This window comes from Arachis stenosperma, chromosome 8 (assembly GCF_014773155.1).
Source record: "Arachis stenosperma cultivar V10309 chromosome 8, arast.V10309.gnm1.PFL2, whole genome shotgun sequence".
NCBI classification, from domain to species: Eukaryota; Viridiplantae; Streptophyta; class Magnoliopsida; order Fabales; family Fabaceae; genus Arachis; species Arachis stenosperma.
In genome coordinates, this window is record NC_080384.1 from 51,583,950 (window position 1) to 51,728,128 (window position 144,179).

The following is a 144,179-nucleotide window of genomic DNA, read 5'->3' on the forward strand; positions in this document are numbered from 1 at the left end:
GGCAATCATTATTATCGTCTCCAAAAATACACAGATACACGGGAATAAGCCATATTTTTATTTAACAAGGATTTTTTTCATTATAAATTTAAAAAAAAAACTATTATTTCTCCAATATTATTGTGTACTCCTATGTACCCTTGAGATGATGATAATGATTGTAATTGTTTATTGTGAAGTTTAAGAATTTGAGTTAGCCATTTTCTTATAATTTAAAGTGAAGTTCGTCGGAATTAGACGAACTCTATAAAAATTATAATGTGACGAACTTGCTTTGTGTAAAAAAATTTTTATTTAAAGAATTAAAGTTAAAAAATAGAATTTTTGAAAATAATAATTTACTAAGGGGATAACAGAACCAATCAATTAAATTAACGAAACTCATATTGCACATCAATTGATCTCGGATTTAATATGTTTAATATTGTACAATATATTAGTCACTAGCTAAGATTATTGAGCTAGCAAAAGGAGCCAATTTATATGAACTATATATTATATTATATTTGATGAAATAATTTTTTGTGACTAATTTAATAAGACTATTTTCAATTGAGGATTTTTTGTTTTTCTTTTATTTGTCTCAATCTGAAGAAGAAATTGATGATATATATATATATATATATATATATATATATATATATATATATATATATATATATATATATATATATATATATATATATATAGTAACCTAACTTTTAATTAAATTTATAATCAAAGAGGTGCATGCATGCACAATTCGATGCTCTTGAAGTTGAATACAGAATTAATTTTATATATGAACTAAAAATTTAAAGAAATACATAAGAGAATAGAAAGAAAAAATGACATTTCGACTAAAATTTATGTCTTTATTATATTAATTTATCTGTATAAGTATTTATTTTCGAATAACTCAATAATTTTTTCAAGACAAAAAGATTTACTATTATTTATTCAATTTTCTCAAAAACCAATTAGGAAGTAACCAACTAATTGAAAATAATGAGATCTGTTTTATATATATATATATATATATATATATATATATATATATTCTCCGTTATCTTAATTTTTTAAATTTTAAAACTAAAAATATAAAAAATTAACTTAAATTGACTTATATTATAGTTAGCACTTAGACTATTCCTTACTCTAAAGTCCACTTTCATGCAAATGAAGTATCCAAAATTTAAGAACAAGTCCAAACCTAACAAAATATTCTAAAACTTTGCTAAAATTACTGTAGAGTTACTAAATTTACGCCGTAACAACTCAAAAACTTACATTCGTAGTCTCTCTTAACAAGCCATAGAGGGTCAGGCAGCTTGTACTACTTACACTTAAAGCAGCACGATAATATTTACAAAATAAACTAAAAATATATAGAATAGTATTTGTTAATTAATATAAAAAAATTATTAAGAGTTTTCTGAAAAATAAATACGACACTATGATGCAAGCGAAGGGGTGCGCATTGTACCAAACTACGTGCCAATGTGAATGTGAATGAAAATATGAGAATACTATCTTTAATATTATTAATGCATGCTACTTGCTGGTCCTTTACGTAGAAAATAAGAAATCAATAGCTTTTAACTCCTCTACTTGCATTGCAACATATAGGTTTAAAAAAAAAATTGGTGTATATAGCTTTTATCAATGGAATGAAGACTAGAAATGAATGTATATTATTTAATGAATGAAAGGGTTAATAAGGGTTAAAAATATTAAATTTCACTATTTTGGAGTGAGTTTAATTTAGAGTAAATAGTCAAATTTATTCTTAAAAAATTATTATTTTTTAAATTCATCTTTGATTTTTGTTTTAATTAAATTCATCTTTTAAAAATTTTAAGTTAGTTCCATTAATTTTTTTATCACTTCTATTGTTAATAATATTAAAATTTGCTGATGTGACACGTTTATTATTACTACATTAACTCCAGAATATACTTGACGGTCTTAATCAATTGAAATACCTCAATTTAGATGGAGTTAATTTAAGCTAATTGTATAAATTATCATTTTAGCAGTTAATGAGGACAATCAAGTATATACTGTCGTATTGCTTAACGTATTTGTTTTGTCGATTTTTAGCAAATTGATAGTGATTTGATTCTAATGATTTGGGAGCGAAACTTGCTTCTCTTTCTGCAGGTACCAGTTTTCTATAAGTGCATCAAAGACTCTCAAATTAAACGAGCATTGAAATGTAACAAAATTCAAAAGGTGTGTAAAAGAAGCTTTTGGAAGACAACATGAATGAAATCGAAAAGGTTTGCAATGAATTTAAATAAAGCGATAAAAATGCCTTCGATTAAATCAAAAGACTTTTGACATGAAGATTAAAGATACTCAAATATAAATCTGACAATAAAATTTAAAGATGCTTTAAAAATAAATTGAACAGGAAAAGTAAAATTTGCTCAAATTGTAAATTGAAAAGATAAACAGATAGAAGAAACTCTACAGAAATCAAACTCGAATGCAAACTCAAAAATTCGCTGTATGCTTAAGTGTATTTCTAAAGAAAAGTTCTAACTCTGATTTCTTAATATTTTCTAGTATTTATAACTCTTTTTTATAACCGACCATTAATGATATAATGTCCCCTCATGTGTGAAAATTTTGATAACCGTTCTCGCTCTTTTGTCCAAACATTTACCAGTTACTAAAAATACTTAATTCGAAAACACATTCAATCTTTCTCATTCGAATAACTGTTCGATTTATGATATCAATCGAAAATTGTGCCAAACAATTTTCTACTTAATACCTTTACGTGCATTTCTTTTGATCTCTACCTCCTTTTTGAAACGTTATTAATATTTTGAATCAACTCAATTTTTGAATATAATTATTTTTACTAACAGTATCATATCATTAAATTTTGATGTCATTGAACAATGAAAATAACAAAAAAACTAGTTTAATTTAAAAGTGAAAGAAGAGAGAATAATGTTTTATGAATTTTCCTTCCTCAATTTTACTCTCATAACAAATTCAACTTTACATTACATTAGTCAATTGATTCAAATTGAATCATATTATTTTTTGTTGAAATATTTACTAGATTTAAATGTTCAACTTGTTTTTTCTGATGAATTTCTTATATTTTACTTGAATTTGTTGGCAAATTTCAATTTTTGTAAGATGATAACAGCAATGGTCCACTACACCGCTGTATAGTAATTTCTTCGCTTATTCAAGAAAATTCTATCAATTGTAATATTATTTAAATTTTTGAACAAATTAGTACTCCAATATTTTACCAACTTAAACGAGAGGTAAATGTAATTCTTTATTAAAACAGAATGTAAATTATGTTTTTATTGATGTATAATTTTAATTTCTATTATTAAGTTTAATTTCTTTAATCAATTCACTACTTACTTTCTGCAAAAGGATAAATTAAATTACTCTCTTTCATATATTATTTTATAATTATATATTTAATCAATCTACAAACAGTAATTAAAATTTGAATACAAGTAATTAAGTTTTTAAACAAACATTAAAATATATTCTATGATTACATAAATATTTCTCAAGTTGATATTCTCATAAAAAAGAAAATAATACAATAAGTTGATTATATTATCTATAGTTTAATTCAAACATGATATAAACAATAACACACAAAAGAAAATAATTTTACCTTCTAATTTTCAAATAATATTGAAGTAATTGCTTTTAAAAAATGTGTTTATTTTATTCAACTATATCTCTTGAATTATTAATGAGATCCATTTTAAACTTCAACGAATATCTTTCATCATTGCAGGTGTATTATTCATCTAAAGACAAATTATTAAAATTAAAATTAAACAGAAGATATAACTTAACTTCAAAAACTAATTTATAAGATAATAAATATTTCACACGTATAAATTATTTAAAATTTTATTTTTGCAATACAAATAATTAGTCATAAATTTGTTCACAATTCTCCTAACTTAATTTAATAGACTACAAATTAATTTATCATAAATTTAAATTTTATTTAATAATTTATTATTAACTAATAAAATATTATATATATATATATAATAAAATTTAATCTCTTAATATTTATTTAAACGAATAAATGAGCTGAATATTTAATCTATCCAAGTTTATTATAATTTGTCACAAGATTAAAATAGTTTTTGAGTAATGCTAGGGGGCTAGCAATATTTGTGATTGGTAGCCATTAATAATGATTTAATAGTGTGAGATTTCATCCAATAGTTCACCTTTATTAGCTGGTTACATACTGACCAAAATGCAATAAAATTGCTGGTCTTAGACTTTTTCATAGTTTTTAATATATGAAAAATTACCATATGATACCAACGTGATTAGTCACAACCTCCCTTTACCGCTTTATGAACACACTATAAAAACAAAAAGTTGACCATTAAAAAAATCTATGTAAGGGGTAGTATCGTAATTTTGCATATGAGCACCACAAAGTTCATTATAAAGGAGAAGATAATGTTTGTAAACCGTTATTACAAACATTACAAAATAAAAAAATAAAATAAAATAAATAAAAAAATTCCCTTCATGGAGCTACAAACAACGGCCACCACCACCGCCACCACTTCAACCGTAACCGCCGCGGCAAAATCCACCATAAACCGCGTAGGAGGAACGCGCCACCCTGTCTACCGCGGCGTGAGGAAGCGTCGATGGGGGAAATGGGTTTCGGAGATTCGAGAACCTCGCAAGAAGTCTCGCATATGGCTCGGTTCCTTCCCGTCGCCGGAGATGGCGGCGAAAGCCTACGACGTCGCCGCTTACTTCCTCAAAGGCCGAAAAGCGCAGCTCAATTTTCCCGACGAGGTTCACCGTCTTCCGCCGCTTCCTCCTCCGTCGTCATGCACCGCACGTGACATCCAAGCCGCAGCTGCAAAAGCAGCACACATGGCCGCCGCCGCCGCAGCAGCAGCCGTGACTGCCGATGACGCCGGCGATTCGCCGGAGAAGTGCGGCATTTCGAATTCTTCCTCCGACGGCGATGATTTCTGGGGAGAAATTGAGCTGCCTGAGCTCATGAACGATGGAGAGTGCAGATGGAGTTATTCTCACGGCGGCGGTGGGTGGAACTCCGGCGGATCCTCCGGCTCCGGCGACGTAACGGCTTGGCCGGAAGTTGAGTTACCGTATAGTGGTTAGTGTATGTGTGTGTTTTTAGAAAAAATGATAACTTTGTGGTTGGTATATTAATTCCTCTTTAATTTTTTTTAATTATTTTTATGTGTGTATTATAAAATAATTATTGGAAGAAAAACTATAATAATAATTTGTAGCAGTAACTGAAAATTTTTTCTCCACTAATTATTGATATTTAGCATAGTTTTTACTGTTTAAAATTTCTTTAAGTCATGACTTAAAAACAAATGATTTGTTTTTTATTTGTAAAAAAAATATAGTTAACAGAAAAATCTAATAGCTAATTAGTATATTATTAAGAATTATTTTGATATAATTTTAATTTTAATGCTGTTTAATTAGTTAGCATATAGCATGATTAGTGATTATAATTTTATACATGAAATGGTGGATTTTGAATTGAAGCTTTGGCTTACTTAATTATTTATAATTAACTTGAATACACATTTTTAGAGTTATACATCTCTTTGAAGTTTGGTTCTTCTGTATTAGATTTTTCATGAGTTCTTTATTTATTTCTTTTTCGAAATTGAACTTCAAAAATGATAAAGGTAATATTAGAATGAATGTATATATTTATATATATAATATATAATTTTTTCAATTACTGAAGAAATTAAAAGAGGAAAAAGAATAAAGCAAGAGATGAGATTGTTTAAGTGTAATAATCATAATTATAAAACGGTGGTTAGCTTTGCATTGAACTTGTTAATTACTCTTCTCTCAAATACATTATCTACACACACATATACACACTCACCTTTTTATTCTATCTATTTTTTTTTTTTAAAATCTTTGAAGTTGATATCTCCACGTTTCTCTCTCTATCTTTCACTACTTTTCATTTATTCCTCTTTAATTTTAACCCCAATAATACCCTAAAAAAAGTTTGTATTTAATTAAGCCTAAAAAAGTTGTATTTAATTAAGTAACTATTAACTAACAATAAATTTGTCAAATAGTAGATAAATTCATTTATTTTGTAAGAATTTTGATTTTGAGTCCAAATTTCGTTGGATACTTATAGTTTACTACTAAATTAAATTAGACGAATTTAGAAAGGAATATTAGTAGAAAAGATTAAAAAAGTTAATATTTTCATAGTAAATGAAGATAAGGGTATGTTTAATTATCCATTTAATAATAATTTTTCCTTAATTAATCACTTAAATAAAAATCTCAATCTAGCCATCTTAGTTCTGGCGTGCAAGTGGAATCAACTATCACCAAATTGCTTAAAATCCATTTATCCTTTTATATACCTTTTACGTACACTACAAGAATTTTCTAAAGTAGTGGAATAATGAAACTTTCTCTACCATATTTCTTCTTTATGAACATATTCTCTTCCCTCTTCACACTTTGCATATTTCATTTTGGGAAGTCAAACTTTTCAATTTCAACTAGTTAAACATATAATATAATTAGATAAAGTTTTTAATATATATATATATATTATGTAACTTTTGAGAGTTGGAAAGTCCTTTTCTATTTTTGGTTTTTATCATTAATAATTAATTAATCAAGCCTTATTATAAGAAATTCGATTACTTATAAATTATTAAAAAAATTATTTATGCCAAGATATTTCAATTAGTCATAGAAATTCTAATACTATCTTAATTTTTTTTATAAAACTTAAATCAATAAAAAAAAACATATGAATAATTTAATTTAACAGAAATTTATTTATTTTTTTTAAATCTCAATATGATGTAACTAATAATTGTTGAGCTGAAACCAAATTAAATGAAATTTAAAAAATAAAATAAAAGAAAAGATAATAATCCTAGAGAGTATAGAGATAGTAGTGGCTACTAATGCAATATTATTGTGCATGATGAGTTCACGTCATTAACTATATTGATGTTATAGCCTTATAAGCACTTCGTACTTTAGTGCATTATATTGATGTTGCGTTTGAACTGTATGTTTAGAAGAGTCATGTTACATGTTAAATAATATTAAACACAATAATCATCGTGATTATTATGACATAATTACATAAACCTTTTTTAATAAGGATATTACTATTTTATCATCTCCTACATTTTCGTGGTATCAAGTTATCTAAGAATCACTCTTTTTTTTTTTTTCTCAAAGATAAATATTATTTTATTAATATAAAATAAAAGTGTTTCTGTAAGGAAGTATAAAAGAATTGGGTATTTTCATTTATCATCAACTGTGACTGAAAGACTAAGAGCTTAAAGAAAAGTAAAGTAAGAGTAAAGAAAATTAGCAGCATCTATCAGGTATGGCTCACGAGTTCACGCACTAAATTGCTGGCTTCTTTCACTATCTATAGTGCCGGGCTTATTACCTTCTCAAAAACACACCGATTTCTCGCTTTCCAAGTGCTCCAACACAGCGCCGCGATGAGGAGGGTCTTTTGTCTACCGTCTAATTGAGCCGCTGCCCAAGATAAGACTCGTTGCCACCAATTGAAAAATGTCTCTTCTTCTCTCATCCATAGGTCAGGAGTTATTAAGCTTAGTCTCCATATTATTGAAGATAGGGGACATTGGAACAAAGCATGAGAAATTGATTCAGCCTTTAACATGTATCTTGAACAAGTGACAGGAATAAATGCGAACCGGATGTGGACTTGTTGCAACACTGGAAGCTTTTCATGAAAACTTTTGATATCTTTTTATCACTCTTATTATATCTTTTTTCTTTTCATATCATATAAGTGTTATAAATATAATTAGTCGTACACTTTCTCTTATCATCTGATCTTAACTTAAAAAAAAAAAAATTATAATATAGCACCAGAGTTGTTTTAATAAAAAAATTTAGAGTTTAATTTTTCTTTTTAGACTTAAAACTTTTTTTAGCATAAGACAAATTAAAAAAATAATCAATAAGACTCAAAAATTTATTTTTAAGAGCCGTGTTAAAAATATAAAAATTCACGCATTTTTTACTATCCATCTAAATTTTTAAGAAAAATATTTTATAACAATAATAAGAATTGATAATTATTAGGTGATTACATAACAATATATATGAATTTTAACTTCATGTTCATTTTAATTTATTACACACACACATATATATATATACCGTTTAGGTTTTTTTAAATTAATTCATGATAAAATTCATATATAATAATTAAGCTAAAAAAATTACATGAGAAAATTCAGTCACGTTGTGGAAAAAGATTAACAAGGATAGATAGAGAGATTTCGTCATCTTTTATTATGTGTACATTTTTAGGGGGGGGGGGGGGGGGAGTGTGAAGAAATTGACATTTTACTATTTTTCATATCTTTATTTGTCTTATAATTCAATAAAAGGGAAGTGGATCGAAGTAACACTCAATTCAAAATATTATGTTTCAGATTTTAGAACCATGTCAAGAACGTGGGTGATTGTCACTTTGACAACGAAATCTATCAAATGGGTAACATTATGTGTGTGGCTTAGGTTTAATTTTTGGATAATGAGGTGAAAAATGTTTTTAGTTAAAAAAAAATTTGAGAGTTGACTAGTATTTGTTTAAATATAAAATAAATATAATAAAAATTTATTCATCTAATATTTTTTTTTCATTTTTCTTGAATCTCAAGTTTTGAGATATTTAGTAGAAAAAGATTTTAATTTTTTTTCATGCTGCTTTGTCACCTAAGAAGAAGAAGGTTAATATATATCATCAATAATAGTTGATAAAATAATTTATTTATTTTTAGTTTTGTTTACAAAGGAGTAAGTTAATTAGAAATGAGAGGATTATTTTCTAACTTTTATGACTGGTGAAAGATTTAGAATTCGATTATTGTTAAATTTAAAAAAAATAACATAAGACAAATTAAAAAAAAACGAAAAAAGTTGTATAAAAATTTAAACAAACTCAAAAATATATTCTTATTATTAAAAAAAATTTGTTAAAAATATAATTATTTATGTACTTTTTCGTATCAACTTAAATTTTTAGTAGAAGTAATTTTATGACGAAAGATAAAAATAAATTTTAAGATACATCAAAACTCGAAATATTTTAATTATTATTGAAAATGCTTCCACTAAATTATCACTCACTCTGCTATATGGAATTATGTGAACAATAATAATTTTAAAAACCAAAAGAATAACATTGATAAAAAAATGTTATTTTTCACACATGTTTAATGTGTATATATATACATATATATTATTCATATAAAATATACGCATATTAAAATATGAATACATAATATATAAAATAATACATATATAGTGATTTTTAATATGCACAAAAAATATTGGACTATACATTATCCTAATAAAAGCAGCATTGAAAACATTGCAATGAATGTCATTTTAAAGCTGGTCAAGGTCATTATCATCATAATCAGCAGATACAGCCATTGATAGAAGAAAGTTACTAGTGTCCATTTTCACACTTAAATAAATCCTCTTCTTTTTTTTTCATTTTATAAAGATATTGTATAAATAATTATTTTTAAGTAGTTAATATTATTAGCTATTTTTTTATCTTTATTTTTGAAGAATTTAGGAGTAAGAATTTAAAGATTTAAAATTATAAAAATTAGCTGATATATATTAAATAATAAAAAATTAACTCCCAAATTAAACACTATCATAAAATCAACCCCTCCCCTAAATTATTGTTTATTATAAAATAACTATAAATTTATGTAAGATTATTGTTTATTTTATTATCCTATAAATACATTCTTTTGTTAACCTACGTATTAATTACTTTATCCAAATGAACAATAATTATTTCTCAACATAAGTGGTTCATGATTATAAAACCAATATTTCAAGTGCTAATTCCTAATTAGATAACACTCTTGGCTTCTCATCATAAAAATTTTTTAGTATTTATTTATAATTCTATCTTTTGTTCTTTTGTGTGGTCCGGTAATTAGAATAAAGGACACATATGTTAATATATGATATGGAGGGCCTTCTTCTAAGATTCTCTCAAGAAATCTTTGCAAGTGCATTATTATATATACTAAGAGCATTATTTTGTGTTTTATATCATAAAAATGTATAAAAAAATTGTTTCAATTATTATTTCTCATATATAATAAAATGCTAGAATATATATATATATATCTCAATAATAGACAAGACATATTTAAAAAAAAAAGAAAAGAAAAAAGAGATTGGAAGAACCCAATGCATCAACATCTAAGTGAGGGTATACCCATTTAGGACCACAATGTTGCTTGTCCTATAAGATTAAAAATTATTCATATATATAGCATGGTGAAAATTCAGCATATTAATTATTTGTAACGACAAAGACTGTAGTTTTGTGAAAGTTCTATATACAAAGATAAATAGAAAACTAAAATAAAGGACATAAAATTCAGCTTGTCCTATATGCAGTGAATTCATTTATTTTAACTTTTAACCATTGCCATTCACCAAAGTTTTTGAGTTGCAATAAATAAGGGTTGTTTACCACACAAGTTGATACAAGTAGCAGTAAATATTCGAAATATATATATATATATATAATATAAATTTCGTTTAAATTAAGTCGATATTTTATCCAGGTTAATAACGTAACCCAATTTAGATTAATTTAGTAGTTACATGGTCTATTTAATTAAATATAAAATTCGAATTCTATTTTGTATATGCTGCAATTTGTTATGCAGTTTTATTCGAGCTGTAATAAATTAATTTTTGACTTGTTAAGATAGAAGATATTATGTGAAAAATTAAAAAAATTCATTATTAATAATAGATTTAATTATTCTGTTAGTCCCTATAATTTTACTAAAATTTTAATTAGGTCTCTATATTTTTTTCCTTTTTAATTAGATTTTTACACTACTTTTAATTTTATAATTTAGCCTTTTCTAGTGTAAAAAAATATTAGAATTAACTGAATATTTTTTGCAAATTAAATATATTCATAATTAAAAACCTAATTAGATCTTTGGCTGTATGTATTTTAGAAAAAATATTCTATTAATTTTAACGTTTTTGACATGAAAATGACCTAATTACAAAATTAAAAATAGTGTAGGGATCCAATTAATATATATATATATATATATATATATATATATATATATATATATATATATATATATATATATATATATGGACCTAATTAAAAATTTGATTAAGCTATATAAACCAACAGAATAATTAAACCTTACTAATAATAGGAAGACTTTATAACTAATGGTTTAGAATTATGAAAACATCGAGCAATGCTATATGGCTAGCAAATATTATTATTTTTTGTCAGCATTTAGCCAACAATAATTTGCACTCATATTTATAGACGTTTTGCATACAAAAAGTATATAATTTGCACCTATATTTATTAGAATTTTACACATATTTTTCAGAATTTATACATATAAATTAATAAAATGATAATTTAATATTTGTACTAGCCAAATAATAATAAAAAATACTAAAATTTGCTGGCCCAAAAATTTTTCATATGAAAAAGTGAGACAAAAATTCAATAAACACAACATAATAGGGCAAAGTAGAAAGGAGTAATTAAAGCTGTAACACTACGTTATGTGTGACAATTACTTTGCATGCCAATTAAAGAAATTAAGTACCTTGCCATCTCAAAATTACAGTTCTGAATTTGTCAAGTTTTCAATTCTGACTGTCCTTTCATTTAATCATTGAATTGAATTCAAGTACGAAACGAACCAAATAAAATGATGCAACTTCATTCATGGTTCAAGTCATCCTAGGGTTTTAGCTTTTAGACACATTGACCATTCTTCACTGCATGTATTATTAATGCATACAGTTAATTAACACTGACCATGCATGATTGTGTTATGCAACAAAAAGGGATCGGAGCTGCAATCTTTATTGGAGTAGTTAATTTGTATTTTTCATAGGATTCTCAATAATTCAGAAAATTTTCTCTAAGAAAATAGTTAGAGTTGTATTATCTGTTATATATATATATGTGTGTGTGTGTTTTATTTAATAGTTTAAATTTTTAAAAGAAATAATTTTATGATATTATTTTAGAATTTCTATGACAAAATATATATAATTTGATCATTATTATTTCTAAAAAATTATAATATAAGACAAAGATAAAATTTTGTTCATTTATTTTTATCTAATATTTTAATCTTTTAGAAAAGATGATATATGATAGTATTGAAATGATTTTCCAAAACAATAATAGATGGATTCGGACGAGAAGGTTTAGAAGAGTTAAAAATAATGTTATAAAACCGTTTTTTTTAGTTTAAACTGATAGGAGAAATAGGTAATATTAATGGTTATATCTTTAATTCAGGGCTAGAAGTGAGTCAAGTCAGCTCATGAGTCAGCTCGAGCTCGACTTGTTAATAGCTCAATAAGCTGAACTCGTGAGCTGGTGAGCCGAGTTTGAGCTTAGAATTGAGCTCATAAAATAAATGAGTCAAGCTTGACCTTGGATAAACTCAGCTCATTAGCTCGTGAGCTGGCTCAATTATATATATATTAATACACATATTTTATATGCATTTAATATATACTTTTAATATTATATATATACATATGAAATAGTATATATATATATATATATATATATATATATATATATATATATTAATGATCTTAATTATTTAAAATTTATATTTAATTTTTATATATAATTTTGATGTAGGATATAAATAAAAAATTTATAATTTACTGAAAGATAGAGAATATATAAAATTGATCTTTTTAAATATTTTTTAAAATATATAAATTATAATTTATCAAAATAGAATTATAGATTATGTTTCTATTATTTGAGCCAGCTCATGAGCTTTCGGCGAATCGAACTTGAACTTAAGAAATAGGCTCGATTGTTAATGAGTCGAGTCATAAGCCAAGCTTAATTTTCGTGAGTCGAGCTTGAGCTTGGTCTAGCTCGGCTCAACTCGGCTCATTTCTAGCCCTACTTTAATATTCTTCGCAAGCAAGAGTTTCTTTTGGGTTTGTTTGATTTTTGCATAAGTCTTTTTTTTAATTTTCTCTTATGTTTTTTTTTTTTTGAGTTCATCAAAGATCGAATTCTAAATTTTTCGGACATAAAACTTTGATGTCATGTCACATAAAATCACTTCTATTAAAAATTTAAACTGATAGAAAGATGCAACATAAATAATTATTATATCTCTAATAAATAATATTTCATATTCTTTTATATCTTCTTATTTAATTAGGGTTTGGAAATTGTTTCCAGAACACAAGTACAAGAAAGCAAGTACATAAGCTTGTTTGATGGTTGAGACGTGAAGAAATTACTTTAACATTTTTTATTTTATTCTTCCAAAATATTACAATTACTACCAAACACCCTTCTATCTTGAGACAAAATTAAAATATTTGACCCAAGCAACTTCAAGTACAAATTAAAAGTGGAAATTCACTTATTTTAATGAGAGGGATAGATATATGGATCTTATATTAGGTTAAAATTTAAAACTAAAACATAGTATTATTATTTTAGATTAATTAAGGAACAATGGTAAGAACAACGCAAGGAAAAAAAAATCAAAGGATTAAAATAGTGATAAGAGCGAAATTCCAAAATTAGAAAAAAAAATAAACAAAAGGACAACATGTGCTACATGATAGATGACATTATATATTATATATTATATATGCTATAAATTAAAAATTATGAATATGAATAATTTTATGTGTAGCCGCCACCAATATAATATGTCACTACCATTGCCAACAAGTTTTCATGGAAAAAAAATTCACACAAGTCCTTTTCTCTACTCTTCCTTAAGTGTTTGATATCAAGAAGTGATAATATATATATTAGATACCTCCAAATATATGTTAGCAAAAAGGTACAAAATTCATATCGAGTGCATTATTGTTCCAGCTGTTTGAGTTTTATTTGCTTGCTTTCTTCTTCATAAATATGAAGAAACTGAATAATATCGTGTCACATTTGAAAGTTACTTTCCTGATATATATAGGGGTCCATATTAATATATATGAACACGCTTAGCTTGGACGTGTTTTATTAGATATATATACGAGTAATTAGTTAGAATTAGAGATTGATTAATTACTTTTGAATTATAATTAGTTGGCTATTTATTTGTTATTTCTTATATTATATGAGGGTGTTATATTATTGGAATTTAAGTACGTAAAATATTCTTTTAATCCATAATATTTGAGTCGAGTCTTAATTTATGTTATTTGAGTAATAAATTCGTAAATATTAAATAAAGTTCTAACAAATGAAATTTTCTGATGTTACATTTGAAGCGATTGTTCGAATTTCTTACAATATACAAATCAAAAAAGTTCTTATTAATGATAAAACAGGTCATAAATGTGGGAACTATCTTTATTTATCGGAAAATTTTGAATTGAATCCTGTTAATAATTTAGGGTCGGAACAAAAGCATAACAAAATGACACAAGAAATTTTATGTAATTCAGTTTAATACTTATGTTTACAAATGAGAATAACCAAAACAACAAAATTCTTATACAAAAATTACAAATAAAAGAACATATACTAAATAGGATGCATTTTTTTGTTTGTGTTGTGTATATATGATTTTAGGTTATATATAAATTGCAATTTTTTTATTTATTTTGACTTCCTCTCTATTATTTCCCTTTTCTTTTCTAGCACCATGAGTCTACCATGAGCTTTTTTTGGCGTTTGATACATGTAATATATTTTTCTCATTTAATTTAGCATGTGATATATGTATATGTAAATATCTATATATAATGGCGAAAGATCTTAAAAAGTATGAGAAATAATTTAAAAAACGGTCAACACTGCTTAAAAATATGTAAACTAATTAACTTAATTTGTGTCAAAGCAGTTAAATTAAAGAGTCAATTTTTTTTTAACTAATATCAATCAATTTTTTAAATTATTTTTTAGTTCAATTTGAGAATTAATCTTTTTAAAGCAATATCAATCAATTTATTCAAATTTTAAATTTAATATAAACAATAAATTTTAAATTCTAAATTATAATACTAAATTTCGAACTATTCAAAAACAAATAAAAATAAAAATAATTTTAATAAAAAATTTAGTTAATATTAACTAAAGTAAAAATTTATCTGCAGTTCTTTTTATATGAATTTACTAGTTAAAAATTGTTAGATAATAATTAGTCAAAGTAATAATCATGAGAAAAAAAAATTAAAGCATATATGCATGATTGGCATTGTACGGACAAAAAATTGGGTAGATTTGATTGTCTCATAGTTTTGGAACTGAACGAAGAGGACGCAAAGAAGAGCAAGTTGGATGCTGCTGCTACAATGGAAGATAACAATTTATTATGAGATCTCAATTTATTGAAACCACAAAAATGGAGATACCCAATTCAACACGTGAGACAATAATAATCTTTTTTGGAGTTTATTTATGTATAATATGTGGAGGGAAATTATATCAACGGGGTCCATTTTTGTTTCTAGGGTTAAAAAACAAGGCATGTGATGCAAGGTTTCTATAAAAAAAAATTGATGGATGTTTTGTTTTATATCCGCAATTTTTGCATGCTCCATTTATCATCTATGTACCCATATATAAAATTACTATATATTAAATAAGTCAAAATTGATAATATTTTATTTTTTTAAGAATTTAATTTTGATACATTATAGCAAGGCAATAGGACCTGATAATATCCCGATTGAGGTTTGGAAGGGTATTGGAGAAAAAAGCATTAATTGGTTAACCAAGTTTTTTAATGAGATTTTAAGGTCAACGAAGATGCCTGATGAGTGGAGAAATAGCACCTTGGTACCTATCTACAAGAATAAGGGGGATATACAAAGTTGCGAAAACTATAGAGGGATTAAGCTTATGAGTCATACTATGAAGTTATGAGAAAGGGTGATAGAACGGAGGTTGAGAAAAGAGACACAAGTAACAGAGAACCAATTTGGATTTATGCCAAGAAGATCTACCACTGAAGCGATATACCTATTAAGAAGGATGATGGAGAGATATCGTAGTAATAAAAGGGATCTACATATAGTGTTTATTGATTTGGAAAAAGCGTATGATAGGGTACCAATGGAGGTCTTATGGAAGGTTTTATAAAAGAGGAGAGTAAGGATCGCATATATTCGGGCAATTAAAGACATGTATGATGGGACCACAACTAGTGTGAAGACTCAAGGTGGTGTGACGGAGGAATTCCCTATTGGTATAGGATTACACCAGTGATCATCCTTAAGTCCATACCTTTTCACATTCGTCTTGGAAGTACTCACAGAGCACATCCAAGAGCCTGTGCCATGGTGCATGCTTTTTGCCGATGATATCGTCCTTATGGGAGAGTCAAGGGAAGACCTAAATAAGAAGTTGGAGTTATGGAGAGAAGCTTTAGAAGTGTATGATCTGCGCATAAGCCGTAGCAATACGAAATATATGGAATGTAAGTTCAGTCTAAGAAGGGAAAACCCCAATATAGAGGTGAAGATTGGAGAAAACATCATAGGAAAAGTTAAAAGTTTTAAGTATCTTGGGTGCATCATACAGGATAATGGAGAGATTGAACAGGATGTAAATCATAGGATCCAAGCAGGTTGGTCAAAATGGCGGAGTGCATCTAGTTTTATATGCGACAAAAAAGTGCCTTTAAAACTTAAAGGTAAATTCTATCGCACCGCTATAAGACCGGCTATGCTGTATGGTACGAAGTGTTGGACGACTAAAGGGGATCACGAACATAAGCTGAGTGTGGCAGAGATGAAGATGTTGAGATGGATGAGTGGTCATACGCGATTGGATAAAATAAGGAATGAAGATATAAGGGAGAGAGTTGGAGTAGCACCCATTGTGGAAAAGATGGTTGAATCGCGTCTCAGGTGGTTTGGACATGTGAGAAGAAGACCGATAGAACATCTAGTCAGAGGGTGAATGAGATGGAAGATGGACAAAGGGCCGAAGGCAGAGGAAGACCTAAGAAGACCATCCATGAGGTGGTCAAACGAGATCTACATGTAAACGGTCTCTCTGTAGACATGGTACATGACAGAGCACAATGGCGTCGTTTGATTCATGTAGCCGACCCCACTTAGTGGGACAAGGCTTTGTTGCTATTGTTGTTGTTGTTGTATCGGTATAAAATATTTTACACAACGGTATAATTATATCTGTTTTTTTAGATGATATTTAAGTAATCAAAATAAAAAATAATTATTTTTATTGATGTGGCATTATGTAATTAGATGCTGATGAGCGAATAATTTATACGTTTTTTGGCATTATTTTTAGGTAGTTTTTAGTAGGATCTAGCTACTTTTAGGGATGTTTTCATTAGTTTTTATGCTAAATTCACATTTCTAGACTTTACTATGAGTTTGTGTGTTTTTCTGTGATTTCAGGTAATTTCTGGCTGAAATTGAGGGACCTGAGCAAAACTCTGATAAAAGGCTGAAAAAGGACTGCTGATGCTGTTGGATTCTGACCTCCCTGCACTCGAAATGGATTTTCTGGAGCTACAGAACTCAAAATGGTGAGCTCTCAATGGCGTTAGAAAGTAGACATCCAGAGCTTTCCAGCAATATATAATAGTCTATACTTTATTCGAGATTTGATGATGTAAACGGGCGCTAAACGCCAGCTCTATGCTGCATTCTGGAGTCAAACGCCAGAAACACATCACGAACCAGAGTTGAACGCCAAAAACACGTTACAACTTGGCGTTCAACTCCAAGATAAGCCTCAGCTCGTGTAAAGATCAAGCTTAGCCCAAACATACACCAAGTGGGCCCCGGAAGTGGATTTATGCATCAATTACTTACTTCTATAAATCCTAGTAGCTAGTTTAGTATAAATAGAACTTTTTACTAGTGTATTATACGTCTTGGATTGTATTTTTTGATCTTTTGATCATGTTTGGGGGCTGACCATTCGGCCATGCTTGGACCTTCATCACTTATGTATTTTTAATGGTGGAGTTTCTACACACCATAGATTAAGGGTGTGGAGCTCTGCTGTACCTCAAGTTTCAATGCAATTACTACTATTTTCTATTCAATTCCGCTTGTTCTTATTATAAGATATTCGTTGCACTTCAACATGATGAATGTGATGATCCGTGACACTCATCATCATTCTCACCTATGAACGCATGACTGACAACCACTTCCGTTCTACTTTAGACCGGACGCATATCTCTTGGATTCCTTAATCAGAATCTTCGTGGTATAAGCTAGAATTGATGGCGGCATTCATGAGAATCCGGAAAGTCTAACCTTGTCTGTGGTATTTCGAGTAGAATTCCGAGATTGAATGACTGTGACGAGCTTCAAACTCGCGATTGTTGGGCGTGATGACAAACGCAAAAGAATCAAGGGATTCTATTCCAACATGATCGAGAACCGACAGATGATTAGCCGTGCTATGACAGAGCATTCGGACCATTTTCACTGAGAGGATGGGATGTAGCCATTGACAACGGTGATGCCCTACATACAGCTTGCCATGGAAAGGAATAAGAAGGATTGAAGGAAGACAGTAGAAAAGCAGAGATCCAACAGGGACAAGCACCTCCACGCACTTATCTGAAATTTCCACCGTTGAATTACATGAGTAACTCTATCTTTATTTTCTGCTTATTTATTATTATTATTCGAAAACTCCATAACATTTACTATCCGCCTAACTGAGATTTACAAGATGACTATAGCTTGCTTCATACCAACAATCTCCGTGGGATCGACCCTTACTCACGTAAGGTATTACTTGGACGACCCAGTGCACTTGCTGGTTAGTTGTGCGGAGTTGTGACTAAGTGTGATTCACGTTTGAGAGCGCTACCAAATTTTTGGCGCTATTGTTGATGATCACAATTTCGTGCACCAAATGCACATATAAAACTATGATACTTTATATTGACAGTACATTAAAATTAAATTCTATTTTTAATCCCTTAAAAATGAAAAATATTTACGTTAGAATAATCTTAGCCTTTCATAAACTTTTAATTTCGAGTCAACCTTAAAGATAGAGTAAAATTAAGAGAGTAGATAATTCATTCCAAAAAATTTTCCATGGATACTGCTATTAAAATTATCTCAAAATTTTAGTAAGAATAAGTTTATTTATTTGTGAATTTGCCACAAAATCAACTACTTTTATTTACACAATTTTCATTTGGTAATCATACTTGAAAGCTGGAATTCAAACTTTTGAAGAGCAAGGTTCTTCTTATTCTCAATATATGCAGCAGGTTAAATAATTTAGCTCAGGATTTTTTTTTGTCATTATATGTTTCTGACTTTTTGCATATTTAGGACTTAAATTTTAAAGTGGTAGTTAAAATTAGTCGTATAAATTAAAATAGTTTTGGAGATTCTAATTGTACTAATTATTTATTTGAAATTTATAAAAACGTAAGAGATTAGTTTTTAAAAATCTGATAAGTCACTTTATGAAAAAGGATTAACATGATTCGTTTTTTCTAATTTTAGAAACATAATTGAAACAAGGTGAAAACTCAAGTGCAATCGACTTCACATGAAGTTAATAGTTGAGAGTTGTTAGGTAAAAATTTAGTCAAATCAGTCAAATTATTTAACGTCTGTCAACTATCAACTTCATATAAAGTTGATTACATCTAAGTTTCTACCTTTAAACAATTGAAATCTGAAAAAAAAAAAAAATTACTGCACATGAAAAACAACTTTAAAACTTAACTCATAAATTCATATCTAAAGTGTGAACAATATATTATATTATGTTGGCAGTTTTGTAAATAAAAGAAGTTAGTTTAATAGTAAATTTACAAATAAACAAACTATTTTTGGACAAATTTAAAATATCTTTTTATGGTGTCCATTGTTTTCAAATTAAAAAACCCAAAATATCCTTACCAATTGCACACTTAATGTAAGGATGACCGGCGATAGCGCGTGAGGACTGTGCCGCGCTAGCGGCGTGAGGACGAAACCATAACAGCATAGGATATTGAGAAGAGGGATTAGAATTTGTAATTTTGTGTGATAAATAATGGATAAAAGTAAAAATAAATTAAGATAAATTTTGATTTAAAAATATCATTAATGTCAATTAATCAAAATTTAAATTTAATCAAATAATTTAAAATTAATTATTATTAATTGAATTATTTAATTTTTGCTTAGTGGACAATTGGCAGTTGGCTCCCTATACTTTTCCAAAATTTAAATATCCGCATTGGATTTTCGTGTTTTGTATCATGATTTAATCTCTCTTGCTTTGTCTCATCCATGGTTCTGAAAACCGGATCAAATCGGTCGGTCGGTCGGACCGAACCAAAAACCGGCCGGTTTACACAAAAACGGAAGCTCCTTCATTTCTTTCTCCCTTTCTCCCTTTCTGTCTTTCATTCAAAAAGAAATCACACTAGCCCAGCCAAATGACCCTAGCACTGTAAGCCTACACCACCGCCGCAAGGAGTGGCATACTGCCGCCATCCGTCGCACTCAAAGTTCGCCATCCGTCCGTCTATCTAGGTTCTCTCGTGCTCCAAGTCTTCAACCCCTGTTTGCTGTCACCGATCGCGGCTGCTTCCTCGAGCTCGGTGTCCGTCGTCTTTGTCTGCTCAGCCGCGCTTCCGTCGCCGTTTGTTTGCCGTTCACGTTCGCGTCTTCGTTCGGCTGTCGTCTTAGTTCGCGTTCTTCGCCGTTCCCGTTCGCTCGGCGTTCACCATTCGCGTTCACTCGCCGCTCACCGTTCGAGTTCGCATTCTTGTTCGTCTGGAAGCCACGTTGCTCTGCTTCAAACTCTGCGACCAACCCGCGGGCTCCACCTAGCCGTGGAACTGCTCTCTTTTGTGGCCGCCGTGAGTTCCCTAAACCCGCCACCAGACAATACACTCACACAACACCAATACTCTGCTTCAAACTCTGTAACTTCTGATTTCTGTTACAATAAGTAACTATTTGATTTGTTAGTGGTTTGGATTTTTTCATAGACTGAATTAAAGTTACAATAATTATGTTCTCTTCTCTATCACATTGATATTAAGCTTTGAATTCTCTTATTTCGTTTTAATTTTACCGCACTCAACATGTTTGATGAAATGCTTTAACCATATTTCTGGTTGGTTTTATAATTTCTAGCTTTTAGAAACTTAGTAAGTTGATTGCATGTGAAATTAGAATAATTGGATCTTAGTAATTAGGAAATTTTAGCTGCACAAATAGCATCTTTGCAGAAAACATATTAGCATGATGATTCCACTTGCATTAGTGTTCTTCTGGTAAATCTTAACTGTTATTGTGAACTTGTTAATTTGCTAATTGCTCTTGTGTTGTTGTTCCGTTGTTCTTCTGTTAACTTTTATTTTTTTGTTTTTGTTGTGATTTTCTGTTCTTGAACTTGTTAAGTTGATAATTTGCTAAATTGTTGGGCTGCTGTTGTTTTAATTTGCTAAATTGTTAGGTTGCTGTGATTTAATTTGTTGGATTTTCTATCTAGGTCTTGTTCTTGTTTATTTGCTAAATTGTTGTTGTGTATTTATTGTTGTCTTTGAGATTATTGCTGGATATTGGTGGTCATTGATTTATTATATGCTTCATGTTTTCATTGTTTTCTTCTGAAGGAAAGTGAAATTCTGTTTTCATTGTTTTGTTGATTGTTTGTTTTGTTTCAGAAATCAATTTTTTGTGATCAATGCTCAAACTCTGAATGTTGTTCTGTTGTTTTTGTTTTGTTTCAGAAATCAATTTTTTTGTGATCAATGCTCAAACTCTGAATGTTGTTTTGTTTTGTTTTAAGGCTGTGTTTGGAAGAGGTGATGATTTTTGAGTGTTGTTTTGTTTTTGTTTTAAGGCTGTGTGTTGGGTTCAATTTTCATTTTGTAGGAAATTCTTTGAGGTAATAAGGAAGACTATTTCAACGGTATTACTCTGTTGATTCTGGTCTGCTACAAGCTTGAACATAGAATTGAAGAGAGAAACCCTTTATTATTTCGTCATTGGCCTATTTTTGGCATTGCATATCATTGTAGTTTGTTTATTCATAGAACTAGTTGTTTATGATCCCCTTTTGAAATAAAAAAATGCTGTAGAAGAGTGTTTAGAACCAGTTGCTCTATTTATTGAATTTTTATAGAATCAGGTGTTTATCATAAAATGGTTTTTCTGGTTGAACCACGGTTAAATCGGTTGAACCAATGAACTGGTAACTAGAGCGGTTCGATGACCGGTCCAGTTTTCAGAACCTTGCCTTTGGTTGTTAATATGGTTGGAAAGTGGGAAGGGGTGAAAGCTCTGTCACTGGTTTTGCTTCTTAATCTTGATGCTGTTTTTTTGTGTCTGCTGCTACCTCGGCGGTGTTAATACGATATTGAATTTGACCATACCAGTTATCCAACACTAACTATTTTCTATTGTACAGAAAAATAAGACCTGTAACAGCTGCCTTAGTTATGAAAACTTTTTGTGTAGGTACTAAGAATTTGTACTCTCTGTGTTTGTTGTGCATAGTTATTTTTGGACTATGAACTGGCCATAGAATGGCATTTGATGACATGGTTGTAGCTGTTCTGCTTGCTTGTTCTCTATTTGTAAGCATGGAAGGGCTGTTTTTTTACAATAACTGGAGGTCATGTCACCACACCTTTCATCTTTTCAGTTGAAATGACTTTAATGAACTTTGCTTTAGAAGTTTAATGGAATTGGGTGTTACCCTTGTGTTCTTTTAGTATGTAGTGGAGCCTGTCCACTCTGAATTCTGAAATCTCAAGTGTGATGTCTGAAATAGTAGTTCCGATTCAACAAGACTCGATTGCTTTTTTGAATTTATTAGTATAAACTAGTTATTTTGTATCCAAAAAACATGAAGTTTGCCTATGATGTTTATTGAAATCTAATATAATAGATGGTGATGGATGTTATTGATACGGTTATTCTAAAGATGCCTATGGTGTATATTCTATAGTATTTGCCTAGACATTTTTGATGGTTTGGAGTATTGAGATCAGGTTTTCTAATATAAATGTGTTATACGTTAGGCAAAAAGGGTAAAAAGTTGGTTTTATAATGGAAAAAAAAGGCTAAACTGGTTTTTTAAATTGTCAAAAATTGGTTTTATAAGTTAAAATTGATTTTGTAAAGAGAATGTTGACATGTTGACATGTTCCTTTCAAAAAGTCCCTTGTTAACAGCTTAGCTCAAAATCCAACAAGAAGCAGCCAATAACAGCTGCTTTCCCACTTATCAATTTGTTATTCACATTAAAACCAAATCCCCTGAATTCTCATCAACAACCATTCAACCTATAATCACAAACACAATGGAAAAAACTATAATAATCATGGATCCAAAGCTAATTAACTATAAAAGTAGAATTTTAATGTTGTTCATGTTGCACTGTCTTGATTTCTCCCTTTTCAGGTTGCAAGCTTCCCTTTTATAGATCAACACATTAGGTTGGCAAATAAAACAAAGGTGGTATATCATGTGTACATTGAATGGAGTAAGAAGAGTTGATCTTCAATAGAAGTAGGTGAATGGAGTTAGAAAAGGTGATAATTTTGAATAAAAATAGATGGCAAATTGAATATTCTTGATTATCCATAAAGATTCATTCCACGAATTGAACCTTATATCAAATTGTAGATCAAAATAGTTTCATACCTAACACTTCCCTTCAATGTCTCAACCAGAAAATGAGTCCCAATCTCCACACCGCCACCATCATCAACCTCACCATCTTAAAATCCCTCTTACACCGTTCAATTTCCCTAAACCACTTCAACCAGATCCTCTCCCAATCCATTCTCACTGGCCACATCCACAACACACTCTTCTCCACCAAACTCTTCACCTTCTCCCTCCCCTCCTTCCCCTTCCACCACTCTCTCCGCATTTTCACTCACTTCCGCCAAAACCCTAACCCCTTTGCCTCTAACTCCCTCATGCGTGCTCATGTCGATCGCAACCAACCCCACCATGCCATTTCCCTCTACAACTCCCTTTGCAGAACAAGTGCTGTTTTTGATAACTACACACACCCCATCCTCCTCCGTGCATGCGCCTCACGTACCTCTGAGCTCGAGGGGAGGCAAGTGCATTCCCATGTTCTCAAGATGGGTTTTGGTTCTGATCTTTATGTCAACAATACCTTGATTAATTTGTATGCTGTTTGCGGGAACATGGAGAGCGCTCGCAAGGTGTTCGATGAAAGTCCCGTGTTGGATAAGGTTTCGTGGAACACGATTTTGGCTGGGTATGTTCAATTGGGTGATGTGGAGGAAGCAGAGAGGGTTTATGCTATGATGCCAGTGAGGAACACGATTGCTTCGAATTCGATGATTGTGCTGTTTGGGAAGAGTGGTTGTGTTGAGAAGGCGCGCCAACTGTTTGATGAGATTGAGGAAAAGGATATGATCTCGTGGACTGCGCTGGTTTCATGTTATGAGCAGAATGGGATCTTTGAGGAGGCCTTGGGTTTGTTTGTTGAGATGAATGCTAATGGGGTGGTGGTGGATGAGGTGGCCGTGATTAGTGCTGTGTCTGCTTGTGCACATTTGATGATAGATAGGACTGGGAAGGTGATACATGGCTTGGCTACAAAGGTAGGGATTGAAGGTTATGTTAGCTTGAAGAATGCACTGATCAATTTTTACTCGAGTTGTGGGGAAATATTGAATGCTCGGAAGGTTTTTGATGGTGGTTTGCTTGCGGATCAGATATCTTGGAACTCAATGATTTCTGGGTACTTGAGATGTGGCTTGGTTGAGGACGCTGAGATGCTGTTTGATTCTATGCCTGAGAAGGATGTTGTGTCTTGGAGTGCTATGATATCTGGTTATGCGCAACATGAACGATTCTCGGAGGCCTTGGCTTTGTTTCAGGAAATGCAGGTTCATGGAATTAGGCCTGATGAGACTGTTTTAGTGAGTGTTGTCTCGACATGTACCCGTCTTGCTGCTTTGGATTTGGGTAAATGGATTCATGCTTATATAAGTAAAAATAGATTGAAAGTTAATTTCATCTTGGGCACAACACTTATAGATATGTACATGAAATGTGGTTGTGTGGAGAATGCATTGGAGGTTTTCCACGGATTGGAGGAAAAGGGGGTTTCTACATGGAATGCGCTCATTCTTGGGTTGGCAATGAATGGTTTAGTACAAAAGTCACTTAGCATGTTTGAGATGATGAAAAAATCAGGAACTTGTCCTAATGAAATTACATTTGTGGGAGTTCTTGGGGCTTGTCGGCATATGGGACTAGTAGCCGAGGGGCGCCGCTACTTTAATTCCATGATTAGAGAACACAAGATAGAGCCGAATGTCAAGCATTACGGATGCATGGTTGACCTGTTGGGGCGTTCAGGTTTGCTTAAGGAAGCAGAGGAAATGATCGAGAGTATGCCAATGGCACCGGATGTTGCTACATGGGGTGCTTTGCTTGGTGCGTGTAGGAAGCACAACAACAATGAAATGGGAGAGAGGGTTGGAAGAAAACTCATTCAGCTTCAACCTGATCATGATGGTTTCCATGTGTTATTGTCAAATATATACGCTTCGAAAGGGAATTGGGGCAATGTTCTTGAAATTAGGGATATTATGGCACAACATGGGGTGGTCAAGATACCTGGTTGTAGCATGATTGAAGCAAATGGGATAGTTCATGAATTTTTTGCAGGGGATAAGACACACCCAAAAATCAATGATATTGAACATATGTTAGACATAGTGGCTGCAAAATTGAAGATTGAGGGATATACACCAAGCACAAATGAAGTTTCACTTGATATTGATGAAGAAGAGAAGGAAACTGCACTTTTCAACCATAGTGAGAAACTTGCGGTCGCGTTCGGACTGATCACTATTCCTCCACCAACTCCTATCAGAATAATGAAGAATCTGCGAATATGTAATGATTGCCACACCGTGGTGAAACTAATCTCAAAAGCATTCGATCGCGAAATTGTGGTGAGGGATCGTCATCGCTTCCACCACTTTAAACATGGATCTTGTTCCTGCATGGATTTTTGGTAGAAGAATTTGTTGCAGACAATCGAATTGGTTTGGAGCAGCTTGCATTCATAAAACATCACTTGGCTTGAACTCCTCTTAGTTTTGCTCAAGCTTGATCCTGATCATGAATTGATTATTGAGCTTTTGGATCCACAACTTGTGACAATTCATAAAAACTTGCTTTCACTAAGATTCATGAGGGTTCAACAAAGTTGATTCATCTTCTTACCAGATTAAACCCGAGGTAATCACAACATAAGTTCACCTAAAATTATATTGGCATGGCAGCCCAAAGTTCAACACAGCCATGAAAAGGATATGATGTGATTGGTATAAAATACAAAGGTGTCAGTGTCACTGAAGACTATGAGTCTGCCATCTCTGCATGCTTCGGAATATTGGGGTACCACTTTTTATTATTATTATTATTATCTTATATATTATCCATGAGCCTAATCAACCTGCTGAACATTTTTTAAGTGCATAGTGTATATTTGATTATTCGTAGTCAAATTCTATCCTATCCTATCCTATAACATACCTCGAAAATAAGGTTATTTTAGTAGTGGAATTCCAACGTGTCATCTCTTATGTTCATTCTGAGGTTTTATTAAGATATCAATATTTTCACTCTTCACTCATCATATTCTTATTACCATATCACTCCTACATGAAACCATTTTCATTACACTTCACATTTCATGATTATGTCAAATTTTTCTATCCTATTTTTAAACTTGCTTCACATGTGCACACTTTTCTGAAATTTCAATTTTTGTAATTTTGAATTCAAATTCAAAATTAAAAAGAGAATCTCTCCATTCTCTGTTTTCAGTTTTTTCTCTTCCTCATCAAAATTAAGAAAATGATTCTCTCCATTCTTTTTTTTTCCTCCGTTCACTTATTCTTTTCTTTTTTAGTTCTTATTGGTTTCTTCCGTTCACTTTCTTACACATCCCCGCTATCAGGCGGAGGCACAAAGCTTTGTATGGGATCTGCTTCAATTATGGATTCTTAATGCTTTGCGATGACGAGTTATGTATGTTCTTTATTATTTAATCTAATGTATATTTTTTAATTTTGGTAATATTTGAAATATTGTTGTTGTTATGCATATGCGTCTTTGTTTGGTATGTAACTGTTAATGCAGAAAAGCCATAACATTATTGTTGTTGCCAGGAATTTATTTTCGATTCGCCAAAAGGTCTTAACCTCTTTCCCTCTTATATTCAATTTGCTTACAATGTATAAAACCAAATAAGATTTTTTTTATGTCAATGTACGTCAAAGGTTGGACCTTCTTTCACGATGGGACTTCGTACATCATCAGAAATTTTCCTTACCAGGAGATGGCACAGATTTTGTCTTCAAGATGATATAGTCGAAGAAAACAAGGTCAAATTTGACGTTCCTATTGATAATGAGAAATCAATGAATTTAAAAGTTTTAAATATTTAGTATTTGTTAGGATTTTCTCTTCCATCAAACACTATAGTTTCTTTTGGTTATTTATTATGCAGTTAATTTGTTTTTATTTCTCATTATTTTATCTATTTATATATGTGATAGATATCTTTATTTGAATATAGTAGTCTAATTATCATGCTCATTATTTTTTTTTATTAATTTTTGTTTCTTTATTAATTTTTCTTCTAGAATGCTTTATACATAGCTTTCATTGTATTCTTACATGGTATTCAAGTTCTTACTACGAAATTGATGCATTCTAATTATCAAATAACTTTGTGCAGTGATATAATAATTCTTACATGGTATTCAAATTCATACTCGTGTAATCAGCTTCAAAATTTCTTATATTATATGTAACGGTAATTTATATACTGAAAAATCATTTAATCCTCATAATATGTTTTTACTAGATTTCTTCAATAAATATATAACTATTTGTATAAATGTATTATTCTATATGCCTAAACATAAAGCGAGTTATTATAATTCAATGCATCCAAACCATATATCCATTAATATTAAACTTGCTATGATAACTCAAATTTATATTCTTAGACACAATTTAACATTTTCATGCTGTATATAATTGTTGTTGTATTGATCACAATTATATATTTCGTTGTTACTTCGAAGTATTGAATTAGTTTCAGTGACTTCTCATTCATTTTGCACATAAAAGAGTTCAATCAATGTTTTGTCACCTATTTTATACTAATTTATTTTAATGAATTTGTACTCCACTTGATAGTTTAACTTTTTTTTGAATCATACATTTTTGTTCTTTTTTTCACTATTCTATAATAGTTCTTTATCTACTTTACTATTCACATAATTATTTTTTTCTTTCATATTTAGTTACATGTGTCACTTAAATTCGTATATTTTACCTGATTTTTTTTGTGTGTACAATATCATTACTCATAATTTCAATTATCTATCATGATTTTTTTTAGCCTATTATCTTAATTGTACACCATGATTATCTTTATGTTCTTCCTCATCGTTATTGATTTTTTTTTTGTGAAAGTCATGATGGTTGTTCACATTATAAATATTGTCCTCCTTCAATTTGTTTTACTACACCAAAACAATTCTTTTTAGCACCATCACCAAATTAGTTTGATTATATTTTCTTTCACTATCTTTTTTTATTATTTTAAATAATTTCATCTTTCAACTTGCTAAAGAATATTAAAACTATCAACGAAAATCAAAATTACAGGATAAAAATCATGAGTTTTAAAATTGTGATCAATCTTATCAAACGATCCAAATTATTATAGAACACTTATACATATGTTATTAACATAAAAACACTTTCATAATAAATAATTTTTATTAAACTTATCATATCCGTGCATACAATTCACTAGTTCTTAATAAAATAAACATTAGAACAGCTACATCAAAATGATTTAAATTTTTAACATGTTTGTTCGATCTTTTATGATTTGGAGTCGTTTTTTTCTCCTTGTCTAAAAGTTTGGATGCTTTTTAATTTTGGGTGATTACGGAGCAAGAAAAACAGAAGAAATATGTATAATTAAAAAAAATACTGGGTCGAATATAAACAACAGATTAATTTAAACTTGGAGAGCCCATTTGTTGTGTCATATGCTTTTTTTTTTTGGTGAACAGTATGCATCTTTTTAGTGTTGGTAATTGATCAAATGTCAACAATAACAAAAATTAATATGGAAATATACCGGACCAAAAAAAATTCGTTATGGTACATTGGTAGTGTAGATGCTTCTTTCTTATATGCCTAGTCATTAAATATTTACTAATATTTGCCACATACTAATTAACTTGGAATAAACTCAATCCCAAAAGACAAAGAAATATCATACTAATATTTATTATTATTATTATTGATGAAAATTACATAACTTGAATTCAACCTGAAAAATCCTTCTTTGCCATTGGTAAGCATTATATGCTCACACGTCCTCACTCGTAACTTTGCTTTAGAAAAAGAAATAAAAAAAAATGTTCATTTGAAAAGCAAGCTTATAGTTGACACTTGACATCTAATTCTATGAAAAAGGCATTAACAATTCATAACTTGTTCAATGTAAAATCTGCATTCTTTTCCAAACATGTCAATATTCAAAGTTTTTCAAACATCCTAGTCTTTTAACGGAAAACATTAGGTTGAATAAAAAATGGAAATAAAAAAATTGATGTACTTAATTAAAATTATAAATAATTTCCCTAAAGTGTGAAGCAACTGTGATGCTAAATGTTAATCCACTATGGAGGAATAAAGGAATATCTTCAGTTAATCCAATTTTCCTTATTTTCTCAACACTCGGATACATGAATCCAACATCATTTGCACTCAAATCTAGATGACCCAAACCTAAATTACCAAAAAATAAATAATAAAAATAATTATTATAATATAAAACTCAGCATAACAAACAAGTAATTTACTAATTTATAAAGTGTTTTGTTGTTTAACTAATCATACTTTATATTAACTTGAATTTGTCTAGTGAACACCTTATTCAATCGTTTAAATAAAGTAACAGAAATTTAAATTTTATTTTATATTTGTAATAATTCATTGGCCAACGATTGACATAAAACTCAAATCTGTAGCATATTAATCCTGTCGAGCTAATAAAGATCATAGAAAATAAAAGAAAAAAATAATCATATTTTATTGTATCAAAATTACTTTTGAAATTCTATCTCTAAAAAAGAAAGATTATATTAATTTAGATTTTGATTTAATTTTAGACTCTAAATGTGTAGCTATGTTAAAATTTATTTAGAAATATGAGTTTAATTTTGATATATATGGTATTTTGAAATATTTTACACAGTCGTCGAATCATTTTTACTAACATAAAGTTATATAATTTGATGCACGTATAAAATTACTTTACACTGACATTATATCAAAAATAAATTATAAAAATATTTTTTATGTCTAAATGATCATAATAATTTTAATGGATCAAAATTACAGAAATGACCTCTAGTGAAAAAGAAAAAAAAAATACACGTACCTTATTATAAGAAGGAGGAAAAAATGTGATGGAATCTAAAAGTGAATGTCCCTATATATGTGTAACTTGTACGGTCTATAGGGAAACCAAAAAACACAAACTGAATTGGTCTACACAATAGGGTGTGCTGTGCATCAAATCACAATCCACCAACTATTAAGTTTCCAAATATTTTATGTCCCTAAATTATAACAACCATATAGAACCAATATAAGCAGTAGGTCAGACTAGCTGTACTCTCTGCTTCCAAATGATCCAATCTCTAATGTTTGATTAATGGAGGAATCTGATCCCTGATCTAAATGGAACCTACATATATACTATAACATAACATGAATATTATGAAAATGGTTGATGTTGTTATTACTATTTAAAGTATTTATTGATATATGTTGCTATTTATATATATGTACATTAATAAATAAATATAATTGCAATAATTAGTATGTAGCAGTAGACTAGTCTTTTTTTTATTAAAAAAAAGTCTTTTATTATTATTATTATTATTATTATTATTATTATTATTATTATTATTATTATATACTCAAAGTTTAAACAGGTTAAAATTCGTCAATATAATAAAATATATATTTAGATTATTTTTAAATATTTATAAAATTATTATAAAATAATTTAAAAAGTAACTGTTATATTGATATTACCAAATATAATTCTCTCTCTCTCTAAAATTTATAATATTTTTGGATATTACATTGGTTCTGAAAATGGGATCAGATCAATTAATTAAATTCAAAACTCAACTAGGTGAGAGTGTAAATAAAAAATATCTAATAAATATTACTATAAATATGAAAAAAATAAGATTATAATATTAAACACAAAAATAAGAACTTAAAGTAAAAAATTATTGTGAATTGAATTTTTTTTATTCATTTAAATTCTCCAAGGCCACAATTGAACTCCCCACAGAAGAAGCAACCCAATGCACCTTATTGACTGATGAGTCCCAGTTAGTTCTTGTCACAGTTATTATTTACCAAACATTTCGGAACCATAAATTATTTTTATTTTGATATCATTAATTTATACAGCATCAGTCAGAGACACGAGGAGAGCTTTCTGTTGGGAGCACATTGATGAAAAAGTCAAAATATATTGTACCCAGAAAAAGAAGGTCCTAATATATTTATGAATTATGATTGTTCTTTGAGGCTTCCCATGAAGTTTTCATTGAAAACACTAGATTGTTTCAGTATTTTTATTGGTCAACTTATATTATTATTATTATTATTATTATTTGCCTCAAAAAATTTAAAAATTTAAAATATTTATCTATTTTAAATATCAAGATTATTACAAATGTTTAATCATTTAGAGATAGTTTCATCTTCAGTTTTATATTATATATTACCGAAACCTATTTATTAGTTTAATTTTTAAGATAATTTGTGTTTTTTTTTAAGACAAAAATTATAAAACGAATAAAACATATTTTGAACCCTACTTGAAGGTATAAACCCTACTTAATTGTTAACAAAAGAAGATTTTCAAATAATCTCTTCAGCTTAAAATAAAGATATATATTATAGGTTTAATTATTTTATAAGTTTCTATAATTTTATTAAATTTTAATTAGATCTCTATATTTTTTTTGTTGAATTCCTGCATCATATTAAATTTTATAATTAAGTCTCTGTTGTAATAAAAATATTAAAATAAAATATTTTGTTAAATAAAATGAATATATATAATATTTTATTGAATATTCTGTATAATTTAATAAAATATTTTGTCATAATAAAAATTTAATTATAAAAGATAATATGATATATGAATTTAATTAAAAAAATATAAATAAAATTTAATTAAAAATTTAATAAAATTATAAAAAATGACAGAATAATTAAATATATATTATAAATTTCCTACCTGCTCTGGTAACATTCTAAAAAATCTTAATAAATTAAACTATATCTATCCACGATATGAATAATCATGATTATTAGGATCAATTAATAATTATCTAGCATCATATATGAGTATGTGTGTGTTACACATGCATAATTTAATTTACATAATATAATTAGGAGTACAAACAATTAATTTTTTTCTTAATTGAATTAGTACTAGAAATAATCAAAAGTCTATCATCATCTCTATTTGTGGCAAAAGAAAAAAGACATTTTACGTACGGCTTGTGACAACTTTTTATATATGAAAATCAAATTCTTTTATTTTAATATATACTAAGGTATAGTATTTTAGATTTGATATCTAGCTATTTTGGAATCAATTGAATATTTTTTTCCACATAAAAAATTAATATATTAAAATTGTTATTTTAGCTTTTAACATTGACTTCTCTTGTATGAATAATAGTACGTAGTGTGAACGGATTAATATCTATTGGGTAAATACCTGAATCACGCATGGCATCTACAACTTTATATGCTAAAAGCTTGAAAATAATTATAACTTAAGACAAGATATATTCCATAAGATAAAATTTCTTTCCATGCAGGATTACCGAATTTATAGCATCTAATTCTAAAAAAATGTATCGGATCACAACTCACAAGTAATAAAAAATAATAAAATATTATCATTTTTTATTTTAATAAGGGTCAATTCCCTTAGATTAATTATTTTTTAGGAATTCAAATAATAAATTGAGTAGATAAATAAAATTTAAAATCTAAAAAAATTAACAAATAAAGAGTAAAGGACAAATCCGTCCCTAATCTTTTTTGCCGCGGACTTTTTCGTTCTCGAGGGTTGGAAAATACGGTAATGTCCCTGACCCCTCAGAAAACTGGACATTTTTACTCATCCGTTAGAGTGTCTCCGTTTAGCCCTGACGAAAAACGATAACGTGGCTCCGTGGTGCTGAGCTGGCCGTAACGGGCTGCCACGTCGGTTTGGCTTTCCAAAAGAGGACAAATATGTCCCCAGAGCCCAAAACGCTCCTGTTTCTCCCCATCCCCAATTTATGAAATCCTTGAACCCTAATCCTTCGAATGCAGTCTGAGAGTGAAGTGGGTGAAGGAAGAAAGGGATCATTGCGACCATGGCATCCGAAGGAGTGTCGTCAAGCTCGAGAAGAGGCCCAGTTCCGAACGACAATGATGGAAAAGAGGGTGTGTCACCAAGGTGCTTCTGTGGAGAAAACGCAATCTTGTTCATGTCGAGGACGAGCAGCAATCCGAACAGATTGTTTCTGGGATGTCCCTTTTATAAGGTAAGCAAAGGACATCCGTGTAACTCCGTTTGTGTTAGGGTTTATCCTCAATTCCAACCTTTTCTGAGCCTTGAGGATTGATTTTGTGCAGGTAAGACAACCATGCTGCAAGTTTTTTTTTGTGGCTGGACGAGCATGTAGCCGGTTTTGGTGTTGGTGTTACAAGGTACCTGGGGCAGGAGCAAATTCTGCATGGTGAAGAGCATCTCAGGATGAAAGACATGGAAAACAGGATATTGTTGTTGGAGAAGAGGATAGAAGCGTTAGTGGTTAAAAAAAATCCAATTGGGTGGAGCATATGTGTGATGTTTGTTGTCCTGATTTTTGCTTTATTTAGTTGTAAGAAATGATGTAAGATTGGTAAAAATGTTGGAAATGAAATGTATTAATCATTTGTGCATCTGGTATCACTGTGGGTCATGTTTGTGATTATGTTTGTATGTAACAAAAGTTGGCAAAATCACAGGAAATAAAAGTTTCAACAACTGATATTTAGAGTGTAAAAGTATACATTCATCATCTAAACTGACATCAAAATAAAAGGAATGCTACCATTAACATCTCCTTACTTGACAAGCGTTGTTTTAACTCAAAATAAAGACCCAAATAAAAAAAGGAAATTGTATCTAGAATTTGTGGTTATCAGTTACATTGGGTCACATGTAAACAACAAAAAAATCATAATATCGTCAGTCTTCACTCATGTTGATTCCCTAGATGTTGGGTCACTTGGTGTTGTTCTTTGGGAGACTTTCTGAGCTGCTGCTTCCTGCGTTGTGCCAGACTGTCCTTGAACCAGTGGTGCCGGTGGCCTGAAGATCTTCTGTTTTGGTCTGAATTTTGATGGTTTCGGGCGAGAAGTGTTGCTAACAATCTCTCGAGCCTTGCCTGGAGCATTACATAGAGGGGTTGTACTTGGGACTGGTGGTCTGCATAGAGTGACTGTTGGGACCGGAGGTGCTATCACAAGCATGGATCTAGTAACTCTGGTTGGAGCTGGTGCAGCATTTGCATGAGTTGGTCCTGCTACACTCATAACCTGCACGCATGAGGAGACCAACCAATGGGAAAAAATTTAAAGCACATCAACTGGATTCAAACAACTAGGTATATCAACTTCATCAAAAAAATCACAAATTAAACAGTTACAGTAGTTGCTTGTTGCAGGGGTTGTGTGTTGGTTGGTTGGCTGCTTGAAGAATCCTGGACAGTTAATGAACATAGGGTATCAGTAGGAAAATAAGACAGATTTGTCCTCTAACTTGTCTACACTAAGACATCCTGATCCTTGAGGAATACCTTACTAATACTCATTAACCCCTGAACTATATGGCAATCAGATAGATAAGTCCCTGACAAACTCATATCTAAGCACGCATTTGTATAATAGTGTATAATCCAAACCAAAAAAATACAATGCAAACTTACCACTGAGGGTGGAGCTGACTGAGACAAAGGAAGCACAACTAGTTGTTGAGAGCTGCTTCCTCCTTTCTTCTTAGGCTTCTTCGTTTTAGACTTCCAGTTGGGGTTTGATGGAGCTCCCTTGCAGGTTTTGTAGTTGTGGCCCTTTTCACGACACTTACTGCAAGTCACCGAGAATGACTTCTTCAATTTTTCACCTTGCATCAATGGCTCAGCAGGATCTTTCTGACTGTTGTGAACTTTTGGCCGGCCAATAGGTCTCTTGATGATAGGGGGTTCTGGTTGTGAGTAATCAGTACGAGGCCAGAATTCTGCACTGGAGATTGATTTAATGCAGTGTGAATATGTCCTCCTGATTGAGTCCATACACAATCAGGGGTAGACATAATCTTCTGCCTTGTCACGCCTCTTCACAATAGCAGCAAGTGTATGTGTGCATGACATCCCTAACCAAAAAATAATTTCAATTTGATCATAGAGCAAAGACTAGTTAAATTACAGGTGATAAAACAATTAACAATATAATTAACAAATTATAAGTAGATTTGTAGTTTACCAGTAAGTTGCCATCGATTGCAGGAGCAGGTGTAGTTAATGAGGTCCACATCTACCTTGCTTCCTTCGCGGCTCACTTCGAACCTTTTTCTTTCATTATCTCCAACCCACTCTGCTGTCCACTTTGTCCCAAGGGTAAGTAATCTTTCCATCCGTTTTTGCTGTATTGGTGCTAGTTTACCAGGGTGATTTTTCAATACTCGCTTGTGATTTACCATCCTCCTCATCAGGTAACACCTGATTTCTTCGCACATAGTTAGGATTGGCTTACAGCGGTAATTAACAATTTCGGCATTGAAGACCTCACACATGTTGTTAGTGAGGTTATCAACTTTCGGCCCATGCGAGAAATAAGCCTTGACCCATGTCTCTGGCTCAAACTTGGAGAGGTATTCCCAAGCCCCCTGATTCACTGCCTTCAACCTTTCCATACAGTCCTTGAACTCTGCAACTGTTGTGCATCTGGCACACTTCCAGACAACCTCTCTTATGTATAAATCTTTGAACCTATTAACGAAATTCTTTCACATGTGTATCACGCATTTCCTGTGCCTGGCTTTTGGCATGACTTCCTTTAAGGCGGGGAGTAAACCCTGCATTGAACATGAGCAGCCAACAATTACAATTCAGCAAATATATGAAGTGTGCAATAATGAACCAATAATGCATGATACCTTTTGTTGATCTGAAATGAAGTTCCACCCATGGTTTGCATCGTCTCCTATGTCTGCCTGAAGGTTAGTCAGGAACCACTTCCAGGCATCCTTCGTCTCAGCCCTCACAACCCCATATGCAATAACATAAAATTGGTTGTTTGCGTCTTGGACAACTGTTGCTAGAAGCCACCCCATGTAGTATGTCTTGAGAAAGCATCCATCCAGGTGCAGCAAAGGCCTACACCCTTCCTTGAACTCTCGCTTATAGGCATCTAAGCATATGTATATCTTGTCGAAAACAGGGGGGCTTCTGGAATTGTCATAAGTTCCAACCTTGCAGTAGATCCTGGATTAGTACTTAAAATCTGCCCACAATAGTTCCTTGTCCTCTTGTATTGTTCCTTCTCATTTTTCATAATTTTATCCCTGGCCTCAACTACTGCTCTATACACCATCTTAGGATGGGGAGCTAAAGAAAATTCTTCCCTTAAGAATTCAATTGCCTCCCTAGTGGTCATGTGTGGTTGGGTAGCCATCCTCTTCACAATTTTCCTACTGATCTAATGTTGGTCATCTGCGTTACTCCCTAAATCTCTTGCACAACTATGCTCTGGATGGTCTTAATTTGGTAACATTGCAGAGTTTTGTTGTAAGACAGATGAACCAAGAAATTGCACTCTTCATCCTTGCAGCCCACTCTCACTCTCTCCCTATCATTCTTGATCCACTTAACCTCCTTATCTTCAACAATGAATGAGTCCTTCACCACATATTTAAACCGTTCAACATTTGTAATCCTCATCCCTAACTCAAATATGTCCTGACCATGAGCATAGTCATCATCAAACTCTGGAAACTTGTGGCCTTCACCTTCATCCTCTGATCCCAAAGGTGTGTGCAATTCCTCGGACTCGTACTCAAACATGATTTCCTCAGGTTCTGTCGGGACTTCACTTACATAGTATCTCCCTACATTATCCACTCCAGGCCTATTGCCACCACCTCCTCCATCACTAGGCCCAGCAGCTGAGTCCATTCCACTTTCATCAGCTGCCCTTTTTTTAGTCTGACCGCTATCTTCTTCACTTGGATTCTCTCTCGCACCATCTTGCACCTTCTTCTTACCCTTCTTATACTTATCCTTCATCCATTGTCTCTTTATGACTTTCTTCTTGGGGGTTACCACCTTCTTTCTTGGCTCCCTTACTATTTTCCTCTTGCCACCAACAGTCCCTATACTATTTGTCAGAATCACTTCCATTATTCTCCAATCTAGCTGGTGGAGGTTTATATAATACATCTTCGGTGCTCTCATACCCATCATCCGATGAAGAGGATGTCTTCAATTCCTTTAAAATTTTATCCACATCCACAAAATCTAGGTTCATCTCCGGAAACCTCTCTTCCTTACCATTCTGATAAACAAGAACACCATCATTACCTCTCATGAAGCTACCTCTGTGGTGAAAAACTGGCACCACAAAAATATCCACCATCTGAAATTTACCAAGAAACAACTATGTGTCAATACTACATTACATTCAAAATTTATTACAGAACCCCCCATTGCCCTAACACAATACCTCCTACGACTACTACACACCATGCTCTAAAAACCATTTTTAGCCTTCATTACACCACTGTTACACACATTGTCAACATGCACACATGATCACTTCACCCTTAGTACAAACTACAGAAACTTCAGGAGTAAGGAAGATGATCTTACCTTGACAGGAAGACGACAGTGCTAACCTCCACAGTAACCTTCTTTCTTGCCTCCGACAGCTACTTCACCGCACGCCGATTGCTCTTCCACGTAGTGCAATTTTTGGAGGGAGAAACAGGGGGAGAGATTTTGATCATTTTGGTGTTATGTGTATTGCGTATGTGAGTTATGCTTAGTTTCGAAAGGTTGGGGAGAAACGACAGTATTTTGGGCTCTGGGGATATATTTGTCCTCTTTTGGAAAGCCAAGCCGACGTGGCAGCCTGTTACGGCCAGCTCAGCGCCATGGAGCCACGTCATCATTTTCCGTCAGGGCTAAACGGAGACACTCTAACGGAGGAGTAAGAATGTCCAGTTTTCTGGGGGTCAGGGACATTACTGTATTTTCTAACCCTCGAGGAAGAAAAAATCCGCGACAAAAAAGGTTAGGGACGGATTTATCCTTTACTCAAAAATAAAAACACCGTGTAGGATATGGTGTTAATCCTAGATGTACTTTTTATATTTTTTTTTATCCTATTGCAAATTATTTTTTTATATTAAGGTAGAAATAATATTTTTGAAAATCATAGACCATAAAAATGTCAATATTAGATGTAGATTTAGAGGGTAAAAATTGACCATCTGATTTCTAAGAAATAAAAATCAAATCCTTCCATTTTTAGAAATAAAAATTGAACCATTTAATTTGTGAATTTAAAAAAAAATCACAACAAAAAAGATAGACTTTCCAATTTAATATAAAAATATTTTAAAAATTTTATTGCAAAATAATAGGGCCAATCGATTACACATCTCCATACCACAAAAAATACCAACAGTCAACATAATTGGATTGGATTGCACACAATGCTCCTGCATTATAGAAAAAAAGAATAAATATTATTTTGTTCTCTAAAATTTAGGGTTAAAATTAAATTCATCTCTAATTTTATTTTAAATTTAAAATTATTTTTAATATTTTATTTAGTATTAAAATCGTCCTTTCAATTTTTTTCGGACAAAAATATTATTTCTTAATCCACTATTTACCACCACTACCACCACTTTTATTACCACCAACTATTTCTCTTCTCGTACCTATTCATTTTAATCTATCAACAACATCAGTACAACAAAAATTCATTATCAACAACATAACATTCAAGTTTAAAAACTTAATCAATTATAAAGAAAGACAAACAAAATCTAAAGTGAAGTAGAGATAGCAAGGTCGTCGGTTTGTTCCGCCACTGCTGTCGTTGGAGAAAGTCGTCGACAGCCGACAAGATAAATGGTGACGGAGCCTGATCGACACCGAAGAAGAGGGCGACGACAGCGGAGAGGATGTCCTTCAATAGCGAAGGCGAGATGAGGGTGCGACACGGTGAGACGAGGATGCGGCATTGCAAGGCGAGGGTAACTGTCAATCTTGACAGCGACAGAGGAGTTCTCAATAGTTGATTTCTGCCGTGGTTTCCCCTTTCAATACAAGCAACAACAGCAACAACCACAATTACAACAATGTCAATGTTTTGAAGAGCACTGAAATTAGGATAAGAATGCTCCGGAGGAAGAAGATGAGTAGATTTAGAGGGTGGTACAATTAAGAAGAAGAAGAGAAAGAATTGGAGGAAGAGAAGGATGAGTAGTGTGAATTTTTGTTGTATGTGTTTCTGTTGTTGATAGATTAAAATAAATAGATATGAAAAATTGAGAAGAAGAATAGTTGGTGGTAGTGGTAAATGGTGGGATTAGGAAAGAATATTTTTATCGAAAAAAGTTGAAAGAACAATTTTAATACTAAATAAAATGTTAAGAATAATTTTAAATCTAAAATAAAATTAGGGATGAATTTAATTTTAATCTTAAATTTTAGAGAATAAAACAGTAGTTATCCCTAAAAAAATATTTAGCCAAAGAAAAATGCGTGCAAAGATTATTTTCCTTTAATTAATTTATTGACTTAATGAGATTCTGATCAAATTACTTTTAACTTAAGTGAAATTTCCGAACAATTGGACTTTGAATGATACATAGTATGACCCAAATCTAAAATGATATTGAATTATTGATACATATTATTGGACAAAAAAAATCTCTAAGGTAGGAAGACACAGACAATTCATAAATTTATATTCAGTTATTTTTTTATTTTTTAATACAAAATAAGAGATAAATAAAAGACAAAAGTTAAAAATAAAAAAATATATATTGAAATTAAAATAAAAAATAAAAAATTAGATATTAAATTTAAATATAAAAAAATCATTATAAGTAATAAAAAAAAGACTCATTCAATTTAATTTATTTATGCCATAATTTGAAAATTGAATTAAAAAAAATTACTCAATTTTTAATCTAATTTTTTGATATAATAAAAAAATGACTCACTCAAACTTACTTGTTCACATTACAGTTTGATCACGAAATCAAAAATTTTTTTTTTACATCTTTAATCATTTAATGAGAACTATAATAGTTTACAAAGTATTTGTAAATTGTAACCTCATATTAAGTTAAAATAAAAAAAATTAAATTTATTAACATAAAATTCAATTTATTAATTAAATAAATAAAATTAAAATACATAAAATTAAATATTTAATACTTAAAAATATAAATTAATAACTATTAAATAATACTTGAATTTTTCAGTACAAATATTTAAAGTATGTATTATTCTCTTTTTCTTTAAAAAATATTCATTTTTTTAATTTTGTAGTTGAAAAAAATATATATAAAGAAACATATATAAAAAAGGATAAATTTTTTTATTGTTTTTAATTGAAAAGAACATCAAGGCTCGTAGGTGATCACAAGAAAGCAAAATTAAAGAACACTAACGCTGGTAGAGACGGCAAGAAAATCAACACTTAAGACACTTTTCTTTGTTTGAATTAAAAAATATAAAAGCAAAGAACACAAGAATAAAAAGATACGACGCAAGAATAATAAAGATGCAGTAATTTCTTTTACGAGGACATAAGAAAAATAAACATAGATTAATATGAATTAATTTAATATTTAAGATTTGATACTAATTTGATATGAGATAAGGGATAAACAAAAAGAGAATGATTGAAATTGAATGAAAATAATAAATTAAAATTGAAATAGAAAAAATAAAATAATATTAAAATTAAACATAAAGATAATTATTTTATTTTTTTATTTATTTTTTTATTTTTTTAATGTAATAAAAAAGGATTCATTATTTAATCTAAATTATCTACACCATAATTTAAAAATTGAATCGAAAGGAATCAATCAACGTCTCAAACTTTTTACAAAATTTTTCGATGCAATAAAAAAGACTCACTCAATCTGATTCGTCTACATTATAATTTCATTATGAAACCCAAAAAAATTGTACACCTCTAATTTATCAAAAATAACTACAATAATTTGGTAGATATTTATTACCTCATATTAAATTAAAACAAAAAAAAACATTCAGTTCGCTAACATAAAATTTAATCTACAAATTAAATAAATAAAATTAAAATACATAAAATTAAACATATTAATATTTAAAAATATAAATCATTAAATAATATTTAAATTTTTCATATCACAAATATTTAAAATATATATATTTTTCCTTTAGAGAAATACAAACATGGTGTAAAAAATTTATCTTGAGACCATTTTATAAATACATAACTTTTTTTGTAATTAATATATATGGACATTTTTTTTTATCCACAATTGAAGTATTTACTATTGATTATTATTATTATTATTATTATATTATTATTATTATTATTATTATTATTATTATTATTATTATTATTATTATTAGGACTAATTTAAAATGACTATCCGAAATTTCGGTGACCAATACTTATGGGAACCTAAATGGATAAAATAGCTCGATTGAAAATTTTAAAATTTTTCTGTTTCAAGTAAAAAAATTGAATTTACAACACTTAATTAATAGAGGATAAGTCCTTTTCTCTCAACTGCATTCTTTGAATTTGTAATATTGCAACATTACGAAGCTGATTTTTTTGCTTATGGAAAGAAGCCATGTGTATCACCATGAAATAGAAGGAATGTAAAATATTGCACTGTTATGGGTCAGAGATAAAAGGGTAAAAAACCATAATAAGCCAACTGGCTCAGAAAATTACGTAAATACGCCAAAGCAAAAATCGTTACAGCAATAAGCCAGATCGTATTTTTATATAATTCGAACCAGGTTGGTTCGAACTCTATTAGTTAGTAAATCGAACCAGGTTGGTTCGAATTATGGTTTTTTTTTTGTTAGTAATTCGAACCAGCCTGGTTCGAATTAGTAATGAAGGTAATTCGAACCAACTTGGTTCGAATTATAGAGAGAGAATGTCTGCATGTAATTCGAACCAGGCTGGTTCGAATTACACCAATCATAGTTCGAACCAGGCCGGTTCGAACTATGTGTGAGACTGACTGTATATATATGGTTCCAAACGTGAGTTACTCTCATTAGAGGGAGTAGGATGGCTAGTGAGGAGAGTTTTGTTGTTTTGGTGCACCACAGAGGATCTGTTAATAGAAAAACTCGTTCCGGAGTAAAGTTCACAGATAAGAATCCTCTATGTATTGTCATAACATCTACGACGAGTTACGATGACCTTGTTAGCGCTGTACTAATGAAGCTTGGTCTGGAGGGTGCGAAGCGGGTAAAGAAGTTTTTCTATCGCATTCCAGTCACGGTGCTACAGAATACGGTGAAGTATGATTGCTTCACGATTAATAATGATGCGGACCTGCAAGTAATGTTTCTCTGTCGGCGGCAGTTTCTGGAGGTTAGGACACCGGAGTTGTTGGCCCGGCTGGTTGATGTTGTATCCAGCTCCGGCGGTTCGAACAGGAATACGAACACTATAGCGAATGCAGCAGGTTCTAGTTCCCGGCCTGCCGTTGCTTCCTCGTCCGTCCCTGTGTACGAACCAGTGGTCTAACATGTCGCCTTCCCATCTTTCGCTGTTGACCTCAATGCCACCGAAGGCGACGAGGTAGTGGAAAGGGAAAATTTGCCGAACGCTTTAGTGGGAGTTGCACCTGTTGGCGTAGGAGACGGTTTTTTGGACGATGAAGACGAGGATGACGTCGAGCCGGATATGATTGACGATGATAGCGCTGATGATATTGGAGCGACTGGGCCTGCATTGGAGGTAGGTGGTTCTAGCTCTGGCACACAGCAGTATCCACCACATTTTTCATTGGACTTGGACGCCATGAGACATGAGGGGGTTTTAGGGCACGCTGTTGGATTCGGAGCTAGAGATGCGGAAGGGAGTACCGGTCTGACAGAGTTCCAGGTTGGTCAGCAATTCCAGGATAAAGATGAGGCCCTTTTAAGTGTGAAGACTTACAGCATCCGGCGAGGGGTACAGTACAAGGTGGTGGAGTCCGATCACCGCCGGTATGTGGGCAAGTGTTCCGAGTTTGGGAATGGGTGCACATGGTTGATTCGACTGAGTCTCCGGAAGCGCAAGGGCATCTGGGAGGTCAAACGGTACAATGGACCTCACACTTGCCTGGCCACATCCATCTCTAGTGACCACAGGAGTTTGGATTATCATGTGATTTCGGCTTTCATTATGCCAATGGTTAGGGCCGATGCATCCGTGAGCATCAAGGTGCTCCTGAACGCCATGGCAGCGCACTTTGGTTTTAGGCCGACTTACCGGAGGGTTTGGATGGCGAAGCAGAAATCTATTGCCCTCATATACGGTGACTGGGATGAGTCCTACAACGACCTGCCTAGGTGGGTCTTGGGTGTCCACGCCTGGGAGTGTTGTGGTCCTGAAGACGAGCCCGGTTCGAGTTGGAGGACAGGTGGACGAATCTCAAGCGTACTTCCATAGACTTTTCTGGACTTTTCCGCCCTGCATCGAGGCATTCCGTCATTGCAAGCCGCTAATCAGCATTGACGGCACACATTTGTACCGTGCATTCTGCATACGACACGTAGCGGCTAATTTTGCCCTAACCTTCAAGGGCAAAGACGCTAGGAGGCTACTAGTGAACGCGGCGTATGCGAAGACCGAGGTTGAATTTGATTACTGGTTTGATATCCTGCGATCTGAAGATCCGGCGATGTGTGACTGGGCGAACCGGATTGATTACTCGTTGTGGACTCAGCATCGTGATGAGGGACGGAGATTCGGTCACATGACGACGAACATCTCCGAGTGTGTGAACTCTATCCTGAAGGGGGTCAGAAATCTCCCTGTATCATCCCTGGTGAAGGCAACATATTGTAGGCTTGCGGAACTGTTTGTTCGCAAGGGGAGAGAGGCTGAGGCCCAGATGGGAACATGACAACAATTCAGTCAGCATTTGGTGAAGTGTATTGAGGCCAACATGAAGACGGCCAGGTGCTTCACGGTGACGCTGTATGACCGGGATAACTCCGAGTTCACTGTAGCAGAGACTACCGACTGGTTCTTTCTCCTTGGGTACTTACAGAGTATCACTTGCCTCTCGGACATGTGACTGTGGGTACTTCCAGGCTCTTCATTTCCCGTGTCAGCACGCACTTGCGTGCTGTGCATACTCACGGGTCACCTGGACCTCTTACGTTCACAGCGTCTATCAGATTAGCTCGGTCTTCAATGTGTATCGGATGGGATTCACACCTCCCATCCCGGAGGGCTTCTGGCCACCTTACGACGGGCCCACGGTGATTCCAGACCCTGCCATGAGGCGTGCCAGAGAGGGTCGTCCTAGATCCACTAGGATACGGACGAATATGGACGAGGCGGATCCGAATCGGCCAAAGAGGTGCGGCCTATGTCGCCAACCCGGACACACGCGACGTAGTTGCCCACAGGTTGGAGGCTCGAGACAGGACACCGTTAGTATGCATGTTGTTAGTGTTAGCATTATCTACATTAGTGCCCATCTTGCTAGTCTTAGAGTTATTTAGATTATATCCCATGTTGTTAGTGTCAGTATTATTTACATTAGTGCACATGACTTTTAGTTTGATTGTTGCGAGTAGTAATGAATATGGCTTTTTTAATTATGTATTTTTTTTCTTTAAAGTTCAATCATGTATGAACCAGGTTTGTACTTTTTTTGTTATGTTATAGTCTGTTTATCTATTTTTTTTAATTTGTGTTCTGGGACATTCTGTATGATCAATGAATCTTGAAACAGTTTAGCTTTATTTTCTCTTATTGAACTGTGTCCGGGTTGGCGACATAGGCCGCATCTCTTTGGCTGATTCGGATATGCCTCGTCCATAGATACACGGCTTAGTCAGTCTCACACATAGTTCGAACCGGCCTGGTTCGAACTATGATTGGTGTAATTCGAACCAGCCTGGTTCGAATTACATGCAGACATTCTCTCTCTATAATTCGAACCAGGTTGGTTCGAATTACCTTCATTACTAATTCGAACCAGGCTGGTTCGAATTACTAACAAAAAAAAAACCATAACTCGAACCAACCTGGTTCGATTTACTAACTAATAGAGTTCGAACCAACCTGGTTCGAATTATATAAAAATACGATCTGGCTTATTGCTGTAACGATTTTTGCTTTGGCGTATTTACGTAATTTTCTGAGCCAGTTGGCTTATTATGGTTTTTTACCCGAGATAAAACGTGACTTACGTTTTGTATTTGTTAAATATTTTTTAATTTTGAAATAAAATAAACGTAGCTTACGTTTTGGCTTTTTAAATTTTTTTAATTTTGTTTAGTTGGCTTTTAAAAAAACGCACCTTGCGTTTTTGCACCTGAAAAGGCTGAATTTTTTTTGAAACCCACAAAACGCAGGTTGCGTTTTGTTAGTGTCAGAAACTTTTTTTTGGAAGTCCAAAAATGCAGCCTGTGTTTTGTGCACATAATAATATTTAAATCCACAAATTTGTCTATAAATACGAAGTCCGGTTTCGTTTTTCTTCATCTTGACTTCTCCTCTTGGTTTTTCTTTCATAAAGTCCTTAATAGGGTGTTTTTTTGGCAGATAACTGTGTCAAAAAAATAGAGTTAGTTGAGGTTGAAGTTATGGAAGGTGTTGCAAACTTGCGAATATATTATAATTTGCCAACACCCGTTTGGTGTTCCATCTTTTATGCGGACTCTAGATCTCGAAGCCATGCATGCCCCAGAATTTCCTGAGTATGCGAATACGGGTATGTTATGATTATTAACTCAAGTTTCCTGTAGTGCTTAAATAATTTGCCTTGTCTGAAACTGATGCTGGTGCGCACATCGTAGGTGAAGGCAACGTTGCGGCGGAAGATGGCGAGTTTAGTGTCGGAATGAAATTTGGTTCGAGAGAGTCAGTGATATCTGCAATCAAAAGCTACACCATCTTTAGAGGAGTTGATTACACTGTGTATGAGTCTGAGCCGCAGACATTCTATGCGAAATGCAAGGGGTATGGTGCAGGGTGCGACTGGCTTATCCGAGCTAGCTTGATTCGAAAAAAAGCTTGTTGGGAGATCAGGAGATACAATGGGAAGCACACGTGTACCATGGGCACGATTTCACAAGATCATGCCAAGTTGGACTTAGACACAATTGCAGATGCCATTAGGCCGTTGGTCGAAGCAGACCCCTCGATAAAAGTGAAGTCCGTTATTGCAGAAGTTCAAGGCAGGTTCAACTACACTGTAAGTTACCACAAGGCTTGGTTGGCAAAGCAAAAAGCTGTCGCAAAAGTTTTTGGTGATTGGGAAGTTTCTTACCAGACTCTGCCAGTGTGGTTGAAAGCAATGACAGTGAAGATGCCAAGGTCTCGTGTTTAAATTAAAATGCTCCCCGTTTACCGTGAGAGTGAGGAGGTTCAAGGTGTAAGAGTTCTGCACCACGTTTTTTGGAGCTTCTATCCGTGTATTGTAGCATTCAGACACTGCAAGCCACTGGTGCAGATTGATGGCACGCACCTGTACGGAAAATATAAAGGTGCACTTCTGGTAGCTGTTGCACAGGATGGGAATCAAAACATTGTGCCTATTGCATTTGCGATTGTCGAGGGCGAGACAGCAGACGCGTGGGAGTTTTTCCTAACTAATTTGCAGAGATATGTTGTTACCATTGATGATATGGGTATTATTTCTGACCACCATACCTCCATCGACGTTGCAATAGCTCGCAGTAACGGTGCATGGTCACCACCAAGGGCGTGGCACATGTACTGCATCAGGCACATCGGGTCCAACTTCTTAAGGAGGTTCAAGGCTCCATATTTGTATAAACTCGTGGTCAACACAGGTATTTCAACTTGCTATTATGGTTCTATTCATAGTAAATTTGTGGCACCTACTTATGATTAAATGGTTTGTTCAACAGGCTATTATAGGACGGAGCAGGAGTACAACAAAAACTACCAAAGGCTTAAAGAGCGAGATGAGGCATATACTTAATAGTGCGATGAGATCGGTGTTGAGAGATGGGTGTTGGCATTCGATGGTGGTCATCGTTGGGGACATATGACAATAAACTTGGTAGAGTGTATAAATTCTGTCCTGAAGGGTGCACACAACCTTCCTGTGACTGCCCTTGTCCGGTCAACTTTCTATCGGCTGAATGAGTTGTTCACTCGGAAGAGTACTGAGGCTCATGACCGTCTCTGCAACGGATTCATGTATTCAAAATTTGCAACGAAGAGAGTTGAAGAAAGTTTTAGACGTGCAGGAAACATTGTGGTCAACCGGTTCGACAGGCGTAATGATGAGCGGATAATTTATATGCTTTTTGGCATTGTTTTTAGTATGTTTTTGGTAGTTTTAGTTGAGTTTTTATTATATTTTTATTAGTTTTTAGTTAAAATTCACTTTTCTGGACTTTACTATGAGTTTGTGTGTTTTTCTGTGATTTCAGGTATTTTATGACTGAAATTGAAGGTTCTGAGCAAAAATCTGATCCAGAGACTGAAAAGGACTGCAGATGCTGTTGGATTCTGACCTCCCTGCACTCGAAGTGGATTTTCTGGAGCTACAGAAGCCCAATTGGCGCGCTCTCAACGACATTGGAAAGTAGACATCCAGGGCTTTCCAGCAATATATAATAGTCCATACTTTGCCCAAGATTTGATGGCCCAAACCTGCGTAGCAATCCGGCCTCAGAAATTCCAGCGTTAAACGCCGGAACTGGCATAAAACTTGGAGTTAAACGCCCAAACTGGCATGAGAACTGGCGTTTAACTCCAGAAAACGTCTCTACACATAAAAGCTTCAATGCTCAGCCCAAGCACACACCAAGTGGGCCCGGAAGTGGATTTTTCTGTCATTTACTCATTTCTGTAAACCTTAGGATACTAGTTTACTACTTATAGGATCTTTTGACATTGTATCAGTACGGAATGCGACCTTATGACATTGTACACCTTTTCTTCTACAGTATGAGTCTCTAAACCCCATGGTTGGGGGTGAGGAGCTCTGCTGTGTCATGATGGATTAATGCAATTACTACTGTTTCTCATTCAATCATGCTTGCTTCCATTCTAAGATAATACTTGTTCTTAATCCGGATGAATGTGATGATCCGTGACAATCATCATTATTCTCAACCATGAACGTGTGACTGACAACCACCTCCGTTCTACCTTAGATTAAGTAGTTATCTCTTGGATTCTTTAATCGGAATCTTCGTGGTATAAGCTAGACTGATGGCGGCATTCAAGAGAATCCGGAAGGTCTAAACCTTGTCTGTGGTATTCTGAGTAGGATTCAATGACTGAATGACTGTGACGTGCTTCAATCTCCTGAAGGCGGGGCGTTAGTGACAGACGCCAAAAGAATCACTGGATTCTACTCCGGTCTGATTGAGAACCGACAGATGGAATGCCGTGCCGTGACAGGGCATTAGGAATCGTTCCAATGAGAGGATGGGAGGTAGCCACTGACAATGGTGAAACCCTACACACAGCTTGCCATGGAAGGAGACTTGCGTGACTGAAGAAGAAGACAGTAGGAAAGCAGAGATTCAGAAGATGGAGCATCTCCAAACCTCAACCTATTCTCCATTACTGCAAAACAAGTAACCATTTCATGTTCTTTTGCTTTTCACAAACAATCCTGATAATTTCTGCTATCCTGACTAAGATTTACAAGATAACCATAGCTTGCTTCAAGCCGACAATCTCCGTGGGATCGACCCTTGCTCACGCAAGGTATTACTTGGACGACCCAGTGCACTTGCTGGTTAGTTGTGCGGGATTGCAAAAGTGTTATTGCAATTTCGTGCACCACGTAACGAGATGTTTGAGGTCCGCGAAATGCAAGATGGTACCATTTACACTGTTAATCTTGCGCAACGACACTGCGAATGTGGCCATTTCCAGGTTGAGCGACTTCCATGTCGCCACGTGCTTGCATGTTGCGCCAACCAGCGTCTTGATTGGCAAGTGTACGTGCATGATGTGTGCAAGATGTCTCAAATTTGCAAGGTGTACAGAGGCGAGTTTGTTCCGATGGGTGACCCATCTACGTGGGATAGATACGAAGGAGCGAAGGTGATCGCCAACTGGACATTGAGGCGCGCGACAAAGGGAAGACCGAAGTCAACCCGCTACTTGAATGAGATTGATTCGTGGGATATGCGTGGTCCTCGCAAGTGTACGGTTTGTGGACGCGAGGGACATAGCCGCAGCCGGTGTCCTCAGTGCGCAGGTCTAAGCTCCGCTGGAGGACATTAGTGGCTAAGCTTTTGTGTAACTTTATTATCCCCTACGTCACAGTTGTATGTGGCTTTTATGTAACCTGGTCCTCTATTTTAAATTAGTTAACACTTATTGAATCAATAAATATTTTAAACTTGTCATGTAACTTTCTATGTTGTTAACTTTCATTCTACGCGGTAAACACTGAATAATAATTAAGCAGGATAATCTGGGACGTCTTTTATGCGAGCACAAAGCTAAATATATAACAACAATAATACTTAACACTACCAAGTCATAATACAATACTGAATAAAACACTGAATACAAAATATGACAATGAAAATAAAACTAAACTCTAGTAGTACAACATAAACTGCAACTGACTACTTCCTCGGCGCCTTCTTCGAATACAACGACGGCGTGTATTTGTCCGGAGGCGCAGTCTGTGTCCGTAAGTTATACGGATGACCCTGAGACACACCGGCATCCAGACCCCCGAAATCTGTCATGCTCGAACTGCCAATGTCACATATCCAGGAACCAGTCACCCCCGGAGCACTCGCTCCACCAAGGTCATAATAATGCTGAACGTCATCCCCCAAAACATCCTCTTCCTCCTGAGGGCATTCATTCAAGTCAAACAACTGGGTGCGCGGTGGTGCGGAAGGACCGACATGATGTACATGCCCCGTAGAGGTGTCCACGTCGAAGTCACTGGCATGACCTGATGAGGTGCGACGACCAGCAGACTGCACAGTTGGAGCAGGCGCTTCCTGCTCTCGCGTCGGAAATAGATGTGCTGTATCTGTATCTCTCATGACCTGAGACAGGCTGAGGTTGTCCGCTGGAACTCTGTCTGACAGTCGCAGGTGCATCCCATACTGCTCTATGTACCACTCGTAGTACACTGGAAAAGGATGAAAGTCAATAATCTCTTCGCCTAACTGCAATGTGTTATAGCGGTCGGTTCTCCACTTGTCAACCCATCGACTGTAAATCTGTCCCCAGTCATGGTTTTGTGCTCCTCTCAACCCAGTACAATGATCACGACCAAGGTCGAACGCTGGGCCTGGTGGAAGCTGTTGCATCCCGAACTGTCGCCTAACTCGGTCTGTTGGGTGCCATTCTATGCACTCGAATGACACTAGCGGCGACTGGGTGGAACACATAAACAACTGGGCAGCGACGACATCTGGAATCTCGACAGCTATATACGGCCGCCATATAAACTGCATATTAGTTACCAAGAGGCCGATTAGAAAAAATATTCTTCTGAACGAAAAAACATTGGACATTAATGGTTACAACTTACATCGTCAACTCCCATGTCGTCGAGTCCTCGGCTAAAGTGTGCGGTAGGCCGTCGTATATACCTTGTATGTCGGCGCCAATGACTCCACCTAACAAAAAACCGAATAAAACCATTAATTAGAATAACAAATTAATAAAAATGATAATAATAATAACAATAATAATAATAACCAAAACAGAATAACAATACGAATAACAATAAAAACCAATACCGTCGCGCAAGTGGAATACCAACATTGCCGAGCTGATCGAGGGGTATACGTGCCAGGAGCGGCATACGCTCCCACGCCCAAACAAAAAGCAATATCAGGGGGCCATCCATCTCTTTGCATTTGTATCGTGATGCATGACACAACGATCTGTACAGGTGTGCCAGACAGGCTGCCCCCCAACTGTATGATGAAATGCGGTCGAAATCCCGAAGTAGCAGTAGAAACTTCGAGTTCAACGAAGTAGTTGACTTATCCGGAAACACAACTGTTCCGAGCACGCAGAAAATGTGCGCTCGAACGTACCGCTTAACAGACTGCTGAGTATCACACCTCTCGATGTCTCTGCACCGTCGCACCCATGCAATATTAACCTTCCCCGACACGTGATCTTGCGGTCCGGGCTCCCGACCAAAACACGCCATGCAGTTCTCCACCAAAAACTAGTGACTGCTGTCTGATCTACCTGTAACGGCCTCCCCATTAATCGGGAGACCAAGAATATAGCTCACATCTTCCAGCGTCACCGTCACCTCACCGACCGGAAGATGAAATGTGTGAGTCTCTAGCCTCCAGCATTCTACCAAAGCACTCAGTAGTCCAGAATGACCTCTCATTTCGCCGACTCGCGAAACGAGTTGAAACTCAGTCAATTCCAGTACCGCAGCAGCTACCTCGTTAAAGGTATCTGGCGGATCAAGTTTTTTGGGCAACAAATTCTCATAAATATTGATTACTCAATAACCAGTATTGTAAACAATAATAATAAACTAATCATAATATAACAACAAATCACTAAAAATAATAACTTAATACACTATATAGTATTACCACAATAATAAACATATTCTGTTATTAAATAAATTATTTATTATTGCAATACTACTAACTATTAAAAGTAGTAAAATTTTTCAAACAATGTTAAAAAAAAAACCTTTTACTAAACAGTAGTATAAGTTATTCTCACTATCATAACTAGTATTATAACAAATAATAATATACCGATCATAATAATAATACTCAAATAACAATAATAATCATAACAATAACTATTTATTATATTAATTTTTAATGACAATAACAATAACATATTTTTTTTAATTAAACAACATTGTTAAAAAGACCGAGAAGCATTATTATCATTATCATGAAAAATAACAACAATCACTAACAATAATAATAACTTAGTACACTAACATACAAACCAGCATTATAAACAAATAATATACCAATCATAATAATAATTACTCAATATAATAATAATAACCATAACAATAACTATTTATTATATTGATTTTTTTTAATAACAATAACAATAACAATTAATAATTTTTTTTAATTAAACAAACATCGTTTAAAAAAACCGTTGAGTACAGCATTATTATCATTATCATGAAAAATAACAACAAATCACTAACAAATAACTTAGTACCTATCTGATTATTATTAAAAATATATTAAATTATTCTCATATCATACCCACTATATAAACAAATAATAATGTAATATTAATAATAATATAACAATAATAATAATAATAATAACACTACCAAAAAAATTAAACGGTTATGAGAAATAAATAATAACATAATTAGTAATAGTAGATTACTAACCACAGTACTAATTACAAACAAATTTAAATAAATATTATTAAAATAAAAAATTTACTTATCCATTGAAGATGATCCAAATATTCAATAATGTGATCTTCAGGTTTAATAAAATCACGAACCATTTTTTAAATGATGGTCTTTACTCTAACTAACTCCGTTTTGCTCTTCTTCTTCCTCACTAAACCACTCAGCAAGCCTCCGAAGGTACCCCTCACGATTGCCTCTCTCTCTCAACAAGCCTTTCACTTTACAAAATTTTCTTCCTGCGTTTTACATTGCACTCGCGTTTATAGTCCTTGGAACTGATGTCCTGAACACGTGTCGTGCATGCAGCAGGGGAGCATTCAAAACGCAACCTGCGTTTTTTCCTGACAGCTTTAAAACGCATCTTCCGTTTTGCTTCTCCAATGCGGTCAAAAAAGCAATTTTGGTCTGCATGCAGGGGGCACAGAGACACGTTTCGCTTGTTGGAGCTACTCCCCTTTAAAACGCATCCTGCATTTTGCAGCATGCTAATAGCTTTCAGAATTTCTCATGCAGGCAAAACATTTCATGCGTTTTGCTTTTTCTGCCACTTGCAGATCCACATTCCAGTATTACACGCCATGCAACAATACACTTGAATATCACCATTTTTTCCCCATTCATTAATTAATTTCTGACATTACGAGTATATAATATATTGATTATATATAAATTATGAGTTTAATTTTGAATACTAATAGTATAATATTTTATACAATTGTTCATTTATTTTTTTTAGATGATCATTTACGCAGTTAATATAAAAAAATTATTTTTAATGATATGATATTACATAACTAAATATATACAAAATTATTTTACATTAATTTTTTTGTTTTTTACGGTATCTTTTAACTTGGTAGACCAAAGACTAATTTACGACGATATTAAATTCTATTTAAAAATTTGTTATTAGTCAATAAATAAAATTATTTTACACTAATAATATATTAAAATTAAATTCATTAACTATTTCGAAATTTATGGATGGACATGAATATTGGTCAATTTAAATAGATGGGCAAAGAAAATGAATCCAAAACCTTCTTAAATAACATTTATTCTCACAAAATTATATTTATTTGCATTCAATATTTTTTCGCTCAATCAATAGTTGTTTCTAAAATTTTATTAAATGTTCATGTAAATGACAATTAAATAACCGATGCATCGTTTGGTAATTTGTAACTTATTGTATGTGTATTCTAAATATCTACTTGACGCTCGTATAAATTTATTTAATTTATTCTTTTTACTAGATACATTTCACATATTTCTCTGATAAAAAAAATGGAATTAAAATTAAATAAAATAAAATATTATTTTGATCTCTAATATTTGGATTAAGTCTTAGTTTGGTCTCTAACATTTTTTACATTTTATTTCAGCATCAAAAGTTTTAAACGTCCTATTTCAATCTAAAAAGGTTTCGAATATATTTAATATTGTCACACCGTCAAATTTGACACGAACAATTAATATATTCAAAAGTTAATAACGTTTAATTTTATTATGTAAGTAAAATCGATCTATCAACGATCACCAACTTAAAAGTTTTTTCTTTGATTCCGAATTGTTGATGATTAATTGATAACATTTTAGATTTTTTTTAAGAAGAAGATCAAGAAAAAAGAGTGTTAGTATAAACAAAATGTTACAAAAAAGTTTTGATATTATATTAATTTCAATAACACAAGAAAGAAAATATGACTTAACAACAATATTATTAACGTTTACGTCATTCATTTTATTAGCTATTTTTGTCAAATTTAATAATAAAATAATATTAAATTATTTAAAACTTTTTAGAACAAAAATAAAATATTTAAAATGTTAAAAACTAATTAAAATTTGACCTAAACATTAAAAATTAAAATAATACTTTATCCTAAAATTAATCCTTTCTATTTTGACGTGAAGGATGATAGGGTGAAAAATGAGATATAAAATGAAACTCTTTATAGATGATTTTCTAATGTTCATAAAAGAAATTTAAAGAGAACTGTTCACTTGCTAATTTGTTATATCAAAATGTGAATGCATTTTTTTGCGCTGTGTAATTAATTATACTTTTGTCATTGCGTGAGTATATATGTATCATTTTACTTAGAGAAACATTGCATCAATTATTGGTTTATTCCAATTACATATATCATATATGTCTATGTATATATCTTTCTTAATAGTTTAATTTTTTAAAATATGTAATTTTTAATATAGTAGTATTAGAAACTTTTCTTGAGATAGTGTATATGAAAGGAAGAAGGTTCTTTTCTTTCTTTCTTTAGATATACTTTTAAGAATGTAATTTTAAAATTATTAGGATAAAAAAAATACTACCAAGATAGTTTTCATGTTTAGTTTTTACATAAATATTTTACAAGAAAGTATATATTTAAGAAATTAATAAGGATATGATAGATTTGTATTTGTATTTTTCTAATTTTAATTTTAATATTTTTGGTTCTAGAATTAAAAAAAATAAAAGTAAAATATAAAAAATAATAAATTTTATTTTATCTTCTATTTTTATTTTTATACAACATTTTAAAGATAAAACAGAAACAAAATGAGCAAGTTGAGATTTAGACAAGACAAGTTTTATGTAACCTAAGTGCTAAGGCCTAAGCTGAATCTATAAAGTAGTGTAGCTAGCTTGGATCTAGGAACCAGAAAATCTGTAGAGAGAGAAAAAAGTGTTGAGGGAAAGAAGCAACAAAAACTGCTCAAAGTTATGATATGAGAGAGAGAGAGAGAGAGAGAGAGAGAGAGATTAATGAGTAATACCTTTAAATTAGCATATGTGTGATTAAAAGAAGTTAGTTTTTTCGAGTGTTTAAGTTAGTGATTCGTTTAAATAAATGTTGAAATTTAAATTTTATTTTGTATATATAATAATTTATTAATAAGTAATACCTTTAAATTAAATTTCAAACACAATAAATTAGTGTTTGATACGTTAAATTGAAAAATAATATAAAAAAATATTACAAAAGAAATATCCACATATTTTTAAAATAAAAAATTATTATATTTATATTAAAATTAATTAACAAATTAATTATTATATTTTTATATATAAATATATCGTATTTTATATTTTTTAATATATATTTATATTTTAACATATATATATATATATTTTATTTGAATAATTAATGTATTTAATTATAGGTTTCTATTTTGCATTTTAATATTCACATTAGTTTTTTGGAGTATTTAATGTATAGATCTTGTGTAGGTAAAACAAAAATGAATTATTAATTAATTAAAAAAAGTTTTGTATATCTATTCATTTTAAAATTACATTATTAAAAGTTATATTAGTTAATTTTTTAAAATTTATTGACTATACTTGGAATAAATATTTAATTTTAATTCATAAACATTACATTAGAATTTGATAGCTAGGCAACGAACATATCGAACTAAGAAAATTTATCAACGTCACTGTTTTTTGCTTTGTTGCATCTGAATTTTTAGTTTTAGTTTTTTAGTTTTGTTTTTTTTTTTTTTGTTCTAGTTTAAAGAATTCTTTGTGGTTTATTTTTCATTTTTACTGTGACTCCTTTTGTGGTGATAATAGTTCTTTTTAGTGGGTCTTATAATTTTGGTTGTATGATTTTTACAAATCTAAAAAAAATATCTTACAAAAAAAAGTTTGTTGTTCATAGAAGTTTTCGCTAAGGAGCCTACTACACATACAAGTAAAAATGTCATACAAGTTTTACAAGTTATCATCCAAAATTTCATTAACACGCGCATTAACTCATTTTGAATGGAGCGTAACTACACGCGCCCCACTCAAACGGTTCTTCTTCTTCTTCTTCTTCTTCTCTTCTTCTTCTTCTTCTTCTTCTTCTTCGTCTTCGTCTTCGTCTTCTTCCTCTTCCTCTTCCTCTTCCTCTTCCTCTTCCTCTTCGTTTTTTTTTCGATTTTCATGGTTTCTGAAATTCTTCTTCTTCTTGCTGCACGTTCTTCTTCCTCTTACTCTTCTTCTTCTCATTTTCTTTCGTTTCTGCACGTTCTTCTTCCTCGTTTTCCTTTTCTTCTTCTTCATTTACGTCTTTTCTCTCTATTTTCTCGTTTTTTTTTTCGATTTTTCATGGTAAAATTGTTTTTGAAGAAGAAGAAGCAGCAGAAGATGAGGAGGAGAAAGAGAAAGAGTTCTGAATTATGCATAAGATGTACTTCAACGAATTTTGGGTGTATTTTCTTAAATCCTTTGGGTGTATTTTCTGTAACCCTTTGGGTGTATTCCTATAATCGTTTGGGTGAATTCTTGTAACCGTTTGGCTGTATTTTCTGTAATCCTTTGGGTGTATTTCTGTAATCATTTGGGTGTATTTGAGTGATATCTGACTGATATCTATGGGTGTATCTAACTCATATCTATGGGTGTATCTTACTGATATCTATGGGTGTATTTTTCATTTCAGAAAAAATGGCAGGCATTACAGAAATACACCCAAACGATTACATAAAATACACCCAAGAGATTACAGAAATACACCCAAACGGTTACAGGAATTCACCCAAACGATTATAAAAATACACCCAAAAGATTACAGAAAATACACCCAAAATCATGCATAATTCAGAACTCTTTCTCTTTTTCCTCCTCATCTTCTGCTACTTCTTCTTCTTCAAAAACGATTTCAGAGCTTGATGTCAAAAAACAATAGAAATCGAGAATAACGAAAAAAGAAAACAGAGAGAAAAGCACGTAAATGAAGAAGGAGAAAGAGAAGGCAAGAAACAAAAGAAAAGAAGAAGAAGAAGAGGAAGAGGAAGAAGAACGTGCAGCAAGAAGAAGAAGAAGGTGCAATGAAAACGTGCCGTAACAGTATGTGGAGGAACTAACGTCAACGACGAAGAACAAACCAGTGAGAAAGGAGGAGAAAAGAACGATCGAAAAAAGAAGGAGAAGAAGAAGGGATGTAGCGCGTGTAAGGAATGTAGCACTTGCAACAAATTTTAGGAGTTAGAGTTTAATTGACTTGTAATACTTACAAGCCCTAATCGCTTGTACGCAGAGTTTAACCCTTTCGCAAATTTGAAAAATATTAAAATTTATTTAGAAAAATGAGAAATAGTATTTTATTGTGTTGTAGTAAAACGACCATATGTAATTATATATTTATATTCTTTGTTTTTACTCTTTAAAATTTTTTAGAATTGAATATTATGCCTCTTATCAAATAATAATTTATTATACAGAATATTTATCTTTTTTATTAATTATAAATCTTATCTTTTTTCTGTAATTTATAAGTGTCATTTGATTTTTTTATGAAAGTTTTAATTTTTTTCTTAAAAAAAAAATAACCAGGAAGACTAATATTTAAAGTTGTATAAAGTTAATAAATGCATATAAGATGATATAATATATATGAAATGTTTTAAAAATATATAAATTCTTTAAAAACATGATTTAAAGTTGATTTCTTTGTAAATATCTAAAATAAAAACATTATATCGACTCACATATAGTTATAGTCTAGATTGCATTCGATCATTAGACATTAATGTTGTGTAAGTCGTGATGTCATCTCAAACATAATATTAACACATATTTCTACAATTATAAAATATTTTTCTACAACTAATCATGCTATATCTATATGAAAAATCAGTTATTACTCAGACACTACGTATAAATTCGTATTTGACATTTCATAATTTTTTTTATTATACTACTCTGAATAAATTTAGTTTTATTCCATTGCATATTTGATTATTCTACTGTGTCAGGTTTTGATTATTCTAGCAAATAATTATTTAGTTAAATAAAATATATAAATTAATATGTATAAATATATAAATATATAATAACTAATTTAATGACTAATTTTTAGTATATAAATAATATTTTTAAAAAAATAATACTGATATATATTTTTTTGATATTTTTGTCTTAATATCTTATTCTAACATATACTGTTATACAAGAGTGTTTACGGATACCAATAACTAAAGTGATTTTATTTAATTACATTAATTTTTGACTTGATGAATAATCGGATATTATCAAGACATACCCAATCAAATTTAACTTTAAATAAGTATTGATTTTGGAATCCTCAAACCCAAACCAAGCTGATTATTCGATTAGTTTAATATTAATTAAAAATAAATAAAATTTAATAATATATATGAATAAATTTAATTCATAATCTTAAATTTTTTTTAATTATGATAATTATTTAAGTTTAAATTAATTATGTATTATTATTATTATTATTATTATTATATATTTATAGTATTTATATTTTTTTTAATATTTTAAGTTTTTTTATTTTTATTTTTAATCGGGTACCAAATGATCTGAATTGATTCAATTTAAATTTCATCGGATCGAATTAATACAAGTCTATTCGCTAAAAATTACAAATCCAAGCCAATTAAAATTTATTCAGTTAAGTTCTTATTTTTCTCAAATTTAAACAAATTCGACCAGTAAAAATTCTCACTAATATACAATCATTTTAGATATACACAAAACTTCAGTTATTAAATTAATCATCTTTATAAAATATATTAAAATATAAAATATATATTAAAAATAAATTAAACAACATATATTTATTTATATATATTATAATTTATTTACTGACTGACTTGTAGTAAAATTTTTTATTAATATATTATGAAAAAAAAAAAGAACATGTGATGAAAGGGAAGGAGAAGGAGCAAAAGGAAACAGAAAGAGAATTTCAGAAACTCCCCACATAACAAGAGAGAGAAGAGAAGCCTTCCTTTCAAAAAAAGTGTGACCCTTTTTCTCTTGCAGCTTCAAAGTTAAGGGGCCAAAAAAGTTATGATCCCTTGATATTCTTCGGTTTTGGTGACACACCTTAAACAACACAACCATGCTTTCTGTAACCGAAACTTGAAGCAGCTCCAAACAAACAAACAAATAAAAAAGAAAAAGAAAAAAAAAAACACATATATAAAGCAGAACAATTCACAGTCATCAGTTACAGAAAGAGAAGAAGAAGCAAGAGAGAACACATTATCATTCACTCTCATTTAACCATCATCATGGCTGGTTGGTCTCTCTCTCTCTCTCTCTCTCTCTCTCTCTCTCTCTTGTTTGCTTTGTGTTTGTCTTTTTTGTCTTTGGTCTTTGTTTTTCTTTTGTTGGTGTTTTTTTTTTCTTTTATGTGCTTCTATGGTTGAATGGCACATAAGGAAGAAGGTACTAATCTCAGTGGTTTCTTGTCAAAGGAAACAACTTCAGTGTGAGGTTATGGTTGGAATTTCATGTGTTTTTGTTGTTACCATGTTTGGTTAATGTGAGTGTTGAGCTGAAAAAGAGTAATGTCTGTGTTCTTTTAGCAATTGACTAATGTTGTTGGGACCCTTCATTTTTAATGTTTTCCTTTAATTTTTCAATATGAAGGGAATGACCCTTTTGCCTTGTGAACATGGAGGTTACTAAGGAAGAGCTTAATGCAAAAATGAGAGAAAAAAGTTTCCAACTTTGGTCTGAAAAAAACCATGCAAAGTTTCCAACATGTTTGTGTTTTGTTTTGTGGCAGATGGGGCTGGTGATGATTTGTTTAAAGAGCTATGGAGGTTGTGTGCAGGGCCATTAATGGATGTTCCTTGTGTTCAAGACAGAGTTTTCTATTTCCCTCAGGGTCACATTGAATTGGTATGATATATACTTCTTTACCTTGTTTCTGATTTTGTTTGTGAATTTCATTTTTTCCATTTTTGTGCTATGTATGCTTTCAAATTTAAGCCTTAAGGGGTTTAGTTAGTGTTATATAATTTTGATTTTTTTTTTCTTTTGTAGTTGCCAGAACCTACAGAACAAGAATTGAGGCAGATGAAGAACCAGAAATCTCCCAAATACGATCTTCCTTCGAAGATTTTATGCCGTGTTATCGATGTTAAGTGTCTGGTAATGTTTATCTTTTTTGGTTCCTTGTGTTATGTGTTCTTGATTGGCTCATTGGAATGATGATTTTTCATGTACTGACTATAGAGTCTTGTTAATTTTGTTTTGTAGGCCGAGATGGAAACCGACGAGGTTTATGCTCGAATCACTTTGCAGCCATCTTCAGATGTGAGAATTTGATACATTTTCCGAACAATTAATTCCCTCATTATTGAAAATTGAAAAATGTTTAACTGATTTTTCCATTTTTTCTTTCTGGTTTTGTTCTATGTACAGCAGAATGATCCTCTAGATCCTAATCCAATTTGTTCCGAGAAACCGAAACAGAAATTTTACTCATTTTGTAAGACACTGAGTACCTCAGATACTAGCACACATGGAGGATTTTCGGTTCTTCGGAAGCACGCTAATGAATGCTTGCCTCAATTGGTGTGTTTTCTAGAGCCGAGAATGATCGAACCAGAATATATTTTCGATTACAAGAAAATAATTAGAAGAGTTTATATGTTGTAGGATATGACAATGGAAAATCCTACTCAGGAGTTGGTAGCAAAGGATATTCATGGGGTTGAATGGAAGTTTAAGCATATATACAGAGGTAACTTTTTCTTGGTTTATAATATTGGAAAATCTTCGTTGTTTTTCTTTGAATTTATGTTTTAACTGCGAAATCTTGCTTATTGTTTTGCACAATTTGTTAAGGACATCCGAAGAGGCACCTGCTTACAACTGGCTGGAGTGCATTCGTTGCGGCCAAGAAATTGGTTGCCGGAGATTCTTTTGTTTTTTTAAGGTACTTGAAATCATGATAATGCATTCTATAATGTTCTGCTTTGACATAATTAGTCCTTATGCTGCGAATTTCCGTGCTTTAATCCTTGATTCCTACAGGGGAGAGAATGGACAACTGAGAGTAGGCGTTAGGCGTTTGAATCCGCCACAGAGTCCTACACCTTCGTCCGTGGTGTCGACACAAAACATGCGCCTTGGGGTGATTGTTACTGCAAGCCATTCTGTTATGACTAGTACCATGTTTGTGGTTTATTACAAGCCAAGGTTTGTAAGCATCTTTTAAACATTTTGTGTAACTCTTACTTGAAACATTTATGCTTTTAATTTTTGAATTCAATTCAGGACTAGCCAGTTTATTGTTAGTTTAAACAAATATATTGACACAATGAACAATGACTTCAAAATCGGCATGCGATTCAAGATGAGACATGAGGGTGAAGATCCACTTGACAAAAGGTATCATTTTAAATGTGTATCTACCTTAGTCTCTGAGTTGATCTTAGATTAATGTACCATTATTTTGTCAGGTTTTGTGGTACTATAGTTGGAGTTGGAGATGAATCTCGAGAATGGCCGAATTCTCAATGGAGGTCATTGAAGGTTCGACTTCATTCGAAAGCACTCATTAAGTTCTTCTAATTTTCTCATTAGTGTATAATTTTTTGTCTTTGTTACATAGGTTCAATGGGATGAACCAGCAACAATGCAAAGACCAGATAGAGTTTCATGTTGGGAGATTGAACCTCTTGTTACTTCGCCTTTGAATACGATTCAACCGATGGCGAAGGGAAAAAGATCAAGGCATGCTGAGGCTTCATCTTCTGGTAGGAAAAAGAATGTTACTCTGGATCATGTGCACTTTACATCCTAAACTTTATAAATATGCAATTTACACCTTGAAGTTGTTGAACTGCGCAAAAAACGACTTCTCTTAGCTTTTCTTCCAAAATTACCCTTTCACGTGATGTGTTTTATTGATAAAATAACATCTTAATAGAGGGGTAATTTTGGAAGGAAAGTTAACAAGAAGTCGTTTTTTTTACCGGTCGACAACCTTAAGGTGTTAATGAACAAACATTGTTGGATTATTAACTTAATGATGATGTTAATCTCCAAATTCAGCTGCTTCAGGTAGCAAAGAAAGCCAAGTAGCTACAATATGGCAGCCACCACATTTGAATGGCAATGGAAATTCTTCTCAAGACCCCGAAAACAACAAAGCCGTCGTCCCGGCCGGTCCAGCTGGCGAAGGCCCGGCACGCGACCACAATGAAGACAGGAAGAAGGGCATGGATTGCTGGTTGTTTGGGGTGAATTTGACTAGCAGCTATAGTAATGTTGTTACCCCTTTGGAGAAAGAACTTTGGTGTGAAGCTTCAACTATCCTTCATTGTGGTCCCAAAGAATCTATTATTGTTGGTGCATGTGAGACTGAGAAGGTTCAGAGTCTCAATAACCATTCACTGTCCAACAAGCAGGGCCATGTACCATCCATGAGGACTAGGACTAAGGTACCTTTATTTTATTTTTATTTTATTTTTTTTTATTTTTGTTTCAGCCTTAAACATACATATGAATATATGAAAATTTTCAAGTATACCAAGAACACGGGTGTTTTAGTACTTTTAGTCATTAATCTCAATCATGTATATATTTTATGATTGAGATCAACGGGTAAAACGACTGAAACACCGTTATTCTTAGTATACTCGAAACTCTTCATATGTGATACATGTAATGTCTTCAAAGATTCCTTCCACATTTTTATGAGAGGTTGGGTCAAATAATGTAAAAAGGGGAAGGAAATTTTTCAGCCTTTGTTTTGAGTAGGACAGTGTTTGGTAGCTAGGAATCTTTGAAGGTGACAAATTAGTGAAATACCTAAATAGTCCCTATGAAAGCTTACTTAGTTGACAAAATAACCCGTAAAAGATTGAATATTTATTCGGTATGTTCTAAAAAATTAGGCGGTTCGACAATTGGATCCGATTGTCGATTGGGCCTAATTTTGTCATGAATCATGACATGGAAGCCCAACTGACGATCGGATGAACTTGTTAGACGAGGATAATTAATATTAATGTTTGGTTGGTTATTTTATTAGCGAAGAGATATTTCGGGTGTTATTTCAATAATTTACTTGTATAAAATTCTCTCTTGAATTTTTCCCTTCAAAATTCATTATTTTATTTTTGATGTTTTGAAGGTGAAAATGGAAGGTGTAGCAGTTGGTCGTGCAATTGACTTGACCACATTAAATGGTTATGATGAACTCATAGTTGAGCTTGAGAAAATGTTTGACATTGAAGGAGAAATTATATCTCAGAAGAAATGGGCTGTTACTTTCACTGATGAAGAAAATGACCTTATGCTTCTTGGTGATGATTTATGGCAGTGAGTAACTTCAACTTTCTTGCATAGTTTCTTCTGTTTTTCAAATTTTCTTTTTAAAGATATGTAAATGCTTTATTATTATTATTATGAAAACTTTCTCAAGACTCATCATGAAGCTTTTCTATTCTGATTTTCACCAAAAAAAAAAGATATTTTGTTTGTAACTTGATGGTGAAAACTCAGGTGCAGTCGACTTCACGTGAAGTTGATAGTTAAAAGTCATTAGATGAAAATTTAGTCAAATTAGTCAAATCATCTAATAGCTCTCAATTATCAACTTCACGTAAAGTCGACTGCACTTGAGTTTCCACCTTTTATAAAAGGTTTTACAATTATATGAATATTTTTTTTAGTAATAACAAAAAGTTGGAACAAACCCTTTAATTTATGCTATATGAAATTTTGTAGGGACTTCTGCAAAATGGTGAAGAGGATTTTCATTTGTTCAAAGGAGGATTAATTAGTCATTTGTTGAATGACTTGACTCCATGTTTGTGATTCATAACATCACTCAACATCTATCAATCTAATATAATATGCTTTGGAACCTTAATTAACCTTTTTCTTTTATTTGTAATTTTTATTTTTAAGCTTTAATAGGTTTAGGAAGGGAAGGGATTCTGATGGGGTAGTGTGCATAGCAACTAGGTGGATTTTAATTTTTAGGTACTTTATAATTGTAAATATTTTAATTTTTTTAATTTTAATTTTATTTTGTGTTTAATATTGTGCAGTAATTTTCTAAATCTATAAAAGTTCTAAGTCAATTTGGGGCAATGTTTAATTAGGAATATTTAAGTATGATTTTGTTAGTGAGTGTTCTAAATATACATGACATAAGCTTGGTTATTATTTTATTTAAGAAAATCAAAATTAGTAGCCCCCAAAAAAAAAAATCAAAATTAAAACTACAAGACAAAATTTAATTCCTTGAAAAGGGTTTAATTCGCTTAATATAATAATACAAGATCAATAAGATTGATGCACTTTAATGCACACATATGAGCTCTGTTGGTGATGCAGATATTGACAATGACATGATGGAAAGTGACATATAAGTGTCTTTGGAGATACACAAAACAATCATTGCCTTAGTATCATCAAAATCCACTTTTGGATACCTACACAACTGGAAAAAAAAAAGTTTAATCACAATTTTAATTTTTAATGACTCACAATTTATTTATATAATGCGGATTTTTTTTTTGTTAAAATTTACGGGTTTTTTTTTCCTTTCTAAAAGGTCATTCTAATCTACCATTACATTTTTAAATATTTTAAAAATATTTTTGTTATTTTAGTGTTTAGATATATGTTTGTCAGCATTTAAATATTTGAAAAATAGTTTTTTTTTTTTTTGCAATTTACTCTTTTTTTGGTTGAAAATCAAATATTATTACTTATCAGAAAAAAGTAGTTTTAAAATTTTCTATATATAGTGTTAAGGGGATTCAACTTTAAATAATAAAAAAATTATGTATAAACTACAAAATATAGGAGAAAATGATAATACTGTTATGCAACATAAATAATTACTAATTCAATATATCATCAATAATATTATAACTTTCAAATTGAAACCTAAATTTTTTTGTTTGTTTGTGAAATTATAGTTTCAAATTTACTTATCTTAAGTTCTTAACTTTCATTATTAGCTTATTTTTTTCATCAATAGTCAATTTTGAATAATTTTAAGTACCTTTTAATGAAGACTATTGTTGTTGTTGATTGAGTTGGTTTGGTGTTTATTTATTTTTATTTTTATTTTTTAAAAAGAAGAAAGTCAAGGTTGTACATAATAGGCTATTTTTTTATATAGAAAAAATATTGGTATTTTTGTTGGAAATACAATTATTTGGTGTAATTATAAATGGATAGATTTCATAGGTAGAGAGTCAACATATGACAACATCTTGACCAACATACAGGAGCATGCTGAATAATTTCCACAATACCGTAATATATTTCAAATGTCAATATTCTAGTAAAACATTATCTCCATTTCCATATTAAAAATAATTTCTTTACATAATACATATATCTTTTGATTTGATATTTTGATGATTCTCAAAGCAAATATATGGGTTGCCCAAAATGTGGAGACAAAAGTTGTTTTCAACATGATTCTTGTTCTTCTTACCTATAAGGCTATAACAATCAAGATGATTTAACAAAACAGTCCATGAAAACAGTCAATGAAAACAAGAGTAGTTGGTACAACAACTGTATTTATATAAATTAAAGTGATTTTATCTATCAAAACTAATGGCCATTTATACCATTCTTAATCAAATAGTTGATGAAATTATTCATAATTATCTCTCTCAAAATTTGATTAAAGTGAAAAATATAGAGTAATTTTTAGATTGGAATTCATCTTATTATGGAAAATGGACTTCAATTACTACAAAATGATCATGAATATTTCATTATTATGAATTTATTTATTAAAATTTCTTGTAATAATTGATGAGATGTGATATATATATATATATATTTTAAGACTATCATGTTAAGGATTATTTTTAGACTTGCATGTGAGATTTTTCTTGAAATAATTTATTCAAAAAGTTTACATAGTTAAATAAAAATATATAAATAATTATGTATTTATTTTATGCACCCTTTTGTGTAAGAAATTATTTTTTGGTTGTGCGAATTTTGTACAAACATTTTTTTTTAATTTTCTTATATTTTTCTTATTTTAAAATTCGATCTTTTTTTTTATTTTTGAGAAGCAAAAATCGATTTTTTTATCATAAAAATTTTAATATTATGTTATAAAATTATTTATGCCAAAAATTTAAATTATTAAATAGAAATATATAATTTATATATTTTGCAGAGATAAATTTATGAATGTGATTATATATTTTAAATTTTTTATTTTTATTTTTAAATAATGGCTTCCACTAAGATAGGCTTAGATCCGTTTTGGCTTTTATTGACTTTCACCTACCTATCTCTTGCCTTCTTCCACTACCGCTAGAGCTAACAGCTTAAGAGTTTTGAATAAAATGGTGAATGCTATTGCAATTATTTAATAATAGGGTTTTTTTTTTAATTTTATTTTTGATCTTTTAAAGCAAGGGTCCTTTGAGGTAAGGAATTTATTTTAAAGGATAAAACAAAGAACTTACTTTTTAATAAATAAAATAAAACATTTTTAAAAATTCTCTTATTTCGCTTTTTAAGCTTATTTTAAAGTATTTAAATTAAATTCCTTCTTTTTCCTTTAACATCATATATTGAGATATACCTTTTAAGGCAGACAATGATGCAATCCAAATAAAAAGTTGAGAATTTCACATGGTAAAGAGCCGGATAAATAACACTTTTTTTTATACCAATTATGGATATTTTGTTGAGTTATTATGTTTGTGTCTTGAATATATTTTAGATATAATATTTATCGGTATTCGTCTCGTCTGATACACATATTTATTGTGTCTAACTATATCTTAATAAAATATAAAAACTTTTTTTAGATACGTTTAGACACACTTAAATACTATCACGTATCAACATATCCAACTTTATTTTTAACATGTATTTTTGAAATAAATTTAAAAATAGTATATATTATTATTTATTAAAACAAAAAATATTTTATATAATTAAAATAAGACAGTAAAAATAATTAAAAAATTTATATTTTAATATCAATAAAATATCATTACGATTTATTTAAAAAATACTTTATATTTATATATAGACATGTCCCCGTATTTTATAAAATTTTAAAATTCATGTATCGATGTATTTCGTATCGTATTGTGTCCCATGTGCCCATACATCATAGTCTTTTCATTTAAATCTAGATTTTGTCCACCCAAAAAAATAAGTTGTTATTATTTTTATTTTTAAAATTGAAGCTTTCCTACAAATATATTTGACTTTTGATATAGTGGCCATATATGAACCTCAATTCTCAGCTTGTAACTTTCACATGTGCTTCTTGGTGAAGGAAAATCATATGGAATTTGTGGCAAATTGAAATTACTTGTTTTTTAGGGCAACTATGTTATGTTAATCAATGTTGTTTTGGAAACCAATCACTAGTGACTATTTCATGCCCTATGCATGCTTCTCAATTCTCCATCACAACTTGGCATCAACCACATACACCAAGTCACACTAGGAACCAACCATTAATATTTGAATAATAAACTCACAAAATTATCCATTTTTAAAACCGGAATTAAAGTAGTAGATCTTTTAGCTCCTTATCGCCGTGGAGGAAAGATTGAACTCTTTGGCAGAGCTGGAGTGGGTAAAACAGTACTTATTATGGAATTGATCAATAACATTGCCAAAGCTCATGGCGGTGTATCCGTATTTGGCGGAGTGGGGGAACGTACTCGTGAGGAAAATGATCTTTACATGGAAATGAAAGAATTCGGAGTAATTAATGAAAAAATTATTGAAAAATCAAAAGTTGCTCTAGTGTACGATCAAATGAATAAACCGCCTGGAGCCCGTATGAGAGTTGGTTTAGTGTGGATGGAAGAAGCACCTGTTTGATAGCACATAAATTGGCTCAATTAACTCTTACCTATCCAAATTCAGTGTGAATGGAAGAAGCACCTCTCCACATCTGTAATTTAGCCCTGATTGACATTATGGGTTCTATTCATTAACGATAGCTATCAACTTTACCTGTCAAAAAAAAAAAAATAATAAACTTCTAACAATTTCACTACACATAACTATTTTCAGATTGGTATTTTTTTCCCTCTTATGTACACTCTATAACATTAAATATTGGAAGTTCAAGAACATTATTGGTACATCAGATATTGTTAAAATCCAAATAAAAATATTATTATGATTAATTAATTGTATATTTAAATTATTTTTAAATTAATAAAATATAAAAAAAATGGTCAAGTAATCATGTGATTAAATCAATTGATTATGTCAAAACTAGGTGAAAAACATGTTATACATTTCGATAATATATTATGTATATATAAAAAATTAACTATCAATCAATCACCGTATAAAAATACATATTTAGTGTTTTATAAAACTTTTATTATTCTCCTATAAATAAATTAATTATTAAACTATTACAGATTTGATAGCTAATTGTTTAATTGAAAAATCTATTAATTAATTAATTAATATATATAAATATACACAAATATACTATGAATAACTCAGTTATTAATTTTTAGCATGCAAATTTTACATACATAACAGACATTTTATGCATGTTTCTACAAATTATGTTTGTTTTATGGAATGATAATGTATGAAGGAATTGAATTGCCTACACTATACGCATATTTTGAGAAAATTACACGTAGCAATGCAAGATGGAGAACAAATAATAAGAGCACATATGATTATTGATTATGAATGGTCATTTGTAACTTTTCTGCAGAGAAAGGCAACATTTTTTGTGGAGTAGCTTCACCTTTATGGCACTTTCTTTCCTTCAATATCTCATAAAAAAGATACCAAAGTTTGTTGTATATTCATAAATGTCATATAACCCTACATATATAAGTTTATTTATAATTTATAATAAATCATATTATTAAGAATTTAACTAATTATAACCATTTTTTTAGGATGAGTATTTTATTTCGTAACATAAATTAATAACATCTAAAAAATAATAAGATCATCTATTAAACTATTGTTTAACCAACTGAATATTAGTATTTTACTACTTCAATTTTAGATATTTTAAATAGTATGGACTTGTAAACAATTAAAAGAAAAAATAGATACCAATATATTTATCAATTATACTAGGTGTACACTAAAATCAGTTAATAATATAAAATATATATTAAAAATAAATTAAACAATACATATATTTATACACAAATACATAATAACTGATTTTAATATATATATAATATTTTTGTATATCTATTTATATGCACTGTAAAAGCGGGAGATATCTTATAATATAATATGTTAGAGATATTTTCACTAGATTCACATAAAGATAATTGAAATCTCCAATATTAATGTATGCTTTTATATATAAAAATACAATAAAAATAACTAAATATTAGCTATATTCTCAAATATTAAATTATTTTTTACAAACAAATTGAGGAATAACCAAAAGCTTCTCTTGTTGATACACAAATAAGAAATCCCCTCTTATTTATTTATTTATATAAAGGATTTGGAATTATATATACCATGAAATTGATTTGATTATTTTCAAAATAGGACCACAAGATTAAAGAGTCTTATTATATAACAAACACAAAGAAGGGAGAAAAGAAAGCAAAGATGAGTGGTTGTAAAACAGAGTCAGAAACAGAGCAAGAACAGAGTAACACATCAATTCTTCTACCAATATTCAAGTTCAATCCTCAAACAACAATGGTGGATTATTCTTATTCTTCTTCTCCTGAGAGGTCAGGGATTGTAACTCCACCACTTTGCACCTTAGCCTCAGTACCATTTGGTTGGGAAGAGGAACCTGGCAAGCCAAGAATAACTTCTTCTTCTTCTTCTAATACTAATGCCATTGTTACTTTGACCAACTCAAAGTCAAAGTCAAAGTCAAAGTCATTGCAACTTCCTCCAAGATTGCAACAACTAGTTCATGATGAAGGTGATGATGATGCAACCAAAGTTCACTCACCAAGCAGTGTATTGGAGGGTCCTTATTGTATCTCAAGAAGTAATACTTGCCACCTTCCTCCATCTTCTAGGGTGAGTTTTAGGCTCGGACAAAGAGAAATGATATTTGTACTTTTTTGTTTATACACTTTTTAATATATTTTTTTAATAATATAAAAACATTATTTATTTATTTATTTTTAATTTTTATCGATAACTTTTAATATAAAAGAGATGTTAATTACAAAAATAGTACATGTAAGATTTTTTTATGTATAATATACTTTACTAACTAAGATTGTTTGTATTAGGCTCTAGACAAAGGAATGAGAATGAAGGAGAGAGGGTGGTTTGGTTCATTAAGGGGAAGGAAGGGCTTCAATGTCAAAAGGGAAGTGAGTAGGGGTAGTTATGTCTTTTCCTCTAATTCTACATCTTCTGCTGATGAAGATTATCATGGCAATAAGGTGAGAAGTGTGACAAAGATGCAACGTTCTAGAAGCATTTCCCACCTCTTCCATGCCAAGCCATGGGTAAGTTTTGACTTCTAAACATTAAAAACTTGTGTTATAGTGATAATTTTCTTTCTAGGGTTAAGTGGTTAATGAATATTAGTACTTATTACTTCTTTTTATAGGAGTGCATGTAAATTCAAAGTGGTTGATTTATTTTCATCTAAGAATCTCACAGGAAATTCTTTTGAATTTTTTATTTTTTAAGGATAGAAAATTATGAAGATTATATTTTCAATTAATGTGGCTTTAGACTAGAAACTATTTGTGAGTATATATATTTATATAATACATGTTTTAGAAACTTTTATAACCATTCAAAATAAAAATTAGTAATTTTAAATACATATTAAATATATTTTAGGAGCATCTATCTAACATAGACTTAGATCTTTTACAAAGTTATAACATTGAATAAGGATATGGTCCCTTAATATTATTGCACTGCTTTTGATTTTTATAGACAATGATATGTGAGAGCTTCAAGCAAGTGGTTCCATGGAAGAGTCAAAAGCTCAAGGAAGTTGGCTATGGTGCCCTTAATCTCTAGGACTTTTTTACCAGAGCCAGGTCAAAATCAATCATACCTTATCCATGATCCACCTGTTTTTTCAATAATTTAATTTTAATATTATTATTTTTTTGGTTTCATCTTTTTCTTCCCTTTATGAAATCAATATCACTGTGAAACTTTGTACTGAATCCTGGGAGTGTTATTTTATGTATTAAAAATTTTATACTTTAAATATTCAATGTTTATAATATAGTATAGTTGATATTACTTTTATATAATCATTTATTTAATGTTGACAAAATAATATTTACTTGGTCATAGCTTAAAACACATGATACAAGCATAATTTGTATATATTTAAAAGATTCATATTTTGAAGCACTTTACACACTATTTCAGCAATTAAATTTGGTCAAGTTCCACAGTAATTTGAAGCTTTTTCACCCATTAATAGTTTCATAAGTTGCATTGCAACAATTAGCTGTGTAAAATTAGCTACTAGTTTGTGTATCCAACAATTCATTTGTGAATGATTCAAATTCATAATGAATTAGTCCTTAGTCTGATGAATCAAACGGCAAGTTCTATTTGTTCTTGTTGCTTTATTTATGTCATATTCTTAACATATGTTATCTGCACAATTTTGGTAAACAATTTCTTCACAAAAGGGATTACAATTCAGAAAATGTGCACTATGTTAAGAACACAAATATACAAAATTCCCATACACATTCTCTCTTAACCATTTCCCATCAAACATGCTCATTTTCTTCAAGTTCTAAGCATGCAAAAATGGATCTTCAATCTCTTAGATCTAAACCCTACGAGGCGGCCGCGGCCGCTACAAACGCGGTAACATCCATCCAACACTCCATCCTAAGATCAAGCCAGCACCAACAAGACTCAATCCTAAAGCAAATGCCACAGCATATGTTGTTGTGATATCACCTTTTGGTTTATGCCTTGTCTTCCAAGGTTTCGCGCCACGTTCAAAGGACGCCGGAGCCTGGAAGAGACCGGAGATTTGCCGATCCTTGTTATTCTTGAGTTGAATGTGAAGATTTTCTACAAGCAGCAACTGAAACCATTGCTTATAGGCGAAGAGTTGTGAAGCCTGTTTGAAAAACAGTGTAATAATGTGCTCTTTCTCAGCATAAGCCTGTTTCGCCGCCTCTTCCGCCATCCTCGCCCTTGTTTGAGAGCGACACAGTGCTTCTATCAGCTCTGTTTTGCTATGGTTTCCCTCCAAAACTTGATCCATAACATCCTCATGGATTGAGCTATAAATGCTGCAAAAAAGTCAACATGTTCAAACAACCTAAATTTAATTAGAGCAATACTCCAAATTAGTCCAAATTTTTAGTCCAACACATTAATACTCAATAAATTTTAATCGCAAAATTACTTTCTAACCTTTTATTTGTTAGAAAAATCAATCTTCACATCAAATTTACTTTAAAAAGTTACATATTAGTTCCTATCATTATTTAAATAAAACATAACGGTATAACAACCCTAATACTTTTAAAATTTTCATACTAGTCCTTCCATATAGGTGAATGATCTCATGTGGAGACAGATTTGTTTACTGAAAAAAAATTTGGAAATTAAAGTGTCCGACTAAATTTTTTAGGAACTGGTTCAGGGTATTACTCATGGGTGGAAAGTTAGGTGCAGTCGACTTCACGTGAAGTTGATAATTGAGAGTTATAAGATGAAAATTTAGTCAAATTAGTCAAACTATCTAATGATTCTCCTCTATCAACTTCACGTGAGTTTCCACCGTACTCATGTAATTATATACTAACACATAAGACCTTGAAGGGAAAAAGTAATGAACACTTGAACACTTGAACATGTAGCAACAAGAAAAATACCTTGAAGACTTGTTAGAAGCAAGATATACATGCCTTGTATCGCAAGAAAGTGCCGGTAAACTTCCCTTCGATCGAGCCGTCGAATCGGCAGAGCCACAAGGCTGCCCACTAAGATACTTCTGCGGCGGAGGAAGGTCGCAATTCTCAATGTGGTTTACCGATTTCTGCGAAACAAAGGAAGCTAACTCGTCTCTATCCGAAGTTCGCCACCAAGGCCATGACTTACCAACTTCAATCCAAGAAATATCCGATTCTAAAGACATTGAGCAGTCAACGAAATCATTTTTATCACTAGCTTTCAAAATCTCAATGTCATCCTGTAATGAAATTAACTCTTCATATGTTAAACCTTTTCGAGATCCGTAACTCGGCTGCGGGTGCAACCACCATCTTGAGTCAGGTGTTAGACTGGAAAGTGAAGATTTGTTGTTAAAAGAGGTGGCACTAACGGCAGCATGATTAGATTCATCTGCTGCATTGGCAGCTCCGGCATCGACCGGTTTCGAAGCTGCGCAGCAAGGTTGACAACATGCTAACTTGGGAGCTCTCTTTGCATCTTCTTGGACAAAGCAACGGTTAGCCGTTCTTTGCCAAGCCGCTCTCACTTCCGCCGCCGCCGCCGCCATCATTTACCTATTCTTTCTTCATAATTCCTATGGCAAAAAATTTTGTCAGTTGTTAAAAGTGTAACCTGCTAATTTGTTTGCATAAAAAATGAATCACTTTAATCGGTGATTTCAATTAATATATAATATACATTTTTTATAATTGAGACCAACAGCTAAAAATATTGGAAAAATTGGTTGTAAAATCTGCTATAATGCTGCAGAATTTGAATCGGAAAATGAGAAAAGAGTGAAAGTGCAGAGTGAACTTGAGAGAGATTCAAAAATGTAATTGTGATTATGGTTAATCTCATTTACTTGCAAATGACTAGTTCTGTATTTGTAGATACTAGAAAAACTAAATCACACTAATTTAGCACTCTTCTAACTAACTTAATGCTATGAGTTGGCAACCTCTAACAAACTTCAGACTCTAACAAACTTACGTAACAATTCTACTAATTTGAAGATACAACTAATAGCTATATGAGCTACATGGCCTTATCATCCAACATTGATTCAATTGGATAAAAATGAAAAATGAATCTGGACATGATAAAGTTTATATGAAATATATAGCTTCATTTTTGACTTAGTCTTCACAAATATCCAAATATACTAACACTAAATTATAAAAGATTAGATAAGATAAAATGGTTTTGCTACTATAACATGAACAATATGATGCAATTTAATTACCACATGTTTTCAAACATGCAATGTAAAGATTTTATTATTATTTTTTGAAAAAATGATCTCAATTTTCACAACTAAAAAATGTTATATAGTGAGATTTTGGATTTTCTCCACACATTCAAAGAAGCAAAAGGAGTAGGAAGACAATAAAGAAACCACAAATATCTCTTCAAGGGTGGTATTGTAATTGTACTTCATGTCTCCATCTAAAGATGTGAAATGATTAAAAACCATCCTCCCCAAAAACCCAAACAGAGGAAAACAGAGTGAATAGAAAGCCAAAAAACAAAAACTAAAAGGCAAATTTCAGCAACAAAAGCATAAAAAAAAGAATCAAATAATCTCATGCATCAGATCAAACACAAGTTCAAGTACTTGAAATTGAGATCATAATAAGAATACTTTGCAATTTGCATACAAAAAGAAGCTGGAAGTTAAAAACAGAGGAAAACAGAGGAAGGGGTGGCAGAATTTACCTTAGAGTGACTCAGAGATTGTTGAGATGAGAAACAAGGAATCTGAGAAATGATGAAAAAGAAGAGGATGAGGATTGTTGTGTCAGAGAAACATGGCTTTATCTTATTATGTTATTGTTAATGTTGTTTGTTTCTGTTGTTTTGTTTATGAATTTCAATGATGATGGGTCGGTTTTCAAAAGAAGCCTTTTCTTTCTTGCAGGGTCACTACTTCCTTTGGTTCTACTCTCTTGATTAAGCATATTTTTTTTGCACGCCCATTCCCTTAAACAAATGTCAAAAATTCAAATTTGATATGTAATTATTAATTTAAAATTTTTTTAAATAAAATTTAAATTCTAGACAAATTCATGTTTGATTTTTTTAAATAAAAAAATCATAAAAAATCACAATTATTTAATTAATTATATTAAATATATACAAAAATTAATTATTAAATTAATTATTTATATAAAATATATTAAAATATAAAATACATATAAAAAATAAATTAAATAATATATATTTATACATAATATATAATATCTGAATTAATGACTAATGTTTTATAAAAATAATATTTTATTATTTAATTATATTCTTGTTTTAGTTGACTATTTAATGATATTGAATTATTTTATTAATATAATATTGTATAATTAAATGCATGCACAAAATTTTTGTATGCAGTGAATATATTAAAATTAAATTTAATAGACTAATGGATTAGTGAATAAATTTGTTTTCATATTTTTCGGCTTAGGTTTTAGAATAATATAAGCTGCCTGGAAATTAATCTTAATTTTAAAAAATAAATAAATTAGTTAAAGTGTGTGAATTGTGAAATCAATTGCTACTCTCAAGTCTCACCTCAGCCGTCTTTGTGAAATGGTGGGATCCACTGAAAAATATATATGTATCTAATATTCTATTCTAAGCTGTCTCTAGCATCCTCAATTTATTTTAAGATTTGGTTACTAGTTACTACTAAATGTTTAATGCAATTTTCAATGAGATTAAATAAATAAAATGTGTGATGCAATTTAGGAAACAAATGTATATCATAATGCCAATCTTTGACGAGAAAGTAAATGGGTTGCGTCATCATATTTTTTTTTATGATTGATAAAATATGTTTTTTTTTTCTCTAATATTTATAATATTTTTTTGAGAAATATTTAATTACATTTAACTTTATTTTTAGTATTTTTAATTTATATTAAAATCATTTTTGGGCATTAATTTTAAGTCAACGATTTTTAAAAATAATTTAATACAAATTAAAAAATACTAAAAATAAAATAAAATGAATTAAAGATATTAAAGATAAAATTAAGTGAAATTAAATATTAAAAGTATTTTTGAAAAATTATAAACATTAAAAAACAAAAAATATATTTTATTATGAATGATTTGTTTCGTTGATGCGATGATGCTTATATTATACAAAATATCAATTTGTTGTTTTTTAATTATTAAATTGATGTATGAATGAATCTTAAATTCGAAGAGGAATTCATGATGAATATGCACTGGTGTGTAGCCTTAGTCATACACGTGGCATGCAACACAAATTTGGATGGCTATTGCCGATCCATTTAATTCTCAAAAGATTAGAATAAAACTATAGAGCATATATCAATTTTTTCCCAATAGATTTATTTATTTATTTATTTTTTGAGAAATTAAAGTATAGGTAATCACTTTATGTGTAGTCAATGTTAGCACTTCAGGAATAATTAATTGAATTTAGTAGATTAATTTATTAATAATAAAGGTGGTGACTCGTTAACATTTTCTTAGAATGAATGCTTTTTTTAATTTTTCACGTTACTAATTTTTAATGAAAACCTAACATCACATTTTAGTATATTATTTGTGAGATGTTATATAGATTCTAAATTTTTTTCATATGTATTAATGACTTATTATAGACACTTGTTAAAAGATTTCTTTTAATTTTTGAAAATTAATAAATAGAAATAAGATGTGGACATTACTTAAAATGTACTAAACTACTAACCTATCCCCACAATGTGAAAAAAAAAATAGAAATTCAGGTGCGGTCGACTTCACGTGAAATTTATACCTAGGAGTCGTTAAATAATTTGACTGATTTGACTAAATTTTTATCTAACGACTATGAAGTATCAATTTCACGTGAAGTCGGCTTCACCTGAGTTTTCACTAAAAAGAATGCAACCTAGGATAAACGTAGTTTGAGGCAAACTATGTGGTTAGTTAGGTTGGAACAAAAGATCATAATGAAACAATGTGCTTGCCCATGGTTTTATTTCTCTGAGTCCAAAATTACAATGGGTTTGATAGGAAATGATGCATGAAAATTAGGTTGTGGGGCATAATCTCAAATCCACGTTTCACTTTTTGGTTGCTGAAATTAAAAGATGAAGAAAAGAAAAATGTGTTTGTTTTCTTTGGTAGGTAGGTGAAGGATAGCAAGCTATTTATTGTGAGCATATATCTTTTTAAAGAAAAAAGGTAGTTGGGAAAATTTTGTTACTAACAAAGTATACGAGTGAAGTGAGTGTGAGTGTCTATTATGATGTGTATATACTGACCTATTTTGAGGGATTGCGAGTTTAATTAGAGTACTATAAAGTCTTTAATTTCTTCCTAAACGGAAGTTGCATTTATGGTATACGACTTTGTCCTACTTTATACAAATTTTAATAATCATTGTCCTTTTGCTTACTTGTTGGTTGATTATTGTTCTCTTTAAACAAATAAAGTAATGATTTTTGACTTTTTGTTCTAATGTAGTTATTTAAACTAGAAAATGATGGGAAGTAAGGTTGTAAGATGTACCTTTTTTTCCCCCTTAGAATTTAATTTAATGAACATCAATATAAAATAATTTTACACGTATATTTATTTATGTAAAGTTATATCATTAAAAATAACTACAATTTTTATTGACAACATGAATGATCATCTAAAAGAATAAATGTAATTATATAACTGTATAAAATATTTTATATTATCAGTGTATCAAAATTAAATTTTAATGTTTTCTAAGTAAAAATATAATATTAATCTAAGAAAAGAAGATATTGCCATAAAAACATTTTCATATAAAAACAAGAATTGTTAAATGATTCAGTTAAACAAGAATGAATTCTTTTAATTTTTTTTAATTGAAGGTGTAAAGTATGATTTTTGATCCTTTAATATTTTTTCTTAATTTTACTTATAAAATATATAACAAAAAATTACACTTTATCTCCTTAAGTGAAAAAAAAAATTAAGAAAATTTCATCTCCAGTCAAACATTTCAAACTATTCAACAATTTACTGTTTAATTCTAGAAAAAAAAGGGATAAATTTAAAATTTGAAAACATGAATAGAAATATTTTTAAACTCAAATTGTTATTTGAAACAAAATAAAGACAACATTAAGAAACACATGGTCATTTTCAAAAAAAAAAAAAATCATTTTATATGATACATAATGTCATTAACTATATGCTCAAATACTTATGTATAATTTAATTGTACAATGGTTGGAATTGATATGTCAATTATTTTCAATAAACACTACTAATTACATTTTTTGTTTGAGAAGTAAGTTGTTAAATTTGTATTTTGTAAAAAATGATAAAAATTAAAAATCTGGATCAGAATACATTGTCACAAAGCATATGCTTTACGATAGGTGCATTTACCATTTAAGATATTATTTGACAATTTTTTTCTCAATGATAACATTTTTATCTTGGTTAGGCAGTTTATGAAATTCTATGATAAATTATAAGATACCAAAAAAAAAAATTAATAATAAATACAATTTTTCTATAAAATGTATAATTAACACGAAAAATATTATTCATACGTTAAATACTTCTAAACCGGCATGAAAATTCGATTATTACTAATTAATTACATATTTAAATTATTTTTGAATTAATAAACAAAAAAATCCTTATATAATTTTAAAAAAATACTAGTATAAAAATAATATTTATTATAAAAAGTTTATATGTAGCGGTTAGGGATGGCAAACCACCTGAACCTGCAAATACCTATCTCATCCTTACTCGTTCGGGGCGGGACGGGACGAGACCAAATTTAAATAATATCCGTCCCGATATTATATATATATATATAAAATAATTAATATTATATCATATTTAAATTTTTACTTTAATATATATTATGTATTATATATGTGATGATGGTTATATAAATTTTGAAATTTAATTTTATTTATTAAATTCTAATATTATAAGAGCGGAACGGGTACCAATGAGAGCGGATTAAAATTCAACTTTTTACGAAATGGATTCCATACGGATTATTATAGGACGAAGTGGGGTTAAATAGAGCAAAAACCCGTCGCCGCCCGCCCGTTGTCACCCTCCCGTTGCCACCCTAGTAGCGGTAGCGAGATTGTTAACCCAGTAATTTTGTATCATAATTGAACCCTTATTATCATGAATAAAATACAATTCACAAAGTACACTTGGCAACCTATTTCCCTATGCATTTTTGCAATTTTCAAGATATAAATATATGATTGCATTTGGTACAATGTTGACCTTTTAATTTTTATATGCATCTCTGATTCTTATCCCTCTTTATAATGAGGTACTATACACCTTAACACCTATAAGCTGTATACTACAGGAGAATGCATTAAATCTTAATTTTACGCAATTAACTTACATACATCTCAATTTCAATTTACTAATATAATATATGATTGAATAAAACTGACCATTAATATTAATAAGCAAAATTAAATTCCTACTCTAACTAGACATGCAAGCATGTCTTTCTCATCTCTGATCACATTTGCATTTGAGTATATGAATAAAATTTTTCTATGATTTATTTAACACAACTTTACACTAATTGCACTTCTCAAAATCAAGCACCCTGCAAATGGAACCTAATAGAAAATTGAACCCACACAGAACAATAACCATCTCAAAAGGTGATTAAAAAAGACAAAAGGACTGTTATTTCTGGATGCAGATGAAGTTATGCTGACCTTTTCAACACGTGGACGTGGACGCGGATGTAGCGATGAACTATCCTGTTCAAAATCGATGGCTGCTTCAACAATCCGGAAATCAATCGCAACCACTCATTTCATGAAAACCTTTGCAGTTTTGCAGCAAGTTATGCTTGAATGAGAGTAGATCATCAAACATCATAGTTTGACTCCATGGCTATCAAGGTGACCGCTGAGCCGTAGCAACTTCACAGTTCCATCCCCACCACACGAGAGGAAACCTTGCGAAACAACTTGTATATCCGTAACAGCAGCCTGTGATTTTTCAAGCTATCAGTTTAATGCACGAACTTTTAGGTCTCCAATGAATTACTAGTTCCCTAAAACTAACATATTGTTACAAAGCAAATTAACTAAAGACTATTCTTGTTAAGAAAAAGATCCGAGAGTTAAAATGAGGATGTTAGAATGCTCTTAACACTTGTTTTAACACAATATAAATATAATCATGAAGGGAACCATTGGAGCAACGGTTGAATTGTCTCCGTGTGATCTCAAGGTCACGGGTTCAAGCTGTGGAAACATCTACTGATGTAATTATCAGGTTAGGTTGCGTATATGACACCCTTTGGGAGCGGTCCTTTCCTGGACCTGCGTTAACGCGGGATGCTTGTGTGCCGGGCTGCCCTTTTTTATAAATATAATCATGCTATGAAAATCATTGCCAAGCCCACAATAAGGCGCGCCAAAACAAACTTGTCCAGTAAAAAAATGGCAAGGGACAAGACTATAGTTTTATTCATATTTTTAACATGTAAATGTAAACAAATTACCCGAACAACACCACCAAATCCACGGGAACTCGGCTGCACGAAGGTGTGCTTATCATGTATCCTTGACCAATGATGTACTAACTTTGTGTTCTGAGCATCCCAGAGTTTGACATATCCATCTGTGCCTCCAGTTAGAAACAAACTTGTATTCGGGATGGTAACGACTTTTGTAACAGTCCCTATGATCATAAAATTTAATAAGAAACGACTTTTGTAACAGTCCCTATGATCATAAAATTTAATAAGAAACAGCCCTATAAAGAATAAACCAAGCTGAGAGTGAAAAATAAACTTTATCTTTACCTGAGTGAGCCTTTGGAATATACCAAAGCATACCATCTGTTTTCTGGTCCTTATCATGAGTCGAAGACACAGTAGGGCTATGCCCCATAGTATCAATATGCCTGTGCCTTTTTGTCTTTCCAGTCGCTATATAGCGGAAGTCGTGGAGACCAACATCACCACCTTTACCACCAGTCACGATAATTGGGGAAACAGAACCACCGCCTACATGGCTATCGAAAACAGAAAGGGAGTGCGCACCACCTACATAACACAAAAGACTAGGTTAGTAACATGAAAATATGAGGAACAAACCATCGTTTTTAAGGAAAAACATCATATAAACCTTAGAATTTATTCATCCTTCACAAAATTTATGTATGAACATTCACAAGTACATATTATTTAGGGTAAGACCTTCATGACATAGAATCGAAGCACGGGAAGTTGTTGGTGGAGCTAAAGTGTCCCATATAACCACATTAACAGCATTAGAGCTATACCCAGCTACAGCTATAATTGATCCACTTGAAGACAAGTAGGCGACATCCCTGAAATCAAATATAGAATAGTTTTTGCAATTATGAAGAGTAATCGAGAAACAAACGATGAGCAAAATATTCAAACTTGTTGAATTCCACCATACACATTAATCAAAACCTAAACTCACTATGTAATTGGCTTGATAGATATTCTAAATCAACGGTAAAAGCACAACTAAAGTCAACAGTGACTAAATATATAACTGAAAAAAAAAAACTACATACGACGCATGGCCGCTAAAGCAGAGTGATGATTCTGTTGGATGAACATTGCTCCTTCCCCCTACCTCCAATTGCCACGTACAGACAGTTCCATCTAATGCAGCACTAGCGAACCGATGTCCGAAGTGATCAAACTTCAAAGCTGATATTGATGCAAGGGCATAAGGTGGAGGGACATTGGCCGCGGGTAGCACTCCATATGTAGCCATAGCTTTGTTCTTATTGAACTGTATACATAATAATGCTCCTCATTAGATATAAACTTGAAATATTGACTGAAAAAGCCAATTAACTTTATATTTTTATGATAGAATTATTTAGATTACAAAAGAAGTTGAAAGTCCGAGAAAATGAAGAGTCCCGTACAGTATATAACACCTGGAAGGGGGAATTATACATAGAGGAAAGATGACAAAGACGAGGAACAATTAAGCTAAGAGAAGTATCTCCTACCCAATTATCTTCCCAAAATTTAAAACAAGAACATCACCTACCTTCAAAGAAAGCATCGGTTTAAAGGCATTAAAAAAGGAATTTCCAGAGGCTCGAATGAGTAGCATGTGCAAAACATACAATTAATTAATACTTAGAAGAATCTAAATAGAATGACAAGTTCAATTCTTATCTTCAGTTTTCAAATAAAATAATTAAAAGAGGGGGCCCTATTTTCGAAAGAATCTAGTGGGCTAGTCCTACAAACTGTTGCCTCACATTACAGCTTCCTTCCAAGTGACAGAAGAATTGCGTGAATATATATGTACATGATGCTAGAATTGTAACATGCCATTAAGATACCATATGATAAGAAGAGAGAAAGCCATCATTACACTTGATTCTATACAAATACAAGCGCATACAGATATATCTATCATGTATGTATAACAATTAACAAGATAATAATTTCTTACCTCCCACAAATAAATGTGTGTATTGCTTGAGCCAACCAAGAAGAAAGGTCTCATCGGATGACTAGACAAAGCCTTCGTAGTTACGTTCTCCATAGTCGCAGGTGGATCAACAACATCTTCAAAATCTTGTTGAATTCCCCAACCTAATCCATAGGCACCAATACCAGCAAAACCTTTAACTCCTAATGCTCCACCACCAGTAAAGTCTTTGCTAGGCCAAACTGAAGAACCTACGCCAACAGTTGCTCCACCGAGCCCAAGGTGTGCGCCTTTGTTGTTGCCAAGACCAACACCAGGCGAAACACATGTAGGAGCAGGAGTAGATTCCGAACCTGCCCACCCATCTTGTGGCCAATCAGCCTTGGCCCACAAGAAGTCCGATGACTTATCACTTGAAGGCATCCCATCTTCCATACGGAAGAATACTATACCCTGAGTTAGATGAAAGGAAATAAACCAATTTATAAATCTTCCAGACATCTTCGACTATTGGATTAAAATATTCCTAGAATGTCAATCTGAATGTAGTGAAATTCATAACAAAGCCGTCAAAGAAGATAACCAAGCACATTTGCTAATTTGAAACTACCAAGCATCCATAGCTTCAGAATAACAAAGAATGAACAGTACAAACCTTCCGGTTGCTAGCAACTGCAGCTTCCTGTTGATCAGTAGAGTTTATACACAATGCCTGTTCAAATGTAGAATCAGTGTCGTTATTATACACATATTGACATATGGGTGGCCATGTTTTTTTTTTGTTTTTTTTTTTTTGGGGGGGGGGGGGGGGGGGGGGAGAGGGTGTGGAAGATTAAAGAGAAGGGAAAATCACCTCCAAAAGTTCCCCATTTCTCTTGCACATTTCTCTGGGATTATGGAAAATTGAAATGTTCCTACTAGATATATCTTTCTGGTTGGAACTTGTCGAAGCATTGCCACTTGGGAACATTCCTTTAACAGGAGATTGAACTTCAGGAGTTTGTAATGGAACGCCAAGTTTAGATTCTTTATCACGCATGTCATCAGTTTTATGTTGCCCTGTCAGAAGTATATGCATGTCGTTCCATCCTTTAGTAGGCACATGATCCAAATAATTTGACCAATTGAGTTTTTCCTGAGCAAAGCATTCTGATATTAATTTTTGATCGGCACAGTGGTCCCACAGTAACTGATGAACTGAACATTCATCTTTCCCATTCACCAGTTCCAAGATGTCCAGGTTTTGTTTTTGACTGGATTCTGATTGATGTGATTGTTTCAGCCATTCAAGAGTCATCACATTCGAATTATTCTCCAATTTCTGCCACAAATATTCTGCAAGTTGCTTGACATGGTAAGAAGAAATGTGGGTAACTGTTGTTGTCAGTAAATCACATAAGCTAAACGAGAGTAATCGAATCTGTTCAGGCAAGCTGATGCTATCGGAATCAACACTTAAGAGCGTGAACTCCCTATGAGCAAAATTTCTGTGGAAAGAACCTGAACTGTTACCATCTTCAAGTTTATCAAGAACCAAATTTAAATTAGATATCATAAATCTAGACATATGTCGCCACAAGCAGATCCCTAGAATCTTCCATCTTTCATCTTCTGGAATTGAATGCTTCGTGTCATCAACTTTTCCATCTTCTGTACATTCAGAGACTTGGAGGTTTTGTACATTTGTTGTGAATGAATTTCGAGTCAACAACTCTGCAAATTTAGGAAAACGGTTCTTCAGATTCACCATATCAGCCTCATAATGATTACAACCATTAGCATTTGCAGTCAAGAATGGTTCCACCATAAATAAAAGTGCTCCTGAGTTTCTTTGAAGCCAAGCTAAGGAAAACTGTAAAAAGTACTCAAATAAATCAAGGATATCTAGATGTTCTTTGACATGATCTATGCTGATGGACCGCAATTCGATCTTGAAAATGGCTCTTAAATACCATAATGAAATCAGAACACCTCCAAAGTGAGACTTCGAAGCATCAGAAAACATAGATCGACTCTCCGTAGATGCAACTTTCTCAATAGAAGTTGAACTTTGTTCAGAATATCCCATGCTGCAGGCAGAAATGAATCTTGAGTAGAAAAAGGAGATTTCTTCTACAGTCTTAAAGAAGGGTTTAACCCGACAGCGATATAAACTGAAAGCATCAGACACATCACTCTTCTTTTGAGATAGTTCTCCTCGAGCGCATCCATCGGCGATATCATACCCAATGTACAATAATCCATGATGGCATAGAATGAGTAAAATCTGCAGAACAAATGGAAATTTAAATAAGAGTTATGTCTAGGAAGTATATTGCTGAATATGAATATGTGCAAAAAAAAAATGGAAAAAGATAGAAGCGCCATTTAAGTAGCTGAACAGTATACCTTACTGATAAGAGACCTAGGAGGCAACGAAAACCTCCGTTCATATAGAGAAATCCCTGTGCATAACTTTTGCTTAAAACTTTCAACTGACTTCTCATATTGTATCATACATTCATCATCATAAGAAGCTTCCCCAACAGGTTCAGTGAAAGTCTCAAGCCAACTTGGATGCTCTCTTATCAATTTCAGTAAGTAGCGTAGTGCCAAATTCAATTTCTTATGGAACTCCAGATGAACAGACACATCGGAGGACAACCAGTTAGAAGATTTTCTTGGCAAAGGCTTTAATGGACTGGAAAGCACATTATGGCTGACATTCAAATTGCTCCCTTGATCTGCCGTCCCATGCATGCTCATTGAAGATGAGAAACATTCCAATGCCTCAATCTTGAAATGGAAAGACAAGAGAATATAACCGGGTTCGATAAAGAGAGCTTGCAACACATTTAACAAATCATTGAAGTAATAACATATAAACTTGGACTATATGCTTGTACTTCCAAGCATATCCACTTTGTTTAGTACGACTAGAAGAGTCAAATAATTGAATAATATGTAAAATAAACTTACAACATTGCCACATCGTTTTAGGGAAGTAACTGTCATCAAAGTAGCCCATCTTAAAAGAATCGCTGAATTTTGCTCCCCGACAGCATTCCTGAGGCTATTCTTTGTTGCTAACATATGGCAAAAAGTACCAACACTTGGATCCAGAAAAGGACCACAATTGGACATGACAGTGGACTCCTGAGCCACCAGAGTTATTGAAAACTCTAGCATTCTATGAAAAGATTGATAATAATTACCCATTTCCCACTGTGAATGAAGGAAAGCAGATTATAGTTAGAATCATATACAGAGAGAAGCCATTAGAGGAAAAGCATAACAATCTTTATGGACAAATGAATGCAAGTATTTGGGCACCTCCAGAAGGCTTGCAAGCCAGTAGTCTCCCTTTTCAATTGCAGAAGGAAGTATATACTTTGTTATTAAGTGACGCTCCAATGGTCCACCATGGCCCTCAACAAGGCGACAAATAACTAGTGCAAGTTGTTCATCCCCAAGGTTCTTAGCACAAATATTTACAGCAGACGAATGATCACCTCCGAGCAAAAAAAACGAGATTGCTAATTCCACCTGATGCTTTCCCAACAACACATATGCATTTTTCAAAGCAGCAGCTTTATTTTTCTCATCCTGTAAATCAACAGATTATGATTACTCAAATAACAAATGCCATAAGCATGCTAAGACAATGTATGTAAGGAGTAATTCTGACACATCAATATACCCCATATTAAAAACAACTCAAATTGTTGTGTGCACATAACTCGACCAGTCTGATCCGCAGTTGATTTTTCACATTAATAAACTACTAAAATTTTTCATTCGGGCTATAATTTTTTGTACAAAACAGAATACCTGAAAATTACGTGAAAGAAAGGCCACTAAAGGCTTGTCTTTCTCATCCTTACTGAGTTTGAAAAGGCCAGCCAAAACTTGAATTCGGTTCAGTGCAATATATAGCAATGCACAATCCCTAGGATTCTTGTTTTTCAAATATTGAGCTCTTGCCAATTTCTCCATCTAAAAATTAAGAATAAATAAAGCATCAAACCTACTTGAATTGGAAAAATAATCATGAACAATCAGATATTCTGATTTCTGAAAGGCAACAATCAACAGATGACAAGGACATAAAGGAAGAATTAAACAACAATCATTGAAATGAGAGTTCTCCATCCGCATACTGGTTTTACAAAGATGAGTAAATATATTTACTTTCTAGGAGTGAACACAATCCAAATTGACTTTGTAAAATCGTCTATCAGAAAAAAATAATAAATAAAGATTATGAAATCAAATCAAATGGTTAGAAAAATAATACTTTTTTAAATTAAATGACCAAGTTTAATTTATTACACTGCACAGCTGCAAAATAGCAAATTTCCATTCAAATAATGGATTAAATAAATAAAAGGATTTTATAAATTTCAAAGCCAAATAATAATAATAAATGCATTAAATTAAATAACAGTCTCCAAAATTAATGCATCAAATAAGTAGGAATTGTGTAAAAAATCAAAGAGAAAAGAGCAACTAAACATTTTGAAATATAACATAATGCTATAGCTATACTTTGAAGAGAAACTAAGATATATTTTCCTTCCACCTTTTTTTCTTTTTCTTTTCTTTTTTCATGAGCATAAAACCCTAAAATACCAGTGTGGAATTTAATTTTCTTTTTCCTATGAGATGCAGTCATAGCATTTCGAATGCTAAACACTGAAGATCACAATTTTCAAGATTTCTTTCATGTTAGTTTCGCATATAGCACACAGAGAATAGTGCAAAATAGAGAAAGAAACCGCATTACCCTTGCACGTAATTGAGGTACGCTAGCATACCAAAAGCCCATACCCAAAGCACGGATTTCTTGCCATGATGGTTCACTGGGTATGACAGAACCAAATAAATTTTCTAGGGAATCAGAGTGGTAAGCCCACACAAACAACCTTGAACTAACATTCAATTCTTCGAAAGACGCAGCTCTAGCAAACTTTCGGTGAAAAAACAGTTGCTGAAACCTCAACGCAACCCAGAACCTATAAATAGAGTAATAGAGTAATTAAGAAACTGCACAACTATCACCTACGTCAGATACTTTGCCATTGAAAATTCAACACAATAAAACTGGGGTGTTTGAAGTTCAAACACAATACAAACGAACCAAGCTATAAATGTCTTGGATAGTAATAAAACTGGGGTGTTCTATGGCAGAGATCCAGAGGCAGAAATGTTCAATTCAAGACATTATATTTAATCTTGTACTTTGTTCTCCACTACAAAATGTTCCATCATGGATTGAATTAATACAAAACTTACAATTTTCGGTTTTATCCTGGCAATTTTTGGTATTTCTTTTTTGTATACATTGAGTTTGAGCAAGAAATGCTTCACGGGTATTTCAATAGTCAATATTCTACCTATCATCTTTCAAAATGAGAGCAAAACAGGACAAAAAAAAAAAACAAAAGATGTAATCGAAAGGATCTGATAATAATCTGAAGATTACCTCCTGCCAGGTTCATCAAGACTTTGGTATGCAGAAGACAAGTGTGGACTACTAACTTCGCCAAGCAAATCAATGATTGCAAGAATCTCTGACTTCTCTACATTGGTCAAATGCAATAACTTGGGCAAATTCTCAATGGATTCAACAAAGCCATTAAGCTCAGACTTTGTTGAGGTAGAAATGCTACTTTCCATGTGAGAAGTTGACGTGATTGACGCAATATCTCCACTCCATTGGAATCTCCTGTCTTGGGAACCTTCTGACAGGCTTCCTTCTAGATAGTATGACAAACTCATCTCTGGAAGACCCTTATTTTTGGAGACGAACCTTATTTTAGGATCATTATTAGAAGTCAAATATTCAACAAAATGTTTCACAGCTACATAAGCACGTTTCCAATTTCCTGAAAAACATTACAAATAATATAACAAAAGCATAATATGTTCAAATTCTAAATTACATGTTTACTTAAGTAATTTAGCCGAGTCATCTTTAAAGAAAAGTAGAAAACAACTTACTCAATCATTACCTGAACTTATATTAGTGAGGAGAATATTGGGGTGATATGTAGGCAAAGGCCTACTAATTGTCTCAGCTACTTCTAAGATGCTCCATAAGCCAATGTTCATGCAAATTTCAGACTTCAATTGCTTCTTGGCCAGACATAAGCTACTTGATCGGTCATCATCCCTCATATTAATATTGGAGGACTGCATGGAGTCACAATCGGTAAGAACTGTAGGTCCGTCTTCATATATTTCACCCTTGCAATTTGCGGCATTTGGCTTGGAATCACGGAAATGAAAATTACTCCCTTGTTTTCTATCCTCTTGAAACAACCAGTGACTGAATATACTAAAGTAATTTTCATGAACTACCACTGCTGTAGCTCTGGGACCCCACAAGAAATCGCGAATTGGAAGGGAAGTCTGAGCAAATGCAATATTAATCCATATATTAATCTTCGGAAACTTTACAGAGTTTGACAAAGTCATACCATCAAAACGCCTCTGCGCAAAAACTTGTAATTCATTTTCCAAGCAAACTCCAAGCAGCAACTGACCAGTACCTAAAGTTAACCAATTTAGACTACAAATATTACTTTCAAAAGTTAGCCTGTCTTCCAAAATAAAAGTCCCTTCACTGATCAGGTTTACAGCATCCCATATATGAATGGTATTGACGCCATTTGAATCACTTCTGTTGCAGCAAGTAGCTATCTTCTGACCACAATCAGTGAAACATATATAATTGACCGGACCATCATGTGCAGTAAACATACCCACAAGCTCCCATGGCAAGTGCAGAGCTGATCGGTTGCCACAGTTACTTCTCCAAAGTTTCAAGCTACCATTGGAACAACCCGTGGCCATAATAGAAGCAGGATAACCACTACATAGATCATCTGCAAAGCCTAACTCCTGCTGTCTGTGGCTTAGAGTGACTGCATCAACCACAGCAAAGCTGGTAACTAGATCATCAGGTGTTGGATACTCAGAAGAACAAGGATTTACAGCAATGAAATATCTTTTATTAGCAAATGTACTTTCAAATGCCCAAATATCACCATTATCGGGGATTTTAGCATCAATACCACATTCACAACAGCTTGTTGACATATCGAATGAGTGTAAGTTAACTTCCCATGATAGGGCCTGGAATCTCCCTATCCAAATTGCCAATAGCATAATTTTATCATTATGAAACGTTTTATTACAAGTCGAGTTCAAAGGAATTGCAAATATATCAGATGGGCCATGTTTAAAAGGACCATGACCATTAAAAGGAATAGTGCATAAGTAGTGGCATTCTACATTTTCTTCTTCAGTTCGACAAATATTGACTATGAAGCAATCAACCCCCCTGGCATGTCCCATAAATAAAACCAGGTTGTCATTAAGTACTGAAGGTGCCCACCTCAAACTTGTATACTTGGAGCATGAGCCTTGAGTTACAAGCTTCCCACAAAGTTCCCAAGAAGGAACCAAAGTTGGACATTTCAAAATGCAGTTTGAAATGTTAGAAAGTGACCAAAAAAGAATCAGCCCATTCTTATCAAGAGAAGCAGCAAATTGAACTTCGCATATATGAGGATGAATTGAAACCTTTAAAATTTTCCCACTGTGACCATCTAAGTTTAAAACTCCACCACTCAAATTGGAGATGTAATCTGTTTTGGCTTTATCAAGGGAGGTCTCAACAGTATCGTCTATTGCTTGAATACGCAAATATGACCAAACTAAAGAATTGCAATGTAATAACTGGAGTGGAGAGCAGACTATAGGTGGACCAGACAAGCAGTTCCTCAATATACTGACTTTATGCAGAAGTAATGCATTATTAAAATCAGATGAACCAAACTTATGTGTGCTTCCTATGTCATTGGCCTGGAATTCCTGTTTCCTCCATAATGTAATTCGAGGAAATCTAAGTGGTGAAATGTCATCAAGACAGTGGACAGCCCAAAAGCTTAGCAACATTCCAGGACCAAAACCTATTAGCCATTCACAATTTCTAACATCATCCTTGAATCTTTCTTTGGAGAAATCTTGCTTCACTCCTTCACCGATTTTAAATATTCCCTCCATTTCTCTTCCCCATGATACAAATATATTTGAACCTAGGGTTCCATTCAAGGCTTGATTAATCTCAATTACACCAACAACACAAAAAGAGCGCTCCGTGATCTTTAGATCATTGGTATCCTTCGCATTCCTTCTAGCCTTCCCATGATCAATCTCGCTCCATAGCCTTGCAGTTCCATCTAAGCAGCAGGTCAATAATACATGCCTAACTGAATGCCCCTCATATCCGTTTGATAGCCTTCTTCTTGACGGTCTCCACTGAATCATTACGACAGGTAGAGGATGCCGTAGGTTGGCTGTTGAATATTCAGATTGTCCATTGTTTTGAATTACCAACACACATTTGCTTGCCTGATTTGCTAATGACCCCTCAACTTGTTCTTTACCATGATGTGCCGTGGTTGCCGAAGGGCCCTCAATAGACCAGGTTGTGCAAACAAGAGTTTGAGGTTGATCCACTTTGAACTTCCAAGCTATTTCCCAACGCTTATTACTCTCTTTCCAGAAAACCACCTCGCTTCCGCCAGAAACTATTCCATCCCCTGATTCTGTCCATTTGATGGCCTCCACCTTCGTTTGTTGTACAAGCACTGCATTCTGGCTCCAACAAAAAGAACCTGAATATGAGTGACAACATTGTGTTTTCAATATGAAGAGCTAATCAAAGAAATACTCATCCTATTTTGCAAAGCTACTATATATTAGATAGTAGCACCTATGGAATCTCCCTATCCAAATGCAACCTTAATAGAAGTCTCAAACTTTCAGCTACCTCATAGCAGAACCATTCAGCAATGCTAATCAAAGAAGTAGAAATGCTAACACTATTTCGCAAAGCTATATATATTAGAAGTAAAAATTCACCCATTCAGCATTCAGCAATCAAACTCGGTAAACGCAAGGCTCATTCAAACGTTGAAGTTCTAATTAATGGTGCAGCATTTGAAAAGACAAAAAGTTTGGAACTTTGAGTTACCCTTTGATGTAGCAGATCGATGGTGAAAGACCCAGATGCAATTTTGAGCTGAAGCAGCGAGTTCACCGGAGGAAGGGGTCCGGGGGCACCATGAGACGGCGGAGACAAAGGAAGAAGGGTCGCCGGAGAGCTCGAAGAGTTGGCGGAAAATGGAACCGATGCGAGTCTGTTTGTGAGAGAGAGGAGAAGGGAAGTGAGTGATGGAAAGGAGAGAGGAAGCAGCGTAAGCGATCCATGAGTATCCGGCGAAATCGGGGAGGAAATCGATGGCGGAAGAAGGGGAAGGTGACGGTGGAACGACGTCGGATCGGTGGAGTTGGAGTGGCAAGTGATCGATGGGATTAATAGAAGAAGAATTTCTTTGATTCATGGTTTTGTTCAGAGGAATGGATTCAAGAATTTAGACATTGAAAATTGAAAGCAGCTCATGCTTCAGCTCAAGAATCTAAAGTTTTTAACCATCACTCACCGGGTTGCAATTTCAGAATCTAATGTAGTTATTTTATTTTGATTAAAAAATAATTAAACTGACAAATAAACCTCTTAAAATTAGGGTTAGTTTAGAGAAACCTCAGTTCTCACCGTCACTCACTCAATTAGGGTTAGCAACCCCTTTCTCAGTTCTCACTTCCTCTGTTCCTCAGCTCTTCACTCTCAGTTTCTCTTCACTTCACGTCTTCACCCTCAAAAAGAACAGAGCTCTTCCTGTTTCCCCCAAAAAAAACCCTAGCCTCCTCCACCGCCGCCGCCGTCCGTCGCGCCCAAAAGCTTCGTCTGTTCGTCGTGCTCCAGCCCCTCTCCTCGTTCCCCGGTTCCTCGTCCGTTCTTCTCGCTGCTCAGTCGCGCTTTGCCCGCCGTCTCTCGTCGTGCTCGTCGCCGTCGTCCGTCGTGCTCGTCCCTCGAAGGTAATGGCTTCTTGTCCGTCCTGCTCGTCGAAGCTTCTTCGTTTTTTTTCATTTTTTTCAGAAATCATATTGAAATACTGAATGATTAGCTTTAGATCTGCACACTGCTGTAGTTCTTCATTTTTTTTTTGTTCAGAAATCATATTAACAATCCTCAATGCTCACTGCTCACTGGTCAGTGGTCACTCCTCATTCCTCAATGTTCAGAAATCATGTTTTGTTCTTCGTTGAATTTTTAATGGCTACTCTGAGTTTGTTTTGTTCAGAAGTCATTTTTTTGTGCTCAATGCTCATGCTCTTAAGTGTTGCTCTGTTTTTGTTCTGATTGATTTTTGACTCTGATTGCATGTCAATTGAACTCTACGCTATGAGAACCGTGTGTTTGTTTATTAAAACTTAAAAAGGAGAATGGGACTTGTAATTGAAACAGCTTGTTTGGGTTGAATCACAAACTGTTCTGTTTCCTTTGTTAACAAATATGCACTTAGTTGGAAAAAAGCTTGAAAAATTGAAGTTGTTTTGGCTTCTTTGTTGATTGGTTATAGGCAGAAGTTGTTTTGGCTTCTTTATCATTCTTATGCATTCTGGATTTTGATTTTATTCTGATTTTACAATTGTCATGGTGTTCTAATTGTGGAGAGAATCACAAACTACATACTGTTCTGTTTCCTTGGTTAACAAAATATGCACTTAGTTTGATGTTGATGTTAAGGGTACAGTGTGGGGACTGGGAAGTTATGCAAAATGGGGGATGGGGCGGGGACCATGTTGGTTTTACTCTTTTCCTTATCTCTTTGTGTTTGTCTCACCATGAACCTTTGTTTTCCTCACAAGTCATAACTGCCAGAGTCTCCATGGCAGAAAGGAGCAAGGAGCTTCTTCACTTGGAGCACAAGGCCACACCCCTCTCATCCTTAGGTCTATTTTTTTCTCCCTTTTCTTTTTTCTTTTTTATTTATTTTATATATATTTTGCTTTAGATATCTTATTGTTGAAGTTTGATTTTTTATTTTTTATTTTTTTCACTTTTATGCAGAATCCACACTTCTTGTTTGTAACGGCAAAAGAGAACAATGCACTCAAGCTAAGATACTTCCCCCTAATGGCACTCCTCTTACTTCTCCTATTCCCAAAAGCCAACGTACTGTTTCAAATTCATCTCAAGTTCTTATATTTTTAAATTTTATTTATTTATTTATGGTGGAAGTAGGACCTATGCTAATAATTAAGTTCATTTTTGTTTAATAACACTTGGCTGTTATTATTCTTGTCGTATTTATTTATTTAAGTATTTAATTATTCATGTTGGGTTTTGAATAGTAGTACTATTATTATTGAAGGTAGAAATAATTAAAGTTCTCAATGAAATATTTGATTATTGGTAGTTTTAATTGTTTAATAATTTGATAATAGTTATCTCTCATTGTTAGTAAATCATATAATTGAGTAAAAGTGAATGATTGGTAGATCTATGCGGCCTTTTCATTAGTAGTTGAGATTAGTCCATATTCTACCAGAAGAAATTTTCTTTTGAAACATTGTGCAGTATGGAATCAGATGATATTGTTCTGAAATTGTGAATGCGTTATCTTTTCTAGATTTTGAATTTGATTATGTTATTCCTGGTTATTCAGCTGGAAATATTAGAGTAACTGGACAAATGAGAGAAAGATTATTACTAACTGTGTCAATTGCTCTGAAATTTATTACTTTGCTCTATCATCATGTTTATTTGACAGCTGTGAACTAACAAACTCTTATCCTCGCATTCTCTCCGTTTTGACTCTCGCCCTCTCCTTTTCCTTTCATCACTTCCCCACAAGCTTGAGCATATAGATAATATTTATCAAGCTTAGAACATAAATAACCTATAGAAGATATTATTTGATATTATGAGATATTTAAGGATAAACTACTTCTCTAAGACTCACCCTCAAGCTAAAGTTACTAAGCTCTAAGCTTTTTACAATAATACTTGTGAAAATATAATATGAAGACTAAAGAAAGGCCATCTGTATCTGCTGGAAACATGTCAGGGCCAGCAAGAACTGCTGAAGATGTGCAGGTGCCTGTTGCGACTTCTGGAGTTGTGCAAGGGGTAGCTGGGACTGTTGGTGACTTGCTGGGACTATCCAGAACTGCTTGGGCCAGTAAGGAGGTAAGGAACCTAGGAAAGCGACTTGGTTGAGCAGTCATCGTCTTTCAAAGAGGCCATAAATAGCATATAACTGGCAAAGACTGTGAATGACAATATTACCGTTGGTATGGTTCACAATGGGAGGTTGGAAGGAAAACACAACCCAATATTCATCACTTTGGCTGCGTTTGGTTCTGAGAACAGAACAAGATAAGACAGAACATTGAGAACAAGACACAATGGACAGAGACACAAAGATTAATGTTCTTGTATTTTGTTTGGTGATAAAACTAGAACAAAATATAAAAGTCTAATTTACTCTTATTTTTTCTATACAAAAATTTAGGAAGAAAAATATGACGAAAAACATAATTTTGAAAATTTGGTAGAAATATTGAAAGAAAAAATGAAAAATAAATTGTCTCTTGTTAGTGTTTCTGTGTCCTTGACAAAAAGGACGCAAAATACACTAATTTAGTGTCCCTACACGCATTGTCTCTGTCTATGTTTTATCTATCAAACATAATTTGTATCTCTGTATCTTCAATGTTCCGTGCCTATAAACAAACGCACCATTGTGCCAAGAGGATTAGATACCAAAAGTAAGAATAGGGAGATGCTGGAGGAGGTTACACAGACTTGCACTATTAGAAGCAGGAGATCAATACTCAAAATAGTCATGGCACCCATTTGGGATAAATCAAGTTTGATACTGTAGTGGACTAGCGGCTTGATCAAGGAGATAAACACATATGCAAAGATAGCACAAAGAGGTGAGCATTGAGGTGTCAGTAGCTGCAGGAGTTGGCAGCAGAATACAGTGGTTGATGTGCCCTCAGGCACTAGTGGAAGTAAAGTCGGTGACTTGTTTGTCAGAGATATGTTGAATGTGGCAACACGTGGCTTGTCGAAGAGCAACACTGTTGACAAGGTTGGAGAGGTTGGGCATTGCTGGATGCCAAGGGTGTGGTCTTTGGTCAGATTTGACAATGGTGGACGGCAGCAGCGCCGTAACAGTTTTCAAGGAGGATACCATGTCTTTGATGTTATATTAAGATTCATGGTTACTCAGCTGGAAATATTAGAGTAATTAGACAAGAGAGAGAGATTATTACTGATTGTGTGAATTGTTATGTATCGTTAAAAGGAAAAAGGCCAACATATATAGAGAGGAGAGTGATAAATCTAGAGTACCTTCTCAACTACTCTCCATAAATGCACCGTCCAAATTACTAACCACTATCTAACAATGATATCTCTCTTCATATTTCAACAGATTACTCTTGTTTGCTTCTAGTGTCTCAAGCCTATTTTATTATTCATTCAGATTGCTTAATTGGACTCAATATGATATGATATGCTTTTATAAGTTTTACAATCATGCTGATGCATATGGCATTCATAACCCCCAATTACATTGCCTGCTAGTGAGATGAATCATGATACTTTATAATTGTGAATAAGTTAATGAGCATTGCAGTTGGACTTGGATCTCAATAGGGATATAGTTATTCTCTGCTAGTGCCAGAGTTGTTGCCCATAAGTGTGTCTGATACGTGCTTCAAAAGTTTGTGTCATGAATAGTTTAAGTATTATTTAGTAGTTATTAGTTTATATTTTTTAAATATTAGAGTGTTTAATATAATTTCATGTACTTTAATTTTATTTATTTAGTTAGTAGATTGTGTTTTATGTCAGTGGGCATAGGGTTTTCTTTATTTTAACCTAATATGAGGTTGTAAATATTTCCTAAACTATTGTAGTCGTCATTGAGAAATTAGAGGTGTGAAAAACCACTTTTTTGGTTTTGAAACCATGACATGGACAAGTGAGGTCGAGTGAGTCACTCTCTTGTTGCATCAGAAAATTGGATAGAAGATTGAGTGATTCCCTTCGATTCAATTCTCAAATTATAGTGTTGACAAGTTAAGTTGAGAGAATCCTTTTGTTGTTGCATCAAAAAATTGGATAAAAAGTAGCGTAATTCCTTTTGTATTCAATTTCAACCTATTCTGTTGTTTTCTATTTTAATTTCAATTTATCTTTTTATTCAATTTCAGTGTTTATCTTTTTGTTTATCCTTCGTTTCATATCAGTGTCTGACTTTGATGTGGTCTTATTCTTAATTTATTTTGATTTGTGTTCTTAGTTGGCGCTTTCAAGTGCAATGCCAAAAGGATTGTCTGCATATTCCAAGCTATTGTTATAACATAGAAGCGAACTAGTTTAGGCTGGGAAATCAAAATTTGTGATCTTATATTTGTAGTTATGGCAATGAAATAAGAACCTAAATATTTGATGGCAAAATCTGTTTCATTGGTCTGTGGGATTTTTTTGATTAGATTTTCTCTGCTTGTTCACATGTTTTGTTGTTTTACTGTTCTACATTTTTAGTATGGGGTTAGTCCCTTGTTCTTAATTAAGTAGTTGTTGATGTTATCAGTAGAAGATAACTGAATGCTTTTATTGTTGATATACATGATAATGATTTTCTTTTTCACAATATTTCACTGCGGACTTTGGTGTTCAAATGAAACTACCTAGTTAATACTTAGTACAAGTGAATATTATAGTTGTAATCACTGAACTAGTACTTTGAGTAGAGCATAGCCCTAAGATGGAATCACAAAATTGAGCTGCAATATTTTTAACCTAACATGACCTTTTTTTTTATTTTGTATTGATGCAGTTTTAGGGAAGGTTAAAGATTTCTTAGGAGTGATGTCAGAAGCAAATAAGCGGCTGGAACTTGATGCGAAGGTTCAAATTTGAGTTCTGATTGAAGCCATATTTTTATTGTTTCACAACCATTTTCTCCCTTTGTTCGCCTATTTATTTTCTTGTTGCTTTGTTTTGAAAATTTGTAGGATCATCCTGAGAGTTACAATATTGAAGAGCTCACTGGAAATGAATCCAAAGTTATTGAAATGGTAATTCATTGTTCAATCCATGTCATATCTTCTATGTATGATTCGTGCTACTGACCTGCAAATAGTTGATTATTGCATTGGTTTTTTTGCTCAATCTTTTTCTTTTTAAGGATTTGATGCTTGGTGTTGCGGATCTTAATACGCCTGAGGCTGTGGCTGCTGCTGAATCAGCAATTTCCAGTTGTCAGCCTGCGATTTCATTGGCCGCTGATGGCAAAGACACGGACACAGATTCAGATGAAAGCAGTGCTGAAGATGATAACGAGGATGATGGAATCAGAAGTGGTGATGCTGAAAATGATGGTAGAAAGCCTTCATCTCTTGATGATGAAAAACGAAAGGGAAATCATAATTCCAAAAAACGAGCAAGGATAGTTGAGCTCTCCTGAACTCGATGGTGTGTGGTAACTGGTAAGGGGTTATGAGAACTAGATGCATGAGTTGGCGTATATTGTTGTATGTACTTACTAAGATGATATCAGCAAGAATCAAAATGCATCTTTTACATCTAGGGTAGGAATATATTGTTTGATTTTGGCTTACGTTTGAGATCAAACAATAGCAGCCTCCATATCTGAGTTAATTTAGTGGTAACTCCTCAATGAGCTATGCATGTATTTATGCCCTTAATGGCAGATATGCTCTTGCTAAATTTCAGTGTTTTTAACTTTTAGAGCCATTTTCCATGCAATATGTTAATTTATGCAACCTGTTAATTTTCAAAACAGCCGTGTTTCTACTACAAGTTATAGCAAGTGATGAGTTTAATTTTGATGTATTGACAGTGTAAACGTTTTACGCAGTTGTTTATTTTTCGTTTTTTTGAATGATCATTTACAAGGTTAATGTGAGAAGTATTATTTTTGCTGATATCGGGTTATATAATTGGATGTAAGTACAAAACTGTTTTACACTGATATCAAAATTAAATTCAGCAATTGATAACAAAATGAATAGTGTAGTAGTTTCAAATAGGTATGAAGTTGCAAACTTAGATAGTCACCAATAAATTTCATGAATGGGGTGATTTCCCTTATGTATTTTTCAGCTTTGTCTGATAAAGTAGTATATTAATCCAAATATAGCACCTATATACTATATAGCATAGTTGACATGACATTTTCTAAAATTAAAGGAAAATGTATTTCAATTTTTAAACGTAGTATTTTGAAACTAGCGAGGATATGAATCAGTAATTGAGGCTTTATTGACTGATTCTTGTGCTGGTCCTTTTGTCCATGTGTTTGATCCTGTATTCAGCAAAAGTGCAGGTTCTGAAGGTACTGCGAGTGTGACCGAATGATTATTAAGCATGAGTAAAACTGTAGCCATGGTTGGTCTATCAGCTTCATTTGCTTGAACACATAGTAAAGCAATGTGGATGAATCTTATTATTTTATTCTGTGAACTATTTCTTAATGAGGTATCTACAATGTTTGAAATTGTCCCATCCTTCCAATTTCTCCATGCCTGCAAGAATTTTCTCAGATTAGTATCCTTTTATTAATTTGTGCTAACAATTAATCTTCCGAGCCCTTGCTATTAGGTCTGTGTGGTAACTCTTAAGGTACAAATAGATAAGGAAGGCATAATGAGAAAACAGTGTGATATTCAGGTGCTATATATCCACTACATAACAAGATAGGTAACATAGTGTCAATTAGTAAGCTTAATGATATTAATACTAAAGGAAAACTAAGTAGATTTTAATATATACTTACTAAGTTCCAACAATTCTATTTGTATTAGAGTGAGTTTGACTTGTAGCAAATAGTTTCGCAGTACCAAAATCTGATATCTTAGGATTCATCTTTTCATCTAAAAGAATATTTGCTGCTTTGAGATCACGATGAATAATACGCAATCGAGAATCCTCATGAAGGTAGACAAGGCCTTGAGCAATACCTCCAATGATTCTGTGGCAGCTTTCCCAATCCAAATTTGCTCTCTTGCTGGGATCTACACATGTATATATTCAAAGCACATGAAATTTAAAATGATTTCATTAAACTTAATTTGAAACCAAAATGAAAAAAATAGAGGTATTTAAACCTACCAAATATAAAGTAATCAAGACTTTTATTGGATACAAATTCATAGACGAGTAACCTTTCCCTTCCTTCCAAACAAAAACCAAGTAGGCTAACTAAATTTCGATGTTGAAGCTTAGCCAGTAACAACACTTCATTCTTAAATTCTAGGTCTCCTTGACCAGAACTCCTTACCAACCTTTTTACAGTCCATTAATGAGAATACCCTAACAAATAAAAACATACAATATATATATAGCCAGAAATTATTTGTCAGGAATATATATATATATATATATATTGTTATTTTTTTTATTTTTTTAAATATAGATTTTGTAGATGACTATTTTTCGTATGCTCAGTTAGAAAATCATCTCTTCAAAATAAGATGCAGGCACACTCAAAAGTGATAATCATATTATTTGACAATATTATAGCAAGTTTTAAGAATACAAAACATAAACAACTTATCATTAAGAAATTCTGTGGTGGCTATTATTATAGTAGTTATGACACTTTAGTAACATTTAAAAATTATAGTTAAAGTTAAAGTCACATTTTTTTTACTATTTGGCTACGCTTTTTAATTTGAAAAAAAAAGTGTGATCAAATAAAAAATGTGATGTTAAGTTTTGAAACTTTTTTTTGGTGTTTTATCAAACTTTCATTGCCACCACAATCATACCATAGTGATCTTATAATTCACCTATCTAATATTACTACTATAACAGACTTTGTAAACAGCCCCAAATCCACCTTGTCCAAGCTTATTAGCATCAGAAAAGTCATTTGTAGCGTCTCGTATACTCTCCAAGTTAAATTGTAATGACTCAACAATTTCCATATCTTCAGTGTTATCATCCTTTGGTGTTTGACATGGATGACAATTTAAATTAACCGGGTAATTCCCAAAATTGATAGAAAAAAAATGCGAGTCTTTTTATGTTATAAGAATACATTGTACTTTTTTAGTATTAAGCAGTGTTTAAAAGTAACTTTTTCAAACACAAATTAAAAGAGAGTTAGAGATAAACAATACATAATTTTGTTTGGTAGTTGAAGTATGTATAAAAAGTTTTCTATTTTAAGCGGAATATTTTTTATTTTCTGTCGTATAAAAAAGTGAAAATAACGGAAAAGAAAAACCTAGAAAAAACACAAATAAAAATTTGTCCTACATGTTAAAATTGCTATTAAGAATTAAATCAAACATTGAATGAAGTCATAGATCAAATTAAACATTTCAACTCACTTGAATTGCTTTTCCTTTGCTTCCTCTTTCTTAGATACCTGCTGCGGATAAAAATAAACATGAACATAATCACAGCCACTATAGGTATTGTTATGGCGATGACTAGTACTGAAGTGTGGCTCTTTCCTGCAAAATTTCATATATAATCTTTAGTGGGACATAAGATTAACATCAATTTCTTAATTAGATACTTGTAATAAGCCGGTCCATTGTCCATCCGGTCGAATATGCTGCGATTCGAGTATCGCAGCATGCATAGTTCGTCGTTGTACCACCCGATAGCCACCTTGCGATTCGGACAAACCGCCGTGAGATTGGCTCTGGATTGGTTTAGGCAAGTTCGGCACTGCTCCGGCCTAATGTCTCCTCTATATAGTCCAATGGCGTACACTCTGTTTGGGTACTCGCCGTATGAGACGTTGTAGAAACCGTAATCGATTTTTTTGTTGTTGAGAATATTTGACATAAGAGTGTTGAAGTTGGTATGGTAGGTGCTATTGGTTGTGTAGTTGCCTTCAATGTCTATGGTAATGCTATGCTCATCACAGAAGTATTGGAACTCCTGCGAAGTTACTGAAGCGTGTGATTCAGATGCTAAGTTACTAGCAGCGAAGAGAAGGCAACATAGAAAGGACAATGTCCTTAAAGAAAGAAAGATCTTCATGGTTGTGTTATGGGAATAAGAAGTGATACATGGGGAAGTGTTTCTTTAATAGAAAAAATTTAAGGTCAATTATAATGTACATCTGTAAAGAATAATGCTACTGTATATCAAAATTAGTCTTCAAAGCCGGTCACATTATAAAATATATGTTCAAATATAAATACATATTAAAATAAAATTAAACTACACGTATATTTATAATACATTTATAACTGATTTTAGTGTATAAATAATAATTTTTTATATATAAATTTGCATAAAATTAAAAGAGTAGATATTTTTTGTTCATGTATTTTTTGACATGTGTCTATCTTTCTGTGATTGGAAGTTGGCTCCCATCTTGGTTTTGGAGTCTGAAGATGAGGAAAGTCTATTTATTTAAAGTTTGTTCACGACTTCACGGTTCACCTTTATATATTAAAATTTGGTTTTTATACAGGTCTCTCAAAACCGTTACAGTATTTATTTTATTCTGTTAATTCAAATAACTCAATAAACTTTTTTTAATATTTTACAATAATTTTGATCTTACAGTTAAATATACATTTTACACTTTTCAAACATTTTTTATTTTTAATATTGGGTTAACAATAGTATTTTTTTAAAGAGTAGTGCTAGGGAGTCAATAACCTAAATGTACAATATATACAATTGGCTAAATCTTTGATTTATGAATAAAATGAACATCACCTATACTATCCAGAATAACCATCCGGATACCAGGGATAACCATCCGTATACCAGGATAATAAACATCTCATGTTATAAAAAACTAATTTTGAGTTCACCAAAGTTCGAACTCTTAATACTTTCTAAACCTTCATTGTACACATTATACGCTTAGGTCATTGGCTCCTTATACTTTTTCTTTTTTAAATTGTGATCTACTATGGTATTTTTCTAAAATGTGGAATGATTTAATTTACAAAGTACAAATCAGACTGCCCGATTTTTAAGAGATACCAAACTCGGACCGTCTGATTTTTGTACTTGGACTGTCCGATTTGTGTTTGGAGTATACAAATCGGACGGTCTAATTTGTGTACTCCAAAATTTTTTAATTTTTCACCAATTTGTGTACCCCAAACTTTTAAAATATTTTAAACACAAATTAAACCGATTTGTATGCCTTCCATAATTTAAAAAAATACAAAAAATTATCACGATAAAATATAACACTCATCCTACTTCTATATCCAAATTTTTTAAGTGTCTTTTCAAGCTTACATGTTTAAAGGTTAAAAATCACCATAAATCATTAATCCCCGCTGCCGCCGCCTCCCTCTTCTCCCCTTCCTTCCCCTTTTCTCTCTTCCAACTCCAGCAGAGGCACCACCGCCGGCATTGCTTCTCTGTTCTCCACATCTCCTACGCCGTTCACCTTTTGCGTCGCCGCTCCCGTCTCTCCCTCTTTGGCTGCTGCAAGCGTCTCTTCCCGCTTGCCCGTGTCGCTGCCGCCAGCGTCTTTTTGCCACTGTTGGACAAACTTTTGAACCTGTCACTTGACCGGTTCAGTTCTCGCAACCTTACTCTCTCATCCACTCACACTCACTCTGCGTCTCTGCTTCGCCTCTCAGACCTCCTCGCCGCCACTTCCTCGTCTCCACTGTCCCTCGACATCGCCTCTCAACACTCGGTTTGTGGCCTCGCCTCTTCCTCTGAGCCTCCGCGTCTTGCCGACTCGCCGTGCCTCTCTCTGTCGCCGTCAGTCCTTCACGGTCCCACTGCGTTGCCCCTCCCTTTCCGTGGCCAATTTACTGTCCATCTGCAGTCAGCAGGTAGGCCGTTGCCATTACCTCTGCTCTTTTTTCTTTTTCTTGATGATATAATGTGATTTTAGGTTTAGGTTGGGTCTTTTTGATACAAGTTTAGCTGTGATTTTGGTTTAGGTTAGGTATTTTTTAAAGGGTCAAGTATATTTTTGTCTTGAAGTATGTCAAAAGGTTGAAAAATATTAGCTTTTATTTTATTTCAATTTTCTCCTAAAAATTTTTTATTTGCATGAAATGTACCAGGAAGCTAATCTTTTAAGAAATTTAGGATTAATTCAGCAACAATTTCTTAAGTAACCTTTTCACACAAGCAACTGGCCCCTAATTGTCAAATTGCTAAATTGGTCATAAATTTCTTGAAAATTTAGCTGTTGGGGTAATTTGATGCAAGTTGAAAATTTTTAGACAAAATTAAAACAAAATAAAATTTAATATTATTTTTAAAAGTTTTAACAAACTTCAGGACAAAAAGTATATTTAACCTTTTTATGAACTATTGGCAGCTAGGTTTAGTTTGATTGTTATTTTTTAGCATATGCATTATGTTGTATTAGACTAGTTAAGGGTAGATTGTGTACTTTTTGACATGAATTTGTCTATTTCTCAGGTATGACAATTTGTCTTCTGAAACTCTGTTTATTACTATTTAAACTATGTTTGAATTATGGATAAAGACAATGTTTATTTCGATTTAAGTATTGACGACAATGAAGATTATGCTTGTAATATGGTTGAAGAATATTTAAGTCCCTTTTTTTTAATTTTTCTTTGAAAATCCATAGATATCCACTCTGATCCGGGATTGGGTGAGGAATTGGTACCCGTCACTCGTCAATAGGAATGGCAGCAGTACGTACTGCGGGTACCCGCTCCGCCCCTATCCGGTCGGGGCAAGTTTGAACCCAACTCGGAGCGGAGCGGGTCTGAATCGTGGCGGGTCGATGAGTGGGGCGGGACGGAGTCGGGTTCAGGCTAAACCCGCCCCTACCCACCCCGGAGTGCATATATAATCTTTTGATTAATTTTTTAAAAACTATTAATAAAATATTTTAAGATAATAAATATGGATAAAGTAGTTTAAATTAAAATTTTTTATTCTAATCATAAGTACTAATTTAAAAATAATATATCTATATTTATTATCTTCAAAAATTTTATTGATTTTTTTTGAAAGACTAATATATCAAAAATATAAATTATTAAAATTTTTATTTTAAAAAAATTAAAATGAGATTCAAATTTAAAATTTTTAAATGAAAGAAAAAGACTATATCGTTTGAATTATAGTTCATTGACTAAATCATCAGAATTTATTTATGCTTTAATAAAAAAAACATTATAATTGGACACTTTAATTTGATGAGTCATTGTTATTTGACTTATTTCTCAATTTAATCTTGGTGAATTATATGGTACATATCAAGTTGATATAGAGAGAGAAATTGATGCAGTGAGAAATTGACACTTATGACTGTGAATCTGATGTTGACGTCAGATGGAGCAGTAATTTGTTGGCAATGAGCGACTTGGTGGTTGTGAGCCGTGAGGCTTCCATATTGGCTTGAAGAGTGGATCTCGATCATGAGCCTTGTTTTGTGTGGGTCAGCATTTTATTGGGTATTTAACAATGGTTGCTGCAAAAATACAATAATGGGCCTTGAATTGTTTGCAATGTGGGGCAATATCCTCTTTTTGTTAGTTTGCTTGCTTGGGAGAGTCGCCTACTTTGTGTGCTTCTGCAGTACTCAAGGGATTAGTCATTAGACTTCCGGCCTGATAGATATCCTGGTGCAAACAAAAAAAAAAAATCAACACATTATTATTGCTCAAAAAAAAAAAACATCAATACATTATTGTTGTGTGTGATAAAATGAAGATAAAAATCTACAAATTAGTTATACTAACATTGTTTCATGTCTATCTTCATAGGAAATATAGATACAATTACACATGTATATTATTTGGTTAGTAAAATATTAATTTTTGAAGAATATGGTTATACACAAACATACATAAAATTCGTGTATTTAGTGTCTTTAAAAAAAATGAGATATTGAGACACATTAAATAAGGCACATATTTTACATTTTTATCCATAATTATTTTTTGGGTTAAGTACGATTTTGGTCCCTAACGTAGAGGACGAAAATTTTTTTCGTCTCCAGCCTTTTTTCGCCTATAAAATACTCCCGAAAGTTTAACTTAATCTTAAAATCGTCTTTTTTACCAAATCTTTTTATTTTTATTACCAAATTATTCCTAATTAAAAAATATATAAAAAAAAAAGAAAAATGGGTTAAAGGGCTGGGAAGCTCTTCACACGAGGGGTTCAGGGAAGAAGCGGGATAAGGGAAGGTGGGGAAGGAAAGGAGAAGGGAATCCGCCGCAGTCGCTGCTCGTCATCGTTTGGCCGCTGGATCTCTCCGCTGCTTCTGCTTGATCTCGCCGCTGCTCCGCTGGTTCGAGGCAAGAACAGGGAAAGGTTTCAGTGGTTTTATGATGGTGGGTGGAGGAGAGGCCGACGATGACAGTGGAGCTCAAAGAAGATGGCGCGAACTGAAGGTGAGCCGGGGGAGAAAAAGAGGGCTTCGTGCTGTGACGGTGGCACTAGGGTAGCGCAAAGTAAAAAGAAGAAAAGGGTGGCGGCGCTATGATGGCTGATCAGTCAGGGGACAGTGAACAGAGGAGAAGAGAAAACAGGAGAGAAAGAAGAAAAGAGAAAGGAAGGTGGTTTGGGTGGCTTGCCGACTTCTGCTTCTACTTCCATTCTTCTTTTGCTTCTTTCTTAGAATATCACCTTTATCCTGAACCCTAATTTCTTTTTTCTCCTCTTTTTTCATTCTCTTTCTAGATCTTTCATCCTCCTCCTCTTCCTTCTTTCTTCCTTTCTCCCTCTTCCTTTGCCATTGTCGTTTCTCTCCACCCTCCTTTCTTCCTTCTTTTCTTCTCCCGCTCTTCCTTCCTTCTTCTGCTTCTCCCTCTACCTTCGTGTGCATTTCCTCATTCTCTTCACGTCGCCCTCTACTTTTCTCTTCTCTCCTTTGCATCACTTTTCGCGTCACCATCGTCGTTATCATTGCATTTTTATTTCATCTCTGTCATTCTTCAGCTTCACCTTTCTAGATCTGAGTTTATACCGATTTCACTTGCCACCTGTTGTCTGCCTTTGTATCCACGACTACAACTTTCATCCTCCTTCTCACTTTTGTTTTTGTTTTTTTTTTTTAAAGAATTAGAAGAAAATTATTTTTTTAATTTGAATTATTTAACTGATGTTTGAATTGGAGTTGTTGATTTTGATAATTTGAATCATTGGGGATGAGAAATTAGTAATGAAGACAGTGGTAGTGGTGAAAATTAGTGTTGAGGGCGGTGGTGCCGTGGTGGTGATAGAAATCAGTGGTAAAGTGATTTTGACTGAGGTAAATTTGACTTTTAAGTGAGACAGATGTGTCTTGTATATTATTACCAAACATAATATAAAATTAATGTATCTTTATGTCTATGTGCCTTTGTGTTTTTGTGTTTCTGTCTATTATTTTGTATCTATTGTTACTAAACGGAGCATTATGGATAAATATTGTTAGTTTTAGGGGTAAGTACGATTTTGGTCCCTAAAGTTTAGTGCCAGAATCGAAATCGTCCCTCTTGTATTTTTGGATTTAAAATCGTCCTTAACGCTTTTTTTCGTATTAAAATCGTCCTTTTTTTTTTTTTGGACAAAAATACCCCCCCCCCCCCCCCCCCCCCCCCCCCCCCGGGTCTCCCCTTCCCCCCTCCCTTTCCCTCACCCCACCCCCACCCTCCGGTCTCCCCACCCCCTCCCGGTCTCCCTTTCCTCCCTTCCCCTCACCCCACCCCCACCCTCCGATCTCCCCTTCCCCCTCCCTTTCCCCCACCCCTCCCGGTCTCCCTTTCCTCCCGCCCCCTCCCTCACTCCCCCCCCACCTCTGGTCTCCCTTCCCCCCTTCCCTTCCCCCACCCCTTCCCGGTCTCCCTTTCCTCCCTCCCCCTCCTTTCCCTCACCCCACCCCCACCCTCCGGTCTCCCTTCCCCTCTCCCCCTCCCTTACCCCCACCCCACCTCCGGTCTCCCTTCCCCCCCCCTTCCCCCCTCCCGTTCCCCCACCACCCGCCTCCCGGTCTCCCTTTCCTCCCTCCTCTCCCCCTCCCCGTCTCCCCTTTCCTCACCACCACCACCCACCCTAAACCACAACCACCACCAAAATTCAACAAATGCAGCAAATCAACAGCAAAAACAGCAAAATTCAACAGCAGAATCAGAATAAACAGAAGAGAAAAAAATTCAACAGCAAATTCAACAGCACCCTCATTTTCTTCCCTTTCTCTGGCTTCTTCCACTTTCCCTCCTCCCTCTCCCCAACACCACACCAACACCAACAAAATAAATAAAAGAAAAAATTCAGATCTGGGAAGGAGAAAGGGCTTCGCACGAAGGGGAGGGGCCTGGACGCGGCGGCGGCGCTGGGTTGGGTCGCCATGGCTCGTCGATGGTGGAGGCTACGGGTTAGTGGTTCGGCCATGGGAGGTTGGTTCGCGATGGTGGTTCGACGTTGAGAGGACGTGAGGTGGAGAGAGAGGGTAGAGGGTCGCGGGGGTGGTTGGCTGGGTTAGGGTTCGGACAGGGGTGGTGACGGGTTGGGACGCTGGTAAGGCGCAGTGGCGAAGGTTGGGTGGCAACGCCGTCACTGTGAGGGGTGCGGCGGCTGTTCGGTGGCAGAGGAGAGGAGAGTGGGGCAAGGGGACAAAGAAGAGATGAGAGAAGAGGAAGAAGAAAGGGGAGAGGGGGAAAGGTGGTGTCATGGTGGCTCGCTGGCGATTAGGGTTGCTGGCGGCGCTGTGGTGATGGGTAGGGTTTGGTGGTTTTATTAAAGTAGGGGTAGTTTAGGAATAAAACAAAAAATTTTATTAAAAAGGACGATTTTAATACGAAAAAAAACGTTAAGGACAATTTTAAATCCAAAAATACAAGAGGGACGATTTCGATTCTGGCACTAAACTTTAGGGGCCAAAATCGTACTTACCCCTTAGTTTTATTTATTTTGATTAAATTTTATTTATCAAAATACCTTTTAACAAATTATTTTTTGTTGATTAAATTGTATTTTTACCAAAATATTTTTAAAATTTTTTTTTAATGATTAACTTATTTTTTTAAAGATACCTTTCAATAATTTTTTAATTATTAAATTATGATTATACCAAAATTTTTATTAACAATTATTTTTATACTTTACTATTAATTTTTTAATATCAATGTATATTATTTTAACATTAAACTAAAAAAATCTTACTACTATTAATATGTATAACAATTAATATTAATAAATAATTTATTTCATACAACTATTAAAAATTATTAACAATTTTATGAAAACTTAAAAAACAAGTTGAGATGAAAACATCTCAAATTTAAAAAAATTAATATCTCATTCCTTCACATATTTACAAAACAAGTTCCTTAATAATTCAAAAAATTATTAAAGGATATCTTAAGAAAAAATAATTTAATTATTAAAATTTTTTTAAAGAATATTTTGGTAAAAATACATTTAATCAGTAAAAACAATAAATTGTTAAAAGATATTCTGGTAAATAACATTTAATTACAAAAAAAATAAAATTTTTATTAAAGGGTATTTTTATAAATTTTTTTTTTGAAAAATGGATAAAATTAATGTTGGTTAACACAAAAAAATTTTAAATAGATTAAATATAAAATTTTTTAAAAGTTAGAAAGAAGGAGAGTGTATATTATATCATTATGTTATAGTATAAAATATTTTATGATATAATTTTTTATTTGAAGTCTTATATAGGTTATGTTAGACCTAATTATAAAATAAAAAACTTATTTATTATTATTATCTGAATTATCTAAAAAATTATTTAAAAATCAATTAAAATCATTACCCCCGTAATTAATAAATTTATCACATGATGGCATGATACCATGATGCAGTCTAATTTTATTCACCTAGTAAAAAAATTTAGCGTTTGCAAAAAACGTCTAGCTCAATATTAATACAAACATAATAACGGAGCCCACTTTCATCCACCCTTTTCCTTTGAAGTTAGATAGCTAAACCGCCAATAAGCCTCAGCTCAACTGGCATATAGTCCTCTTTCTTACCAAGAAGTTTTGGGTTCAAGCCTCATATAATATAATTCGGAGTTGTCAATCTATAATGACCCTTTAATCTTTTTAGTTGTCTCCGACTCTCTGTGGTACTGGTAATTAATAAGTCCAAACTAAAAAGAAAAAAGAAGGAAGGAAAGACTATTAGATAAATTCATGTAATAATTATATTTTTCAATTAATATTATTATATATACCAAAAATTAGTTATCAAATAACTATTACATGTAATACATGTTTAGTATCTTATAACTTTTTTATTATATTATTATAAATAAATTTAATTATTTTTATTATATATTTAATTATTTCAATTTTAACTGATTTGATTATTTTAGTAATTAAATATTTATTTAAAAATATTACCTAAATCAACATATATAAATATATATAAATATTTAATGACTAATTTTATAACTAAATTTAGTATACATAGAATATTTTTGTATATTATTTACTAAAAAAATACAATATATATTTTATATTTTATCATATATTTTATAAAATAAATAATTTAGTTACTGATTATTTATATATACAAGACAAAACATGATTATACTTTCTAACATCATATTTGATTTTTCCCCATTGTTGATGGATTGGAAATAACAAATACCCTGATGGACTAATTTGCCTACATAAGTTGCCATATAAGATAAATTCCTTTTAGTATTTTGATAGAATTAGTGACACAAAAAATCAGTAAATTTTTATATATCAAGGGTAACAATTGACAATATTAACATATGTAAGACTAGGTAAAGGCTCATAGAACAAAAACACTAGCAAAATTCTCATGATGCCAAATAAAAGAGAACATGTAAGAGATTTTTTTTTTAATGACAATAAAACTCTGTTTTTCAAGTTCTCAAACCAAATGCAACCCTTTTCTTCTTCCCTTCATTCTTCATCTTGAAGGACTTGGATTCTATAAGATTTTCAAGTGATTTTGCCTTCTTGTTTCTAACTCTTCCTGCCTCTTTCAAAAGCTCAAACAGTCTTTTCCTTTCATCATCAACATCTGGATTTGCAGTTCCAAGTTTTTCTTCTCTCATCTTAAGTATGTACTCCAATATCTCAATGGCATCCTCAACTCTGTACACACCAAAAAAAAGAGAGATTTTCTTATCATATACTAACATGGAATCATATAATTATGTCTTCTGTGCCGAGAAATTCAATACAGCAAAATATCACAAAAGCCCTATAGTGGTCCCTTTTTGAAAGACAAAAAATATGCACTCATGTCACCAACTAATGGAAAAGGAAGCAGTGTCACACTATACATGCCATGAGGAGTGAACTAACAAAATAGTTCTCGAAAGATCACTTCGCTAACGAAACAACTCATGAAAGATTGAAACTTTGTTCGAGATTCCCTATACTTTTGCTCCATTTAACCATTGAATCCAATCAAAATTTAGTTTAAGCCCAATTGACGATTAGATGAATTTGTTAGGCGAAGCTAAACCTTTATCGTATATTTCGTTAACTAAGTGATCTTATGGGAGCTATGTTGGTGCTTTACTAGGCCAAAGAATTGTCCCTAGGCAATGAATGATAATGATGATCTTCCATGATGCAACATTTTGAGTGACTACTAATTTTAGGGTATTGAAGAAATGAAAGCTTCAATGGCACAAAGAATAGATGATTGTAACACAAAATAGCATAAAGACAGAAACATATTGTTCAAGCTAATAATGAAAGATGTGCTTACCTCCCCATGGCATCATAAGTTGCTGCAAGATTGCTATAAACTCCAAGAGTGTCCAAATGGTATGTTCCACACTCCTGCTCCAATATCTCTCTTGCTTCTTCGAAATGCATGGCAGCTTCCGCAATTTTATACAGTTGCACACATGCTAGGCCCATCTGGTTCAACACAAATCCGAAGAACGCTGATTTCCTCTCTCCGCTTGCTCTAAGCTTTGCAATGGCACTCGCAAAAGATTTCCATGCATCACTGTATCTCCCAACCATGTAGAAGATTACTCCTATTTGGGATTCTATTCCTGCCACTGTCCTATATTGTCCGGGGATATTCTCCAATAACTTCACTGCCTTCTGGAGGAGCTTCAGCGCCTCCTCCGGCTCGTTTAAAGCTTCATAGATGGCAGAGATTTCGTTCAATCCACTTGCAATTTCCCCTGGGGTAGTTCCAGGTACAGGTTTGGAGTATATTCTTAACGCATTTTCACAATAGGATTTTGACTCGCGCAATTTTCCTGTCTTGTAGTAGAGGTCGGCAAGGCGAATGTACACTAATGCTATGGAACTGTGACTTTCACCTTTGGTGGTTTTGAACACCGTTAGCGCTTTTTGGTAGGCGAAAATAGCCTCGTCAAAACGACAGAGCGACAAGTAAATATCGCCAATGCTAATGTCAATCGCTGCAACCTCATTGTCCTGCCCATGGGCAATCATCGACATACTAGCAAGGACAAGATGTTCAAGTGCTGGCTCGTATTCTCCCTTCGCCTCGCATATGAGGGCCATAAGACGTCTATCAGCTGCTTCTGTAAGAGAAGCTGGTGAGCAATGCTCCCTATGAATCTCAAGGGTCTTCTTGCAGAATTTCTCAGCCTCATCAAATTGCATGGCTTGAACATGCGCCTCAGCTAAGTATCTATTAACAAAGGAAAGGAATTATTTATGAAGCTAACCATTTACTTCAATCAACTAGTTCCTAAACTCATGTCATTTTTATATTGCTTCTTTCAAGTACAAAACAAAAGAGAGTTTTTTTTTTCTATTGAATACTTTCTTATAGAGTCATCATTCAGAATCCATAACCATGGTTCAAAGCAACAATAATGCTGCATCCAGCACAGAAGGAACTGATTTGAATATGATAGAATAAACAATTGCGCAGTGCATGTGATGCGCCATTATGAGTGCAATGATCAATGGATAATGTATCCATATCCAATGCTCTAATAGGCCAAAACCAACAAAACAATTCATAGGTTGTTGTTTTCAGATCCATATGACCCTTGATCAAATTATTCAGAGACAAAAAGTCGAACTATTTTAAACTACATTTTTCTTTTAGAGGGTCTAGCATCCAACCAAACCACCTAAGAAAAGATTCTACAATATTTTTTTAGAATTTTTTTATAACAGATACTCAACATCATTTCTGCCACCCAACTCAAACAAAATCCACTAACATTGGATATACTAATTAAACTGATCCACTAACTCACTAATCACTAGAATAATAATACATTACTTAATTAACAAACCAACATACATGAGAATTGAGATGATGAGAAGTCCAAAAAGAAAAATAAACAATGTGGGACACCAAAAACAAAGTGGAAATATTTCGCATACTTAATAATATTATATCCTAATCCTTAAACCTTAAAATACCTACAAACTAAATAACAGAGTTTAAAACCAAAACAAAATAAAAGAACGTTTTATGCTCCATCAAAATTAAACTCCATTGTATAAGGCAATGAAATTTTACTATACCTGCAAGTCTCAGCAACTCTCGGGTCAGATCTACCCAAAGCCTCAACTTGGATTTTCAGACCCGATTCATAACACTCAATGGACCTATCCAACTGCCCAATCATTGAATAAGTATCTCCTAACTGCATCAACCCTGAAAACTTCACCATTGCATGACCCGACCCGTTTTCTGCACTATCCGACACCAGAATTGACCGCTCCAGAGTCTCGACCGCTTCCTCTAACCGCCCCAGCCCGCTCAATATTGCAGCAACCACGTGGAGACACGTGGCAAGATCCGGACTTGGACCCGACACCCGCTTGAAATCCTCGGAGGCCCGAATTGCGTATTCTAGGGCTTTCTTCGGGTCCTGACCCGAATGAATAGTGTCTCGGGCCATCTTCAGAAGGAACGGGCCCATGTCTGGGTTGTCAAGGGAGGTATCGTTGTCGTCGACGGCGAGTTTATCCGGCGTTCTCATGGTGGTTCGTTTCGCTGTCGGCGGCGGAGAAGGGTTCAGCTCGCTGGAGGGTTCGTTTTCCGGCGGTTCAATGAGGAAATCGCGAAACGACTGCGTTTTTGATGGGGTTCTAGCGGCGAATAGTCCTGGCATGGTTAAAGATTGAAAACCTAGAATTCAAAATTGGAACTTGGGGCTTCTGGATTTTGGGTTTATGTGAATTGGGGAAAAAAATGTTTTTTTTTTCCTTTCTAAGCTGAATGAGTTGCCCACTATTGAATTTCAGGGTATTGTGTTGAGTGAATTACAGAAAATGAAACTTTTCTTCACTAATTTCAATATTCACAATTCAATTTGTGGGTTTGGGAAAGAAAAATGGAAACTTTATGCTGTTGTTGTAATTCTAATGTGTATGTATGTATATATTGAGTCTAGGTTAGGTTAGGGAATTGGGTGTAGCTATGATTAAAGGAAGAAGAAGAGTAAAAAAGAATTGAATTGGAGAATTGTGGTAATGGATTATTAGGGATTATGGTGGTAGTAGTGGTGGAAGGTTGCTTGGAAGAGACGCCTCATGATCATAGCATTTGGGTACTTTAATCTGAGAACAAGCTTGACAAGGAAAAAGGGGAAGAAGATTGAAACAAAATCCATGATAGAATGATTGGTGAACTAATAGAACAAGTAGTGTTTGTTTATGTTTATGTGCCTTTGTTTAAGGTTGAGTTGAGTTACACAGAAGCCTCTATCTGCTGCTTTTTTTGCAGTTTCTTTTTTCTTCTTCTTCTTCTCTCTCTCCCCCTTTTTGTATTTGTGGTTAGTAGATTACGTAGAAATGTCTAAATTGGGAAACAATTAATGTGTATGATCTACGTTTGATTGTGTCTTAAGTTAACGTGATGATACCGATTTTTTTATATTATAAGTTTATATAAAATGTGATTTTATATTATATGATTTTATTAAATCAATTGAAGGAGAAAATAAAAAAATTTTATTTTTGTATAACTTTAGTTAACGGATACACATTAAAACTATTATTAATAATAAATTTTAAAATTTTTTAATAAATATAATATATATATGTATATATTATATATACATTGAATATTTTAATGCTACTCTTTTAAATAATTTTTCAATTAATCACTTTAATGTATTAAAACTTAGATAATAAATAATAGTGATTACTTGTATGAAAATAATTTCACGCAAATATAATTTTTAGTGAAAATAATAGATAAATTTTTTTAAATAATTTGATATATTTAATTAAATTACGTACGATAATACATATCAATACCATGGCTATTTTTTTTGTATAAAAGTACACCTGCCATAATATTTTTTTTTTTGGACAGAGACCTGCCATAATATTTGAAATCACAACATTGTAACTGTTTTTTTTTTCTTCTTTAAAAGTATGTTTTGATCTTAGAGATCAAGGAGTAGCTTAGCTCCTTATAAAATTTCAACTTTGCAACTTTAAGTTGATAAAAAAATGTACGAATTTTCGTCAATTTTTTGTAAGATTTGTCTGATTTATAAATTTATAATGGGTTAGTCAATTTAGATAAATTTTTGTCAAATTGATCGATTTTACACAATTTTAATTTAAGATTCTAATCGAGTCGATCAAATCATTCATTCATCGAATTGTGAATTGAACCAACCAATTTAATTCTATCTTAATAATTATGGTAATGCTGCATTTTTATACTAATAATCTATTCTAGAGATTTTGCACCTGACAAAATCTTAATAATTTATAATTTATACATAAAAATTGCAACTTTACAATTTTGAAGGTCTCATAATACAAAAAATATTATCTATCTCCCATAAAAAGGAGTGTCTATTTTACACCATTTTTAAATTTTAACCCATTTAATCACACCACCATTGTATAAAAATTGATTACCTTACCTCCATGAAATTCTTATAATTTAAGTTATTATCATTATTAGAATTTAGTTTAGAACTTAGAAGGTAAGCTTTTATTTTTCAACTAAAAAACATATGGGGCTAAGAAAAGTTATTCCTCTTACAATCAAAAGCTGATTTCAAAATTTGAATTCATTAGGAGTTATTAGTATCTCTATCCTTTCTTAAAAGGAATAATATCAGCGAAGCTAATTCACATTGATCAGCAAGGACTAAAATTTCATTTTGGTCCTTAAGATTCATGCGATTATCTATTTTGGTCCTTAAAATTTAAAATTATCAATATATTGGTCTTCTAGATTTAAATTTAGGTACTAATGTGGTTCTTCAACTATTTTTTATGATGACTAAACAAACAAAATACTGAGATGACATCCTTTCTGCCACATGAGTAAACGACGTCGTTTACTCTTGGCACCTGAAGGTTGTGGTAGGCTTAGAGAAGGGGGGTTGAATCTATACCTTCTTTTTTTTAGCTGTTATAACCCTTTTAAACAAAACTTTCAATTCTGATTCTGTTTGTACTCAGCAGCGAAAATTTATGAGACAATTTATTTTTGTCTCATGAATATCAGAAAAACAGAACACAGCAAAGAAGAGAAAAGCTAACACCAGCATATATCCTGGTTCGGTTGCCTTGTGCTATGCAACCTACGTCTAGTCTCCTCCACAACAATGGAGGAATTTCCACTATAGTTAAAAGTATTACATACACCAATTTCACACTCAAGTTCTAACCTAACTTGACATTGGCTATGCTAACACCTAACTATTCACTCTTAGTGCTAACCCAACTAAGAAAGGGATACCAAACAGGTACAAGATACAAGATACTTAACCAACCTAAAGAAATCAGAAAATAACTCTAGGCTTTTCTCTCAAGTGTATCACTCAGCCTTTTTCCACTCATGGCTTTTACTTGAGCTTTCTCACAATGCCTTTTCTCACAAGAAATTACAGAAAGATAAACATAGAAAAGTACATTACAATCAGTAAAACATGAAGGAGATTAAATTCATCAACAGCCTTTGTGCTATGCGAAAGCCAGATTAGCAAGCCTTTGATTCAGTTCTTCATACTGGCGGAATGCACCTTTGGTTTGGTTACACTGTCCAGTTAGTTGAAATTTCTCAAAGAACACTTTTCAGAACAAAACCTCAATGCTCTAGTTTTTTTTCCTCGCTTTCTGAATGAACAGCAAGCTTCTTTTATCTCCTTGCCAGTTCCTTGGTCCTTCTTCCAAGGTCAACACCTTGAGCCTTGAGCTTCACCAACCCACAGATTCACTTTTTCTCCTTAATCCCTAGATTAGAAACTTTGCCTCTGATTTCTTCATCTTGACCGAAAGCCATAAAACAGCAACAATAGAAATCTTCCAATGGTCAACTTAATCTTACCCCTTGAAAACCAACTTGGTCCCCAAGTCATGTTTAAGACCGTGGATACACAGCAGAGAAGAGCAGAAGCTATCTTTCCTTTGTATCCCATTTCGGATAGAGCAGAGAGTTGGAAAGAAGAGATGAAGATCTGATGCATGCAAGAGAAAATGGGTTACCTTTAACCTAAGCTTGATTTGGTTTGAACTGGGTGATTTGAAATCTGTCTTTCAAGCTTAATCTTTCTCTTTCTTGCTTCTTTGGTGATAAGCTTATGGAAGAAGCTTTCTCTTTCTCTTTCTTACTTTTCTGAAACTCTGATTTGACTTAGACACAAGAGAGGGGAACGTTGCTTTGGTTGGAGTAAGATGGAGGGAATCACTTTTCTGAAATCAGATCGGGCTTGGATCGGATAGTGATGTGCTTGGCCTGTTTTGATTTCTTTGGCTTCTTTCTTTATTTTTCCTTGGGCTCTTAATCTTGCTTTCAGCCCAACATCCTTGCTGATTGCTTTTTCATTTTATTTGGGCTATTAAATTTTGGCCTGCAATAATAAATAATTAGTAATAAGTAATTATAAATAATCAACACTAATTATTTATTTTGCCCAAAAATAATGTTTGTCATCACTTAATTAATTTAGTTAATTTCTTAACTCAACAATCTCCCCCTTGATGACAAACATAATTTAAGTAGTAATCAAAAGGAAATAAATTTGAGTAAGGTTTAGAAACTCCCTTTGATTGTTGTCATTTGCTTTTATGTTGCTTCCCCTTTCCTTTTCAGAATTAGCTCCCCCTGAATTTAAGCTTTCCTCTTTTGTTCCTGTTTTACATTACACTTAAAGAGAGTACAGTGAAGAGCTATACACATCAAATAGGCAACACCATATAATCAGCCCAATCATTAAGCTGATGTCAGCAGCAAAAGCAGCATGTGAAATCAAGTTTTAATGCAACAAAGTCAAAAGCCAAAAACTTATCCTAACACATTTTACCAACCTATTGTCCTACTCCCCCTTTTGTCATCAAGGGCGGACAACAAGCAAGATCAACAAAAGTAACATATTGAACCTGCAGATAAGAGTTAGACCATAGTCCAAAGTACTAACTGAACTAACAAAGGTACAACAATATTTAGACTTATTACAGTCATCCAAGATTAAAACAGTTCATAAGTAGCTAAAGAAATAGAATTCATGAGACAAAAAGAGCAGCAGCAGCAGTTTTCATGAGACAAATCTTAGGTATCAGAGCCATTTCCCTCCGAATCAGCTTCCTCATCAACATCAGTGGCAGGTCTTCATCCTTTTGAAGGTTATCAATGAAGGTCATGAACACAGCCACTCTATCCCTTGATTTCTTTAGGAAATTCTCATGTTTGCTAGCTAATTTCCTTTGCTATTTGCTCATCGCAATCATGTGATTTGATTGGAAAACGAACTCCTGGACAACATCTTTAACTACATTCAGCAAAGCAGATTTCTTTCCAGTAGAGATGGATGTATCCTCAGTGGAGAGAGACAGAGAATCCTCAGGAACAAAGTCTTCATCTTCATCATCTAAGACCACCCTTTCAGATCGAGTAGGTCCTTTGTTCTGTTTCACTGAACCACCCCCTTTTAGGTATGAATGTCTATTTTCATATTCCTCATTGGTCAAGTCAACACCAAAATACTCAAATATGCAAGTTAGAAACATGCCATAAGGAAGAGCTTTGTCCTTTTCACTCCTAACAGAGTCAAATATATATCTAACCATCAAGTATGCAAATGAAATTTTAGCTTTGGTGAGAAGGGCATATAAAACAAGAGTATCAGTGTAGGAAACCCTTTGATATGAGCCGCTTTGAGGCAGAATAATGTGGTTGACCATTCGGTGCAACTAAGCACGCTTATATCCTAGGGCTTTGTGAGTGGGTGTAATGCCATCAATTAAAGAAACATGTTCACAAATGTGAGCCAATGCATCATGATAAGATATTCCAACTCCTTCATCCCACTTAACAGAAGTGTAAGCACAAGGCCCAACATCAGTATATTTTAAAGCATCACTGATGGTTTCATTGTTTAAAACTATGTCTCGGCCCTTTACATATGAATGAGCAGCGCCTTCATGATAAGTCATGTTTGCATAAAATTCTTTGACCAATAAGGGATAAACAGGCTTTTTGATGTCAAAAAGAGGATTCCAGTCCAGAAAAATCAAGTTATCAACAAATGGAAAACCTTTTCTTTTCAAAGATGGCAGATCAGCGAGAAAAGATGGACAAAGGGTGCGATACTTGATAACCCCATCATAAAAGTCATTATTCATGGCAGATTTGAATCTATAGGGGTTATAGTTTGAGTGAGAGGTCAAAAAGTGAGCTTTGTGATCAAAAGGTCCAATGTCTGGTTCTTTAACATTTTTTAGAGGGACTCGAGTGTTACCTCGTTGAGAGCGCACAGGAACCGACATGGATTTGGGTTGTGTTGGTTCGGGAACAGGGCCCTCAGCCGCCTGACGTTTATCCTTGGAGGAGCTAGGCTTCGCAGAACCAGGTTTTAAGGAGCCTGGCTTGGAAGTTGTGGCCTTTGGTGGTGTCGGCTTGGTAGGGGCAAGGTACCTAGGCGTGGTTTTGGTTCGTGCCATGGGAGCGGAGCGAGGAGGAGAGGTAGGAGGAGAAGGTGAAGGAGTAAAAGTGGGGTCTTGAGAGCAAGTTGATGGTCTAGGAAGCTTATGAATCTTTTCACGCGGTGCTCTTTTAGCAATAACTTTCTTCCCCATTTGGTTAGATTTAGGCTTTTGATGGAAGAGAGGTAGTGGAGTGAGAGGGAAGAAACCGAAGGGTTTGAGGAGAAGTTATGGAGGGAAGAGAGGGAGTGTTGGTAACTGTTCCGAGGGTTACCTGAAACTGGAGGTCGATCTCGGACGAGATCTTCTGTACTGGTCGGTGCTAACGTGTCCGGCTGGTGGGAGATGGCCGGAGCTGTCGTGTCCGACTTGTTGGACTGGCTGTACTGCTGATCCTTCGTCACCGGGGGGTGGGGGTACCTGCAAGAGACTCCGATGCTTAAGTTAGCATGGGTATTAAACAGGTTTTGAGTAGAATCAGAGTATGAGTTATACCTGGGTGCTCTAGTGTATTTATAATGGTGAGGAGTGACCTCTCTGGAGATAAGATAGTTATCTTATCTTATCTTATCTTATCTTTGAGTGAAGTCATCTTATCTTTAGGGGAACCGCCTTTACCTTTCTGGGCTTTGGCTGTCTTTAGATTGGGCTGTGTTCCTTCATTTTGGGCCTGCTTTGGGCTCCTTTGGCAATTTGGCCGAGCTCTTTGAGAAGAGGTCGGGCATTGGCCGAGCTCTTTGAGAAGAGGTCAGATAGTCTGATCTAAAGAGGTCGGTCGGCTTGTCGCTAAACATCCCGGGTCGGACAGCCTGACCCAGGATATGAACAGTGCCCCTACTTGAGTTTGATCTTTCTATGAGATCGTGTTTTTTAGAGCTTCGATCTCTTTGGAAGTCGTGCTCAAGCATCTGTTTGGCTTGTTTCTTCATTGCTTTGCAATCTTTGCAGATTTTATAGAGGTTTGGTACTTTCACATTCCAACCACTTTTGAGTGGTAGTGTGGGTTTTCTACCCTTGCCTTCTGGATCACGCCTTGCTTTAAGTTTGTGTTGACGACCGCTCTGCTTTGGCGAAGTTATCCTTGCGGCTTGATATCCGGGCTTTTTGTTCAATGACTTTTTAGTGTTCTTTATATAGAACCTTTTTTAGTCTCGGATGACGTTCGTAGCCCTGTTTGAGATTGTGCCTTCTTTGAGTGGAGTTGTATCCTTTTTGGCTAAGCGCATTTGAGCCTTAAGTTGTTTCCCAACCTTTTGGCTTGTTCTTTTTTTAAGTCGTACTTGCGCCTCTTCTTTAGCTGACGTCGACCTGTATGACTTTGCCCCTGCTTGAGTTCGGACTTTTCCGTGAGACCGTGCTTTCAGAGTTTTGATCTCTTCAGGGAAGTCGTGCTCAAGCATCCTGACTTTGGTCGATCTTTGAGTAGTTTCTCCTTGTGCGAGTCTGGTATTGCTCCTTTTACTTTGTTGAGGGGACTTTTCAGCCTTCTTCCGACTTGTTTGTCTTCGCTGTTCGGGCTTTTTAGTCATAATCCAACAACTTTTTAGGTAGTGTTTCGATGGGGAACCTTTTTATAGTTTGTTTGGATGACTTTTTAGCTCTGTCTTTGAGGCTATGCTTTTCGCTTTTTAAGTAGTGTCTTTTTTCAAGACTTTGTACCTTTTAGCAAAACATTCCTGGCCTTTCTCTGGCCGTTTGCGAGATGTCTTTGTCTGTTTTTGTGGATTTTTGTAGAGTGTCGGTACTTTGTTATCCGACCTCTTTTGATCACTTCTGATTTTGTCCACTTTCTGCTTGGTCGAGGTGGTCCTTGGGGCTAATTTGTCCGACGACCTTTTAGTGTTTTCGTAGAACACTTTTTAGTTATTCTGAACAATTTTGATAGCCTTGTCGTGGAGCCGTGGCTTTTTGGGCAGAGCTATGTCCGTTTTAGCGCACGTTTTTCGTTGGTCTGACTTCTTCTTGTTGGTTCGAGCTGTAGCTTTCATTGGTCCGACTTCTTCTTGTCGGTCCAAGCTGTAGCTTTCGTTGGTCCGACTTCTTCTTATCGATTCAAGCTGTAGCTTTCGTTGGTCCGACTTCTTCTTGTCGGTCCAAGCTGTTGCTTTCGTTGGTCCGACTTCTTCTTGTCGGTCTCTTCTGAGTTATGTCTGTAATCCTCTTTCTTGGACCTTGTTCAAGTCTCTTTCAGGGATTACTTTTATAACTTTTGTCGCTTGGGCCGACTTTGTCATGTCGGGTCCTCCTAAGTTATTTCTGTAATCCTCTTTCTTGGACCTTGTTCAAGTCTCTTTCAGGGATTACTTTTATAACTTTTTTGTAGGAGACCGACTTCGTTAGGTCGATCTCTTCTAAGTTATTTTTGTAATCCTCTTTCTTGGACCTTTGTTAGGTCTCTTTCAGGGATTACTTTTATAACTTGTCTTGTAGGAGACCGACTTCGTTAGGTCGATCTCTTCTAAGTTATAGCAATTCCTCTTTAATAGGGTTGGCCAGACCTCTTTCCAGGGATTTGCTGATAACTTGGGTTGACTTGGTCTGACTTTTTAGTGTCGGCCAGTCTTTTTAAGTTATTATATAGCAATCCATAAGACCTCGTCAGGTTCTTTTTGGGATCATTTTCGATAACTTCTTGCATTATTCTGTATTCATCTTTGCCGATTCGTAAATGGTGATTTCTGTCCCGGTTTGATCGTCCTTTAGGTGAATCGCGTTTTCACCTTTGTCGGACGATCAGTCCTATCGAGATCGTACAGTGAATCTGTTCTTCACTTTCTGTCGATCTGTTGCTTTATAATCGGACGATGAATGCTTCAGATTAATGCGTCTTGGGAGTTTGTAGAGCAGTGAATTTTGGTTTTCACTTTGTCGACCTTTGTCAAAATCAAACGATGAATTCGGTTTTCATCGTGGTTGGGCGGTGAAGTTGGTTTTCACCTTGCCGACTTGTCGATTTGTAATCGGACGATGAATTTGGTTTTCATCTTGCCGACTTTGTCGTGATCGGGCGGTGAATCTGGTGTTCACCTTGCCGATCTGCCGTAGTCGGGCGTCTTGGTAGGAAACTTTTTAGGGAATCTGCAATTTTTTTAATAAAATGAAGATAAGAGTGTGTACATGCTAGTACTTACCTTTCTAGGTCGGGCAATCTTTTTGGATCTCGACCTGGCGCCCTTTGCAGGCATGCCATGACCTTGGTAGCTCTTGCCCCTCGAGGTTGGACACTTTGTAGTAACCTTTCCCCAGTTCTTCTGAACAACTTGGTATGATCCTTTTCAGTTGGCTGCTAGCTTCTCTTCTCCTGACCGACCTATTCTGATGTCATTTCAGATTAGGATGAGATCGTCGTTGCTAGGTTACCTTCCGATTGTATCTTGAGGCCATTTGACGTTTTAACACCTCTTCCTTGGTCCGAGCTCTTTCTCAGATTTCTGGAAGTAGGTCGAGTTCTTCCTTTTGAAGTTGGGAGTTGGCCTCTTCACTGTTGTGGATCAGTCTGGGCAATCCTTCTTCGACCTCACTGGGATCATTGCCTCCATTCTGTAAGCTAATCGGAAAGGTGATTCCTTTGTGGTGGAGTGTGGAGTTGTCCGATATGCCCATAGGACTTGTGGGAGCTCTTCAACCCAAGCTCCCTTTTGATCTGAAGAACTTTGGTTCTTTCTGCAAAAAGTTTGCGTATTCGCCTTTGAGGAGAATGTGTGCTTTGCTTAGGATTTGGTTGCTGTTCCTGTTTCTTTTCATTGTTGCCTGACTCCCTTTGTACAAAAGTTCTAGCTTTTGTTTTGACCTTTTGTTTGAGAGGTGTTCGGACTGTTTAGGTATAGATTGTCGGCTTCTCTTCTCTGTGTTCTTGCCCTGTTGTTGCCTCCAAAGGGTGCCCCTGGACTTTCGTGTGAGTCTTGGGGTTTCTCTTTTACTGCTGTATCTGATATCTGATGTTTTGATGTTATTGTCCGAGTTGTTTGGTAATAACCCCATGGTTGACCTATGTCTTTTTGAAAAAATATTGCTGAGATGTCTACTAAGATCCTGGACGGCATGTCTGATTGACTGGATTCCATAGTTTTAATGCGTGTTACTGTGGCTGACCCTGAGTACTGTGTGCGACTTAGGAGGTTCTGTAGAATTTGTAGGGATAGGGATGAGGAGAAGAATTTTGAGCTGGTGTCGCTGGACCCTGAGGAGAGGGTTTGTTTTCCTTCCTTGTTGTGGTCTTGTAATGTAGCCTGGATGAGGCTTCTGTTATTGCCCCCTGGTTTGGTGTTGGCTAGTTTTAAAAATGCATCAGCTCGGGCATTCTGCTCCCGAGGTATGTGTCGGACTTCATTTTTCTCGAAATGTCCGAGCTGTTTTCTGTTTTTGTCCAGGGTCCCCCGAATTGTCTGAGATGTTCTCTGGTTTTGTCCAGGGTCCCCCGAATTACCCGAGGTATTTTTTCATGGTGGGATCCTTAGCTTGGTTGCTCCCTTCTATTTGTGAGGTGACTACTTGTGAATCACTAGACATGGTAAGCTCCTACCTTCCTAGCTAGCCTTAAACCAGCCAGTAGTGCCTCGTATTCAACTTGGTCATTTAGCTTGATTTGGCTTCCCTGATCGCTTTCTATAATTATGCCTGCACCACTCCCGGTTTTGTTTGAAGAGTCGTCCATGTAGGGTTTCCATTTTGTAGGATTTCCCGGGGTGTCAGTGTACTCTGTAATAAAGTCGGCCAGATACTGTGATTTGATGGCTGTCTGAGCTTTATGTCGAAGATCGATTTCGGATAACTTGACTGCCTACTATAGAATTCTTCCTGCTAAGTCTGTTTTCTGTAGGATGCCTTCTATGGGCTGGTTGGTTCGAACTCTGATAGTGTGAGCTTGAAAGTATGGGTGGAGTCATCGAGAGGTGAGTATGAGGGCGTAGGCAAACTGCTCTATCTCTTGATAGTTTAGTTCGGCCTCTTGTAGAGCCTTGATGATGAAGTAAACGGGTTGTTGTCCACTTTTGTCTTCTTTAACTAGTGATGAGGCTATTGCCAGACTTCCCACTACGAGGTATAATATGAGCTTTTCACTTTCCCTTGGTTGGGTAAGAATGGGTGGTTGCCCCAATAATTTTCAAAATCTCGGAAGGCTTGTTTGCACCCCATAGTCCTATTCAAACCTCTCTTCCTTCCTTAATATACCTCTTTGAGGTGTCCTTTGCGAGATGATTTAAAGATCCTTCCTCCTGTGAATCCTCCATGAACATGTCTCTCAGGGGTGTGAGGTGGACGTTCAACTCGTTCGACCTCTTTGGTGTGAGACGTTCGACTTGTCCGACCTCTTTGGTATGAGGTTGACCTTCAACTTGTCCGACCACTTTGGTGTGAGATGGACCTTCAACTTTGTCCGACCCCTTTGGTGTGAGGTGGACCTTCAACGCGTCCGACCTCTTTGGTGTGAGGTGGACCTTCAACGCGTTCGACTTCTTTGGTGTGAGGTGGACCTTCAACTCGTCCGACCTCTTTGGTGTGAGGTGGACCTTCAACGCGTCCGATCTCTTTTGTGTGAGGTGGACCTTCAACACGTCCGGCCTCTTTTGTTTTTGATTGGGCGAGTTGATGGGATCTTCTCAGTGTTTCATATTTCTCGATAGACATCCACAACAGACACCCGAAGGGGGTGTAATTGTGGTATTTTCTAGGCTTCTCTCCATGTTGATCTTCTTTTTTCTTGGACTCTTTATCCTTATCCCGAGAGGAGTAGGAATGTTCGGTTTTTGAGATCTCTCCTAGTCGAGAGTTTTCCTCCATGTTGATGTACTTCTCTGCTCGTTCTTGTACCTCGTTTAGAGATGTTTGGGTGCTTCCTGGATATTGAGTGGCTAAAAGGTCCTTCTCGTAGACCATTGATGAGGCCCCTGATAGCTGCTTCTGTTGGCAGACTTTGTATGCCCATACATGTTTTGTTGAATCTTTCCATATTGTTGCGAAGGCTCTCTCGATCTCCTTGCTTGATCCCTAATAGGCTCGGTGCGTGTTTGGCTTTGTCCTTCTGGATGGAGAATAACAGATTGCATCTGAGGCCTCCGTGAAATATATCCTACTTCTTAAATTGCTAAGATGATGGCTTGGATCTGATGTGCCGTCGTACGGGGTCATGTCTGGAGCTTTGAAGTCCTTTGGGACCTTTAGCTTTCATGATCTCTTTGGTGAATGGATCTTGGTCCTTGCAGGAGCTATCCTCATGAGAGGATCGATTAGCTTTGGCCTTGAGATCGGCTTCGAGTTTTAGGAGTTTGTCCTCCAATTCCCGGCGTCGCTTTATCTCCCTTTGTAAGTCTTTCTCAGCTTCTCGTTGATGTAGGGCTTCTTCTTCCAATTGTTTTAAACGTTCTTGAAGCGCCTCCATGGCTCCCGCATTTGGAGAATCCTTGTCGTTGTTAAGTTGAGGAGTATCCTTTGGTGTAGTGTCCGCGTTTTTGTGCGGCGTTCTATCCTCTAGATCTGAATCGTGGTCGTTGTCATGGTTGTCCGCCATGGTGGTGGGATGACTTTCAAGTTCCCCGGCAACGGTGCCAATGTTCCGAGGGTTACCTGAAACTGGAGGTCGATATCGAACGAGATCTTCTGTACTGGTCGGTGCTAACGCGTCCGGCTGGTGGGAAATGGCCGGAGCTGTCGTGTCCGACTTGTTGGACTGGCTGTACTGCTGATCCTTCGTCACCGGAGGGTGGGGGTACCTGCAAGAGACTCCGATGCTTAAGTTAGCATGGGTATTAAACAGGTTTTGAGTAGAATCAGAGTATGAGTTATACCTGGGTGCTCCAGTTTATTTATAATGGTGAGGAGTGACCTCTCTGGAGATTAGATAGTTATCTTATCTTATCTTATCTTATCTTTGAGTGAAGTCATCTTATCTTTAGGGAAACCGCCTTTATCTTTCTGGGCTTTGGCTGCCTTTAGATTGGGCTATGTTCCTTCGTTTTAGGCCTGCTTTGGGCTCCTTTGGCGATTTGGCCGAGCTCTTTGAGAAGAGGTCGGGCATTGGCCGAGCTCTTTGAGAAGAGGTCGGATAGTCTGACCTGAAGAGGTCGGTCGGCTTGTCGCTAAACATCCCGGGTCGGACAGCCTGACCCAGGGTATGAACAGTAACCGTACCCAAAAGTGAATTTCCAAAACCATGCAACTGCATCACTTTTTGAAATGACATGAAAAGACCTGACCTCATAAAAGAAAAAATTTTTTGATTTGAAGAATTAAAACAGGAAATTAATTTTAAATTTTGAAAAACCAAAAAATCAAACTGAAAATATTTTTGGATCAAAAACATTAAATGAAAAATCCTTTTTTCAAAAAAAATTAAGCACACGGCCCACCAAAAACAACAACAAAAAATGTAACATTCATATATGGGCCTAGAGATGGTTGGATTTAAGGAAACACATTGGACCACTCTAGATCTGATTTTGGGGTTGGCCCAGATTAACTTTCACTTGAAACAAGCTCAGATCACGCTGATTTGAAGGAAACGTTCATCACCTGCCCAGAATTGTCTCATACCTGTTTATGAGACAAAAAGCTCCAGCAAATATATCAGCATTTTTCAAATAGGGAATCATAACTCAAAATTCCTAGACAAGTCCTAAGCATGCAGAATCTATCCTCAGCTAATGGTTTTGTGAAAATATCTGCTAATTGCTCCTCAGATTTAACAAATTAAATACTAATATCCCCCTTTTGGACATGTTCTCTTATTGAGTGAAATTTCACTTCAATATGCTTAGTCCTAGAATGCAAAACTGGATTTTTAGAAATATTGATGGCACTCATATTATCACACATCAAAGGAATATTTTCAGCATTTAATTTGTAATCAGAAAGCTGTGTTTTTAACCATAAAAGCTGAGAACAACAAGAAGAAGCAACTATATACTCAGTCTCTGCAGTGGATAAGGCCACTGTTGGTTGCTTCTTACTTGACCAAACATTTAAGGACTTTCCAAAAAAAACAACATAGGCCTGAAGTGCTCCTTCTATCAACTCTATCACCAGCAAAATCTGCATCACAATAACCAACTATAGAAAAATCATCAATCTTAGGATACCAAAGACCAAGATTGGATGTGCCATGAACATATCTAATAATCCTTTTAACTGCTGAAAGATGTGACTCTTTAGGTTTGGATTGGAACCTATAACACAATTCAACACTTTGCACAATGTCGGGTCTAGAGGAGGTTAAGTACATAAGAGAACCAATCATTCCTCTATACCTAGTCTCATCTACATCTTTCTCAGTTTCTTCCTTATCTAATTTAGAATTAGGGTGCATGGGAGTTCCCATGGGTTTGGCATTTTCCATACCAAATTTCTTAACTAATTCCTTGGCATACTTCTCTTGATGAATGAAAATACCATTTTCAATTTGTTTAATCTGTAGCCCAAGGAAAAAATTAAGTCCACCCATCATACTCATGTCAAATTCACTTGTCATGAGTTTTCCAAATTCAGAACAAAGGGATTCATTTGCTGATCCAAAAATAATGTCATCAACATATATTTGGACTAGAATAAAAGAATCATTAGAATTCTTGATAAATAGAGTTGTGTCTGTGGTGCCTCTTTGAAAACCATTTTTCAAAAGAAAAGAGCTAAATCTCTCATACCAAGCTCTAGGAGCTTGTCTTAAACCATAGAGAGCTTTAAATAATTTGAAAACATGACCAGAATGCTCTTTATTTTCAAAACCAGGTGGCTGCTCCACATACACTTCTCTATCTATCACACCATTTAAAAATGCACATTTCACATCCATTTGATATAATTTAAAACCACAAAATGCAGCATAGGCTAAGAGAAGTCTTATGGCTTCCATCCGGGCAACAGGGGCAAAGGATTCATCAAAGCCTATTCCTTCTTCTTGGTCATATGCTTGTGCCACAAGCCTTGCCTTGTTTCTTGCAATGCTGCCATCTTCTCCTAACTTGTTCCAAAATATCCACTTGGTGCCGGTCACTTTCTTTCCACTCAGCCTTGGAACCAAAGTCCACACTTGGTTCTTCTCAAACTCAAGAAGCTCATCCTCCATTGCTTTAACCCAAGAAGGGTCACTGAGGGCTTCCTTGACATTTTGAGGCTCTATTTGTGAGAGAAGGGCAATGTTTGATCCTTCATTTGCCTTTCTAGTGGATGACCGAGTTCTAACCCCTTGTGAGACGTCCCCAATGACAAATTCCTCTGGATAATTTTTCAAGGATCTCCATTCACGAGGTCTGGTGGACTTGGAGGCAGATTTAGTTACCAAGGGATTTTGGGTGCTACTGTCTTCAGGATCTCCCTCAGATTCATGAGACAAAATGGAATTGTCTCTCGAATTTTTTGCAACTGCAGTTTCTGGATCAGGTTGAGCAAAATTTCCATTTTCTTGATTTTGTCCAGTTTCAATTTCCTTTGAGCTTGATTTTCTGTATCACAATCTTCTAAAAAGCTTTGCACCAAGTTAGTATCACAAAATGTAACATGTATGGACTCCTCAATAATCCTAACATCTTGATGATAAACCCTATATGCTTTACTAGTTGTGGAATCTCCTACAAACAAACACTCATAAGCATTTGGATCAAATTTACCCAAATTATCCTTGTTATTTAAAACAAAACATTTGCATCCAAAGATGTGTAAGTAGTCTAAGTTTGGTGGGTAGCCTTTCCAAAGTTCATAAGGGGTTTTCTTCAAAAATTTCCTTATGATTGTTCTATTCAAAATGTGGCAAGCCGTGTTAACTGCTTCAGCCCAAAGGAATTTTGGAACATTACTCTCACAAAGTATAGCTCTTGTCATCTCTTGTATGCTTCTATTTATTCTTTCCACAACACCATTTTGTTGTGGTGTTCTTGGACAAGAGAAGTTGTGAGATATTCCGAATTCCTCACAAAAGGATTCAAATAAATTATTTTCAAATTCAGTTCCATGATCACTCCTTATAGAGGAAATTTTTAAATCCTTTTCATTTTGAATTTTCTTGCAAAAAGGTTCAAAGGCCGAAAAGGATTCATTTTTGTGTGCAAGAAATAAAACCCAACCAAACCTAGTATAGTCATCCACAATTACTAAACCATAATGTTTACCACCTAGGCTTTGAGTTCTTGTTGGATTAAATAAATCAATGTGTAGCAACTCAAGTGGTCTTTTAGTAGAGATGTCTTCCTTTGGTTTAAAAGAACTTTTTGTTTGTTTTCCCATTTGGCAAGCATCACAAGTGATGTCTTTGTCAAACTTTATCAACGGAAGACCTCTTACTAATTCTTTCTTTACAAGTTTGTTTATTTGAAACATACTTGTATGGCCCAATCTCTTGTGCCATAATCACTTTTCAGATTCTTTAGAGTAAAGACAAGCTACATTTTGATCCTTTAATTCATCAAGAGTAAGTCCATACATATTATTAAAACGCTTGGCAACAAACATTACTTCATTTGTCTTTTCATTTACAACACAGCATTCAGATCTTTTGAAAGTCACTAAATATCCTAAATCACATAGCTGACTTATACTCAAAAGATTATGTTTCAAACCACATACCAAAAGTACATCATCAATGAAAGTAGATTGCTCATTACCTACTTTTCCAACAGCAATGATTTTACCTTTACCATCATCTCCAAAGGTCACGAAACCTCCATCATACTTGTTTAGTTTGATGAAGTAGGTTGACCTTCCAGTCATGTGCCTTGAACATCCACTATCCATGTACCACATGTCCTTTTTGTTCTTGGATGCTAGGCAAATCTGCATGAAGAGTTTCAAGTAGCCTTAGGTATCCAAATTAATTTGGATCCTTTGAAGTTAATCCATCTTGGCTGTCCAAGTGCATTGAAATCACAAACAACATTGTAAACTTTGTTTCCTATAACTCTCTTTTCAATGAAGCATTGTGCATATGAGTGACCAAATTTCTTGCAATTAACACAATGATTTTTTGATGTGTGTTGCTGAAATTGAGGTGAGTTATATTGCTTGAAGTGATTAAATGGTTGAAATTTTCTGGTTTTTGGAGGAGATGAATTTCTTTTTACAAACTGATTTTTGTTACAATTATTCCTCTTTGAAAAAATATTTTCACCAGAATTTTTGAAACTCTTTGGATTTTTTGAAAATGAGGTTTTGTTGCAGAAAATTGGTTTCTTGAAAGCAGCTTCATTTTTCGAAATGTAACCCAAACCTGGCCTGTTTGAAGTAGGTTCGGTTCTTGGTGAAGGTTCAGTTTCGCTTGTGTGAACTTCATCAAATTTCTCCTCAAGTGTGGAAACATACCCAATATCATATTTGTTAGATGTATTTTTTGTATTTGATGAAGAAGCCACAAACTTTATAGAGGAAATATTTGAAACTGCATCTTCCTTGGCTATGTAGCCTAAACCAGATTTTTCAAACAATGGTCTTTGACTTGCAAGTAATTTGTCCAAGTTACTTGAACCTTGAGCAAATTTTGCTAAGTCACCATTCAGCCTTTTAATCATATCATTTAATCTTTCATTTTCAGTAATTAACTTATGAGAAGGATCCATGATGTGCTTTCCTTTTAATTTTTCAAGTTCAGATTTTAAAAATCTGTTTTCTTCAACAATGTCCAAAGCACATTCAGTTTCCTTTACTTTTTCTTTCAAAAAATTATTTTTAGCTCTTAACACATCTCTTTCAGATCTGCACTCATTGTATTTATCTAGCAGTTTTGATGTATTTAAGGTGAGATCATCAATAATAGCATGTAAATCATCTATGGTTAAATCATAGTAATTTACCTCATCAAGATTGTTGTTTCCAGCCATGAAACAATCTTTGTCTTCACCTTCAGACTCTTCTTCTTCATTTGAGTCATTTTCAAGATCCTCCCAAGCTGCCATGAGTACTCTCTTCCTTTCCTTCTTTCCTTTGTCCTCCTTCTTGAGCTTTGGACAGTTTAGCTTGAAGTGTCCAGCCTCCTTGCAGTGATGGCACGTCACCTTGCTTAGGTCAAACTTGTGGTCCTTTGAACTTGAGCCCTTGTATTTGCCCTTGTTCTTCATCATCCTTCTAAATCTCCTAGCAAAAAACAAAAGCTCATCATCTGAAATACCATCACTAGACTCACTCTCTTTCGGTTCTATTTGAGACTTGAGGGCTATTCCCTTTTTCTTTGAGTCTGTGTTTGTGTGTGTGGCTTCATAGGCAAGGGGTTTTCCTCTCAGATCATCATAGGTTATGGGACTTATGTTGTTGCTCTCGGTTAGGACAGTAGCAGTGTTTTCCCATTCTTTTGTGAGGCTTCTAAGGAGTTTTCTCACCAAGGTTTGTTCTGCATAGTTTGTACCCATAGCATCAAGGTTGTTGATTATGATTGAGAATCTCTCAAATGCTTCATCAATGCTTTCTCCATCCTTCATGCTGAACATCTCGTACTTTCTTCGCAGCATATCAATCCTTGTTTCTTTGACTTGTTTAGTGCCTTCGTGTATAACCTGGAGTTTTTCCTAGATTTCTTTGGCTGTCTTGCATCTAGACACCTTTCGGTACTCTTCAAAGCTGATAGCACAGTGAAGAAGGTTGATTGCTTTAGCATTCAGCTCTATCTTCTTCTTGTCATCTTCGTTCCACTCAGCTTCTTCTTTTGGAGTCACCACTCCATCAGCACTTGTTTTTGTTGGGATCTTGGGACCGCTCACAACAATTTTCCATATGTTGTAGTCAATAGATTGGATGAAGATCCTTATCCTTTCTTTCCAGTAGGAATAGGTCTTCCCGTTGAAGAAAGGTGGCCGGTTGTTTGATTGGCCTTCAGTGAGGGTGTAGGCAACTGTGATTGTGCCCAAGTTGTTCGCCATTGGATCTTTGCTCCAAGCGGTTAAGCTTGATTCTTGACACCTTAGCTCTTGATACCAATTGAAGGTTGTGGTAGGCTTAGAGAAGGGGGGTTGAATCTATGCCTTCTTTTTTGTAGCTGTTATAACCCTTTTAAACAAAACTTTCAATTCTGATTCTGTTTGTACTCAGCAGCAGAAATTTATGAGACAATTTATTTTTGTCTCATGAATATCAGAAAAATATAACACAGCAGAGAAGAGAAAAGCTAACACCAGCATATATCCTGGTTTGGTTACCTTGTGCTATGCAACCTACGTCTAGTCTCCTCCACAACAATGGAGAAATTTCCACTATAGTTAAAAGTATTACATACACCAATTTCACACTTAAGTTCTAACCTAACTTGACATTGGCTATGCTAACACCTAACTATTCACTCTTAGTGCTAACCCAACTAAGAAAGGGATACCAAACAGGTACAAGATACAAGATACTTAACCAACCTAAAGAAATCAGAAAATAACTCTAGGCTTTTCTCTCAAGTGTATCACTCAGCCTTTTTCCACTCATGACTTTTACTTGAGCTTTCTCACAATGCCTTTTCTCACAAGAAATTACAGAAAGATAAACATAGAAAAGTACATTACAATCAGTAAAACATGAAGGAGATTGAATTCATCAACAGCCTTTGTGCTATGCAAAAACCAGATTAGCAAGCCTCTGATTCAGTTCTTCATACTGGCGGAATGCACCTTTGGTTTGGTTACACTATCCAGTTAGTTAAACTTTCTCAAAAAACACTTCTCAGAACAAAACCTCAATGCTCTAGTTTTCTCTCCTTGCTTTCTGAATGAACAGCAAACTTCTTTTATCTCCTTGCCAGTTCCTTGGTCCTTCTTCCAAGGTCAACACCTTGAGCCTTGAGCTTCACCAACCCACAGATTCACTTTTTCTCCTTAATCCCCAGATTAGAAACTTTGCCTCTGACTTCTTCATCTTGACCGAAAGCCATAAAACAGCAACCATAGAAATCTTCCAATGGTCAACTTAATCTTACCCCTTGAAAACCAACTTGGTTCCCAAGTCATGTTTAAGACCGTGGATACACAGCAGAGAAGAGCAGAAGCTATCTTTCCTTTGTATCCCATTTCGGATAGAGCAAAGAGTTGGGAAGAAGAGATGAAGATCTGATGCATACAAGAGAAAATGGGTTACCTTTAACCTAAGCTTGATTTGGTTTGAACTGTGTGATTTGAAATTTGCCTTTCAAGCTTAATCTTTCTCTTTCTTGCTTCTTTGGTGATAAGCTTATGGAAGAAGCTTTCTCTTTCTCTTTCTTACTTTTTTGAAACTCTAATTTGACTTAGACACAAGAGAGAAGAACGTTGCTTTGGTTAGAGCAAGATGGAGGGAATCACTTTTCTGAAATCAGATCGGGTTTGGATCGGGTAGTGATGTGCTTGGCCCGTTTTGATTTCTTTGGCTTCTTTCTTTGTTTTTTCTTGGGCTCTTAATCTTGCTTTCAGCCCAACATCCTTGCTGATTGCTTTTTCATTTCATTTAGGTTATTGAATTTTGGCCTACAATAATAAACAATTAGTAATAAGTAATTATAAATAATCAACACTAACTATTTATTTTGCCCAAAAATAATGTTTGTCATCACTTAATTAATTTAGTTAATTTCTTAACTCAACAGCACCCAAACAAATCATAAATGTTGTTGCTTTGTATACGAAGGGAGAAGAAACAATCGAGACCCAAAATAAAGTATTCTTTTTCTTTTCTATCTCCACTATTATTTATTTCTGACTTGTTTGGATGCCAAAGGTAAACGACGTCATTTACTCATCATCCAGCGTGGCAAGAAGGGTGCCATCTCAGCACTCTGTTTGCCTAATCATCGCCGAAAAGAGTTGAGGAACCATTTTGGTGTTCGGACTTGAATCTGGAGGACTAAAGGTAATTTTAAATTTTGAGGACCAAATTGAATAATCGTGTGAATCTCAAGGACCAAAATGGGGATTTAGTCGATCAGCGAGAGATAATATAATTGTTATGCATTTCTATCCATTTTTTTTGTTCACGGTATCTCTAACTTGATAGGATAAGAACTAATCCGTCGCAGATTTGAGCTCTATTTAAAGGTTTGCTACTAGCCAACGGATTGCTATATGCACAAGCAGAATTTAAATTCCTGACATTTACTTAAGCAAACGAGTGAGCTGACTACTCAACCAATCTAATTCTATTGTTGTTATTTGTTAAATTACTGTTATGTGTTCAAACCACTTCAGACGAGATTCTATCTTCTCTGTTAAGGGTCTCTTCGGATCCCTTACGGCCCAAGTTGAGTATATGAGAGAAACCAGCTTTCGACTATATAAGAGAAACCAAATAAGAAAATATAAAATGAGAAGACATTACATCTAACTCAAAACTTTAACCATTAGATCAATTAATCATCGGCTCTGATACGGGGAGCTCTCAAAACTGCTGGAAAGAAACCAAGTAAGAGAACACAAAATGAGAAGACGCCACATTCAACTCAAAATCTTAAGGTATCAAATTAATGAGTCTCTCATTTTATAAAATTCTCACTTCTTACTTTCTTTAATGTGAGAGTAATTCATTAATTTTCTCACACTTGCTATTTAAATCAAATTTAAAAGATTCTAAAAGCTTCATAATAATCCCCCTAAATCTGAAATTCAGAACCGACCTCAACTATCAATATATAAAGGGAGCTTTTGGCTCTCTCAAGTAAGAACATACACCCTTACCTTTTTTATACTTCTTTGATCCGTTTTTATTTTAGCGTTGGAAATTTCCACCTCTGTTCCAATCTTGCTGACCATCCATTTACACGAGTTGAGAGGTTCTCAACTCCATCAGATCAACTCACATATAACACATTACTTATCGAAATTTCTTTCGAAGTAGAGGAAATATATATAAAATACAAAAACAATATATCATTTCATCAAGTTCGTGGTGGAATCATTATGTCCCCAAAGGTATAAGAACATATAAATTGTGTTTGCTCGGTTGCTATATATACACAGAAGGATTCCTAAAAAGTACAGAGAGAAATATATGAACAACGTTTTGATCACTTTCTATGTATTCATAAGACTAGCAAAGAATCCAAGAGAAAGCATTCTAAGTTGTTGACACTCCATAAAATTGTATACTAATAAACTAATTAAATTTATGTGTATAGGGACATTATAACAATTGCTTTTAGTGGGGATCCTATATTATATATATATATATATATAGGTGAATTCTACCTAACTCCCTCTAAAATAACATGTAAGTTACCTGACGTGTCACACTTTATATATATATAACAGGTTCTAGTTTTGGATCATACAATAATATATGGTATACTAAGTTGATATGCATAGAAATCATGAAACCTAATGTTTAAGCCTCATATCCAGGATTATTCAATCCTTAGAAATGATGCATATGCAACAGGTTTTATGGCTAGTTCTCTAACCTCTGAAAGATAAACTTAGACAAGACTAAGTAGACTCTTGATCGTTGAATATATCCGAGAATTTTTACCCATAACAAAGAAAAAATTATATGTATTGATTAACGAGTAAAACTCCCTTTGGATCCCTATTCTTTTATAATTTAGATAACTCGCATCTTAATAATTAAAAAATGACAATCTAGTTACTTATCCTTCTTTTTCATTAAACGCATGAGTTCTTGTGTGAAAATTTTTGACAAAAAATACAAAAATTGTTTACGTGTGATATAATTTATATGACTTGGTCTTCATTAATCCTACATGAATGATAATTATTTGATTGAGACGATTTAACTCTTACATAATTATCAAAACAATATCTCAATCAAATAGTTATCATCTCTCTACAAGGTTATTTTGATGACCGTTTAGGTAATAAACAATTCAATAAAATGATTATCATCTACGTAAGACAGGTAATGCTAGATCATACAAGTTAACATCATATGTAAATATTATCTATTAATTTTTGTTAGAATCTTTCCTAAAAGAGTTCATGCGTTTAATAAAAAAAAAAGATATGATGCAAATTATCACTTTTTAATTCTTAAGATGCAGATTGTCTAAATTAAAAAAAAAAAAAAAGATAGATACGAGAAAGGAATTCTACTGTAGATTAAATTAAAGGGTCAGTAGAACAATTGCTTTTGGTATGCGTCACGCGTGGGTTCATCCTTGTTCTTATTGAACACACATTGTTACATATTGAATACAATCTTTATACTTAGTACTTAGTCTAGGTAAAAAGGTTCAAACAATTCCAAAACTGGAAATGAACACTAAAGTAGTCAAAATAAAAGATTGAGAAATATATGAGTGCAATGGAATTTTAGGCAATGAGGTAGTAGACATGAATTAACATGTCGTATATTATACATGTTGGTCAAAGGTTTTAACATGCTATGTTGATATTACATTCCTCAATTTTAGTATATGAACCAATAAGGAATGCCAACATCACACGCTTGCTAGAAGCGTGGTTTAGAAGTTGCTGTATACATATACCATGGCATGCATAAGACACAATAATCATTTATGTTGCCTTAGCTGGCTAGCATTAGCATGCATATATATATGTATTCTTTAATTTGCTCTTAAAATGCTTCCTAAATAGCATTTTTTACACAGCTTCTTCACACGGATCTTTAATCATTAGAGTTTTCAGCTAAGCCTAAAGGGGATGATTTGATTTTGGTAGTTAGTGCATGAAAAATTTGATTGAATAGTTGGGTTAATTTGTTGGTGTATAGTGTGTTCCAATTAAACACATTATTTAGTTAAAATGACAAATAGTTGCAAAAACTTATTATTATTATTATTATTATTATTATTATTATTAGAGAAAATAACAAATAAATGCTTAACCTTTTAATCTGCAGACATTTAAGTTCTCGAAGATTTAATTTGAAAATACATTTAAGTCATTGACCTTTTCAAAACATGGACATGTCGATCCCTCATGTTCACTTGGGTCTGTCAGATTTAACAGAAAAATCAAATGTAACTCCCGTTGTACTGACCTGATTGATACAGATGCATACATGAGAGGGTTTTTAAAATTGGATAAATTAGACTCAGAGATCGATATGTCCAGATTTTAAATAGGTCAAGGACTTAAATATATTTTAAAACCCTCAAGGATTTAAATGTCCATAAACCAAAAGTCAGGAATCGATTTGTCCTTTTCTCTTATTATTATCATATGGATTGGACCTAAGATTTTGTAGATTCAATCTAAATGGAAAGTCTACTCGAATCCATTTTTAGTGGTTCATTCGTGAAGATAGGTCTTTAAATAAGGGTAATAGAAACCAAGTTGGATTAGTTTAATGGTTAGTTAACTAGTCCACTTAAGCAAGTGTTGAGGGATTCGAATCATGCATTGTGCATGCAGCAACCCATTGGCTAGCAGCGAACTCTTAAATAGAGCTCAAATCCACAATAGATTAGTCCTTGACCTATTAGGTTTAGAAATATCACAGAAAACTAAAAATAAATAAATAAATAAGGATAATAGATGCTAAATCCGATCATCTTTTTTTTTAGAAGTAATGACCAAATCAGTACTCGAAAGATTCAAACGCTGACATTTTAGTACCTAACTATTGTTATTGACAAAATAGTACCTGAATGTTCTAAAAATTTGTCAAGCGTGTCCTGGTGCTTGTCGGACCATGGCTCCGGCGAGTAAGATGCTTACGTGTTCACCGGTTTTTGCTGATAAGAGAAATTTATTTTGAATTGGAATTTATAATTAAAAATATTATTCCAAACCCTAATCCCTCCCCCTCCCTCATCCTAGCCCCTTTTCCCTTCCCTTTCCCTTTCCCTCTCCATCGCAGCCCCTTCCCTCTCCCTCCCTCTCATCTCATCTCATCTCATCTCTGCAATAAAAAAAATAACAATCTAATATCTCAAAATTCCATCCTTTCCAAGCAACTACAAAGCAAAACTTTTGATTCTCTCTCTCAGATCAGAGAAGAACAGGACGAGAATCTGAAGAAGAAGAAGAAGCTACAATTCCTGAACATCCCAAAAATCTGTTACCTTTTCTTCTTTTTTGCCTTCTCTCTCCTCTCCACCGCCGCCGCCATCTTTACCGTCACTTCCCTCTACACCAACAAAGCTGTCTCCTTTTCCTCCACTATATCTGCAATCCCCAAAATTTTCAAGTGTTTGTTCATCACTTACCTCTGGGTCACACTTTTGATGTTCATCTGTAATTGTCTTTGTGATTTTCTTGGTTTTGTTTATTATAGCAATTGATACACAGAACTGGTTATGCAGTTTTTCAAGGTTATTGTGGGTGTGTTGGTTATTGTAAATTTGGTGGGATTGTTGGTGCATAATGTTTTTTACTGTTTGCAAGAGTTACCATCACCAAGGAATTGATAAGAGTGTTTTACATGATCATCTTGGTAAGAAATTTGGGGGTTTGTAGGTGAATTTTTTCTTTTTCTTCTTTTTTTTTAATGTAATTGATGGAATATTGTAATACATTTAGAAAGAAATACAAATAGTATTGGTAGATTGTAATTTGAATTGTGATATTGTGTTCTGTTGTGCATGCAAAGGGGGCAGCGATGGAGAGGGAAAGGGAAGGGGGCTGCGATGGGGAGAGAAAGGGAAGAGAAGAGTGTGTTGGGGGGGTGCGATGGGGATGGAGGGGGAGGGGAGGGGGGCTACGTTGGGTAGGGGAGGGCTGCGATGGGGAGGAAAAGGGAAGGGAAGAGTGTGTTGGGGGGCTGCGATGGGGATGGAGGAGGAGGGGAAGGGGGCTACGCTGGGTAGGGGAGGGCTGCGATGGGGAGGGAGATAGAGGGGGAGTCTGCGTTGGGGAGGGAGAGCTTAGGGTTTGAGGGGTGGTTTGCCATGTCACCAAAATACGGTGGCCATGTCAGCATTGTGTTTGCCGGAGATTTGCTCCGGCAAGTTCGGAGACACGCTTGTCAAATTTTAAAATTTTTTAGAGACTATTTTGTCAATAACAAAAGTCAAGTACTAAAATGTTAGCATTTGAATCTTTCGGGTACTGATTTGGTTATTACCTCTTTTTTTTAACTCCTTGTGTTATAAAGGTTGTCGAAGATTTTATCTGAATATTCCTTCTTAACAATCTTATAAGGTGGTAAATAAAAAACTCTATCTTGATATCTTACCTAATTAAACACATGAACACTGAACAACCAAAATTGAACTAAAATTTGGGCATTTGTAGCATTTTTTTAAAAGGAACTATTGAGACTCGAGTAACGGTGGAAAGAAAATATAAAATGAAAACAGAAGCTCCTTATCAATAAGTCCTAGATGTTTTCAGAAGTTGTGTAGTTTTAACTGAATAAATGTATCTCAAGTAAGTTGTAAGAAGAATGTTATAACTTTTCAGATGAATATTGTTTGTGAATGAGATTCCATGCAAAATACATACACTGAAGGCATGATGACCAAGTGAAAAGTCATCTAAAGCAAAATCAATTAACCATAAAAAAGATGGACGATGGTTAATAGAAATTATTGAATTTAAAAAATATATATATTCACAAGGGTGCATGCATGTATGTTTAATTGTTTATAATAGTTTTGTTTTATAAATCATCCCCCAACAATGGTGGTGAAGGCGTGCATCAACTTTGCTTATGATTGAGAAAAGGGAAAATGTCCAACAAAAGCAATACAAAGAAACCTACCTTTTACTCAACTTCCCCTCTTAAAATACAAAGTGTGAATGGACGTTTTTGAGTTGTCTAAATCTTTGTCTTTTCAGAGCTTTAATTTAATTTATTTTTTTAAACTTCTTAAAAGAATGCTGTTGCTTTGTTGAATTGTTTATATGGTAATAATCAATTTATAGCTATATATTAATTACTTGCTAGTGATAACTTCAGTAGATTAGAGAAACTCAACTATTTGATCATATGAAAAGTTAACTAATAGATTAGAGAGTAAAATGCTATGGCATAGATCCCAATTTTGTATGATAAGTACTTTTTTTTCTTTCACTAATTAAAAAAGGTTGAGAATTTTAGTACACATTAGTAATCAACTTCATTAGAAAATGTCATCTTGATTTTTTTTTTAAGGTTTAATTACGCTGTAAATTTTAACATTCATAGAGTTCGATAAACTATTCTAAGGATTTGATTACAAAAATGTACTCAGCATAAGGCCGTGACTAAAAATAAATTTAAAACTAGATATCTATTTGGAAATTAGATTAATTTACAAGCTAATTAAACTTCTTTTACATGACAAAAACATTCTAATTTATGGAAAATAAATTGAACAGCAAGAAGTTTTCTGAATGTGGTGGTGGGGTTTGAAGACAGATAATGTTAAGCAAGCATGTCTGACCCTCTATTCTCAGTCAATGACATGATTTGCAATACAAAATGTTGACAAGAAAGAAGAGAATACATAAAAATTAGAAAAAGGGTGTGTTGTTGAAACCTTCCCTACCAATACCATTGTGTTCATGTTGAATAATAACATTCCCCAACACCTTATTATCACCATCTCACGCTATATGAATCATGAAAGCTGACAAATATTAGAAATATAGGAAATTGAAGAAAGAAAGAAAAAAACTTGCATACCCTTTTGATACTTTTGGCCAATAAAATAAGTAACTCTACCTAAGAGAAGAATTCCACTCTTTTAAAAGGGCTTCATTTTCATTCCACCTCAAGCCTCCACCACAATTACTCATTCATGAAAATGGCAAACTTATTAGTCATCTCATTTATGCTTTGTCTAGGTATGTTATCTACTACTATCTACAATGTGAAACTCATTGCATGTGCAAGTTCCAATGGAGTACCAACAAGGTTGTATGATTTCAAGGTATAATTTTATAATCTCAAAGTGCTGATTGTAACACTATATTTAACTTGGTAATGGATTGCAAGGAATGACTTAAATGCAGCAAGTTAAACTTAGTGCATGATAATTAAATGGTGTATATCTAGCAGGGGTTATTCTGCAAAGATCTGTACCATTGAATTATTTTGGTGTATGATACACCAAGTTTATCTTGGTGCATAGTAGCATTGTCCTAGATTGCAATGTTTTCAATGCTGTTTTTTTTTTTTTTTTTTTTTTGCCACATGTGCAGGTACAAACTAAAAGAGTTACCAAACTTTGTAACACCAAGGATATTGTCACAATCAATGGCAAGTTTCCAGGACCTGTAGTTTATGCACAAGAAGATGATAGAATCATAGTCAAAGTTACCAATAAGACACCCTTCAATATCACAATTCACTGGTAATGCCATGCATTAAGTTGCTTTCAAAAGTATCAACATCATTCATCACTAACATATATTGAACTTACAAATGCTCAGGCATGGTATCCGGCAACAGTTATCGTGTTGGTACGATGGGCCGTCCTATATCACGCAGTGCCCGATTCAATCAGGACAAAGTTTCACCTATAATTTTACGGTGGCAAAGCAGAAGGGAACCTTCTTTTGGCATGCACATGTTTCTTGGCTAAGAGGCACAGTTTATGGTGCAATGGTTGTTTACCCTAAGGCCAATGTTCATTACCCTTTCAAGAATCCGTATCAAGAGCACATAATCTTATTAGGTAACTTACAAGATGCTCCTCCATTCCTTGGTTTTTGAATTCAGGTTGTTTCCTAGTTTCCTGTTCTCCATAATGTAATGCTGTTCTTGTTGGTTTTTCCAAAATATGGCAGGAGAATATTGGATAAAGGATCTCCAAGAAATTGAGCATTCAACTCTAGCAAGTGGAGGAGCTCCTCCTAGAGCAGATGCATTCACCATTAATGGTCATCCAGGCCCCAACTATAATTGCTCCACTAATGGTAATTAAGATGATAGAAGATAACAATTACTCCCATTGTTCACTTGAACAAAGTAGTACATTAAAAGATCAATGTATCTTAATACAATTTGCATATAAATACATTGGTCTTTTAATAATGAAATAGTTTTATCTAAGAGGAGACTTATTAAGAACAAAAGTAGTAACCATCATAGTTTTCTGTCTTACCTTTTCTTCCTCATAATTTCAGATGTCTATCAACTTGATGTGGTTCCTAGGAAGACATATTTGTTGAGGCTGATCAATGCTGGTTTAAACACTGAGAATTTCTTTGCCATTGCAAATCACAAACTAACAATTGTGGAAGCTGATGCTGAGTACACGAAGCCGTTCACCACGGACACGGTGATGTTAGGACCAGGCCAAACATTGAATGTCCTTGTCACTGCTGATCAACCCGTAGGGAAATACTCCATGGCTGTGGCGCCTTACAAATCAGGAAGAATTGTTCATTATCAAAACGTTTCAGCAATTGCTTGCTTAAACTATTTAGGAGCTGCATCTAATAGCTTATATTTGCCAGCTAAATTACCCAAACTCGACGATAAACTTGCCGTTAAGACAGTCATGGATGGATTAAGGAGCCTAAACCAAGTCGATGTCTTCAAAGAAATTGATAAAAACCTATTCATCACCATTGGATTGAATGTTCAAAAATGCCATTCAAAGACACCGAAGAAGAACTGCCAAGCCATGAATAACGGGGTGCTGGCAGCTTCGATGAACAACATAAGTTTTGTTAATCCGAATATTTCAATCCTGGAAGCATACTATAAGAATAAAAAAGGATCATATACCGAAGATTTTCCTGACAGACCATCTAAGTTCTACAACTTTGTCAATGGCGCACCTAATAACATTCCACATGACACACAGTCATTGAATGGGACTAGAACAAAAGTCCTTGAGTATGGTAGCAAGGTGCAACTCATTTTCCAGGACACTGGAACAGTAAACATTGAGAACCACCCAATGCATTTCCATGGCCACAGTTTCTATGTTGTAGGCTATGGTACAGGAAATTATAACCCTCAAACTGCGAAATTCAACTTAGTCGATCCTCCGTACATGAGCACGATTGGAGTTCCGGTTGGTGGATGGGCAGCAATTCGCTTTGTCGCCAATAATCCAGGTAAAAATCCTTAGTGTATATTTCATTTCCCTGTTAAACAACAGGACTTATTGATTTCTTGAAATAACTTTGATAATTTTCGCAGGCGTCTGGTATATGCATTGCCACATTGATATACACCAATCATGGGGGCTAGGCATGGTATTTATAGTTTACAACGGAAAAGGGGAATCCGAGTCCCTACCTTCTCCTCCAGCGGACCTGCCACAATGTTAGACAATCAATGGATCATAACGGATACTACCTCCATTTCAAAATAAATACCATTTTTTTTTTGCAATGATTTTTCAATGTACCAAAGTGAAAGTGATATTTATTTTAGAATGGAGGGTATAGCACTAACAGATGGCTAGGACCTTTTTTTCCCATTCAGGTGTTCTTTAGTCTGTAACTGTAATACATGTCAATGGTTCATTTGTTTTAAAAGTAAAAACATTGTGGATGTAAAGAAACAAAATGAATAGATAAAATGAAAATCTTTTTTGTCCCTTTAGTTTGAGTCTTATATGCTTATGCTTCATAATTTTAGAACAAAAACATAGAAATATGAATTGTAAATCAAAGTGATAAATAGTTATTCCACAAGATGTTATACACACGAAGCTAATTCCAATCCAATCTATAACGATTTGTATCAAGAACGTACAGCA

At 33.6% G+C, this 144,179-nt stretch overlaps 13 protein-coding genes and 2 pseudogenes across 25 annotated transcripts in view; 8 read left to right on the top strand and 7 right to left on the bottom strand.

Moving 5' to 3' along the window:
* The first annotated feature begins 4,493 nt into the window (after nt 1-4,493).
* On the top strand, nt 4,494-5,523 carry LOC130946265 (ethylene-responsive transcription factor ERF023-like). The gene has a single exon (XM_057874940.1). It carries the CDS (start codon nt 4,534-4,536, stop codon nt 5,143-5,145), a length of 612 nt encoding a protein of 203 aa, XP_057730923.1. The 5' UTR covers nt 4,494-4,533; the 3' UTR covers nt 5,146-5,523.
* Nucleotides 5,524-16,417: 10,894 nt separating this feature from the next.
* LOC130943795 (uncharacterized) lies at nt 16,418-21,918 on the top strand (annotated as a pseudogene).
* LOC130943794 (pentatricopeptide repeat-containing protein At3g62890-like) lies at nt 20,846-27,583 on the top strand. 5 transcript variants are annotated; one of them, XR_009071891.1, is made up of 4 exons: nt 20,846-20,918; nt 23,476-26,472; nt 27,038-27,108; nt 27,249-27,583. XR_009071891.1 is itself a non-coding variant. In XM_057871815.1 (2 exons), exon 2 carries the CDS (start codon nt 23,751-23,753, stop codon nt 26,088-26,090), a length of 2,340 nt encoding a protein of 779 aa, XP_057727798.1. In that variant the 5' UTR covers nt 20,846-20,918; nt 23,476-23,750; the 3' UTR covers nt 26,091-27,583. The 5 variants fall into 5 exon arrangements, 1 of the variants encoding a protein (XP_057727798.1); XR_009071890.1 differs by having other exon boundaries at nt 23,476-27,273; nt 27,360-27,583; XR_009071892.1 differs by having other exon boundaries at nt 23,476-27,108; nt 27,360-27,583.
* A 6,872-nt stretch (nt 27,584-34,455) lies between these two features.
* LOC130946177 (uncharacterized) lies at nt 34,456-35,546 on the bottom strand. Its single transcript, XM_057874853.1, has 3 exons — nt 35,184-35,546; nt 34,905-34,958; nt 34,456-34,794 (listed from the first exon to the last, which is right to left on the bottom strand). Exons 1-3 carry the CDS (start codon nt 35,544-35,546, stop codon nt 34,456-34,458), a joined length of 756 nt encoding a protein of 251 aa, XP_057730836.1.
* Nucleotides 35,547-59,859: 24,313 nt separating this feature from the next.
* Nucleotides 59,860-64,425, top strand: LOC130946550 (auxin response factor 18-like). Its single transcript, XM_057875326.1, has 14 exons — nt 59,860-59,921; nt 60,415-60,530; nt 60,675-60,782; nt 60,891-60,947; nt 61,056-61,208; nt 61,293-61,377; nt 61,482-61,572; nt 61,671-61,835; nt 61,914-62,027; nt 62,099-62,171; nt 62,251-62,395; nt 62,694-63,082; nt 63,778-63,965; nt 64,374-64,425. Exons 1-14 carry the CDS (start codon nt 59,915-59,917, stop codon nt 64,423-64,425), a joined length of 1,743 nt encoding a protein of 580 aa, XP_057731309.1. The 5' UTR covers nt 59,860-59,914.
* Nucleotides 64,426-70,174: 5,749 nt separating this feature from the next.
* On the top strand, nt 70,175-72,183 carry LOC130943943 (uncharacterized protein At4g00950-like). The gene is made up of 3 exons (XM_057872039.1): nt 70,175-70,655; nt 70,874-71,095; nt 71,538-72,183. Exons 1-3 carry the CDS (start codon nt 70,227-70,229, stop codon nt 71,622-71,624), a joined length of 738 nt encoding a protein of 245 aa, XP_057728022.1. The 5' UTR covers nt 70,175-70,226; the 3' UTR covers nt 71,625-72,183.
* LOC130943941 (uncharacterized) lies at nt 72,154-75,420 on the bottom strand. 3 transcript variants are annotated; one of them, XM_057872038.1, is made up of 4 exons: nt 75,243-75,420; nt 73,815-74,118; nt 73,466-73,718; nt 72,161-72,877 (listed from the first exon to the last, which is right to left on the bottom strand). In XM_057872038.1, exons 2-4 carry the CDS (start codon nt 74,092-74,094, stop codon nt 72,430-72,432), a joined length of 981 nt encoding a protein of 326 aa, XP_057728021.1. In that variant the 5' UTR covers nt 74,095-74,118; nt 75,243-75,420; the 3' UTR covers nt 72,161-72,429. The 3 variants fall into 3 exon arrangements, with proteins under 3 accessions (XP_057728020.1, XP_057728019.1, XP_057728021.1); XM_057872037.1 differs by having other exon boundaries at nt 72,154-72,877; nt 73,499-74,118; XM_057872036.1 differs by having other exon boundaries at nt 72,159-72,877; nt 73,466-74,118.
* A 4,383-nt stretch (nt 75,421-79,803) lies between these two features.
* On the bottom strand, nt 79,804-92,469 carry LOC130944399 (uncharacterized). Of its 2 annotated transcripts, none has more exons than XM_057872714.1 (16): nt 91,989-92,469; nt 88,957-91,629; nt 88,428-88,830; nt 87,729-87,957; nt 86,774-86,938; nt 86,276-86,548; nt 85,922-86,167; nt 85,352-85,738; nt 83,817-85,229; nt 83,619-83,675; nt 82,985-83,416; nt 82,080-82,303; nt 81,730-81,863; nt 81,334-81,576; nt 81,031-81,209; nt 79,804-80,512 (listed from the first exon to the last, which is right to left on the bottom strand). In XM_057872714.1, exons 1-16 carry the CDS (start codon nt 92,356-92,358, stop codon nt 80,396-80,398), a joined length of 7,545 nt encoding a protein of 2,514 aa, XP_057728697.1. In that variant the 5' UTR covers nt 92,359-92,469; the 3' UTR covers nt 79,804-80,395. The 2 variants fall into 2 exon arrangements, with proteins under 2 accessions (XP_057728697.1, XP_057728698.1); XM_057872715.1 differs by having other exon boundaries at nt 88,957-91,609; nt 91,989-92,190.
* An 87-nt stretch (nt 92,470-92,556) lies between these two features.
* LOC130944400 (uncharacterized) lies at nt 92,557-98,803 on the top strand. Of its 2 annotated transcripts, none has more exons than XM_057872716.1 (6): nt 92,557-92,893; nt 93,741-93,811; nt 93,930-94,034; nt 97,720-97,790; nt 97,898-97,960; nt 98,071-98,803. In XM_057872716.1, the coding sequence occupies exons 2-6, from the start codon at nt 93,748-93,750 to the stop codon at nt 98,347-98,349; spliced, it is 582 nt and encodes a 193-aa protein (XP_057728699.1). In that variant the 5' UTR covers nt 92,557-92,893; nt 93,741-93,747; the 3' UTR covers nt 98,350-98,803. The 2 variants fall into 2 exon arrangements, with proteins under 2 accessions (XP_057728699.1, XP_057728701.1); XM_057872718.1 differs by having other exon boundaries at nt 92,727-92,893; nt 93,728-93,811; nt 98,071-98,802.
* A 330-nt stretch (nt 98,804-99,133) lies between these two features.
* LOC130946178 (cysteine-rich receptor-like protein kinase 6) lies at nt 99,134-101,906 on the bottom strand (annotated as a pseudogene).
* A 905-nt stretch (nt 101,907-102,811) lies between these two features.
* LOC130946179 (uncharacterized) lies at nt 102,812-104,389 on the top strand. Its single transcript, XM_057874854.1, has 3 exons — nt 102,812-102,835; nt 103,144-103,684; nt 104,286-104,389. Exons 1-3 carry the CDS (start codon nt 102,812-102,814, stop codon nt 104,348-104,350), a joined length of 630 nt encoding a protein of 209 aa, XP_057730837.1. The 3' UTR covers nt 104,351-104,389.
* A 1,605-nt stretch (nt 104,390-105,994) lies between these two features.
* On the bottom strand, nt 105,995-106,743 carry LOC130946180 (protein PXR1-like). The gene is made up of 2 exons (XM_057874855.1): nt 106,476-106,743; nt 105,995-106,134 (listed from the first exon to the last, which is right to left on the bottom strand). The coding sequence occupies exons 1-2, from the start codon at nt 106,741-106,743 to the stop codon at nt 105,995-105,997; spliced, it is 408 nt and encodes a 135-aa protein (XP_057730838.1).
* A 3,777-nt stretch (nt 106,744-110,520) lies between these two features.
* On the bottom strand, nt 110,521-114,565 carry LOC130946944 (protein KINESIN LIGHT CHAIN-RELATED 1-like). Its single transcript, XM_057875851.1, has 3 exons — nt 113,321-114,565; nt 111,558-112,466; nt 110,521-110,932 (listed from the first exon to the last, which is right to left on the bottom strand). The coding sequence occupies exons 1-3, from the start codon at nt 113,911-113,913 to the stop codon at nt 110,698-110,700; spliced, it is 1,737 nt and encodes a 578-aa protein (XP_057731834.1). The 5' UTR covers nt 113,914-114,565; the 3' UTR covers nt 110,521-110,697.
* A 26,659-nt stretch (nt 114,566-141,224) lies between these two features.
* LOC130943857 (laccase-6) lies at nt 141,225-143,745 on the top strand. The gene is made up of 6 exons (XM_057871905.1): nt 141,225-141,389; nt 141,661-141,812; nt 141,892-142,136; nt 142,249-142,377; nt 142,588-143,529; nt 143,615-143,745. Exons 1-6 carry the CDS (start codon nt 141,258-141,260, stop codon nt 143,743-143,745), a joined length of 1,731 nt encoding a protein of 576 aa, XP_057727888.1. The 5' UTR covers nt 141,225-141,257.
* LOC130943858 (pyridoxine/pyridoxamine 5'-phosphate oxidase 2) overlaps nt 141,776-144,179 on the bottom strand; it is a 4,211-nt gene continuing 1,807 nt past the window's right edge. For 2 of the 5 annotated variants that reach the window (XM_057871911.1, XM_057871906.1), the window contains exons 7-8: nt 144,176-144,179; nt 141,776-143,730 (exon numbers count right to left, since the gene is read on the bottom strand). The exon at nt 144,176-144,179 is cut by the window's right edge and continues 257 nt beyond it. The gene's annotated coding sequence lies outside the window, so the exon portion shown is untranslated. The other 3 variants (XM_057871908.1, XM_057871910.1, XM_057871907.1) reach the window with 3 other exon arrangements.

Coding starts and splice junctions, on each gene's coding strand:
- LOC130946179 (XM_057874854.1), top strand. CDS start 102,812: ATGTGGAATGATTTAATTTACAAA. Junction 102,836..103,143: donor GGAATGATTTAATTTACAAA/GTACAAATCAGA, acceptor ACATGTTTAAAG/GTTAAAAATCACCATAAATC. Junction 103,685..104,285: donor TGTCCATCTGCAGTCAGCAG/GTAGGCCGTTGC, acceptor TCTATTTCTCAG/GTATGACAATTTGTCTTCTG.
- LOC130944400 (XM_057872716.1), top strand. CDS start 93,748: ATGGCAGAAAGGAGCAAGGAGCTTCTTCACTTGGAGCACAAGGCCACA. Junction 94,035..97,719: donor TCCTATTCCCAAAAGCCAAC/GTACTGTTTCAA, acceptor GTATTGATGCAG/TTTTAGGGAAGGTTAAAGAT. Junction 97,791..97,897: donor GGCTGGAACTTGATGCGAAG/GTTCAAATTTGA, acceptor GAAAATTTGTAG/GATCATCCTGAGAGTTACAA.
- LOC130946180 (XM_057874855.1), bottom strand. CDS start 106,743: ATGGTGACGCGAAAAGTGATGCAAAGGAGAGAAGAGAAAAGTAGAGGG. Junction 106,135..106,475: donor AATTAGGGTTCAGGATAAAG/GTGATATTCTAA, acceptor GCCTCGAACCAG/CGGAGCAGCGGCGAGATCAA.
- LOC130943941 (XM_057872036.1), bottom strand. CDS start 74,094: ATGATGGCGGCGGCGGCGGCGGAAGTGAGAGCGGCTTGGCAAAGAACG. Junction 72,878..73,465: donor GCTTCTAACAAGTCTTCAAG/GTATTTTTCTTG, acceptor ACTTTTTTGCAG/CATTTATAGCTCAATCCATG.
- LOC130943857 (XM_057871905.1), top strand. CDS start 141,258: ATGAAAATGGCAAACTTATTAGTCATCTCATTTATGCTTTGTCTAGGT. Junction 141,813..141,891: donor TTCAATATCACAATTCACTG/GTAATGCCATGC, acceptor ACAAATGCTCAG/GCATGGTATCCGGCAACAGT. Junction 142,378..142,587: donor CTATAATTGCTCCACTAATG/GTAATTAAGATG, acceptor TCATAATTTCAG/ATGTCTATCAACTTGATGTG.
- LOC130943943 (XM_057872039.1), top strand. CDS start 70,227: ATGAGTGGTTGTAAAACAGAGTCAGAAACAGAGCAAGAACAGAGTAAC. Junction 70,656..70,873: donor ACCTTCCTCCATCTTCTAGG/GTGAGTTTTAGG, acceptor TGTTTGTATTAG/GCTCTAGACAAAGGAATGAG. Junction 71,096..71,537: donor TCTTCCATGCCAAGCCATGG/GTAAGTTTTGAC, acceptor TGATTTTTATAG/ACAATGATATGTGAGAGCTT.
- LOC130946550 (XM_057875326.1), top strand. Junction 61,378..61,481: donor GTTTAAGCATATATACAGAG/GTAACTTTTTCT, acceptor CAATTTGTTAAG/GACATCCGAAGAGGCACCTG. Junction 62,028..62,098: donor GAAGATCCACTTGACAAAAG/GTATCATTTTAA, acceptor TTATTTTGTCAG/GTTTTGTGGTACTATAGTTG.
- LOC130943794 (XM_057871815.1), top strand. CDS start 23,751: ATGAGTCCCAATCTCCACACCGCCACCATCATCAACCTCACCATCTTA.
- LOC130946265 (XM_057874940.1), top strand. CDS start 4,534: ATGGAGCTACAAACAACGGCCACCACCACCGCCACCACTTCAACCGTA.
- LOC130944399 (XM_057872714.1), bottom strand. CDS start 92,358: ATGAATCAAAGAAATTCTTCTTCTATTAATCCCATCGATCACTTGCCA. Junction 86,939..87,728: donor TACCTCAATTACGTGCAAGG/GTAATGCGGTTT, acceptor CTTAATTTTTAG/ATGGAGAAATTGGCAAGAGC. Junction 85,739..85,921: donor TAAAACGATGTGGCAATGTT/GTAAGTTTATTT, acceptor TTCCATTTCAAG/ATTGAGGCATTGGAATGTTT.
- LOC130946944 (XM_057875851.1), bottom strand. CDS start 113,913: ATGCCAGGACTATTCGCCGCTAGAACCCCATCAAAAACGCAGTCGTTT. Junction 112,467..113,320: donor AGAGTTGCTGAGACTTGCAG/GTATAGTAAAAT, acceptor CTTTGTTAATAG/ATACTTAGCTGAGGCGCATG. Junction 110,933..111,557: donor ACTTATGATGCCATGGGGAG/GTAAGCACATCT, acceptor TGGTGTGTACAG/AGTTGAGGATGCCATTGAGA.
- LOC130946177 (XM_057874853.1), bottom strand. CDS start 35,546: ATGGACTCAATCAGGAGGACATATTCACACTGCATTAAATCAATCTCC. Junction 34,959..35,183: donor AGTCAGCTCCACCCTCAGTG/GTAAGTTTGCAT, acceptor TTAACTGTCCAG/GATTCTTCAAGCAGCCAACC. Junction 34,795..34,904: donor CCCTGCAACAAGCAACTACT/GTAACTGTTTAA, acceptor TCATGCGTGCAG/GTTATGAGTGTAGCAGGACC.